Genomic DNA, 144,179 nt, shown 5'->3' on the forward strand with positions numbered 1-144,179 from the left:
CTTTAGGGCCCAGCAGGCTGGTATTTTCACAAAGTGCCTGGCCTTGCTTGCCACTAGGCTCTAAGTCACTCTTTCAGGCCACACACATGTCTATCTGGCGGGGCCTACCAGACTACCACTCAGCAGCTGATGCTCCCCGTTCTCCAGCTCTCACTACTAGCCTCAGAACCATACCCCATAACACTACTTCCTTTCCCAGGAAATCTGGGGAGACAGGTTCTTTTCAAGTGGAGCTCTGACTGCCAGTTTCCTTTTTTCCAAACACAGACCCTCCTCATGTGCAAATACTGTCCATGCCCAGTGCCAGCCCCCATGTGCACACAGAAAGTGAAACGGGGGTCAGACTGACCTGAGAATTAATGCTGTCTGGGTCCAGGGTCCCCGTTGCCAGTGGCCTGTTTCTTTGCCTCTCTCTGCCACCTGCTCTCAGGCTGCTGAGGACAGTGAAAGGAGTGAGGCCTGGATCTGGAGCTGGTGCCAGTGCAGCCCCTGAGCAGCAGCTCGCAGGAACTCCAAGCTGTCGATCGGCAGAAAGCAAAGCCTTAGCTAGGGGTCTTCTTGCCTGTCATAGGGCAAATGATGTCTTCATTTTGGGCTGAGTGTAAAGTGCAGCCCAATTATGGGACACACAGCGCAATTTCAGACTGGGCTTGTGTTGTGTGGCCCATAACTGGGCTGCAGTGTGCAGACATGCTGGTGACTTTCGCTCCGCTGCCAGGGCTAGTGGAGTTTTTGGCAGAATTCCATGCTCCAAGCAGAGCGTGGAGTGCCAGCAACTCAGTTAACTCCACAATCGAAGTGGAGCTCACCGCTCACCCATACCTTAACCCTTAAAACTCCTTTCCCCCCAAAAAACTCGTACCCAACCTAAACCCTAAAAATTTCCTTACCACACAAAACAAAAACACCCTGAACCCTAAAAATCCTCTTGCCGACCAAAAACCCATACCAACTCTAAACCCTAAAAATGTCTCAGCCACCCAAACCCTAAACATTCCTCTACCACCCAAAAACCTATACCCATCCAAAACCCTAAATATTTCTGTACCACCTAATAAACCACTCCCACCCGAAACACTAAACTGTCCCTGCTATCCAAAAACTCATACACACCCTAAACCCTAAAAGTTCCCCTACTACCCAAAAACCTTTGCCCACCCTAAACCCCAAAAATTCCCTTGCCACTCAAAAACCCATACCCACTATAAACCCTAAAAATTACCTTCCCACCCAATAGCCCATACCCATCCTAAACCCTGAAAATCACATATATATATACACCCACACACCCACACACACATAAGTATATATATTCACTTAAAAATAATATAGAAATTCACTTAAAAAGCAAAGGTTACAGGGAAGTTATAGTTAGGCTCACATTTTAAATGTCTAGTTAGAGTTACCTGAAGTAACTCTAACTCGTGCCCTAAGGTAACTATAACTTGCACACCCACCATGCACAGTTTTTTTGTAAACTTTTTGCTGCAAATATTACATTGATATTATCAATGGTGTTATCAAAGATGTTATGAGTGCCGTAATTTGTGTGGTCATTAGCAGTGAATGACAATGGGGCGAGTTATAGTTACTTTAGGGCACAAGTTATAGTTACTTGAGGTAACTATAACTATAACTGGTAAATTTCCATGATTTTGTACATTTAAAATGTGAGCCTAACTACAACGTCCCTTTAACCTTTATTCATTTTTTTATTGAATTTCTATGTTTAAAAAAAAAATCTATTTCTTAACTATAATGTCCCTGTCACCTTTGGTTTTGTCAGTGAATTACTATGGTTTTTTAATGCATAGTAATTTTCATTACTTAACATTAATACAACCACCGTAGTGCACGGCCTTCGGCCATGCGTAGTGTCGGGTAGCCACAGGGCCTAGCTTCCGGCCAGGCCCTGATGTCAAACCCCTATAAGAACCCAACTTTGCACTGTGCATGGCCTTCACGCATGCACAGGGCTGGTTGCCCGCAAGACCTGGCCTGCAGCCAGACTCTGCAGACAATCCCATGCCGCGGCATCTCTGGGTGTGAGATTCGGTGTGAGAGAGTGTATCTGGAGGTGAGAATGGCTGTCAGATTGTCTGATTGGGTGTGAGAGTGCATACATCAGTGTTTTAGTGGGTGCATCAGTGTGTGCGCAGGTCTGTGAGTGGGTGCATGAGGGTGTCAGTGGGTCTGTGATACGGTGCACGAGGGTCTGAGTGGGTCTTTGAGTGGGTCTGTAAGTGTCTGAGTGGCTGTGTGAGTGGGCGAAAGATTGAAAGAGATAGAGAGAGAGAAAGAGAAAGTGACTGATGTAGAGACTTGTTTAGGCTTTGATATATGACATACTTAAAATGAGATATTTCTGGACAATTAAAAAGAAACATTTATTTGTCATTGAAAAAGAGTAAGATTACCTTTCAGTATGAGCCTGGAATCGAACCCTCAACATTCAGTGTGAAGGTCTGGGACATTCACACTGAGCTATTCATTTCTTTTTTTTGCCATTTATTTAGCCCTTTATGGGCTATTTGGGACTGGTGGGGAAGCCTGAAGGCCTTCCCATGGTCCCTGACTCTATAAATTTAATAATCTTCCCTTACTGGCTCTCTGGGACGGCTGGGGAGCATGAAGGCATCCACCACAGTCCTTCGTCATTTTTTAGTTATTTTTTTATTATCTGCGCATTATGGACTATCTGGGACCGTGGGGGGAGCCTCAAGGTCTCTCCCGCGGTCCTCCTGCTTCAGCAAGCAAGGAGCTGCTTTAATCAGCTAAAACAAACCTTTCATTTCTGCCCCCTGCACACATGTCTGCGTGCAGGTAACAGAGATGAAAGCTTTGTTTTTTGGCAATGGGAACTGTTTGACAGGTCCTGCTGTCAAAAATGAAGTGTTTGCTTTGGCTTGGCTGCAGCTGCAAAGCTGCAGTCAAGCCACAGCAAACAGCTAAGTCCCGGGGATGGGCATCCCGGGACATAGCAGAAGCCACTTCTGGTGCGGTGAGGTCCCCAGGGCCATCAGTGGCTCCATGAGAGGGGCTGCATGGCCCCCCTCCAACAATCATAGCCCTGAGGATGCAGTGGTTCCCAGGGCAAAAGGGAGTCTGGTACGGACCCACTGTAATCATTTTTATTACAGCCCTGGGAGCTGGAGATCTAAGGGTTGCGGGGGCCCGAGCAGCCCCCCACACGCAAACTGTTAAATGCTTCAGGGGTGGTGGTCCCCAGGACTGCGGTGGGCCCAAGCTCCCCACACCCAATGTCTCAAATGCCCCAGGGGTTGGTGGTCCCCCAGGTGTGGGGGCTGCATGGCCCCCACTCATATTTCAGTATATCCCCAGGTAGATGGTGGTCCCTGGGGCTGTGGGGGGGCAGAAGCTCCCCCCTATTAAAAAGAAAAGAGTGTCCCCAGGACCTGGCCCACCCATGGGTTTATTTAACAACTAGCGCAGGAGTCTGTGCTTGTTTTTTTTTTAGTTTTTACTGCAGGATCGCACCCCAGTCACAAATCCACTGTAAAAAAATTAAAATGCTTTTCAGCACTGGGGGGTCCCATTGGGACCCCAGCACCAGAGCTAAGGGGTCAGGGTGTTTGTATCCTGGCCCCTTTTGTATTTTGTATTATTTTGTTCTGGGACTCGGCTTCAGCCGAGTCCCAAGATGGCTGCCAACACTTCAATGGCTTTGTTAAGAGTTGTCAGCCAATCAGATCTCAGCACGAGATCGGAAGGAGTCGTGAATCCTTCATGTCCCTATATATATAAATTTGTTTTCCCTTATTTTCTGGAAAACTACAGAATGGATTTACACGAGAACAAAAAGGTCATTTTCTGGACCAGGACCTACCTTTCTACCATATTTAGTGTAATGCTGTCCAGTAGCTTCAACACTATTGCTGTTCAAAATCCCTATGGAAAAATGAATTGGGAAAAAGCATTTTGGGACCCCCCTTTTTTCCCTGCCACCCCAGACGGATGACCCAGAAACTTTACAGTCAGCAGCGAACGTGACTGAGAAATTTTCTTGGAAAGTTTTGTGAAGATTCGTCAAGCAGCGCCAAAGATATAGGCAAGTAAAAAAACATTTTTTATGTAAAAAAACAGGTCCTAACTATAACTACATAGTGGTATAAATAAATTAACTAGTGGCAACTGCAACTAGGTAAAATATATGTGTGTGTATATTTATATATATATATATATATACATACACACACGTATATATTACCCAGTGGTCACTAGGTAGCTATAGTTAGGACCATGCTTCCATAGGTAAAGCGTGTTTTGACTTCCCTAGATCTTTGCCACTGTTTGATGAATCTTCACAAACTTTTTTTTTTTTAAATAGTGTTGTTGTCCTCACCCACGCTCACAAAGCACTGCACAACACCAGACCAGAATACCTCAACAGACGGATGTCCTTCTACACCCTGACACGGCATCTCCGCTCTGCCGACCTCGCCCTTGCAACCGTCCCACGGGTCCGTAGAACTACAACCGGCGGCAGATAATTCTCGCACCTCCCCGCCAAGACGTGGAACACTCTTCCCACCAACCTGCACCAGACCAAAGACCTCCTAATCTTCAAGAAACTACTCAAAACCTGGCTGTACGAGCCGTAGCAGCACCTCCCTCCCTCCTCCCCCTCAACCTCAGCGCCTTGAGACCCTCACGGGTGAGTAGTGCGCTTTACAAATTTCTGACTGATTGATTGTGATTCTTGTGAAAGGAAATTTTCATGGTGATCTGTCGAGCAGGGACCATGAAAAAGGGGGGGTCAAACAACATTTCCAAATTAATTCTCATAAGACCTTTAGACATGTCCACGGCCCAAACGACTGGACGGAATTACACTATATTTGGCAGAAAGCTAGCTTTCAGTTCGCAGATTACGATTTTGCTTATTTGGTGTAATTCGTTAAGTACTTTTTGAGAAATTTTGGTAAATTCAAATTTGTATGTCTCTGCCCACGAAGTATTCGCGAACAAAGACGAACTTGTGCAGGAAAATACACAGCTGTGATTGGCTGCCTACACTTCAAACAAGAAAGTGTTTGAAGCCATCTTGAGACTCGGCTTCAACTGAACCCCAGTAAAAAAAGTCACCCTGACCCCTTAGCTCTAGTAGGTGGTTCCCAGAGGGACCCCCCAGAACAAAAAAGCTATTTTTTTTATTATTTTTTGCGGCAACATTTAAAAAAAAAACATACACAGTTTTTTTTCTTTATAGAGGCCCTCAGGTGGGCCACATCCTGGTGGCATTGGTAATTTTGTGTGTGTAGGGACTCCTTGTCCCCCCATAGCCCCGGGGACCACCACCTCCCCAAATCTTTCAATCTCATACATGCTGGGGCCCTTGCCCCAGGGACCACCACCTGCCCAGGGCTTTCATATCCATCTACGTGGGTGGGCATGTGGCACCCTCCCACCCTGGGGACTACCATCTCCCCAGGGCTTTGATTCAAATATTTGGGGGCGCCCATCACATCAGGGACCACCACCCCCCCAGGGCAAAGCGTAAAAATAGTGAAGGGGGTCCATTTCAGACTCCCATTAGTCCAGGGGACAACCACCTCCCCAGGGCTGTGTCTTCGTTGGAGGGGGAACCACCACACTAGAGGGCCAGCTCAAGCTATGTTTCGGGGTGCCCCTGTAAAGCAAATTCCGCTGTCAAACAGCAGAGCTTTCATCTCTGACCCCTGCACGCATGGGGGAGAAAGAAATGAAATGCTTCAGCAAGCAGGGAGCTGCTAAAGCAAAGCCATCACGAGGGAAGCCTTAAGGCTCTCCCCACGGTGCTAGATAGTCCGTAAAGGGCATTTTGTAAAAATGAAAAATAAATAAATCTGTCTGAACTGCGGGAAAGCCCTTGAGGCAATATCTCTTTTTGGAGGTTGCAGACGTTCACATTGAGGGTTTGAGTCCAGCAGTAAAATAAAAGGTAGTTTATTTTATAGGCTGCTTCAATGCTGGTTTTGGAGACAATTAAGTTGAATCTGCTGATTTTGTATGTTTGAATTCAGTGAGTCCAGACGTATTGCATGTTCGGTTAAACGCGTGTTTTGGCAACACATTATGGTGGTAGCGTCTGGTCACAAGCACTGTTCATTTTTATGATAGACATAGTTATTTTTATTTTATTTTTTTCATGTTTGGCACAATTGTTTTTTCCATGTTTGACACAGTTATAAGACAGAGGAAACTTGCATAAGTGATGATTGTGCAGGGTCATCAGGGCAGCATGTTGTGAGGAGTTTGGTTTACCTGTGGTTTCATTTTTGCTCACAAGTTGTGCATCAACCATCTTGCGTACTTTGAATTGGCGGGTCATCATCCAGTGTATTGTGTTTTCACATTTGTATCATCCTTAAGTTTTATGAGACACGATTTGTAACATCACTTTTGAGATTTTGTATGAATCATTGAGTGACACCATGAATGTACACTCGGCATGTTTTTCTTTTCTCGTCTGTTTTTGTGCAGATACTATTGAGTAATGACATTTACCTGATTTGTATGTATGTTGCATGTTTTAGAGTTCCCCTGATGAAGGGCTTCAACCGAAATGCACTGGGATTCATTGAAGTTGGCTGACTAAAGTCTTCAAAGTTGTTTTCATTATATGAAGAAGGATTGTTGGATGGATTTCACAATCTACACCATCCATAAAACATCAAAGGAATAAGAACTGTTGTTTAAATATTGTTGCATCAAGATTACAATTGATACATTGATTGAGCCCACCCGGCCTCCAGAGTGGGTGTTGGGACTACAGCACATTGTGTTGGCCCAAGCTTTTGTTTGCATTTTTTTCGGGATCTGGGCAGATTCCCATCCAATGCAGCACCTATAATTGTTTATATTGTTGAGTACGGCAACGCCCTCTATGCCAAAACCTCCAGGAAGAACCTGAACAAGCTGCAACAAATTCAGAATGCTGTCCCCAGACTCGTTTTAAACATCCCCCGCCGAGAAAATATCACAGAACACCTGAAAAACCTCCACTGGCTCACTGTCGAGAAGAGGATCAACTTCAAACTCCTGGTACATACCTACAGAGCCATCCATGACAGCAGACCCAGATACCTCAACCACCGCATCACCTGGTACTGCCCTTCCATACCTCTCTAGACTTCCCAGCAGTCACTCGCCAACGTACCCTGCATAAAGAAGTTCTTGGCTGGAGGAAGATCTTTCTCATACCTGGCAGCAAAAGTTTGGAACACCTTATCTCCTCACCTCAGACAGTCGCCATCGCTGCCTCAGTTCAGGAAGGACCTAAAGACCTGGCTCTTCAACTGATCTCTGAGGACACACCCCCTCAGCACCTTAAGGCCCTATGGGTGAGCAGTGCGCTCTAAAAATATATGATTGATTGATTGATTTAATCTAGATTATTTTATTTAAAAAACAGCATGTGCAATCGTATTGTTTTTACAAGTAGCCCACTTGCCAGTCCCAAACCTTCCTTTTTAGTATAGCTGTCGCCCCAAAGGTAGGCCATGTACAGCCCCAAAGGCAGGGTGCAGTTGGACATGTATCTCTAAGTTTTATATGTCCAGGTAATGAAAAACTCTTAAATTCGTTTTTCACTACTACAAGGCCTATCTCTTCCATAGGTTAACACTGGGATTGCCTTCAAGTTTGGTGTCTCTGGAATCACAATTTAAAATCACAATTTATGGTGAATTCAGATTTCAAATTGTAATTCTGAAAGTGCCACTTTTAGAAAGTTGGCATTTTCTCACTTTAAATCATCTAGTGCCTTCCTCCTGTCTCGGAATACATGTCTGGATGAGTGAGAGCTCCACTTTTGTGCATTTCCTTAGAAGGTCACACAAAGGTAGCTTAAGTGTGACTGAGTAGCCATTTGCATGTTGATGGGCCATCCTGGGCAGGATGGGAAGCAGGAGCTGACACACCTGAATGGGCTGTGTCCTGAGCCTAACTAAAGGGCTGCATAATCCCCTGAAGCATATCTGGAGCCGCGGCAGGAAGGGCAGGGACTCTGTGCACTTCATAGGCCTCCCTTTGAAGTCTCCCCCACTTCGAAGGCACAGCTGGGGAATGAGTACTGGACCTCACACACCACAAAATCATTACACTTCTGAACCTGAAAATGTTCTGATGGGAAGAAGGACTGCTGTGCTGATGAAGAAGCTCTCACTCTCCAGGGACTCTACTGTAGTTTGCTGGACTCCTGCTTTGCTGTGGATGCCCTGATGCTTGCTGCCCTCCTTGCCTGGGAGTGAGAAGCGCTGGACCTGCATCTCTACATTTCTAGAGCCAAAGTGACTCCAAGGGCTTGCTGGCTTGCCTTCTGTTCTGAAGTCTCAGGGATATTAAAGACTTCACTCAACCCTGCTACAGTCTCTGTACTCTGCTGTAGTGGATCCTGTGCCCCCGTCACCTAGTGACTTTTAACCTACATAGCCTGCACTGTTTTAGCACATTTATTTAATTATTTTTTCCAAGATGGCTGCTATGTTTATAGGTAGAAAGATGTTTTGATTTCACGTTATCCGTGCCACTCTGTGAAGGTGTCACTATCAGCGTCAAAGACAAGCGATATACGTAGGTATTCACATCATGTCCCTTTCCTACTTACATGGTACAGAAACATAATGTACTTTTGGAGGGAATTGTTTATATAATTGCCACCCCAAGCATGGCTTTGTAACTATTGTTTGGGAACATACCTGCATCAGGGGTCCTACAAGATCTGTATAAATACATCTCATGCAGAAAAGGTTATCAGAGAGATTCCTAACAGATGCCATCAACGCTATCTATGCTACATGTCGCCTTGATGCAGACCCAGCCTTCTTGTCCCCACAGAGTCTAATCTAGAGACCTCATTCTAAGGTAACAAGGGTTGGGGGGCTCTTCTCATGGACATGGCACTGGCAGATTAGGTTTAACACACCTAGCTCTCTTTAGGTTAGATATTACGTTCATCATGCTAGGGTATTAGAGCCTATTTCACATATCATGTTATTGCGAGATGGTGGGGCTTTATATTCATGACTCTCATTTTTACAGTTCTGTTTCTTGCATTGATCATTATTATCCTAATCATTGAAGCCCATGCATTTTACAATAGATTGCAGTCTTGTTAATAAAACCTATTGAAAACTTTACTGCATCTCCTTCATTGCCTCTGTTTGAATGAGACTTGTTGCTCATGTGAGAAAAGTGTAATCTCTGTTTAACTACGACTCCCCTAAGATGTTGTACTCTTGAGTCCATGTGTAAAGGCTGCCACAAATCACCTTTTACTGTTTGGGTTTCTAGTGAGATACTGCTTGTGAGCTGGGAGGGTTGGGCCAACAGTTGCAACTTGTTGTAGGATTGGCCTAGTTATCTACAAACAAAAGTGATGTCATCCCTAAAGCAGAAGTCTTGCCTAGAGCAAGAGTCCAACTACGACATGGCGCCACTAACGATGGTGATTGGCACTAATTTACCAATGCCCTCCGTATCTCTGTCTCACACACAACAGGTACCCTAAGTACCATTATACGGAGATGTCCGTGGTCTTGGGAAAGATCCTCCTCAGCTGAACAGGGAGCACCTAACTAGGCTGTAGATTGTTCAAGCTCAAATTCTTAAAAGGACTTTCTCCCCAATGGTGTTCCATTTCTTTACCCATTTAATAATATGGTTAACGTCATAGACATTGCCGAGAATGTTAGACATGCGTTAACACTACAGCTGATAGAGCATGGCCCAAGAGATGAGTGCAGGGATGTCACATTTATAGTAGAAGCTAATAAAGCTCACAAAACAGAAACATTCTATTCCTGGGTCACCTTTCCAGAGGAAGACCCAGGAACATACACATTCCACACATACAGAATTGCAAACATACCACAACGATACCAAGCATACCAGTATCTTGAAATACCGATCACTTATCAAGAACATCAGAACTGGTATAATGGCGCCCTACCACACGTAATATAAACCCATGAGATTAGGTCTTTTAGGTAATAAAGGACCATTGTGGCCAATGTTGGCCATATATACACCACACCCGGGTGTGCAAAACATGCAGGCAGCTGATCTGTGCAATCTTTACAATGAGATAGTAACACTATATAGACAACTTGTTCAGTTCGTAATGCCAACTTTGAACACAACACCAGCGCATCCAGCACCACCAGCACCCGCTGGATATTAATTGGATCAACCCACAAACAGTACATTCTATAATGGGCAAAGTGCCCATGGAACAAGAGAATTCCAGTTCTGGATAGCCCAGAAAACGAATCAGCTGGAAGTTGTGTTTCCCCATACAAGACCACAGGATAAACATAGAATTCTCACAATGTGTTTGCCATTCGGAATGGTTCCCTCAGTGGATGACTACACCACATGGGGTACAGTCTTCCCTGCTATCTACACTACCACACAAGGTACGCCAAAACTGGCCAATTTATCAGAAGTGTTAAAACAAATACAGAACGAACACAGGACTGCTCTAGCCCAAGATTTGGGGAAGAAACTGATGCGTAACTTGGATGCAGTTTCCTCAATAATACTCAGTAACATTAAAGGGGAAGCGGTAGCATTGGCTAAACGCCAGTGGCTCCGAGATATTCCACACATGAAACAGAAGAAACAGCTACCTAAAATAATTTTCTAAACCTATACAAGTATAAGCTGGGATAGTTTGGGAGCCAAACCGAAAAAGGAAGGTACCAAACAAGCACAAAAGGTTTCTAAAAAGCACTGGGATAAACAATAGAAAATTAAAGACAGACAAAGTCAGAGAGCAGACTCTCCACACCCAGAGAACTCCAAAAGGAGATATAATATCAGAAATAGAGAAAATATGAAAGTTCCTGACAGATATATAGATTAACGTCTCTCTCGTTCCTTTCAGAACGCACCAGATAGACGTAGTGAGAGAGTTGGCCGGGCAGAGCAACTTCCTGAGTACGTGAAATAGAAGAAAGACTCACCACAGTCTTCAGCCCCCAAAAAAGGCAAGTCCCCACAACAAAAGCCACAGTTTAAAATGAAAAAGGTGGCAGCACTTCAATTAAAAATGTCAGTAGACTTGAGGACATTGCTGAAGAACAAGACATGGGCAGTGACCCTGCAGGACAGCGCGGCAGAAGTCATGATATGTCGCCAGAGTCTGAAAGATCATCTGAATGCAACAGCAACTAGCGACTTTATTGCAGTTGAGACTGAAGACGGGCACGTTCTCCCACCAGACAGGATTTATGATTTAAATGTCCATAGTGAGGGAGATATAGAGCGCACTATTAGTGCAATATTCTGGGATGAACTTAGTTGTGGTATCCTATTGGCCGAAAGAGACCTGCCACCTGAGCACATCCGTAAGCTCCCACATGGGAAATATGTCATTTTGCCTTCTTTCTGTGATCTTGTTCCAGAGGCAGTAAAACAAGCCTAGGCTGTCAACTGGGCTTTAGCGCAGGCTATACCCCGACCATGTAGGTTGTGATAAGGTTTGTCCTTACCATGTAATACTGATTAAGTCTACACTCCAACCACAGCCCCAATATCCAGTTAACACAAAGTTAAAACTCCAGTGAGGGAGATCCTGACTTAACTCGAGTACCAGGGAGTAACTGAGCCTGTGTCTCTGCAATGAATAACCCGTTATTCCCAGTTGCAAAACCTGGCCATTCATATAGAATAGTCTTAGATTACAGACATTTAAACAGTCATAGACGCACATAGTCAATACAAAATGCACATAGCACAGCACTAATTAACAACATAGTCTATAAAAAATACAAAACAAACTTGGATATTTCCAATGTTTTTTCTGCCAAAATGTAGCGAAAGAAAATTGGGGACCTGAGTGCATTCTCACTGTGCTCACAAAAACACTTCAGTCGTTTGTCCATGGCTACAAGGGGCTGTTATCAGCCCGTGTAGCATCAATGTTGCATGTTATTGATCCTGAGACGTTGTCCTATGTGGATGATATCTATCTCACAAATCATCTTCCCAGGATCTATCGGATCATTCTGGGATTCGCAGCCCTTGTTTATAAATTTAATTTTAAGAAAAATAAAATAGCCTTTCTCAGTGTACTGTTCCTGGGATATGAGCTATCAAATGAGGGCAAGAGGTTGGCCTTGCACTTTTTAGAGAAACTTGCTCAACTTCAACCACCAAATACTATTAAGAAATTACAGTCTTTACTTGGCTTCTTCAACTTTGGTAGAACAGACATTCCTGACTATGCACAACTCTTCAAGCCACTCTATAACTTAATATGCCCGGATTTCTCTAGCAGACACTGGACAGTAGAGCGCACATGCATCCCTAGAGGATTGCAACAGGACATGCTAGAAACAAAACACTTACACACTCATGACAACAAAACTAATTTGGTCATCAGAATAATTGCTGGTGCCATTGGGTTCACTTATGTCACCTTTAATGAAGGAGACAAAGTGCCCATAGCATATAAATCACATTTATATTCCAATGCAGAACAACACTTTGCACTTACAGAAAAAAATCTAACTGCTGTAGTGATGGCTGCCATCAAGGAGAGGGCACTTGCCCAAGAGAATCACATTATTGTCGTTACCCTGGTGTCAAACTTAGAGGCCGTCACCAAAGCTAGCGTTCCTAACGCTAAAGCATTACATCCAAGTTGGATTCAATGGGCAACCTCCCTCCCTGCTACAGATGTTGATTATATCTTTGATCCAAAACTTCAAACATAAGAATTTCTCCAATACGATCAGGAGTACCCCGCACCTCTTGACACCTTGCCGCTTGACAAATACCATACTTTCATTTACACTGATGGTTCAGCACAACCAGCTGTAGGTACTAAAAATCAATACTCAGCCGCCTGTGCAACTGTGAATGGAGTGATGAAGGATGGTATATGGTAGATTCCACCCTCACAATACCTACACGCAGACCCTGGGGGACTGCAAAACTCAGCTGGCTGAACTAAAAGCCCTTATCCTAGTGCTAGAACATATGGATACAGGACACCTCACATAGATTGTCTGTGATTTAAACTACTATGTCCAGTCCTACAATAATGATCTTAACCAGTGGCGATTGAATGGGTTCAGAGACACAAAGGGGAACACCATAAAACACAGAACTCTGTGGGGGAGGGTAGCTGATCTTAAGGATAAGCTGCCTAATGCTCATGTAGTCCATATATTGGGCCACCAACGTATTGGTGTACATGCTATTGGCAATACTTTGGCTGATGAAGTGGCCAAATCTGCAGTAGCTACAGCTACACTGTTGCTGTAGTGACTCATTCCCAGACGAAATTTGATAATTAAATGTTGGCTGCCATGAAAGCTTCAGCTGCAAGCAAGCCTCTCCCAAAATAAGACCCTACAAAGTATTCTTACCTCATCAGTGCACAGAATGTTCCCTTTGCAAGAATTCCTGGAGTTGGAGATCATTTGATCCCCAACCATGACTAGATATTAGATCTCATCAAACCAGCACACAAGGGTGTCACATCTGCTCATGCTAGTGCTGTGGCCACAATATCAATCTTACAGAAATGCTTCTGGTGGGCAGGTCTATTCAAACAGACCAAGCAATAACTCCTTTGTAGTGACATTTGCCAGCAAATTAAGGGCTCAAACATCAAACGCCCTCCACAGACATCCCTCTTAGTGTCCAACAGGTCACTACAATGTGTGTACCTGGACCATTGTGGTCCCTTTCAACCTGATGGTGCATACAAATGCATCCTAGTCACTGTAGATTCTTGTTCTAGCTTCCTGTGGGTATGGCCTCAGCGGTCGACTGACGCTCAAACTGTTATAAAAGACTTGCTGATCTTTATCGGTACACATGCGGTTGCAGCATTCCGTTCGGACCAGGGCCCTACCTTTACCTCTAAGGCATTAAGGGACACCATGAGGACGATGGGTGTTGGCCTTCATTACTCCTCAACCTACCATCCCGAGGGTAATTCGGCTGTGGAGAGGAGGAATCGAGATCTAAAGCAGTCCTTAACCGCTACAGTATTCAGTTCTGGCTGCAGTTGGCCATCTAAATCTGGGATCCAGAGAGCACTAAATAATCTGCCAAGATGGTCCTTGGGAGGATGCACTCTTTCCGAGATTCTCTTTGGGATACCTATGTATGTCCCAGATGTAGATGGCCCTGGTTTGGTGGCAGCAGATACACCTTTTGACATAAATGAATGTCTCACTGTCTTACAGGAGCTTCAGCAATTTTGCGATTATAATTCATCCGCCAGTGCTGCCACCTTAGGAATAAGGGAATTGCCAACAAGTTCTACTGGCTGCATTCCTAAAGTTGAGGATCTGGTTCATGAGAAGATTGCTGTGAAGAAGGAATTTGGCCCACCCTACAGCGCACCAGTCCCAGTCCTGGGAATACAAGGCATCTTACCACCGCTGCCGGGCTCTAAAGCAAACAGATTTGTCTCCGTCAGCAATATCAAACTTCACCATGTGGCCAGTCCTGCACAGTGGACCCGTGGTCCCTTGGGTAGTCCCCGGTTTTCTCTCACTACCCAACAGGATATACCTCTCCAAGGAAGAAGTAACAACACTTCTGACTACAGCAGCACATGTAACGTGCATGTATAACAACGGCCTCCTCAAGCATGGGAAGGGTGGACAATGAGCCTTTGCGGATTCCTTTTACAACTTCGCCAATTACAGCTGTCCAAGATGTGGCTGTTTTCTACTCCAACTCAACACAAACAGACAACATTGTCTACTGTGAACCTCCACATGAAGTGGATCCATCCACCAGTAATGCATCAGCTCCTGTGTTTTCAGAGACTTCTAGTTATATGATCTACCTTGATGACTTTTCTTTGACTTTATCTGCGCCTGCAATTGAAACTGTTTCAAAGATACCTAAGCTGCATATATGGCTTAAAAATAACTATTTAATTTATCCATCAAATTATCTGTGGATATTTCTGGCATTGCTTACCTTTCTGTTTTGGATTGGTTTCATGACTGTTTTCTTTCTCTTGATAAATGGTCATTATCTTCCTGAACGCTCTTCTGTTGAGCCTGGGGTCATAATGACCCCCATTGTGTCATATGCTATATACATCATTAAGAATAACATGTCCTTCTTACACCATGGACTATGTCAACTGTATTCTATCATGCAGTTAGGTTGCACACTACACATTCTGAAAAATGGGTGCGTTCCATGGAATTACATTGAGAGTAGTGACCTGTTTGCTGCTTTTAATTTATCCAGGGAACAACAGACAATGGCTATAGGGGAAGCGAGTTTCACCATGCTTCATATAGAAAAGTTAGAAAAGTTGCCTTTCACAGTTGCAGAAAGTCCATCAAATGTTTGGCTCGTACATGGCATCATAAATATGCCCATTTCCACCTTTCGTTTTTCGAAATGCTTGAAACATCATGCTGTGGGCAGATACGAGCGGCTAGGCAATAGCTATATTAAAGAAGAGTGGGAGTTGCCCTTTGAATATAAATGTCTAAATGGCAAAACAGAAGTCTTTCTCCGGTGCAGCAAATGTGAGACTACTGTTAGTCATTCAATGATTTGCAAACAGGTGTCCCTTCATGGCTCTTGCAATGAGGGGGTCGCAAGCTTGGCCTGTTTTCTGAAGGGTACTCCCATCCCTTTGATTCGTCCAGCACTTCATATACTTTTGAATGGAAGTTATGTGGTCCTGAACGAACAAAGCTGTTTCAGTATGAGACCAGGAATTGTCTACGCAATTTCAGTCTCTAAGATTGTAACTTGTTGCTGACATGTTTTATTCCCCCCCACACAAGAGATGAGTAGCAGAAATGTGGCCGCACACTGATACTACGAATGTAAATTATGACAAGCTGAGCAGACTAAAGGCGCTACTGTTCCAGAAACAAGTTGAGTTGACATCGGCTAGAGAGACGTATGCTTTCCAGATATCAAGTTCATCAGCCGAGATACAATCCCTATTAAATACCAACTTCCCCAAGCACTTTGGAGAGCTGGTATCCAGAATATTCAACACTTCAAGCACTGCAAGGAGTGTGCACTTCTTTAAGGCTGTTGGGTCTGAATTCATCTACATCTTCCAGACTGTCTTCAGGGTCATTCCTTCAGCCACCAATTCACTCTTTTCAAGTGTGTTTGGCGGTTTTCAATGTGACTTTGGCATTAATCGGTGGAATACTGCTGCTGTGGTTCTTGATACTCAGTGGTTGTGCCTTCCCAGCTAAGCAGTGTGATGGAGCTATTACCACCAGCCCAGCTGTGCTGTGATCACATGGTACAGTTCTTTGGTGCTCCGTTGCTAGAAGAATTGGAGCATGATTGGTCACTGTCATTCCGACCAATCTTCTGGTGTGTTCAACCAGTCTTTCATTGCACCTGGTGCCTCTTCGAACATTTACCTTCGATGTGCCTTGCGGTTCTGCCAATGCCTCCTGTGGACCAAGAACTGCTGATGCTACAGATGAGGGTTCATTCACGGTCATGCCCCATGAGACTGAGGCTGATTCGCGAGGCCACTTACGAGCCACCCTTGGTGGACTATCTGGCTCCTTTAGTCGCTTTGGATGGTGCTGCTCTCGTGGATGATCCTGTGCTTAAGGCTTCTGCCCACTACTGCTCCTTGGATCCATCTGCCAATCCTGTCATCGATCTGACATCTGATGATGTGGTTTAATTCCTGGATGCCCTTCCTTTCGATGGCTTCAAAGACATTCTTCAAGATCATGACTACTATTAAATGAATTTGAACATTGGCTTATTCTAAAGTTTCAAAGTTTTGACAACATTTCCTTTAACTTTGGCCTGCTGTGCTTGTCATGGTCGACATTTTGTCTCTTCATATGTTCTAGCTATTTTCAACATGTTTTTAAATTAGATCTTTGTTATATTTTAATATGATTTTAGCTTGTTTTAGTCCAGAGCATTTTAGCTTGGGGTCATGCAATTCTATGGTGTCATCATGGTGGCCTCATACTTGTTATGGTAATGGGGAGGGTGTAGTGGATCCTATTTGGTTTTATTGGGAACTAGGAGATAGCTTAGCCTTCTGCTTGCCGGCTTGTGTCCCAGTTACCTAGTGACTTTTAACCTACTTAGCCTGCTCTGTTTTAGCACATTTAGTTAATTATTTCTTCGGAAGATGGCTGCTATGTTGATAGTTAGGAAGATGTTTTGATTTCACGTTATCAGTGCCACTCTGTAAAGGCATTACTTTCAGCGTCAGAGACAAGTGATATACATAGGTATTCACATCATGTCCCTTTCCCACTTATGTGTGACAGGAACATAATGTACTTTTGGAGGGAGTTGTTTATATAATTGCCACCGTAAGCATGCCTTCGTATTTATTGTTTGGGAACGTACCTGCGTTAGGGGTTCTAAAAGATCTGTATAAATGTGTCTCACACAGACAAGGTTATTAGAGGGATTCCTGCCAGATGCCATCAACGCTATCTATACTACACATCGCCTTTACAGACACAGACTTTGTGCCCCCACGGAATCTGATCTAGAGACCTCATTCCAAGGTAACAACGGTTGGGGGCTCTTCTCATGGACACGGCACTGGCAGATTAGCTTTAACACACCTAGCTCTCTTTCGGTTACAGATTAGGTTCATCATGCTGGGGTATTAGAGCCTATTTCACATGTCATGTTATTGCAAGACGGTGTGGGTCTTTATATTCACGACTCTAATTTTTACAATTCTGTTTCTTCCATTGTTCGTTATCCTAATCATTGCAGCTCATGCATTTTACAGTAGATTGCAGTCTTGTTAATAAAACCTATTGAAAACTTTACTGCTTCTCTTTCTTTGCTTGTGTGTGAATGAGACTTGTTTCTCATATGAGAAAAGGGTAATCTCAGTTTAACCACGACTACCCTGAGATGTTGCACTCTCGAGTCTATGTGTAAAAGTTGCCACAAAACATCTTTAACTGTTTGGGTTTCTGGTGAGGTACTGTTTGTGAGCCGGGAGGGTTGGGCCAACAGTTGCAACTTGTTGTAGGATTGGCCTAGTCACCTACAAACAAAACTGTTGTCATCCCTAAAACAGCAGTTTTGCCTAGAGCAAAAGACCAACTGCGAAACTGCCAACTATGAGTCCTACCCTGCCAAGTGGTTCCAATCCAGTCCTGGGCCCTTGGAAGTAGATATTTCAGCTGCTTCTTACAAAATACATGAATTGCTGTTGTTGTGCCACTCGGAATCCATGCATCTCCCCTTGACATCTCTGTATCTCCGCCGCCACTGCTGAGGACAAAGACATCCCATCGCCGGCTATGCGGCTTATGAAGATGCATAGCCTTCATCTCAAAGGGTTCCATGCCACAGCACTGCTCGAGGACATTGCACAGATGACTGTGCAGCTCAACGATGATGCATCGCCGACTGCTTGGATAGGAACCAACGCATCACCTTTGCATCGTCCCCTTTGTCCCTTGGATCAGATCATCAACGTCGACACAACACTCTAAAGAAGGTACTTTTTTAGAGGGACAAGGGTGGCCCCTGTAGCTGGCCCACCCTTTATCGCGGTTGACCTGAATTTTTGTATTTATTCTTGTCCAGCATGACCAGATTGCCCCGGCTGGCATTCTAAACTTCTAAGCACTATGGGGGGTCATTACAACATTGGCATTAAAAGCCGCTTACCGCCGTGCAGAAGACCGCCAACACACCCCGCGGCTGCGGAATTCCGCCACAGCTATTACGACCCACATCTCGAAATCCGACAAAATCCAGCCAAAATCCAAAAACCTCCACTGTCACGCCAACAGAAATACGCCCACACTATCACGACCCACAAATCCACGCGGCGGTCTGTCAACCGCGGTATTACATTGGCGGTACACACCGCCGCGCTCAAAATACACACACTCTTACAAAACACAAGCACATTGGACAATTCGAAATACACATAAACACACCACTCCCACACTCCCAATACAATATAAAACACACACCCATATCACCCACAAACCCCTACGACAAAAACACAGAAAGAAGGCCAGAGAGAGACACTACAAACTACTACCAAGCATCCACAGGCACACAACACCATCACCCACACTACTTAAACGCACAAAACACCACACACCACTACATATCACCACACTTATCACCACATACACCACCCCACACATCACCTACACCACCCCATGGCACGGCAAAGACACCCCAGGTTCTCGGAGGAGGAGCTCAGGGTCATGGTGGAGGAAATCGTCTGGGTAGAGCCACAGCTATTTGGAGCACAGGTGCAGCACACCTCAATTGCAAGAAAGATGGAGCTATGGCGAAGAATAGTCGACAGGGTCAACGCAGTGGGACAGCACCCAAGAAATCGGGACGACATCAGGAAGAGGTGGAACGACCTACGGGGGAAGGTGCGTTCCGTGGTCTCAAGACACCACATCGCGGTACAGCGGACTGGCGGAGGACCCCCACCTCCTCCCCCACAACTAACAACATGGGAGGAGCAGGTCTTGGAGATTCTGCATCCTGAGGGCCTCGCAGGAGTCGGTGGAGGAATGGACTCTGGTAAGTCAAATCTTAACTTTCATATCCCCCACCCTACCTGCATGCTATCACAGACCCCCACCCTCGCCCCCTCCCCTATCACTCCAACTCCTTACAAATATACTAATACCACAAACCACACATCCCAACACCAAGCCCTGCATGACACAACAAAGCATGGACACCCATCACTAAAGCATGCCCACTGCACATACCCATAACACCCCCCTCAACCATCATCACACAAGCCCCCACACAGGAATGCTAGCACTGGGGTACACGGTCACCCACCCATTGCACACCATGACACACACAGATGCAATAATCATGCTTTTACACCCCTGCAGGACCACTACCCAACGTCACCAGACAGGAGGGTCCAGACATCTCCACCCCACCCACTGAAGAGGCCCACAGTGATGACAGCAGCTCTGTCCAACTGGATCCAGATGACCAGCCCGGACCATCGTGGGCCTCGGGACAGTCGGTTCCCCACACCCAGTCACAGGCGACCACAGACCTTCCACCCTCTGTTAACACCAGCACAGCACCCACCCAGCGGGCCCATACCTCCGTCCCCAGCGTCAATCAGCTGTGTGTCCACCACTACAGGGAACCCAAGATAACCCACCACCCCAACAACAACAGGGACCTGGGGGCAGTGGTAGTGGGCACACAGTCCAGGGGACGGAGGCACAGGAACACAGGGGAACTGGGAGGGCTGCTGTGCGACAGGGGGCGGACAGGCCTAGGGAACCCACTCTCCACGAGGCCCTCTCCTCCATCATGGGAGCATACCACCACTCCCAGGAGACGATGGCAACGGTACTGGCCAAGTTTCAGGAGACCCAGCGCATGCAGGAGGAACAGTATTTGGGCTTCAGGGAGGAACTCAGAACCATCAGCTCTGCCCTGGGCACCATCGTAGGGGTGCTGAAGGAAATACTTAACACCAGGAGGGAACCTGTGGCACTATAAGGGGCCCCTGACACTAGCATGGACGATGAACTGCCCACCACCTCCGCCGGCGCTAGTGGACAGGAGGCACCGCCACAGGACCACCACACCAGCACCCCACCCCCTGCAGATGGAGAACCACCCCACAAACGGTCCCTGAGATCCAGGAACAAGACAGAGCACGATGCCAAGACCCCCGCCAAGAAATGAGACCACCCTGATTGTCAAACCACTGTCCCACTTTGTCACCCTGTCCATGTTTAAACTGCCCCAGCTCCACTTCCAATGCCCATATGGGCAATGCACCTGTGAGACTAATAGACTGGACTCTGCCATGGACATTCCTCCACCATCACCCCTCACCATGTTACAACCCCTTTCCAATATTTAGCACTTCAATAAACACCCTTGAAGCACAAAACAATCTGGAGTCAGTCTGTGATTTAGAAAATGTGTATTAGCAATTACAGTGTCAAAATGCTCTTTCAAATGTAATGTCAACATACCTATGTCACACATCTCAAGTCCATGAGGAATCTAAGCAGATGACACACGTTGGAAACCACACCTGTGAAACCGTAAGGGAAATGTACAACTCAGTTACCATATACTGGTTGAAATCGACAGACAGGATAGAGGCAGAAGTGTGAAAGTACTTCTAGTAGGCAGGAATGTGTTCTCGCCTGTGTGTCACTGGAAATATTGCTGGATAACTGAGTCCCTGTTGTCAATGTCTTCTTCCTCTGCTTCCTCCTCATCACTGTCCACAGGCTCCACAGATGCCACAACACCGTCATCTGGACCATCCTCCTGCAGAAAAGGCACCTGTCGTCACAAAGCCAAGTTGTGAAGCATACAGCAGGCCACAATGATCTGGCACACCTTCTTTGGTGAGTAGAATAGGGATCCACCTGTCATATGGAGGCACCTGAACCTGGCCATCAGGAGGCCGAAGGTCAGTTCAATCACCCTCCTAGTTCACCCATGGGCCTCATTGTAGCGTTCCTCTGCCCTTGTCCTGGGATTCCTCACTGGGGTCAGTAGCCATGACAGGTTGGGGTAACCAGAGTCCCCTAATAGCCACACCCGGTGCCTCTGGAGTTGACCCATCACATAAGGGATGCTGCTATTCCGCAGGATGTAGGCGTCATGCACTGAGCCAGGCAACATAGCATTTACCTGGGAGATGTACTGGTCTGCCAAACATACCATCTGTACATTCATCGAATGATAACTCTTCCGGTTCCTGTACACCTGTTCACTCCTGTGGGGGGGGGACCAGAGCTACATGGGTCCCATCAATGGCACTGATGATGTTGGGGATATGTCCAAGGGTATAGAAGTCACCTTTAACTGTAGCCAAATCCTCCACCTGAGGGAAAACGATGTAGCTCCACATGTGTTTCAGAAGGGCAGACAACACTCTGGACAACACGTTGGAAAACATAGGCTGGGACATCCCTGATGCCATGGCCACTGTTGTTTGAAATGACCCACTTGCAAGGAAATGGAGCACTGATAGCACCTGCACTTGAGGGGGGATCCCTGTGGGATGGCAGATTGCTGACATCAGGTCAGGCTCCAACTGGGCACACAGTTCCTGGATTGTGGCACGGTCAAACCTGTAGGTGATGATCAAATGTCTTTCCTCCATTGTTGACAGGTCCACCTGCGGTCGGTACACCGGAGGATTCCGCCATCTCCTCACATGTCCCAGCAGACGTTGCCTAGGAATGACAACAGCGTCCACAGAGTCAAACAACTCAGAGGTATGTACCCACAGTCTACACAGAACACCATTCATACACAAAATGTGGCCTGTATTTGTGTTGTGCGACAAGGCCTAGGTCTGTGTGATGCAGTTGGTAATTAGGGCATGTGGGCCCCTGAAATGGCTGCTGCCTGACCTCTAAAGTGGGACAATGGGATGTGAGGTAGCTGCGCTGGTGTTGTACACCGTCGCGGTAGGCGATCGAAGACCACGGCGCAATGCTGCATTGTTTAGCATTGGACCCTATGGGTCCCAGGAGCCAATGACGAAGTACGCCGGCGGTGATGGTACGCACTGCCGCGGACGTGACCGCCATTTTCTATCTGTTCAATCACTCAATACCTGATCTTCGACAGGAGAGGACCTACACTGCAAGTGCTGCTGTGACCTCGGTCTGGAAGAGACAATGGCTTGTGCGTCTGGGAAAGGGCCCCTGCCTTCACTGCAGAGGAGTTGGAGAAGCTCGTGGACGGGGTCCTCCCCCAGTACACGCTACTCTACGGTCCTCCAGACCAACAGGTAAGTACACAGGGAGCATATTGTATGGGCTATGCCTGTGTGGAGAGGGCTGGTTGTAAGAATGAAGGGGGCACAGTTCTGCGTGCATGATGGACTGTGAATGCATGTGCCACATGGCAAGGGTAGGGATGTGGGCCACTCACTTACACGGTGCAGTTGTTAATTGCTTCTCTTCTTCCCCTGTACATGTCATGTAGGTCAGCGCCCACCAGAAGAAGGATTTTTGGCGTGCCATCGCCAAGGACGTCCGGACCCTGGGGGTCCACCACAGACGGAGCACCCACTGCCGGAAAAGATGGGAGGACATTCGCCGCTGGAGCAAGAAGACGGCGGAGGCTCAGCTGGGGATGGCCTCCCAACGTGGGAGGGGTGCCCGTCAAACCATGACCCCCCTGATGTTCCGGATCCTGGCGGTGGCCTACCCTGAGTTGGATGGGCGCTTGAGGGCATCACAGCACACACAAGGGGGTGAGTACAACATCACTCAGCGGACTTTGCGCGCAGTGAAGGTGTCTGGGTGGGGGAGGAGGGCTGTGGGTTTCCCTAGGCCAGGGCGAATTCCGTAGGCTAGGCCCCTCCGTAATGCAGGCCATGTGGCACCCCACCCCACCTCTGTAGAGTGCCAAGTACAGGTATTCATGCCCCTGTGTCATCTATGTGTGCAGATGTCGACCATAGCCATGTAGGCCATATCCCAGGAATTGCATCTGTAGAGCCCAACAGCGCGACGTAGTGCAGGGGGCTGCTGTGTCTGTATTGTCCGCCAACGGTAGCAGTAAGCCATTCACTCAACCTATCTTTCTTCTGTCATCGTCCCCCTTTTTGTGGTCTCCCTGTTCTTCTGTGCATCAGCATCATCAGGCGGAGGTACAGTGGTACCTGAGCACGAGGGAGCTGCATCCCACATGGCCATGGAGGGCCACACCACGGACTGAGAATACACCAGTGGGACGGAGGGCGAGGGGAGCACCACGGCGGTCACAGGATCTGCAACCAGCGACACGGACTCGTCCTCCGATGGGAGCTCCCTTGTGGTGGCGGCAAAATCTGTGCCCCCCACTTCTACAGGTACAGCCGCCACCCACCCTACCAGCACCGCTCTCCCAGCAGCCCCTCAGCCTTCGCCCCGTGCCCACTCACCCAGGAGGGTGGGCATCACCTTCGCCCCAGGCACCTCAGCCCCTGCCACTGTCACCTCTGCTGCCCTCAGTGAGGAGGCCATTGACCTCCTCAGGTCCCTCACTGTTGGGCAGTCTACCATTTTGAATGCCATACCAGGGTGTAGAAAGGGAATTGCAACACACTAATGCATTCCTGGAGGGCATTCATTCTGGTCAGGCTGCCCTTCATCGAACCCTGCAAACTCTGGCCTCAGCACTGATGGCAGCCATTGTCCCTGTGTCTAGCCTCCCCCTTCCAACTTCCTCCACCCCGACCCAATCCCCTGTACCTCAGCCTCTCCCAAGCACACCTACAGACCAGCATGCACACACCTCAACACACAAGGGCAGCTCAGGCAAACATAAGCACCATACATCCCACAGGCACTCACGCAAGCATCACACACATACAGACACACCAACATCCACTGCCTCCACTGTGTCCCCCTCCTCGTCGTCTCCCTCCTCCCTGTCAGTCTCGTCTACACTCACACCTGCATGCACTACCACTACAGCCACTACGTCCCGCACCAGCACACCCACCACCACACCCTCCTCACGTGCACTCACCACCCCCACTACCATTTACACGTCCCCTGTGTCCTCTCCCAGTGTGTCTGTGACGCCCCCTCCGAAGATACACAAACGCAGGCACACACCCACCCAACAGCCATCCACCTCACGACAGCCTCCAGCCCATGCACCTGCACCCAAATCCACAAAACTTACACCTCCTACAACCACCACCTCTTCCTCCACTCCCAAACCCCCTCCATCTACCCGTTACAGTGTCTCCAAAATCTTTTCCTAGCCCCCCTTAACCTATTTCCCACCACCACCCCCCCGTCCAACTCATAGGTCCCGTACTAGCACCTCAGCCAAAAAATCTCCAGGACCTGTTGTTACAGGTATGTGGAGTGCACCGGCAACACGGGCAGCCAGTGTGGCACGGAGCCACAGCACAGCCAGTCCCCCCCGTGAAGCACCAGAAGTTGGACAGTGCCCGGCGGGAGAGGGGGAAAACTCCAGCCAGCAAAGCCGCTCACAAGGGTCCCGGGGGGAGTGTCGACTCAGCTGTGACTCCTCCCAAGGTGGGGAACGGGCAGAAGAAATCTCCAAAGTCTGGGAGGAGCAGCACTGCGGAGAGGACCACCATCATCCCCGCTGCCTAGGAGGCCACCGCCAGCCCCATCGTCACTGGCCAGGAGGCCACCGCCAGAGTCACTGCCCAGGAGGCCAGCCCCATCGTCACTGGCCAGGAGGCCACCGCCAGAGTCACTGCCCAGGAGGCCAGCCCCATCGTCACAGGCCAGGAGGCCACCGCCAGCCCCAGAGTCACTGCCCAGGAGACCACTGCCAGCCCCAGAGTCACTGGCCAGGAGGCCACCACCAGAGTCACTGCCCAGGAGGCCAGAATCACTGCCCAGGAGGCCACCGCCAGCCCCAGAGTCACTGCCCAGGAGGCCACCGCCAGCCCCAGAGTCACTGGCCAGGAGGCCACCGCCAGCCACAGCCCAGCTGGCCAGGAGGGCCCCGCAAGCCACAGCCCAGCTGACCCATGAAGGACCGCCAGCCACAGCACTGCCGGGCAATGAAGGACCGCCTTGGCAAGCACTGCTGAACAGGCCAGGGACCGCTGAACAGGGCAAAGACCGCCATTGAATGCACCGCTGAACAGGTCTGACACTGGCAACGCAAGCACCGCTGAACAGGCCAGGGACCGCTGAACAGGGGAAAGACTGCCATGGAATGCACCGCTGAACAGGTCTGACACTGGCAACGCAAGCACCGCTGAACAGGCCAGGGACCGCTGAACAGGGCAAAGACCGCCATGGAATGCACCGCTAGCCCATTTGCGGCAGGGGCAGTGACGCAACTGGGACTGTCACGGGGTGTGTGCTGCACTCTGGGCACCAGTCCCCCTCCAGCATCAGTGGAGACTGTTATCCACTTGAGAGACTGTGGCTTTGCACTCCCATGGATTGAACAGTGGGCAAACCACCCACTGTAGAGACTTGAGAGACTGTGGCTTTGCACTCCCCAGGATTGAACAGTGGGCAAACCACCCACTGTAGAGACTTGAGAGACTGTGGCTGTGCACTCCCCAGGACGGAACAGTGGGCAAGCCACCCACTGCAGAGACTTGAGAGAATGTGGCTTTGCACTCCCCAGGATTGAACAGTGGGCAAACCACCCACTGTAGAGACTTGAGAGACTGTGGCTTTGCACTCCCCAGGATGGAACAGTGGGCAAGCCACCCACTGTAGAGACTTGAGAGACTGTGGCTTTGCACTCCCCAGGATGGTACAGTGGGCAACCCACCCACTGTATAGACTTGAGAGACTGTGGCTTTGCACTCCCCAGGATACATCAATTGGCATGGAGCCCCCTCGTGGATCTGGCGTGGTGCACTCATCCGGCTGAGGTGCCCCCCTTCCCTTCCCCCTGAGGTGCCTGTTGTATTTCTATCTGATGCCCCTGCAGTGTTCTCTCCGTTTTGATCAGGTATCTTGTGTGGGCCTCGCACATGCTTTTTGGGCCCGGTGGTCCATGGACAATGAATGGTGCATTACCTGCACTACTAATCGTGGTCTATTTTTTGTTTAATGTGTATATATATATGTATATATTTGCTTACTGTATATTGATATATTACAATGGTTCAACTAATTTCCTTTTGTCTTTGCATTCTTCCGGTGGGGTTGGGGGGTGTTACTGTAATGTATAGATATGCATTGGTGTGTGTGTTGTAGTGGGTGAGGGTCGGGGTGGGGGTTGGGGTGTTGGTTGTGTGTGTCCCTGTATTTTTGCCTCCCCCTCCCCTATGTCGTAGGTGCAGTACTCACCGTGCTCTTCGCCGCCGGCGTTGATGATCCTCGTATAGGAGCCGGAAGAAAAATCGCTGGCAGAATATGGAGTTCCGGCTCCATGGTGTCCTGATTCCTCGTGGGATGTGTAGAGGTGAGCGTTTTTCCTTTGAAATGGCTGTTTCCGCCGTGAAAGGTGGCGGATTGGTAGGTTGTGATACTGTGGGCGGTACATTGTGTCCCGCCTGTCTGTTGGCGGTGACCGCCGAGCTGTTTGTCTGTACCGCCGTGGCGGTCGGAGTGTTAAAGTGGCTCTCTTTTTTGGCGGTTTCCGCCACGGTCATAATTCCAATTTTTTTACAGCCGGCCTGTTGGCGGTCTTACCGCCGCTTTAACACCGTCCACCAGGGTTGTAATGACCACCTATATTTGTAGGTATCTTTAAAAAATCATATTGCATCTCCTACTTATTGGATTTTTGTCATTTTTGTTTTTTTTTGTTTATTAAATAAAGCTTTATTTTTCTAATCTGGGGTGGTGTTTCACTGTTTTACTGTTTCAAGTGTTGCACAAATACTTTATACGTTTTTTCCTAAATTAAGCCTGCCTGCTCTGCGCAAGGCTGCCAGAGGGTGAGCACAGGTTAATTTATTGTGTGTATCTGATTTACCCCGACTAGGATTGTGGTCCACACTTGGACAGGGTTCATACCTCTGCGTAATAGAGACCGAATTTCTAACATTGATGATCAGTGCTGAGGATAGGGCTTGTCTTTGTGCAGTGCCTTACAGTAATATGGTGTTCACTACCAGGCAAATATAAGGCCAGTTTGAATCGATTGTCTTTGATCCTCACTGGCGTTTTTTCTCTACTCTCTCTGATTGGTATTTTTAATTGTTCTATTCTCCTTGATTGGCCTATTTATTTTTCTCTAAAATCATGTCTATGAGCTGGAGGTCTTACATTTACTCCCGTACCTGCACAATTAGACCCTGAGCTACCCAAGCTGGAGAGCTACACTGTGGCCCAGCTCAAGAATGTCTGAAAGGGGCTTTGAGCTTTCTACAAATCACTTCACTAAGAAGGTGGAGCTACAAAAGATGCTAGGGTCCTGGTTAGAAGCTCGGCATGCACCGGTCACCCCAGAGGTGGAGGAGGAGATAATAGAGGATGGTGTGGAGCCGGACCAAGATTTACTGGAAAATCTAGAACTGCCTGAAGGGCAGGGAGCCAATGCAGTGGAGGTTCCCACCAGAGCAGGGAACAACATTTCATCTAGAGACCTGTCCCCAGAGGAGCTGGAGGACAGGAGGAAGGACAGAACATTGAAATTGGAGCTGGCTAAGATCATATTGGAGAAAGACAAGATAGAGAGGGCCTTAAAGGAGAGGAAACTCATGTTGGCACATGAACTGAGTCTGAAGGCGCTGGACATTAAGGCCAGGCAGGCTGAGTCCAGCAGGGGTGGCGGCAGCAATTCTTCGGTGCCCTCTGACACGAAGCTCCATATACCCAAATGTCTGGTGTCTCACCTTATGGTGGAAACGACATAGACAGATGGTTTGAGACCTATGACATTGCTTTACAGATGCACACTATCCCTGAGGAGGATTGGGGATTTTGGGCCAGATATAGGTACATTCTGAATTGCGACCCGCAAATTGTGAGTCAGAGCGACTCGCAATTTGCGAGTCACAATTCAGAATGTTGGATAGTGTCCCTGACACCATCTGCAATTTGCGACCCCCTTGCGAATGGCGGCCCACACGGGGATGGTGGCCTGCTGCGGACAGCAGACCACCATGTCTGTGACTGCTTCTTAATAAAGCAGTTTTTTTTGTAATGCAGCCGTTTTCCTTAAAGGAAAACAAGATGCATTACAAAAATGAAAAATGAAATGTTTCAAACTGCTCTGAAAAAATGTTTGCAGTGCCATTCTCAACGGGGAAAGGGGCCCATGGGGACCCCTTCCCTTATGCGAATGGGTTACCACCCATTACAAAAGGGTGCAAACTGCAATTGGTTTGCGATCGCGGTCACAAAGCAATCCTGCATTGCACTGCGACTCGCAATTAGGAAGGGAACACCCCTTCCTAATTGCAACTCGCAAACCTGTTTTGCGATTCGGTAACCAGGTTACCGAATCGTAAAACAAGGTCTGTGCATTGCAAAGTGCATTTTGCACGTCGCAAACAGCGAAATTCACTGTTTGCGACGTGCAAACTGCTTAGTACATCTGGCCCCTAGTCTGTAAAGGCATATCCCTAGTGAGGGGAGTAACACTCTACTGGCTGTAGAAGGGAGTGACAGATTGCAGTATCCCCCTATGAAGTAGGCACTGATCAGGAAGTTTGGTTTGACATGGGTTATTGTGTGGTGATTCCTTTTTCAGGGCTCTGGATGGTTGGGTGAAGGGGTGTATACTTGATTGCATTAGAACACATGTTCAGTCTTTGTTTTCAAGATCTGCGCCAATCTGTTGTTAGTAAGCTCTCTGACCCCAGGGAGCTTGCTAAGGAGGCAGACTGCTGGTTCAACACCAGAGTCCATAAGAAGGTATGAGGGGGCTCACCACAAGGGTGGGCAGGGTCCTCACCAGAAGGAGGGGGGGATAGAAACCAGAACAAGGAGTTCGCTAAAGAGCCCCAAACTAGTTCCAGAGGTCATGGCTCCCATTCTCCTACTGAGAAGAAGAATAAATGATTCCCTGATAATAAGTCTGCAGGGAAGGCACCTCTGAAGTGCTTCGATTGTCAGCAGGAAGGGCACTTCCAGGGAGATGCCAAGTGTCCTAAGTGGGCACAGCCCCCCATCGGTGAGCAGTCACTGGGGTTGGCAAGTGTAGTGCTTGAAGAGAAGATTGTCCCTGAAAGCTTAGTTGACAGTGCAGAGGTTTTCCTAGCGTCCCTGGGTGATGGAGTGAAGGTGCAGAAAAACCACATGCCTTATAATACTAGGAAGCATAGTCAGTCGGTCACCATCAATAGGCAGAGGGTAGAGGCTCTTAGTGACACAGGAGCCAGCATGACATTAGTCTGATCTCATCTGATGTCTTCAGAGCAGGTAATCCCTAATGTGTTCCATCGAGTTGTTGTTGCTGATAACCGTGAGAGGCAGTACCTAGTGACTTTGGTTCCCTTTGAATGGGGGGCAGAGGGGTACCTCAGGTTCCTGGAGGGTAGCTGAGTCCATCCATGCCTGTGGATTGTCTGCTTGGAAAAGACCTGGCGCATTCTGCCTGGAAGGAGGTGGAGCTCAGGTCACACTTGGGAATGTTGAGGTTGCCTGAGTGGGTGTGCCTGTCCACACAGTCCATAGCAGCTTGAGAGGGTGGTCAGTAGGGCCAGGCAGAAAACTCTGCTGTGCTCGTGGAGTTTTCAGAATTGGTGCACTTTGTGCTTCCCGGAATTCTGCCATCTGGCACAAAGTGGAGGTTTTTTTCCCAGTCTGCGTGTGCAAGACTTGTCTTTGGTGCGCACTCATGAGCGCCACAATAGTCTCCAGCCACTAGCAAGCGTGTGCCAGATTTCACACCTGTTCGCACAGCTTCCATCCGTGATGGCACCGATATAGTGCCGCGTGCGAACACACCTTGGGTAAATGTTCTACTCAAGAAACAGCTAAATCTACTCAAAAAAAGGTTTGTGAGTGGATTTTAGTCTCCAACAGTCCGTTCAAGTTGATTTTTAGTGTGAGAAGCCTTTTTTTAAAACCTTTTTCCAACAGGAAGGCACTGTCCCAGAGAATCCAACTTTAGATTCCTGTCCAGCAGGCTCCTCCCATTGCTTTGTCCATCTCTTGGTCACTTTTCACTTTGATTTCAAGGTCAAAGCATCACTCTCTTTGTTTCCTGGATATATACCTTTGAATACAAGGACTTTGTTTTGGTGCTATCACATAAGTAAGTTAAACAACTATTGTATAAGGTTATTGTTTGCTTGATAGGGCACGCACCAGTAGTTCTTTCTACTTTTATTTGATTTTTACATTTCATCGTGGTGAGTGACCTAGAGTTTAAGTAGGGGCCTAGTTATTTTTTTTTGCATTTCATTAATTTTTCATCTTTTGAAAAGGAAATTGGTTGCACAGCTCGGTACTTTTTCTCCATGTTTGTTATATTTTCAATATTTATTTATTTTACTATATGACCGTGTCTTCCACCGGACCATCTAGTCATTAGCCCCAGTACTAGTCATCAGTGCATGAAAGAAATATTTCTGTGGTACATGTTTTTAAAACTTAAGTTACGGTAGAGATGGTATTGGATTAAATTAAAAATGTTGTCTATTGTTGCCATTTCATTTTATTTTCTGCTAAAAGTGTACATGTGGGTAATAATTGGTGCCATAAGAGTATATGTGTTCTAAAAATTTTATAACTCAGTTAAGTTTTTTAATTTGCATTGCTGAATTAATGTTAGTGTTTTCTTCAGTGGTACCACTAAGCTTCCTTTTTCTTGCCAGTGTTTGTGTGGGTTTGTCATCAACTATCATTTGTCTTTGTTCCCCATGCCATGTGGCCAGGGGCCATTTTGTGTAGTCTGTGTCCATATGCCTGAATGTGTTCTTTTTTTCCCCATGCCTCCTTGCTCACTATTGGTGTTTGACCATGTAACTGCCCACCATTTTGTACATCCAGCCAGTGTGTCTTTGCCATATGCTTCATCTGTTCTTTGTTCCCCATGCCTCCTTGCTCACTGTTGTTGTTTGGCCATGTGGCTGGCAGCCATTTTTTGCATCCAGCCAGTGTGCCTTTGCCATAGGCTTGCATGAATAAGTATGATAACAGTTTAATATGCTTGAGGATCATTGTAGTATATGTATATTAAGAATATGATTTTGATGGACAGTGCTTACATTATTACGTGTTTTTAAAAATGTTTTTATTTTACACCTACTTGCCTCTCAATGGGTTTCTTTCTTCTTGCCCTCCCAAACAAACATAGGCAGATATTGATCAATTTTTTAAAATACATTTTTAATTTTAATATTTTTATTTCAATTTTTGTATTTTATTTTTCAATTTCAAATTATTTTACATTTTTAAATTTAAATTTTTGTTTTCAATGTAATTTACATTTTTATTTTACATATTTATTCTTTTTTTTAATTTTTTTTTTTAAATTTTTAATGCATTTATTTATTTTTTGCATTTTGCCTTTCCATCCATTCATCTACCACATGCTCACAGCCATGCTGCAGCATTCAGTTTCTTTAGGTATAATCCCATTTCCTCCTGGACACCCTGGCTGCGGTGCACTGCAGACACATCAGCATCATTCTTTTTTTTAATGATTATTCCTTTTCCGCCTAGACCACCTTGCCTGCTGTAGGTTCTTGAAGGACTTTTCCATTTACCCATGCTCCTCTCTGACCACCAGTGTCTCCTTTAGAGTAGATGGAGATAAAGCAAAGAGCTGTATTTGCATGTTGTGTTGCCAGATTTGAAATAAAATTTTATGGTATGGTGTGACTTTACATTGTTTGGATAAATAGCTATTTATTATGTAAGTAACCAACCACACTAATACAGGGAGTGCAGAATTATTAGGCAAGTTGTATTTTTTAGGATTAATTTTATTATTGAACAACAACCATGTTCTCAATGAACCCAAAAAACTCATTAATATCAAAGCTGAATATTTTTGGAAGTAGTTTTTAGTTTGTTTTTAGTTTTAGCTATGTTAGGGGGATATCTGTGTGTGCAGGTGACTATTACTGTGCATAATTATTAGGCAACTTAACAAAAAAATATATATACGCATTTCAATTATTTATTATTACCAGTGAAACCAATATAACATCTCAACATTCACAAATATACATTTCTGACATTCAAAAACAAAACAAAAACAAATCAGGACCAATATAGCCACCTTTCTTTGCAAGGACACTCAAAAGCCTGCCATCCATGGATTCTGTCAGTGTTTTGATCTGTTCACCATCAACATTGCGTGCAGCAGCAACCACAGCCTCCCAGACACTGTTCAGAGAGGTGTACTGTTTTCCCTCCTTGTAAATCTCACATTTGATGATGGACCACAGGTTCTCAATGGGGTTCAGATCAGGTGAACAAGGAGGCCATGTCATTAGATTTCCTTCTTTTATACCCTTTCTTGCCAGCCACGCTGTGGAGTACTTGGACGCGTGTGATGGAGCATTGTCCTGCATGAAAACCATGTTTTTCTTGAAGGATGCAGACTTCTTCCTGTACCACTGCTTGAAGAAGGTGTCTTCCAGGAACTGGCAGTAGGACTGGGAGTTGAGCTTGACTCCATCCTCAACCCGAAAAGGCCCCACAAGCTCATCTTTGATGATACCAGCCCAAACCAGTACTCCACCTCCACCTTGCTGGCGTCTGAGTCGGACTGGAGCTCTCTGCCCTTTACCAATCCAGCCACGGGCCCATCCATCTGGCCCATCAAGACTCACTCTCATTTCATCAGTCCATAAAACCTTAGAAAAATCAGTCTTGAGATATTTCTTGGCCCAGTCTTGACGTTTCAGCTTGTGTGTCTTGTTCAGTGGTGGTCGTCTTTCAGCCTTTCTTACCTTGGCCATGTCTCTGAGTATTGCACACCTTGTGCTTTTGGGCACTCCAGTGATGTTGCAGCTCTGAAATATGGCCAAACTGGTGGCAAGTGGCATCGTGGCAGCTGCACGCTTGACTTTTCTCAGTTCATGGGCAGTTATTTTGCGCCTTGGTTTTTCCACACGCTTCTTGCGACCCTGTTGACTATTTTGAATGAAACGCTTGATTGTTCGATGATCACGCTTCAGAAGCTTTGCAATTTTAAGAGTGCTGCATCCCTCTGCAAGATATCTCACTATGTTTGACTTTTCTGAGCCTGTCAAGTCCTTCTTTTGACCCATTTTGCCAAAGGAAAGGAAGTTGCCTAATAATTATGCACACCTGATATAGGGTGTTGATGTCATTAGACCACACCCCTTCTCATTACAGAGATGCACATCACCTAATATGCTTAATTGGTAGTAGGCTTTCGACCCTATACAGCTTGGAGTAAGACAACATGCATAAAGAGGATGATGTGGTCAAAATACTCATTTGCCTAATAATTCTGCACTCCCTGTATTGCCTTTGTCTGTACTATTTCAACCTGCCACAATGTCACGTCTCACTAAATACATGTGTTTCTTGCTTGGTTGCTTTTAGGTGCACAAGAGAAGCAGAGACATCACCTGTAGCACTGCCAAACAGTACAGTGACTTCAGTCCTCCAATCTCTTCCGCTTGCGCAGCTCAATGCCACTGTCAACTGATAGCGTTACGATAGCCCCATAGAAAAGTGCTCCTAAGAAAGTAGTCTGTGAGAAGAAGTAGCTTTCCACCAGTGGCGTGCCGACCATAACCTTTTTCGGGAGAAGTGTGCTTGCCACACCAGCCTCCGGGAAGGAACCTGGGAGCAGCACTCTTGCACCAACAGCACCACCCCAACCGAAGCCCATGACCAGTCTGTCAGTGAGGCAGCCACAGCAATCATGGAAACATTGACGAACAGATACATTGACCTGGATTAGCCCCTTTCACAAAGTAGTACCCAATTATTTCAGGAAATAGAATAAAGTGGACAGTAGCCACAGCCAGCAATAGTAGATCTTCCTGCAGTTGGAGCAGAACAGAAGGTTGAGCTTCCTGTCAAGTAAGAATCTTTTACAATAATTGTCTTTCAGATCTCCAGCAAGGACAGGGAAGGGTACTACTTCACCATCTTCTCCAAGCACCACTTCTGATGACAGGGACATGGATTGGACCCCAGTGGAGTCCGGGACATGCTAGCAGGGAAATGGGAAAAGAAAAGTTCCTAAAATCCTTAGAAACATGGAAGGAGATGGTGAGGAGGATAACGACAATTAGCTAATCATTGTGGAAGTTGGAACAGAGACGTTCAACATTACCATTCAACCTGCTCCAAGGGATGTGGCACAGATAGTACCGCCAGCTCACATATTAGTAAAGCCCCAGCTGAGACCTCCACCAACCTCTACCTCAGTAAAAGTATGCATTGCAGAGAGGCAATCAATGATACACCCACCTATCTGAAGTTCTTCTTTAAGCATTGACAGTGGCCCACTAAGAAAGTGCTTCTCTCTACTTTTTTATGATTAGCAAACAGGAGGAGAACATTACAATATGCTCTACTTGCCACACAAGTGTTCGTCGACGTAAGCCTGGTTCACATTATGGTACAGGAGGCGAAACGACCCACATAAAACAAAATCAAGAAATCCAGTAGGAACAGCACTTGACAAAAATTGCTGAACCTAGTCGTAGTGGTGAAGGTGAGGAGAGCTGGGAAACATCAGCTACAAGTCTTATCACAGTGAGAGGTGAGGAAGATGAAGATGACATCCTCATGCAAAGCAGACCTGTTCCCAGCAGTGCACCAGAATCACCTGCCTCAGTGACCTCAAAATGGCACAAGAAGACTCAGAGTCAGATGGAGACAACACAATATAGAGTGACTGCCCCATGGCATTGAGTCTAGTACCACCCACTTCCAAAGTTTGCCTGGGTCAGTGGCCCCAGAAAAGAAGAAAAAACAGGCTACTATTACAGGAATGTTTAGGCAGGAGGGGCACTATGACCGCAACCACTCAAAGGTACATTTGTACAATGGGAAGCTGGCAAAAATGTTAGCGCAGGGGCTTCCTCTCTTTTTCGGATGAGGAAGGAGTGGGATTCTTAGACTTTGTAGCAGCCATCTGCCTGAAATGGAAGGTTCCAAGTCTGACCTATTTTGCTAGGGTTGCTGTGCCGGCACTGCATCATAATGTGCCATAATTGGTAGGACAAGCTTTGCAGCAAAGTGTTGTCCACATTATCCACCTGGCGACAAACATTTGGACCAGTTGTCAGGCAACATATTACATGTGCATCACTGCACACTGGATCTCTTTTTTTTAGGGGTAAAGCAAAAGCTATCTACATGTCTTTCCCCTGAAGAAAGTTTTAAGAGTGTTCGGTGGCATGCAACAGTAGCCATGTACACCATGGAGAAATCACATACAGCTGCAAACATCTTTGATTAATTTAACAACAAATTGTCTGAAAGGCTGTGACCAAGAGGTTACAGATTTGGATTTGTTCCCACTGACAATGGTAGTAATATAGTCAAGGCTATGGCAGAAGATGGCTATTTCAGGGCACTGTGTTTTGGATATTGCATTGACTGACTGTGCAGAACCTTTTAAAAAAAAGAAGACATAGCCAGCAACATACTGACCACCTGCAGATGAATCTTCAGTCATTTCAGACATTCATTTAAGGCCTGGAATCAGTTGCAGATTATTCAGTGTGCTAAAAGAGTTCTAGTTAAAGCAATGATACAGGAGATGCCAACACACTGGAACTCAACCTATTACATATTGCAAAATCTGTTTCAGCAGTACAAATAGATCAATGACTATGTAAATCAAAGAAAAGGTGATGCAGTTGGGAAAGCTATGACCATGGATGAGGACAAATGGGGTCTACATGACAAAGATGCTACTCCCTTTTGAGTTTTTCACCTTGGAAGTTAGCAAGAAGGACAGTACGATGGGCCAAGCTATCTTGTTCTTGCATCTGCTATAGGACCAGTTAACAAGGTGTCTGAAAGGTTCACACTCGCAGGTGTGAACGAAAACCCAGAAGCACATGCCTTGGCAGAGAACTTAATCTTTTGCTTAGATTTTAATGCAAGGCTGCAAAATTACATTGTTTTGTCCAAAGAGTACATCTGTGCCACCTTACGTGATTGACAGTACAAAACAATTTTGTCCACTTTCCTTCATTTTTCTGAAGGAGATGTTCACATACAAGAAGTGGATTGTTGAGCAAGCCAGATACCAGGAAGAAGAATGACTGGAACTTAGAGTCCCACTCCACAGTTCTGGGGTGCCATCTTCGAACTTCCAGAGAGGGCAGTCTTGTCCTATCACAGCAACCAACCCCAGCAACAAGAACGCCCGCAAAACAGCAACAGAAGAATTGGATCCAACTTCTGCATTGGCTTGGTTTCAAGTGGCAGGTCTTAAGTCCAGTGCAGAGGCGAAGACAAAGAGAGTGAGCAAGTGGCAGCACCAATGGCAATTCAGTGGATGTTCCAGGAGTATCTGGGTGATGCGAAAGAGGTATGTGGATCAAAACCCATTGGTGTATTGGTATGGTAAGATCCGCCAATGGCCAGAGCTCAGCAGGCTGGCAATGAAGTATCTGGCTTGTTCTGTAGCCAGTGTGTCTGCTGAGCATGTGTTCAGTGCAGCTGGTGCAGTACTTACAGTAAGAAGGACCAGTCTCTTGCCTAAAAACATAGAGAGATCGACCATGATCAAAATGGACAAACATTTCATACCAGCTGATTACACTGTTCTTGAAACAGCACAGGTGGAGGAGCAGGATGGTTGGTCAGAATCAAGTGTGTTAGCTGACCGACTTCAGGGTGAACCACCTGAGTTTGATGATGAACTCTACTTCCCGGGCTGAGTATGCCAGTGCTACCATAGAACTTTTAAATTATTTTCTTTGCAAAAAAAGTAGCTAGTGGAACACTATGTTCAGGTCAGATTTATGCTACCTCATCCTGTTTTTGTCACATGTATCTGTGTATTAGAGTATTGGAGTTGGACCAATGTTCACAGAAGAAGCCTCCTCAATTCCTTCATGACATTGGAGACAGTGCCTGCCTCCCTTGCATACCTATCCTTTTTTTGCATCACTTAGCAGGGCTGCCCCAGGAGTGCCAATACCAAATTCCAATATGTTGCCCTAATCAAAGATACAACTGTGTACCTAACCTACCCGTGCTTGGATTTGAAGAGGTGGCTTTAACTAATTACAACTATTGCAACAATAAGTGAGTGATTGTGAGCAATGATTGATTAATTATGTGGTGGCAGACAGTGAGAGAGGGTGTTCAATTAATAGTAAATGTGATTTTGATCAATATTTTGTGTCTGATGAATGATCATTTTTTTCTTGGAGGTAATTGGCCTTTACAAACTTACTTAGCAAAGATTTACCTGTACAGTGGACTCCTTTTTTTGGGTTCTTTAGGAACCAGACACTTAAGTTAACAAACACAAATGTATACAAAATACTGCATTTCTGTTTCTGTACTTGTTCTTCAACAACAGTGTACTACACATCTATCTTGCTCGAGTTGGACTAGGACAAATTACTCAGGGTAAAGAGGAGGATGGAAGGACTCAGGGTGGGACTACCTCATCAACAGTTAGAAGAAGGGGGTTACTGACTTCAAATGGAAACAATGTAGAGATGTGTGTTAATTTAGGAAATGCTGATGAGTGTGTGTTGCCCTGGTCTACAAAACAGTTTCTGTTTTACAATATGCAGGCCTTCTCCTCTCCTGCATGAATGAAAGGGAAAAGCTGAGCTTGGTTCAGATAGGCACCAATGAATGATGGACATTCAGAAGAGAATGCAGATGCACTGCCCAATTTGGCAACACCGTATCATTTTTTCTTTCAACAGTCATACTTTTTAGAACTGGGTGGGTTCATTTCACTCTGCCATCATTCATTTTTTTCAAACCTAGATGATATAACGTTTAGGTATCTTGGGGCTCAGAGGCAGAAGGATGGTTAGCAATGCATTCCTTTATTTCCTTCCACAACAGATAGATGATGATGTGCTGCTCATTGCCCTGATGAATGCTGATGTTGTGTTATGTTTGCTCACTATTGCTCAGAATAATTTACTATTGTTAGGTTTGTTATGTGGTATTCTTTGATGTGTCATGGTGGTAGTAGTCTGGTCTCTGTGTTTCTAAAGCCATAAAATAAATGTATATATATAACCCACTAACTCTTGTTTTTTCTTTCAATATACTTTCCTTTTGATCCTTTTGATTAATCCTACAGCTGGAGATCACCTGCATGGAAGTGGGACCCCGCGGTGATGCCTTCCTTGTTAGTGCACTTTCACTATCATAAAGAAACCCTCCAGTAAAATGTTGGAACTTTCTAAGATTGACACAGGGAGCAGCCGGCAGCCATCACTTTACCCATTCAGGTAGGAGAACTCTGGGGTGAAGTGAACTACTTTACTTAGTGCGTAACTAACTTCTACTGCAGATTAGATAAGTGCTTGTTTATCTATGTTTCTGTATGCAATATAGGGAATGGCAGCATCCCCTCCTAACTAGCACACACTTAGAGATAGACTAAAAAGACAGGCTGCATGAAAAGGTGTCAGGGCAAAGTTAAAATAAATACAAAAAAGCTTCACACAAAGTGGATTATAATAATGTCCCCTTCATTAACATATAAAATATAAATAATAAAATGTAAAAACCACCCTCTCCACCCACCCCTATCCTACATATTTCCCCATCCCCAACCAATGTCCAAAATAAATATGTCCATGTCCAAATTATAATTGTCCGTAACAAAAAAAAATCAAATGCCCCTCCCAAATTCCCACCCTCTCCACCCACAACTTCCACCCACCAAAAATAAATGCCTAAAAGAGGGCATTTTCTACGAGTGTCTCCAGATGTTGAATGCGTGTCTCGAAGCGGGCCATCCGATGACCCAAGTGCGCCAGCTTGCACATCATGTGGCGATGGTGGAGACACTATGAAGAGGGGGGGAAAAGAGACGGGCAGCTTCAAGAGGCCAGCAGCAGTGGTGAAGCCTGGAGGCTGGAGGTGAAGGCGTTTGGCAGGTGGAACTGGGCCCAGGTCCAGGATCCAAGGGCATGTGTTGGCCCTCCTTATCTGCCAGCCGCTTATAATGTGCCCCGATGGCCTCCAGTCTCTGTCGTCAGGCCACGATCTCCTGCCGGGTCAGTGGTGAAACATCAGGAATAGCTATATCAAGAAATAAAAATATTTAAAAAGACAAATCATAAAGAACCTTCTGTGCAAACACTTGTTTTTTTCAAATTACATAGTGGCACAGTATAAGTACATTGCTGCTGGTCCCCTAGAGCCATTGGAATTTGTGATGCGATGATGAATAGGAAAGTCAGTCACAGGGAGGAACATTATTTACACAACACACGCCTTACATAAAATCACTGACTGGCTGAAAGGAGGCAGCATAAGATTTAAAAAAGTGATTTTTTTTCTAGTACAGGATTTCCTAAAACACTTTGTGAGGAAAAAATAAGAACTCTGTTTAATGAGCAAGGCATTATCCACTATGAAGTATAAGTATTTTATTCTTGTTGTGCTAAATGACTGGAAGCTTGCTAGCTAGCGCATTGGGTACAAATTTACTACTCTCTGCAGTCTGCAGCTGGGGCAACTGCATAGACAAAATGTTATCTTTGATTCCAAGGTACCTGCGTCTCTACAAATGCCTTTAAATTCTACCCTGACTCCAAAGAGCCATATGATGATTATATGTCTGTCACACAGGTCATGTATAACATGTAGATAATGGATATCCTGTCTGGTGTAAGTAAACAATGGGAAAAACAATGCACTGCAGTACAGGGAAAGGAACGGGATTTATACATTTTATTGTGCATGTTCGTCACAGAGTATCCCATCCAAAAAACACAAAATCACAGATACTTCAGCCCACTTTACTTCCTGGCCTTACCCTCAAGCTGTCCGCCAAGATCTGACCGCCGGGCGGCCGCCAATGCAGCTGCACTCCCGCCGCGGTCATTATGAGATCCCCGCTGGGCCGGCGGGCGGAAACCTGCTTTCCGCCCGCCGGCCCAGCGGGGATCTCAGGCGCAACACAGGAGCCGGCGGTGTTGCAGCCGTGCGACGGTTGCAGTTGCGACTCCACTTACCACCAGCCTTTTCGTGGCGGTTCAAACCGCCAGGAAAAGGCTGGCGGTCAGGGACTCGTAATCCCCTGGGCAGCAAGCAGCGCTGCCCAGGCGGATTATTACCGCCCGGGGCAAATGTGGCGGGAAACAGCCGGCCCCGGCGGTGCGACCACGGCGCTTCCGCCGCAGTCATAATTCCCTGGATTGCACCGCCAGCCTGTTGGCGGTGCAATCGCCACAACAGCCCTGGCGGTCCCTGCCCGCCAGGGTTGTAATGACCCCCAAACTATTTAAATCAAATACATTCACTTGGCAGTAAGGGAAGGAAAAAGAAACTTGACGTAGGGACTTATTTAGTCTAAAGTTTGGCTGAGGGATACTCTGTTACAAATGTGACAGATATCCTGCCTGCCGGCGGACGGGATATCAGTCACATTTGTGATGGAGTAACCCCCTTCGCAAAACTCTAAATCAGACCCTTAGTCTGCTGCAGCAGGGTAAGATACAGGGAAGAGGCCGGGTGGGTAAGGTGGAGGTTTTGCTACAGAATAGTATTATTCACTGAGGATGTAGCTTAGGCTTAGTCAGTAACTGTAGCTGAAGCAAGAAATTGATGAAAGTCAAATTTGAACAAGTGTAAATGCATTATGGAAGCTATACGAAGTATGACCACTTGTCTGGGTCATAACAGTTGGGATATGTAAACATTTTTTTTTCAATGTGGACAGAACTTAGGAACGAGTAAAGGAGTGCGCTACTAGGGGAGGTGACTGAGTGGGCACTGGGAGGCAAGAGAAGGACATTATGCTTTTGTTTTTGTTTGCAATCCATTGAAAGCTTTGTAAATGCCACATTAACAGAAGCAGATACAAATTGCACAGCCAACACTGCGGCATAGGATTGAACAATTCTGCAGTTGGGTGGAATGATGGCCCATGGGTTGTGACTCACGACCTGCCATGGGCAGGAAGGCCATGGATGATGATTGATGGGTGGGATCTGGCTGACTCACAGTGTGTAAACTAGTAATTATCAATAACCAAGCAATGTGACTTATAATCACCCATCCCGGTCACTGCATAGACTCCACCTTCAGGTGCTGCATCTGGTTCACTGGTGTTGCTGGCTCCGGCACCAGTGGTCTGTGTGGCTAGAAAAAAATTGCACATTTTAGTTGCCAGATACACACCTGCACCACATGACTATAGTTAAGTTCACAGTATCTCCTCTCCCATCTAAAATATCACTTTCAGCATTTTGCTGGTTGACAATGTTAGAAAAGCCAGTAGTCAAGCCAACCTTAGTGGAGGGGCAGAGATAGGATGATGACTGTGAGTCATTTGAAGTACAATGAAGGGGTAAAATACATTTGTCAAAGAAGGATACGTGGTTTGGTTGGCAATTTTAATAAATGCAATGGGACCCTCCGCATACTAATTTACTGCAATGATACACTGTCATCAAAACTGCTGGGATAAAACAACACATGCAAAAAGAACAGATGATAGACGGAATGCTGAACAAATCAAACATTCACCCCAAGTCACAGATCTGGGTTTAAACATCAGTTTTTGTGCTCGCTGTGCCATTCCAGTTTGGACCTAGCCATATGCAAATTAGTCTTGACCCTGCTCCCCATTGGAACAGTCCAGCCCCAACTGCCAGACCAGGTTCTCCTAGATCAGAAACAAGCATGTTGGGACAGGTTTTGCGGTATCACCCCTCATCTTCCAGGCTAGCTTGAATCAGGTGGCATAGCGTGCACACAAACCATGCCTGGGCAAGCATACCTTTCCCATTTAGGGAGACAAATGCAACACAGCATTGGGGGTCACCATAACCTTGGCCACTCTTGCGTCATTTGAGCTTGAGCAAGAAATAGAAAGCCTTCTCAGTGAACAAGTGTAGAAGAGCCTGCTTGGATCTGGAAACTCTATAATCTTCACAGTAGACTACCCAATCTAGTGTCTTAGTTTTACAGTACCAGTCCATAGGGTTTATTAAAGTTAGGGGAGAGGGACAGCATAACCAAGCAAAAGAAATCTTAAGCTACATATTAGTACAGAAACTGAAGGAAGTCAGCTACAGAAACAAGAAATGTTGAAAAAACGATAATGTAGGGCATGATAACAAGAATAAACATTGAACAGAACAAAGAACATTTGAAAACAAATTCAGAGAAAGGAGGAAAAATTAATCTAATTGGGAGAGGTAAAAGTTAAAGAAATAAATATAAACAATAACTTACTGGGGCCATCTTAGCTGTCTGCCGCAGCGCTGATGGTGGCAGTGGAACTTCCACCCACCACAGCACTGGTGGTGGTACCCACCCTGGTCCCAACCCTCTAATGCCCTCTTCTTGCCCTTGGGAGCTGTTGTAAGAAATAAAGAAGATAACAAAAATAGATTTGTGGTACAGCTATTCTCTTAGAAAATATTTCAACAGGCAAAGGCAACACAGTAACATACTGACATTGTACTTTTTTTAATCAGACTGCCTATATATTCGAGTTGACCTATTCCTAATTTCTGAAACCTTACCTAAACCCTATTTCAAATTTGCTGAAATACTGGAAATACTAATGCAATGCAACAAATAATCTTTGCATCGCAAATCGTATTTGTAACCCCTTTTATTGGGCCATTTCAGTCAGTTTCCCTTTTCAATGCATAGATGCATGCTTACATTACTGGAAGATTGCTTGGGTATGTACGAGCATAAAAAGAAAGACACAGAGAAAGCTAACTCACTATATATTACTTACTACTTCTACCACAGTACCACTATATTAATGACAGAAGAACAGAGGCGTCAGCATAACTTCTTAAATATCCACCCAAGTGAGCACCTACAGCAAAGAGCAGAACTAGGTAGCACTGAGCACCTCGCTTTCTCAAATTGGATCACACAATATTTGTAACATTACGTTACATGAACTTAATTTACCGCTAGATGTGAGTAACATACTATTTGAAAAAAAACAGCATTCTAGGGTAGGACCTAACAAAATTAGTAGTAATTAATTACTAGTACTCACTGTACCCTGCAACCTAGACCCCCCAAAGATTAAGCAGGTCCCTCTCTCAGTCCAGGATATCGGCCAGAGGCCGCATCAGCTGCTGCTGAGTGTGCCAAACCCCAGTACGTCAGCTGACACAAAAGCGCCCCTCCCCCCCTCTGGTTAAAGCCAATGTTTCTGCAGGCCGTACCCACTCCTGGGCCTGCCGTCTGCTTCCAGCATGGAGGAGAGGTGATGCTGCACAAAAAAAGTGTGGCTACCTCCTCCTCACTAAAAATGGTGCAAGGCTGCAGCCCTATTGGTGTTGGCACCCACAGGTTAGCTCCATCCCTGCACTGGCACTGCCTCTTTCCCCACGTGCTGCTATAGTAACGAGTGGGATATAAAAAAAAGACAGGGTGAAGAAAAAGAATAGAAAGGGAGAAATTAAGTTAGGGGAAGTTAGGGTAAAACTAATTAAAAAGGGCAAAAATGTTACAGAAAATAAAAAAAGAAGCAGAAACGTAAAATTCACGAACACAAACACACACTATGGAAATAAATGTAAAACAGGGGAGGATAAGTTGGATAAAGTAAGGACAGCTAAAATAAAGTAGGGATTGAAAAGTAGGTCCGGCACCATGCACAGAATAGGAAAAACAAAATGGCCGCGCGCGGCGAATGCTTGGTACTGTTCACGCTTGTGTTGCAATGCAGAACTCACGACTCGCACCAGTCAGCGCGAAGGCGCAGGCAGGCACTTAATTGAGGAAGGCCTCAGATGCATTCTGTAGGTCTTGTCCTACCTGCCAGGCAAGTGGAAAGACAGGGGGGGAAGTGAAAGGCCCTCCTACAAACATGTCCAATCATTGGCACCCCCTTTGAAAGGGTGGACGTTGACATCACTGGGCCTGTAGACCACAAGGGAGCCATGGGCTACAGATTTGTTCTGTTCTTTGTGGACTATGCTACCCAGTACCGGGAAGCTATCCCTCTATGGACTGTGACTGCACCCAGAGTGGCCTGGGCACTGATGGGGATCTTTACACATATGGGGTTCCCCAAGGAGGTGGTATTTGACTAGGGTACCAACTTCATGTACATGTACATGAAGGCTGTGTGGAAGGAGTGTGGGATAACCTACAAGTTTTCCACTCCTTACCACCCCCAAACCAGTAGGTTGGTTGATAGGTTCAACTGAATACTCAAGGTCATTATTATGTGCCTAACCGAACCCACAAGGTGTAAGTGGGATGTCCTCCTGTCATGCCTGTTGATTACATACAGGGCGGTACCACAGAAGGAAGTTGGTTTTAGCACCTTTGGACTTCTGTACATGCACCCTGTGTATGGGCCTCTCAGTTTGAAGGAGGGCTGGAAGCAAGCTCTCAGGAGTGCCCCCCATGATGTGGTCATCTAAATTCTGGCTCTTCACAACCAAACTGCTTGCTTCTGGAAGCTTGCTCAGGAGACTCTGGAAGCTAGCCAGGAGTACATGAAGTGCTGGTATGACCAAAATACTAATCTGGCTGAGTTTCAGTATGATCAAAAAGAGTGGGTAATGGAGCTCGTGGAGCCCCAAGCTCTGCAAGACCACTAGTCTAGCCCCATGATGTGATGTAGTGCACAAGTGAGATCATCTACCTGGTGGACCTCAAGACTCCTAGGAACTCTTTGAGAGTCCTACATAATAATCACTTCAAACCCCACTTCAAGAGGTTTGAGATTACCATGCTCCTAGTTACCAATGATGGAGTGGAAGAGGAGAGTGAACCTCTCCCTGATCTCCTATCTTCCAAGGAGCAGAATGGGTCAGTGGAGGGTGGCAGCCTCTCCCCTATACTGACCCTAGATCAGCAGAAAGACTCCCACCAGTTTCTGGGGCAGTTTGCGCCTTTGTTCTCCCTTACCCCATGACTCACTAAATGGTGTACCTATGATGCTGACATTGGGGACAGCACACCAGTGAAGAACAAGAGTTACAGGGTTTCCGATAAGGTTAGAGCCAGCATTAAGGAGGAGGCCTCTAAGGTGCTGTCGTTAGGGTTAATTGTGCCATCAAGCACCCTTTGGTCCAGTCCAGTGGTATTGTTCTTCTAGGCTGCCCCTCCAAGTGTCACAGGTTCTGTGTGGACTACCATGGGCTCAAATGCAGTCACCAAGACTGACGCACACCCCATCCCCCAAGCTGATTAGTTCTGAGATTCACTTAGAGCTGCCAAGTTACTCAGCACATTTGACATAATGTCTGAGTACTGGCAAATTTCTTTGATCAAGAGGGCATGAGAGGTATGCATTCTGTACACCAGAATGGCACTTCCAGTTCTGGGTCATACTTCCTGGCACCTTCCAAAGGTTGGTCATCCAGGTCCTGGCTGGATTGGAGAACTTCAGTGCCGGGAGCTGGAAGGATCACCTGTGCCACCTTAGGAAATTGCTTCAGGCTCTGCTGAGGACAGGCCTGATTATCAAGGACAGCAAGTGCCAGATGGGGCAGGGCCCTGTGGTCTACTTGGGTCACCAAGTGGGAGATGGCAAAGTGCAGCTCCTCCAGGCTAAAGTTGAGACCATTCTTGTTCGGGAACCCCAAAGAACTAACAGAAGTGATGGCTTTCTTAGGCCTCACTGGGTATTACAGGAGTCTCCTCTAGGGATATGCACCATTGTTGCCTCCTTAATAGAGCTGACGTTCAGGAAGCAGACACATCAGGTGATTTGGACAGAGGCATGTCAGAAAGCTTTAGACATCCTGGAGGAGGCCATGTGCATAGCACCAGTGCTCAAGGCCCCTGACTTCTCCCAAGAATGTATTGTTCAAACCAGTGCCTCAGAGCAGGGTGTATGGGTCATGCTCCCGCAGCTCAATGAAGAGGGCCCTGGTCTACCTGTAGCTTTCATTAGCAGGAGGCTACTTCCGGAGAACAGAGATGAAGCACAATAGAAAGGGGAGCCTTTGCTGTCGTCTGGGTGGTAAAGAAGCTAAGGACATACCTGTTTGGTACTTATTTATAGACTCAGAGAGACAACAGGCCCCTCAGATGGTTAATGCAGATGAGGGGTGAGAATCCCAAACTATTGAGGTGGTCCATCTCCGTACAGGGAATGGACTTTACAGAGGAACATCATCTTGGAACAGACCACACTAATGCCAATAGACTGTCCAGGTTCTTCCACCTTAGTTAAGAGAACTCCCAAGGGGATGTGTAGCTCTCCCCACTTTAAGCTGGGGAGGACACATGTTAGACCTGGTATCCTTGTGTGATTTCCGCTCACAGTTTTGCCTTTTGACCTCCTGTTTGCTGACTTCGTTTTTGTTGGCTTTAGGGCTCTTGGAACTTTATCACTGCTAACCAGTGTTAAAGTGCATGTGCTCTTTCCCTAAAACATGCTACCATTGGCTTATCCACAATTTGCATATTTGATTTACTTGTAACTCCCTAGTAACGTTGCACTACATGTGCCCAGAGGATGTATATTAAATGCTTCTGGAGGGACTGCAGCACTGATTGTGCCACTCACTTCAGTTGCCCTTCAAACAGGACCCAGGCCTGTCATTGCAGAGCCTGTGAGGGCAGTTTTGAAACTGCTATGTCGAGCCACTTGCCAGGCTCAAACCCTCCTTTTTAATACATACACGTCCCTCCTAAGGTAAGTCCTGGACAGCCCCAAGGGCAGGGTGCAGTGTATTTAAAAATATGCTTTTCAACTACTGCAAGGTCTATCTCTCCATAGGTTAACATTAAGGTTGCCTCGTTACACTTTATAAGTTTAATTTTGAATTGAGAAGGGATGCAACCCCCAAGTTTGGTGTCTCTGGATTCACAATTTAAAATCACAACTTATGGTGAAGTCGGATTTTAAATTGTAATTCTGAAAATGTTACTTATAAAAAGTTGGCATTTTCTTACTTTAAATCATCTAGAGCCACATGTACGACCAATTTTAGCAGTTGCAAATGGAGAATCGTTCTGTTTGTGACTGCTAAAAAGGGGTGTAACATGTATCAACCATATTTCAGGAGTCAGTATCATATTACTAAGTTGCAAAATAGACTTTGTGAGATGCTATTAGGAACGGGCGTGCATAGGACGTCCCTTCCTAATAGCGAGTCGCAAGGCAATGTACGATTGTTTTGCGACTTGAATGCAGTCAAAAAACAATTGCAGTTTACCCCCTTCTTCAAGTAGGTGGTAAGCCAGTCGCAAATGGGAAGGTGTCCCCAGTGGACCTCTTCCTTTTTGTGATTGGAAGCAAAAACATTTTATAAGAGCAGGTCCCACATACCACAGACTACTCTTAAAAAACAAAACTGAAATGTTTCTTTTTTATTTTTGAAACACATCCTGTTTTCATTTAAGAAAAAGGGCTGCTTTAAAACAAAAGTTCCATTATTTAAAAAGCAAACACAGACATGGGGGTTTGCTGTCCCCAGCAGGCCACCATCCCTGTGTTACTGCCCATTCTCAATGGAATGCAAATTGCGGCCTGCTTCGTGAATATTGATGAGGCAGGTCAATTAAGACTCCATTGGGAATCATTAACTGTGTGTGAGACACATTAGTACAGTTCTTTTTGCAACTCGCAAATTGTGAGTCACTAAAATTCACATATTGCGAGTTGCATAAGGAAATGGTCGCACATGTGACCCCTCGAGCTTTCTGTCTGTCCCTGAATACACATCTGGGTGGGTGGCAGCTGGGCTCATGTGCATTCCCTCCAGACAGCCACACAAAGGGAGCTTAGGTGTGATTGAGTAGCCATCTGCATGTTCATGGGCCATCCTGGGCAGGATGGGAGGAAGAAGTTGACACTTATACCTGAATGGGCTATGTCCTGAGCAAACACAAAGAGCTGCATTAAACAAAGGCCTCTCTTTGAAACTGTTCCCACTTCAAAGGCACAACTTGGAATAAGTACTGGACCTGAGACACCCTCAAATCAGTAAACTTCTGGACCTGAGGACATTCTGCCAGGAATAAGGACTGCTGTGCTGCTGAAGAAACTGTCATTATGCTGAACTCTGCTGGACTTTCCTGGATTCCTGCTTTGTTGTACCTGCCCTGCTGCCTGCTGCCCTCTTTACCTGGGAGTGAGGACTAGACCTGCAGCTCTACTTCCACAGAACCTATGTAACCCCAACGGCTTGTTTGCTTGCCTCCTGTTCTGATGTCTCATGGACCTCAAAGACTTCACTCAAACCTGCTACAGCCTCTGTACTGTAGTCCTAACCTGCCAAGTGGTGCCAATCCGGCCCTTGCCCCATCGAAGTGGGTTCCAATCTTCCACTGGTCCTATCAAATATTCATGCATCGTCGTCGCTGCGCCGGTCTGAACCGAAGCATCTCCCCTCGATGCGAACGCATCACCGCTAAGGACAAAGGCATCCCATTGCCAGCTGCAAGGCTCAACAACGATGCATCATTGCTTCCATCGCAAAGGGTTTGATGCTGCACCACTGCTCGAGGACATCGCATCGATGACTGCGCAGCTCGACAATGACACATCCCCGACTGCGCAGATCAGAACCAAAACATCACCTTCACATTGTCCACTATGTCCCTCAAATCGGATCTTTATGGATAAATCCCTCCAAACAAGGTACTTTTTCAGTGGGACAAAGTTGGTCCCTGGTCCTGGCCCACACTCCATCGCAGTTGGCCTGAAATTTTGGAGTTAAGTTTGGAGTCTAGCACAACCAGATAGCCCCGGATGGCACTTTAAATTTCTAAGCACTACATTTGCAGATATTCTTTAAAAATTCATGTTTCTGCTTATTGAATTTCTGTCATTTGGGGGGTCATTACAACCCTGGCGGACGGTGTTAAAGGTGCGGCAATACCGCAAACAGGCCGGCGGACAAAAAAGGGAATTATGACCCTGGCGGAAACCGCCAACAAAGACAGCCACTTTAACACACCGCCCGCCACGGCGGTACAGACAAGCAGCGCGGTGGTCACCGCCAACAGGCAGGCGGAAGACAATGTACCGCCCATAGTATCACAACCTACCAATCCGCCACCTTTTCCGGGGCGGATTCACCGTGGATAAAAACACGGCGGAAACTGTTACTGCAATGGGAAAACCGCTCACCTGAACACATCCCACGAGGAAGGAGGACTCCATGGAGGCGGAATTACACATTCTACCGGCCCTTGTATTCCTACTCATCTACGAAGAGCAACGCCGGCGCGGGCGAAGACAACGGTGAGTACTGCACCTACGACATAGGGGAGGGGGGAGGCAAAAGTTAGGGGGACACACACGAAACACCCCCACCCTCGCATATTTCAACACACACACCAATGCATTTACAAAAATCACAGTAACAACCCACAATCCCCCCGGAAGAATGCAAAGACAAAACAAAATCAGTTCAAACATTGTAATGTATCAATATACATGTTTACAGATATATTATAAAATCATTCAAAAATATATACATTACGAGAAGTAGTGCAGATATGCACATATCAATGTCTGTGCACCACTCGTCCAAAAATGCATGGGCGAGGCCCACAAAAGATACCTGTCCACAATCGGAGAGAACACTGCCGGGGCATCAGATAGAAATACTACAGGCACCTCAGGGGGAAGGGAAGGGGGGCGGCACCTCAGCCGGATGAGTGCAAAGCCAGATCCACGACGGGGCTCCATGCCCATTGATGTATCCTGGGGAGTGCAAAGCCACAGTCTCTCAAGTCTCTACAGTGGGTGGTTTGTCCACTGTACCATCCTGGGGAGTGCAAAGCCACAGTCTCTCAAGTCTCTACAGTGGGTGGTTTGCCCACTGTACCATCCTGGGGAGTGCAAAGCCACAGTCTCACAAGTCTCTACAGTGGGTGGGTTGCCCACTGCTCCATCCTGGGGAGTGCAAAGCCACAGTCTCTCAAGTCTCTACAGTGGGTGGTTTGCCCACTGTACCATCCTGGGGAGTGCAAAGCCACAGTTTGGCAAGTAGATAACAGCCTCCACTGGCTCTGGAGGGGGACTGGTGCCCAGACTCGATTAGTTTCCACGTGAAAGTTCCTGTCCCGTCACTGTCCCAGCTGCACATGGATGACGATGCTTGATGTGGCGGTCTTTTCATTCTTCCCCGGTGCATGCCCTGTTCAGCGGTGCTTTGCCATGGCGGTCTCTGGACTGTTCAGCGGTGCCTTGCCATGGCGGTCTCTGGACTGTTCAGCAGTGCTTTGCCATGGCGGTCTCTGGACTGATCAGCGGTGCTTTGCCATGGCGGTCTCTGGACTGTTCAGCGGTGCTTTGCCATGGCGGGCTCTGGACTGTTCAGCGGTGCTTTGCCATGGCGGGCTCTGGACTGTTCAGCGGTGCTTTGCCATGGCGGGCTCTAGACTGTTCAGCGGTGCTTTGCTATGGCGGTCTCTGGACTGTTCAGCGGTGCTTTGCCATGGCGGGCTCTGGACTGTTCAGCGGTGCTTTGCCATGGCGGTCTCTGGACTGTTCAGCGGTGCTTTGCCATGGCGGTCTCTGCACTGTTCAGCGGTGCTTTGCCATGGCAGTTCAGGACTGTTCAGCGGTGCTTTGCCATGGCGGTCTCTGGACTGTTCAGCGGTGCTTTGCCATGGCAGTCTCTGTACTATTCAGCGGTGCTTTGCCATGGCGGTCTCTGGACTGTTCAGCGGTGCTTTGCCATGGCGGTTCAGGACTGTTCAGTGGTGCTTTGCCATGGCGGTTCAGGACTGTTCAGCGGTGCTTTGCCATGGCGGTTCAGGACTGTTCAGCAGTGCTTTGCCATGGCGGTCTCTGGATTGTTCAGCGGTGCTTTGCCATGGCGGTCTCTGGACTGTTCAGCGGTGCTATGCCATGGCAGTTCAGGACTGTTCAGCGGTGCTTTGCCATGGCGGTTCAGGACTGTTCAGTGGTGCTTTGCCATGGCAGTCTCTGGACTGTTCAGCGGTGCTTTGCCATGTCGGTCTCTGGACTGTTCAGCGGTGCTTTGCCATGGCGGTTCAGGACTGTTCAGCGGTGCTTTGCCATGGCGGTCTCTGGACTGTTCAGCGGTGCTTTGCCATGGAGGTTCAGGACTGTTCAGCTGTGATTTGCCATGGCGGTCTCTGGACTGTTCAGCGGTGCTTTGCCATGGCGGTTCAGGACTGTTCAGCGGTGCTTTGCCATGGCGGTCTCTGGACTGTTCAGCGGTGCTTTGCCATGGCAGTTCAGGACTGTTCAGCGGTGCTTTGCCATGGCGGTCTCTGGACTGTTCAGTGGTGCTTTGCCATGGCGGTCTCTGGACTGTTCAGCGGTGCTTTGCCATGGCGGTCTCTGGACTGTTCAGCGGTGCTTTGCCATGGCGGTTCAGTACTGTTCAGCCGTGCTTTGCCATGGCGGTTCAGGACTGTTCAGCGGTGCTTTGCCATGGCGGTCTCTGGACTGTTCAGCGGTGCTTTGCCATGGCAGTCTCTGGACTGTTCAGCTGTGCTATGCCATGGCAGTTCAGGACTGTTCAGCGGTGCTTTGCCATGGCGGTTCAGGACTGTTCAGTGGTGCTTTGCCATGGCAGTCTCTGGACTGTTCAGCGGTGCTTTGCCATGGCGGTCTCTGGACTGTTCAGCGGTGCTTTGCCATGGCGGTTCAGGACTGTTCAGCAGTGCTTTGCCATGGCGGTCTCTGGACTGTTCAGCGGTGCTTTGCCATGGCGGTTCAGGACTGTTCAGCGGTGATTTGCCATGGCGGTTCAGGACTGTTCAGCGGTGCTTTGCCATGGCGGTTCAGGACTGTTCAGCAGTGCTTTGCATGGCGGTCTCTGGACTGTTCAGCGGTGCTTTGCCATGGCGGTTCAGGACTGTTCAGCGGTGCTTTGCCATGGCGGTTCAGGACTGTTCAGCGGTGCTTTGCCATGGCGGTCTCTGGACTGTTCAGCGGTGCTTTGCCATGGCGGTTCAGGACTGTTCAGCGGTGATTTGCCATGGTGGTTCAGGACTGTTCAGCGGTGCTTTGCCATGGCGGTTCAGGACTGTTCAGCGGTGCTTTGCCATGGCGGTTCTGGAACGGGCATTGGTGTGTGGCATGACGTTCTGTCATTGCCCAGCGGGGCTGTGGCAGCCGGGGCCCTCCTGGGCACTGACTCCGGCGGTGGTCTCCTGACCAGTGACGATACTTGGGCCCTCCTGGGCATTGACTCCGGCGGTGGTCTCCTGACCAGTGACGATACTTGGGCCCTCCTGGGCACTGACTCTGGCGGTGGCGTTGGTCTCCGGACCAGTGGCGATACTTGGGCCCTCCTGGGCACTGACTCCGGCGGTGGTCTCCTGACCAGTGACGATACTTGGGCCCTCCTGGGCACTGACTCCGGCGGTGGTCTCCTGACCAGTGACGATACTTGGGCCCTCCTGGGCACTGACTCTGGCGGTGGCGGTGGTCTCCGGACCCTGACAATACTTGGGCCCTCCTGGGCACTGACTCCGGCGGTGGTCTCCTGACCAGTGACGATACTTGTGCCCTCCTGGGCATTGACTCCGGCGGTGGTCTCCTGACCAGTGACGATACTTGGGCCCTACTGGGCACTGACTCTGGCGGTGGCGGTAGTCTCCGGACCAGTGGCGATACTTGGGCCCTCCTGGGCACTGACTCCGGCGGTGGTCTCCTGACCAGTGACGATACTTGGGCCCTCCTGGGCATTGACTCCGGCGGTGGTCTCCTGACCAGTGATGATACTTGGGCCCTCCTGGGCACTGACTCTGGCAGTGGTCTCCGGACCAGTGGCGATACTTGGGCCCTCCTGGGCACTGACTCCGGCGGTGGTGTCCTGACCAGTGACGATACTTGGGCCCTCCTGGGCACTGACTCTGGCGGTGGCGGTGGTCTCCGGACCAGTGGCGATACTTGGGCCCTCCTGGGCACTGACTCTGGCGGTGGTCTCCTGACCAGTGACGATACTTGGGCCCTCCTGGGCACTGACTTTGGCGGTGGCGGTGGTCTCCGGACCAGTGACAATACTTGGGCCCTCCTGGGCACTGACTCCGGCGGTGGTCTCCTGACCAGTGACGATACTTGGGCCCTCCTGGGCACTGACTCTGGCGGTGGCCTCCGGACCAGTGACGATACTTGGGCCCTCCTGGGCACTGACTCCGGCGGTGGCGGTGGTCTCCGGACCAGTGACGATACTTGGGCCCTCCTGATCACTGACTCTGGCGGTGGCGGTGGTCTCCGGACCAGTGGCGATACTTGGGCCCTCCTGGTCACTGACTCTGGCGGCGGCGGTGGTCTCCGGACCAGTGACGATACTTGGGCCCTCCTGGGCACTGACTCCGGCGGTGGTCTCCTGACCAGTGACAATACTTGGGCCCTCCTGGGCACTGACTCCGGCGGTGGTCTCCTGACCAGTGACGATACTTGTGCCCTCCTGGGCATTGACTCTGGCGGTGGTCTCCTGACCAGTGACGATACTTGGGCCCTACTGGGCACTGACTCTGGCGGTGGCGGTAGTCTCCGGACCAGTGGCGATACTTAGGCCCTCCTGGGCACTGACTCCGGCGGTGGTCTCCTGACCAGTGACGATACTTGGGCCCTCCTGGGCATTGACTCCGGCGGTGGTCTGCTGACCAGTGATGATACTTGGGCCCTCTTGTGCACTGACTCTGGCGGTGGCGGTGGTCTCCGGACCAGTGGCGATACTTGGGCCCTCCTGGGCACTGACTCCGGCGGTGGTGTCCTGACCAGTGACGATACTTGGGCCCTCCTGGGCACTGACTCTGGCGGTGGCGGTGGTCTCCGGACCAGTGGCGATACTTGGGCCCTCCTGGGCACTGACTCTGGCGGTGGTCTCCTGACCAGTGACGATACTTGGGCCCTCCTGGGCACTGACTTTGGCGGTGGCGGTGGTCTCCGGACCAGTGACAATACTTGGGCCCTCCTGGGCACTGACTCCGGCGGTGGTCTCCTGACCAGTGACGATACTTGGGCCCTCCTGGGCACTGACTCTGGCGGTGGCCTCCGGACCAGTGACGATACTTGGGCCCTCCTGGGCACTGACTCCGGCGGTGGCGGTGGTCTCCGGACCAGTGACGATACTTGGGTCCTCCTGATCACTGACTCTGGCGGTGGCGGTGGTCTCCGGACCAGTGGCGATACTTGGGCCCTCCTGGGCACTGACTCTGGCGGTGGCGGTGGTCTCCGGACCAGTGACGATACTTGGGCCCTCCTGGGCACTGACTCCGGCGGTGGTCTCCTGACCAGTGACGATACTTGGGCCCTCCTGGGCAATGACTCTGGCGGTGGTCTCCGGACCAGTGACGACGGTGCTGGCGGTGGCGTCCCGACCGCCGGGAAGGATGCCGCCCTTCTCCGCCGTGATGCTCACAACAGGCTGTGCAGACTTCCTCTGGCCCTTCCCCACCTTTGGAGGAGTCACAGCTGACTCTGCAATCCCCCTGGGACCCCTGTGAGTTGTTTTGCCTCCAGGAGTCTTCACAGGATCCCGTCGGCCACTTTCCAATTTCAAAGCCTTTACAGGGGGTGGGCTGCCAGTGCCTTGGCTCCGGGTCATACTGCCTGCCCTGGTGGCCGGTGCACTCCACACACCTTGAACAGGCACCACTGGTATTGGAGGCTTTTTGGCTGGGGCGCTACGACGGGACTGATGAATTGGAGGGGGGAGTGGGGGCAAAAAGGTCAACTTTACAGAGGGACAGTTTCTGACGAACACTGGGATGGGTCGTGAGGTGGATGGATGTTGGGTGTGTGGGTGCCCGCGTTTGTGTACTTTGGGAGGGGGCGTCACAGACACACTGGGAGAGGACACAGGGGACATGTAAATGGGAATGGAAGTGGGGAGTGCAGGTGAGCGGGGTGTGGTGCTGGGTGTTCTGGTGCGAGTCCTGGTGCCTGTAGATGTAGTGCATGCAGGTGAGAGTGTAGACGACACTGGGAGGGAGGAGGGAGAAGAGGAGGAGGGCGACACAGTGGAGGCAGTGGATGTTGCTGTGTCTGCATGTGTGTGATGCTTGTGTGTGTGCCTGTGAGTTGTGTGGTGCCTATGTTTTCCTGAGCTTCCCTTGTGCGTTGACTTGTGTGCATGCTGGTCTGTAGGTGTGCTTGGGATGGGCTGGGGTACAGGAGATTGGGTCTGGGTGGAGGAGGTTGGAGTGGGGAGGCTAGACACAGGGACAATGGCTGCCATCAGTGCTGAGGCCAGAGATTGCAGGGTTCGCTGAAGGACAGCCTGACCAGAATGAATGCCCTCCAGGAATGCATTACCGTGTTGCAACTCCCTTTCTACACCCTGGATGCCATTCACAATGGTAGACTGCCCAACAGTGAGTGACCTGAGGAGGTCAATGGCCTCCTCACTGAGGGCAGCAGGGGTGACTGCGGCAGGGCCTAAGGTGCCTGGGGCGAAGGTGATGCCCACCCTCCTGGGTGAGCGGGCACGGGGCGAACGCTGAGGGGCTGCTGGGAGGGCGGTGCTGGTAGGGGAGGTGGCGGCTGTACCTGTAGAAGTGGGGCGCACAGATGGTGCCGCCACCACAAGGGAGCTCACAGCGGCGGACGAGTCCTTGTCGCTGCTTGGTGATCCGGTGGCCGACGTGAAGCTCCCCTCGCTCTCCGTCCCACTGGTGCATTATGAGTCCGTGGTGTGGCCCTCCATGGCCATGTGGGATGCAGCTCCTTCGTGCTCCGATGCCACTGTACCTCCACCTGATGATGCTGATGCACAAAAGAACAGGGAGACCACAAAAAGGGGGGGGGAGACAGAAGATAGACAGGTTGAGTGCATGGCATACCGCTACCGTTGGCGGACAATACAGACACAGCAGCCCCCTCACTACGCCGTGCTCCTGGCCTCTGCAGATGCAATTTCTGGGATCTGGCCTACATGGCTATGGTGGACATCTGCACACATGGATGCCACAGGGGTATGTATAGCTGTACTTTGCACTCTACTGCGGTGGGGTGAAGTGCCACATGGCCTGCATTACGGAGGGGCCTAGTCTACGTTTACCTGTCTGGCCTAGGTACACCAACAGGCCTCCTCCCCCATCCAGACCCCTACACTGCACGCAAAGTCCGCAGATTGAGAGTGTACTCACCCCCTTGTGTCTGCTGTGATGCCCTGAAGCGCCCATCCAACTCCAGGTATGCCACCGCCAGGATCCTGAACATCAGGGGGGTCATGGTGCGATGGGCACCCCTCCCACGTTGGGAGGTCATCCCCAGCTGAGCCTCCGCCGTCTTCTTGCTCCAGCGGCGAATGTCCTCCCATCTTTTCCGTCAGTGGGTGCCCCGTCTCTGGTGGACCCCCAGGGTCCGTACGTCCTTGGCGATGGCACGCCAAATGTCCTTCTTCTGGTGGGCGCTGACCTACATGACATGCACAAGGGAAGAGGAGAAGTCATTACCAACTGCACCGTCGATGTGAGTGGCCCCCCTCCCTACTCTAGCCATGTGGCCCATTCATTCACATGCATTAATGTTCCCTGAACTCTGCCCCCTTCCCTCTTACAACCAGCCCTCTCCACCCAGGCCTAGCCCATACAACGTGCTCCCTGTGTACTAACCTGTTGGTCTGGAGGACCGTAGAGTAGCGTGTACTGGGGGAGGACCCCGTCTACCAGTTTCTCCAACTCCTGAGCAGTGAAGGCAGGGGCCCTTTCCCCAAACGCAGTAGCCATTGTCTCTTCCAGACCGAGGTCACAGCAGCACTTGCAGTGTAGGTCCTCACCTGTCGAAGATCAGGTATCTAGTGATTGAACAGATAGAAAATGGCGGTCACATCCACGGTGGTGACGTCCGCAGTGGTGCGAATCATCACCACCGGCGCACCTGTTCATTGGCTCCTGGGACCCATAGGGTCCAATGTTAACAAATGCAGCATTGCGCCGCGGTCTACGACCGCCTACCTCGACGGTGTGCAACGCCAACGCAGTTACCCCACAATCCCATTGTCCCAGTTTAGAGGTCAGGCAGCTGCCATTTCAGGGGCCCACATGGCTTCATTTACTTCTTCGTCACACATAGCTAGGCCTACACTCAACACACATACAGGAAGGGTTTTGTGTTTGGTGTCGTCTTCTGTGTAACTGTGGGTACAAACCTGGAAAAAAATTGACTTGATCGTCGCTGTTGTCCTTCCTAGGCGCCGTCATCTGGGACATTTGAGAAGATGGCGGAATCCTCCGGTGTACCGACCGCTGGTGGACCTGTTGACAATGGAGGAGCGACATTTACTCGTCACCTACAGGTTTGACCGTGCCACAATCCAGGAACTATGTACCGAGTTGGAGCCTGACCTGATGTCACCAATCCGCCATCCTACTGGAATCCCCCCTGACGTGCAGGTGCTGTCAGTGCTCCATTTCCTTGCAAGTGGTTCATTTCAGACAACAGTGGCCATGGCATCAGGGATGTCCCAGACAATGGTTTCCAACGTATTGTCCAGAGTGTTGTCTGCCCTGCTGAAACACGTAAGGAGATACATCATTTTCCCTGAGGTGGAAGATTTGGCTACAGTGAAAGGTGGCTTCTATGCCCTTGGACATATCCCCAACGTCATAGGTGCCATTGATGGGACCCATGTAGCTCTGGTCCCCTCCACAGGAGTGAACAGGTGTGCAGGAACAGGAAGAGTTATCATTCCATGAATGTACAGATGGTATGTTTGGCAGACCAGTACATCTCCCAGGTTAATGCTATGTTCCCTGGCTCAGTGCATGTCGCCTACATCCTGCGGAATAGCAGCATCCCTGATATGATGGGTCAACTCCAGAGGCACTGTGTGTGGCTATTAGGGGACTCTGGTTACCCCAACCTGTCCTGGCTATTGACCCCAGTGAGGAATCCCAGGACCAGGGCAGAGGAACAGTACAATGAGGCCCATGGGCGGACTAGGAGGGTGATCGAACGCACCTTCGGCCTCCTTAAGGCCAGGTTCAGGTGCCTCCATATGACAGGTGGTTCCCTATTCTACTCACCGAAGAAGATGTGCCAGATCATCTTCGCCTGCTCGATGCTTCACAATCTTGCTTTGCGACGCCAGGTGCCTTTTCTGCAGGAGGATGGTCCAGATGACGGTGTGGTGGCAGCTGTGGAGCCTGTGGAGCCTGTGGACAGTGATGAGGAGGAAGCTGAGGAAGAAGACAACGACAACAGGGAGTCAGTCATACAGCATTATTTCCAGTGACACACAGATGAGAACATTTTCATTTTTACCATTACATTCACTGTCACACGTCCTCCTCTATCCTGTGTGTAATTTCATGGGATTATTTGATAACTGAGTTGTTTCTTTCCATTGCGGTTTCACAGGTGTGGTTACCAACGTGTGTCATCTGCTTACATCCTTCAAGGACTTGTGATGTGTGACATTGGTATGTTGCCTTTACATCTAACAACGCATTTTGACACTGTCATAGATATTACATTTTACCAAATCATAGACTGACTCCAGATTGTTTTGTGTTTCAAGGGTGTTTATTGAAGTGCTCAAAAATGGAGGGGGGTTGTAAAATGGTGATGGCGGAGGAATGTCCATGGCAGAGTCCAGTCTATTAGTCTCACAGGTGCACTGCCCATATGGGCATAGGAAGTGGAGCTGGGGCAGTTTAAGTATGGACAGGGTAACAAAGTGGGACAGTGGGGTGACAATCAGGGTGGTCTCATTTCCTGGCGGGGGTCTTGCCATCTTGCTCTGTCCTGTTCCTGTCTCTCAGGGACCGCTTGCGGGGTGGTTGTCCGTCTGCAGGGGGTGGGGTGCTGGTGTAGTGGTCCTGTGGCGGGGCATCCTGTCCACTAGCGCCGGCGGAGGTGGTGGGCAGTTCATCGTCCATGCTAGTGTCAGGGGCCCCTTGGAGTGCCACTGTGTCCCTCATGGTCTGCTGTATGTCCTTCAGCACCCCTACGATGGTGCCCAAGGCAGAGCTGATGGTCCTGAGCTCCTCCCTGAACCCCAAATACTGGTCCTCCTGCAGGCGCTGGGTCTCCTGAAACTTGACCAGGACCGTCGCCATCGTCTCCTGGGAGTGGTGGTATGCTCCCATGATGGAGGATAGGGCCTCGTGGAGAGTAGGTTCCCTTGGCCTGCCCGCCCCCTGTCGCACAGCAGCCCTCCCAGTTCCCCTGTGTTCCTGTGCCTCCGTCCCCTGGACCGTGTGCCCACTACCACTGCCCCCAGGTCCCTGTTGTTGTTGGGGTGGTGGGTTATCCTGGGTTCCCTGTAGTGGTGGACACACCGCTGATTGACCTGTCCTGGGTACGGAGGTTTGGGCCCGCTGGGTGGGTGCTGTGCTGGTGTTACCAGAGGGTGGAAGGTCAGTGTTGGGCTGTGCCTGTGCGAGGGGAACCAACTGTCCCGAGGCCCACGATGGTCCGGGCTGGTCATCAGGCTCCAGTAGGGCAGAGCTGCTATCGTCACTGTGGGCCTCTTCTGTGCGTGGAGTGGAGTTGTCTGGACCATCCGGTGTGGTGACGGTCCTTCGTGATCCTGCAGGGGCATAAGAGCATGATTATTGCATGTGTTTGTGTGATGGTGTGCAATGGGTTGGTGTGCGTGTACCCCAGTGCAAGCATTCCTGTGTGGGGGCCTGTGTGATGATGGTTAGGGGGTTGTTATGGGTATGTGCAGTGGCCATGCTTTGGTGATGGGTGTCCATGCATAGTTGTGTCATGCAGGGCTTGGTGTTGGGATGTGTAGTTTGTGTTATTAGTACATTAGTGAGGTGTTGGAGTGATAGGGGAGGGTGTGAGGGTGGGGGTGTGTGATAGCATGCAGGTAGGGTGGGGGATATGATAGTTAAGACTTGACTTACCAGTGTCCATTCCTCCACCGACTCCTCCGAGGCCCTCAGGATGCATGATGGTCAAGACTTGCTCCTCCCATGTTGTTAGTTGTGGAGGAGGAGGAGGGGGTCCGCCGCCAGTCCGCTGAACCGCAATGTTGTGCCTGGAGACCGTTGAACGCACCTTCCCCCGTAGGTCGTTCCACCTCTTCCTGATGTCCTCCCGATTTCTTGGGTGCTGTCCCACAGCGTTGACCCTGTCGACTATTCTTCGCCATAGCTCCATCTTCCTGGCTATGGATGTGTGCTGCACCTGTGAGCCAAATAGCTGTGGCTCTACCCGGACAATTTCCTCCACCATGACCAGGAGCTCCTCCTCGGAAAAGCGCGGGGTGTCTTTGGCGTGCCATGGGGTGGTGTGTGTGATGTGTGGGGCGTTGTGAGTGTTGATGTGTGTGGTGATGTGTAGTGGTGTGTGGTGTTTTGTGCGTGGATGTTGTGTGGGTGATGGTGTTGTGTGCCTCTGTATGGTGGGGTTGTCTTTGCTGTGCTGTCTCTCTGGCCTTCGTCTAAATTTCTGGTCATAGGGGTTTGTGGGTGATGTGGGTGTGTGTTTTATATTGCATTGGGTGTGTGGGAGTGTTGTTTGTATGTGTATCAGGTGTGTGTATTTGGAATTGTCCAATGTGGCGGTGTTTTGGAGATGTGTGTGTATTTTGAGCGCGGCGGTGTGTACCGCCAATGGAATACCGCGGTTGAAAGACCGCTGCGTGGATTCGTGGGTCGTAATAGCATGGGCGTGTTTCTGTTGGCGTGGAGGTGGAGGATTTGTGTTCGCCAGTTTAACACTGACCTTTGGTGTGGCGGAGTTGTGTGGGTGTCTGAATTTCGGCAGATTCCGAGATGTGTGTCATAATAGCTGCGGCCGCGGCGGTGTATTGGCGGTCTTCTGCACGGCGGTAAGCGCCTTTTACCGACACTGTTGTAATGACCCCCTTGGTCTTCTTTGTTAACTAAATTAAGCTCTATTTTTCTAATCTGGTGTAAAATCTTTTGTGTGGGCTTTTAACTGTTTTGCTGTTTAAAGTGATGCACACATTGTCTCCTAGGTTTAGCCTGCCTGCTCTGTGACAAGCTACCAAAGGGTGTGCACGGGTTAATTTATTAAGTGTATCTGACTTACCCTGACTAGGACTGTGGTCTCTACTTATACAGGGTACATACCTCTGCCAACTAGACACCTCATTTCTGACAGCTCCTCATTAAAAAAGGGCTGGCCCTGAGGTTGTAGGCCAGGTTTCTATTGTCATACCATTTAATGGGGAGGGTTTATCAAGAGATCATGGGTAGGAGAGAATGAAAAGGGAGAAGGTTGGTATTGAAGCCAACATTTTAGCCTGGCCCTGTATTTGGTAACCACCCCATTAAGTGTTTTAGTTACAGCTACCCACGGAAGCCACCCCATATATGGTTGTGTTACCTGAAGTCCCATCACTAAGACCTGATCAGACAGAAGACTGACAGGATTTAAAAAATAAGGTTTTCTACTGGTTGTAAAAGAATACTGATCAAAATATTTGTGGTTAGTATGACTTCAACAACCAAGAGCGCTAACTCTGGAGCCCCGGCAGGCCCTTGCCCCTACCATGCCTTTGACAAAGGAGCAATCTATATCAGCAAGGCCACACCTCTATCAGTACAGCCACTTTCCCAGAAGCATGGAAACAGACAGCTTGCCTTAAGAAACCCTTGCCTAACCCAACCAAACTCAACAAATACGACCAGTATCCCTTCTTCACTACTCAGTCAAAGTCCTCAAAAAAGCCATCCACAAGCACCACTCCTACCGGAACACCCCTTGCATACATTATGCCTGGTACAGGCATAATGTGGCGCAAGGGGTCGCAAAGTGGCGCAATGCATGCATTGCTACACCTTGTAAATGTGGCACAGTGAGTTTTGCCACTTGAGCCAAATTAGTGTAAAAAAAAAGCTAATGTGGCGCAAGGTGGCACTAGGGCCCTGTAAATCTGGCCCTTAGTGTTAAGCCACTATCATGTGTCGCTTTTGATGTTTCTGAAGTTACAATCGAGATTACCAAATGTGTGACTGGAAAGGCGCCGGGTCCAGATGAAGTCCCAGCTGATCGTTTTCAAGGATAGCATCATTAAGGGTCCTCTGGTCACCAATGTGCTTAGAGCAGTAGAGGACACTTAACTTCCCACCTTTTAGAGTAAGTCATGCATCATTTCATTATTTAAAAAGGGGGACAAATAAGATCCAGCTTGTTATAGACCTATTTCACTCTTAGATTTAACTCTGAACATGGTAGCGAGTGTCCTGTTGGCTAAATTGTAATGCTGGGCTCATGACAATGCTATTCTGTCTGAAGTTCAATACATTTTCCACCATTTTCTAGCTACCATGGAGCAGTACCTTAATTTTTACCTGATGGCTTTTAAATATTCAGTGGCCAAAGATGGGGGCTATGCACTTGGCCTTCATGTATTCATCTTGTGCATTTGATAGATTTAATCATTTTAAACTTCAGCACAAGATCTTTGCCCTGGGTTTGGATCTGGCAAATGTATACTTCTTGATACAACTTCTCACGAATACCACCGCCTGTTTTCGATATGGCTCGTCAAGTGAATGCACAAATTTGTTAAGGATCAGGGTGAATTACATCAGAGATGTGTCCATTTTATTTTTACATCAATGACCATGAGGAACATCTCAGGTCAAAAGGAGACTACATGCCACATAGGTTTCCCCAGTCCTGATGTTTCTTAATGCCAATGATGCTGTTCCAATGGGCTGCAAATACTCTTTCATTATTTTGTTAGCTTTGTGAAGGACTTTGACTTAAAGACAAATTTATCCAAATCTTATGTCATAGTCTGTGGTCCTAGCCCAACTAAATCCAAGCCTTATTTTATTGATGCTACACCGATCAATAGTGTCAAAACATTTCAGTAAGTGGGGTACCTTTAGATTCCAAATTTGAATGAGATTACCTCAGAAGGATTAGATATCAGCAGTTTGAAAGATGCGGTGAGGATGTTTTTAGATTTGTGAGTAAACTGGGTTGCAAACCTCACAGAGTGAGCCCTGCAAGTGATAAAAACTACATCCATTCCAGTTGAAAGTTACAGGGCTGAACTTTAGGTCCATACAAATCTAAAGGGGATACAGCTGGTTGAAAAAGCCTTCTTATGAAGGTTCCAGCCACTGGCACTTTGGTTTTGAATCTGGTCAAAGCAGGAGGAACATTTTCATTGCTTGACCATTTCCGATTGTCCCTGGCGAATGGGCATCAAATCCCCTTGCTTCAATATGTGAAAAATGGGTTTGGGTGGGTAAGTTCAAGTTTTTTTATCAAGTAGACCCCAGACAATCTCTGTAAAAAAACTTTTTGAAATCATTCTTTTTAGGGAAATAGACTGAGGTCAGGATTTCTTTTGAGATGTCTTAAATTAATGTGAACTCCTATGTTCTTATTACTACAGTGAATATTGAACCATATGTTTTGTAACAACCAATTTGTACCATTGATTTGTTTTTTAATATGCTAGGGGCTGATTTATTTATTGGAGGGCTGAGGTAAGTCCACTCAAGTGACAGTATAAACTACTCTGTCGCCCTGACGGAGTCCCGGCCCGCCAAATTTAGAAATTAAGCCAGGCATTTCTTTTTTTCTGCAACGTATATTTATTGGAGATTTAACAATATTGTGCCGTAGAAAAATCAAGAGTGACTCTGAAGGTACATAATACGAGGGGTACTGAAGGGTACAGCAACAGTGAGCAAGATAGGTTAGTTCTGGTTCATCACATGTTTACTACAGTGTTCTAGTGAGCAACTAGAGTGCTAACATTCTGAATTTATGCTAAAAGTGTGGCACATCTGACTACCATCTTGATGGAATCAAAGTGGAAAACTGAAGGCATTTCCTACTTAGAATACTGCATTAAATGAGGATATTAGGGATCTTCATAACAAATAAGTCTCGCAAAATGACCACAAGAGAAAAAAGAGCCCAAACGTAGCATGACTATCACCCAATTGTAGCCCAGGTGTAGCCCATAGACAGAAGTGTGCATAACACTTAATTTATTTATTTTTTGCAGTTTCATATAGTGCAGAATTGACCTGAAGGTATTGGAGTGCTTTACATGACCATCAGTTACATTATACAAGAACACATTCCTTTTGGGCTTTAGGCATGGGGAGATTAGGTGATTTACCCAGAATCAAAGGATGTCGATCAGATGCCAAAACTCGAACCTGGTTCCCCTCCAAGCGCAAAATCTGCAGCTCTGGTAGTAATGCCACATTCTCTCCCCTAAGGGCAACATATAATCAAGTGATCAACTGGATAAAAAACATCAAGGTAGTAAATAATGTAAGTGTTTTGTAGTTATTGGAGAACTCAGAAAATATGTCCTCATTTTAGTTTTTAAGAGAACTAACCATGATTTCTATGGGAATAAGGCCCTCTCATTTTTATAATCTCTAAAGGAAATGCTTTAGGTATCACAGTTTTGATTACATTAAGATGACGTCAGGCATGCCACACTTCTGTAATAAATATAGAATGTTAGCAATCTAGCTGTTCATTAGAATACTGTTGGGAGGCAGATGTCAGGGGCATGGACTGGGATAATTGAGGGGAGGGACGAGGGTGCAGAGGCAACAAGTTGACCGAGCTGGGTAGGCGGGAGGGGCAGTAGCAGCACCACAACGGGCCAAGGAGGGCAGTGGCAACAAACCAACCAGGCAGGACAGGCAGAAGAGGCTGTGGCGTAAATTAAAGTTACCTTAGGGCATGAGTTATAGTTACTTGAAATAACTCTAACTACAACAGCTGAATTTCTGTGGTTTTGTACATTTGAAATGTGAGCCTAACTATAGCATCCCTTAACCTCTGTTTTTGATTGTGAGCATATAGAACTAGAAAAAGATACAATAACAATACATATAAAACACAGAAAAGAATTAGCAACTTCTATATAGGGCCAAAACGAAAATAAATGTAATTCCTAACAAAACCTTTATTCAATCTAAATTAAAATAATTAAAAAAACAGTTGACAAACATAAACTAGGATTTAATTAAGAATGTGTATAAAGGGGGAACAACAAAACCAACCAAAATGCTGCAGTTCAAGCCATCCTACCAGGAGACAGCTACTCTACCGGAGGGAAAGGTCAACAGGATCAGCTTTACCAGAGGAAAGGAGAAAAACTTTGCAAACTCCATAAAGATAAGTAATGTAAAAACTAAAACAATATCAAAAACTATTTTATTAAAAGCTAAATATCTCAGCTAACTTTACTTTTAAATTATATAGAAACAACACAGCCATTGTTATTTTGCACACCATGCCACCTCAGTGTGGACTCAGCCATAATCAAATCAGTCTTGAACCTGCTCCAGTGGGAACAGTCAAGCTCAAACTGCTAGGCCAGGTCCTCCTTGAAATGGAATACAAGCAACTCAGGACCAGTTCTGCTCTCATTAGAGCTCCTCATTAATGAATAGCTTGGTTCCAGTGGCACAGTTTACACACAACTCACTTCAGGGTACACCCTTCCCACCTGGGGTAACACACTGAAGTATACACAAAGTGATAGATGGAATAAGTAGAATTAATCTCAGCCACTGGTAGTCACTTATGCTATATCTCAATATATTGTTATTTTGCAGATCATGCCACCCAAGTTTGGGCCCAGCCATATGAAAATCAGTCTTGACTCTGCTGCAATAGGAATACTCCAGTTTGATCTGCCAGGCCCACACCTGTGAGTGAAGGACATGCAGCCATTGAAACAATGGGAGGAGACCCATGCAAGCTCTCCCTTAAACACCTGCTACAGGCATTTGGATTTGATTGTTTTATAGTCAAATGTAGCAGTTGGAAGTTTCCACTCACTCTCAAGAGGGGACAAAATGGAAAAAAGAAAAAAAAGGGAGGGAAGGGTAGATTCTTAGAGCCCCCTTCTGATCCCTGGCCCTCTTATGGCCTCAAGCTCACCACAGTGACTTTATGGGCCACAAAATTACCTGTGATTCCCAGAGCTCACCCTTTTGTCCTCAGAGGGACCATCTGCAGCATTCCATTTTCAACAAGAGACCCAAGTGCAGGTCTATGTGATGGGGTCCACCTCAGTAAGAAGCGGGTCGCTGCTCCTAAGTGTCCATCTGCACTGGAGATTGAGGGAGGCATGCACTTTATCACCTCAGAGGCCTCAATCACCCCACTCACCAGTCAGTGAGTTGCCACACCAGTGGTCCCTTCTGAATGGTGTGATCCGATGCCATCCCTAGCATGGCAGCTCAGCCATACTTCCTCTGGCTACAAACGCCAAAAGCTATGGTCCAGAACCTTTCCCATCCGCAATGGCTGCTTCAAGTCCACTTTTGCACCCTTGAGGAAGCGACTGACCCACAGTAACATTCCAGGAATCAGTGCAAAGAAAAATCTCAGGTCACATCAGTTCAGGCTCCGTTCTGGGGCCAGTGATTGGTGCCACCACACTTCACAGCAATTTCCCATGCCGACCACCATCTGAGCTCTTGTGGTCCATGCTGGGGCTCACCAGTTCACTCAGGCCAGGGCTAGTAAGAGCACATTGTAGCTCCATCCAAAAATGTATCCATCATTATGCACATTTATTCAAAATGAAAATCCATTGCTTAGCACTATATTGTAGCATGAAATGCATCTTTGTGTCAATTATTATTATTATGAGGATGCATTTTGTTCTAAAGATTACTGCAAGAAACAAAACACAATGAACAACATCTTTTTGGGATCTAGTTTGCATGGATTTGTGTTCATTTTTTACAGCTGATGATGCATTTGTGGTAGCCATCTAGTGTTGGGTCCGGATTTGTACAAGTTGTTTTTCTTTGAAGACGTCTTTCAAGTCATAAGGTGGAGTGACTCCTTTTCTCAGTGATAATGTGTATGGGCGTCAACTACATTGTTAGATTGTTTTCCTGCAGGGGGGAGAAAGGAGTGCAAAGTTTGTGTAAGTAATGTGATGACCATGCTAAATGTATAAACGTAAAGAAAGACTGCAATGGCCACAGGTACCCGGAGAGGAGGGTGGCACTTGTGAATCGAAAGCACTACATGCCATGAACAGATGCTTACTACTTAAGTGACAAATTCCATTTGATGCCATGTGTGTCTGTAGATATACATGCTCTGCATAGACTGTAAAGCAGTCCCTCTTCAGAAGTGGTGGCTAACCTATGGGTTTTGCAATAGTTTGAAAAAGGGTATATAGCAGTGCCTGTACTACACTGGCTTATTGGTATGCTAATAAATCCACACAATAATGTTTGGTGAAAGTGTGTGCTGTGGACCATGTAGCTGTCTTACATACGTCAGCTATGGGAATATTTCCTAAAAAAGCCATGGTTGCTCCCTTTTTGCGAGTAGAGTGTGCTCTGGTAGTAACAGGTAAAGGTCTTTTAGCCATAGCATAGCAAATTTGGATGCATTTCACTATCCAATGGCTATGCCTAATTTGGATATAGGGTTGCCTTTCTGAGGTGGTGAAAAGGCAGCAAAAAATTGTTTAGACTTTCTAAAAGTTTTTGTTCTATCAATGTAGAATATAAGTGTTCTTTTAACATCTAGTGTGTGCAAAACTCTTTCTCCAACAGAGTATGGTTGAGGGGAAAACAACCTGACAATTCGACTGATTGGTTGAGATGAAACTGATATACAACCTTTAGTAGGAATTTAGGGCCAGATGTAGGAAGGAAAACATTTGCGAGTCGGAAATTGCGAGTCAGTGTGACTCGCAATTTCCGACTCGCAAAATAGGATCCAACAAAAAAATTCGCAAATGATGTCGCACCACAGATTGCAAGTCCGCTGTTAGCGAGGTCGCTTTTTGTGACCTCACTGAAAAAGAACTCGCAATTTGCGAGTCGGGCATCGCAAATTGCAACTGTGCCGCAAATTGCTTGCAGGTGCAGCAAAACAGTTGGAAAAACACTTCCTGGCTCTTGCTGATGACATCAGAGCCAGGAAGACATCAAATACACCTGGGAGGAGGGAGGACCACACCCTTTTCAAACTGCTGAGCAACTACCTGGAGGAACAGCTGCAACAATGGAAGACACAGGCAGTGCAGGAAGTAAGAGGACATTGAAATTCTCTGAAAAGGAACTTGAGGTGCTGACAGAGGAATGCTGCCAGCACCATGACCAGCTTTTTGGAAAGGCATCCCTGAGTGTCCCAGACAATGAAAAGAGGAGGATCTGGCAGGACCTCCAGGAGAGGATCAATGCCATAGGGGTGAGCCACAGAAGCATTGAAGAAATTAAAAAACAGTGGTATGACCTGCGCTCCAGGACAAAGGAAAGGGTGGCAGAGCGCCTCAGGGAGATGAGGGGCACAGGAGGAGGCCCATCCACCATCCCACCACCCACAGCCTTGGAGGAATTGGTTGAGCAGACCCTGGAGCCTGAGGCAGTGTCAGGAATGGAAGCACTGGACACGTCAGCGCAAGGGACATCAAAAAGTGAGTACCATGAAACATGCATGTACACCTATAAATGCTATACTCACTCAGTACACAGCAGCATGCACAACCAGACTAGCTCCATTCCAGACTAGCAACCAATTTGCGACTGGCTTTTGTATATGGTTTGCGACTCGCAAATTGTGTCTACCTATTTGCGGGTCGCACAATGGGGTCGCTATTTTTGCGAGTCGGTAATGGCTCGCATAGCAATTTGCACTTCGGAAATGGGTTTTCTGCATCCCATTTCCGATTTTGCGGGGTCGCAAATTGCGATTCGGGCCATTTGTGACTCGCAAATCTTTGCTACATCTAGGCCTTAGGGTTCGTGTGAAGAGCCTCCTTATCTCTGTGTGTTTGGAAGAAAGGCTCTTCTAAGGTTAAAACCTGGAGCTCACTAACATGCCTAAGTGAAGTGATGGTGAATAAGAATGCCACATTCCAAGATAAAAATTGAAGAGGGCATGAGTATAGAGTTTAAAATGGGGGACCTATGAGTCTTCTAAGTGCTATATCAAGATTCCAAGAAGGTGTAAGAGGAGTTATTGGTGGAATCATTCGCTTGAGCCCTTCCATGAAGAATTTAATGACCGGAATTTTGAAACAGAAAGGTGCTGCCTATTTTGTAGGTAAGCAGGTATTGCAGCAAGATGCAACTGCATAGATGTGTACACTAAGTTTGCCTTCTGTAAGTGAAGTAAGTAGCAGTCACTGTGGCTTTTAAAGGGTCAATTTGCTTTAAATGACAGTAGTAAACAAAATGTTTTCATTTGGATGCATAACATGCTCTAGTGGTTGGTTTGTGTGCTTCCTCAAGTATGTCCATGAATTCTACTGGCAGGTTAAGGTGGCCAAACTCTCCCATTACCTGTGAAAGGGAGGTGGGTAAACGCCTTGGTGAAATGCAGCTCACCACAATGGGCTCCTTATACCCGGAAGGGCAATTTATCTCACCTGATCTTGCACTCTGTGAACCCTATCATACTTTGCTCTATAGATTCATCTATTTTCAAATTTGGGCTGCGATGCGTGCGCTTTATGGTGACTTTCTGTCTCCGCCCCCAGTGTTCCAGGCATTGGAATTGTTATACTCCGCCCGTTCCTAGGCAGCTGGTAGCTCGATTATATACCATCATGCAGAAGGCAGCACCAGCAGCTCACTCAAGCACCAGAAAACAGTGGGAAATAGAACTGGGCATGTCTTTAGCTGACAAGGTTTGGAGATACTGATGCGCACATATGTGCGCCCTGGCTCCGAATTATAGGTTGCGCTCAATTCACTTCAAGTTTTTACATTGCTTTTACTACACCCCCATGCGCCTCCACTGCATGAGTCTGTGTAATGTTTTTAGATGTTTGAGATGCTTGACGGATGAGGCAGACTATCTTCACTCCACCTGGGCTTGTAATCAGATACAGCAATTTTGGCAGGAGGTGTTCGATGTGGTTGATGCTGTCTCTAGCCTGGCATTGCTGCATTCCCCTGCGGTTGCGCTCATGGGATATGTTCAGGAAGTACGATCTGAGCTTCGGAATCTAGTGGGACTGTTATTTCTACTGGCAAAGTGCAGGGTTTCGATGTGTTGGGGAAGAGGTACGGTCCAAGCAGAGTAGACTGGTTGAGGGATGCTGCATGTTGCCAGGAACAGCTAACCCTCTACTGGGAACTCATGTCTGCAAAATTGCGACCCCCCTGACATATGGGTCCCCTTTCAGGAATTTCTGAGGACACTGGACATTGACCCAGGGCCATAGGGGATGTTTAACCAATCCACACTGGCATGTGCAGTAAGGACTACTGCTCTGTATTTTCCCAGTGCAATCTATAGGCTGAAACTATATTGTGCATTTAGTGGCATTAAGCTAACTCTGGACGGATGTACCCTTTTCTGGGATGTTTTAATTGTCACTATGCTTTTACAGGTGCTCCTCTAAATGGTTGAACATATGCAATCATATACAGTATGATAAGAGCTGGTGAGTCATGTATATCCGCAGCCCCAAGTGAACTTTGAGTTGTACCCAGTTGTTTGTTTTGTTCTGCAAAGTGTTAGAAATGGGGTCTTTGGTTGACAGTCAGGTTACCCCCTGTTTAAGCAAGGACCCTCACTCTAGTCAGGGTAAAAGAGAATCACCTTCAGCTAACCCCTGCTTACCCCCTTGTAGTTTGGCAGAGCAGTAGGCTTAATTTCAGAGTGCTAGGTGTAAAGTATTTGTACCAACACACACAGTAACTTAATGAAAACATTACAAAATGACACAACTCCAGTTTAGAAAAATAGGAAATATTTATCTAAACAAATGAAGGCCAAAAACGACAAAAATCCACCATACACAAGTCAAGTTATCAATAAAAATGCAAAAAGAGTCTTTAAGTAGTTTTAAACACACACCAGCGCTGCTAGAGTGAAAATGTACCTGGTGCGCGTCAAAAATAACCCCGCATGGGTGGGTGTACGTCAAAAATAACTCTGCACGGCGGTACATGAGTCTAAAATCCAGCCGCACGATGATCCGAAAATCCCACAGTGCAGGTTCTGATCTCCCAGCCTCCGTCAGCAAAGCTGCGCGTCGGTTTCTCCTGCTCCGTGCGTCGATTCTTCGGTCGCGTTTCCTGCGAGTGTCGTTTCTCAGCTAGGGAGCCAGCGGCCCGTCGTTTTTTCAGCCGCAGATTGGATTCGCGTCAATCTTTTCCCCACACGGCACTCTGTGCGTGGATTTTCTTGTCTTTAGGCTGCCAGCTTCTCCTTTCAGGGTACCAGGAACTGGATGGGCACCACACGGCAGAGTAGGAGTCTCTACAGAGACTCCAGGTGCTGGCAGAGAGAAGTCTTTGCTGTCCCTGAGACTTCAAACAACAGGAGGCAAGCTCTAGATCAAGCCCTTGGAGATTTCTTCTCAAGATGGAAGGCACACAAGTCCAGTCTTTTCCCTCTTACTCTGGCAGAAACAGCAACTGTAGGATAGCTCCACAAAGCACAGTCACAGGCAGGGCAGCTCTTCTTCCTCAGCTATTCAGCTCTTCTCCAGGCAGAGGTTCCTCTTGGTTCCAGAAGTGTTTCTAAAGTCTTTGGTTTTGGGTGCCCTTTTTATACCAACTTTCTCCTTTGAAGTAGGCCTACTTCAAAGTAAAGTCTCTTTGGAATGTGAAATCCTGCCTTGCCCAGGCCAGGCCCCAGACACTCACCAGGGGGTTGGAGACTGCATTGTGTGAGGGCAGACACAGCCCTTTCAGGTGTGAGTGACCACTCCTCCCCTCCCTCCTAGCACAGATGGCTCATCAGGATATGCAGGCTACACCCCAGCTCCCTTTGTGTCACTGTCCAGGGTGAGGTGCAACCAGCCCAACTGCCAAACTGACCCAGACAGGGAATCTACAAACAGGCAGAGTCACAGAAATGGTATAAGCAAGAAAATGCTCACTTTCTAAAAGTGGCATTTTCAAACACACAATCTTAAAATCAACTTTACTAAAAGATGTATTTTTAAATTGTGAGCTCAGAGACCCCAAACACCACATGTCCATCCGCTCCCAAAGGGAATTTACACTTTAATCAGATTTAAAGGTTGCCCCCATGTTAACCTATGAGAGGGACAAACCTTGCAACAGTGAAAAATGAATTTAGCAATATTTCACTGTCAGGACATATAAAACACATTACTATATGTCCTACCTTAACCATACACTGCACCCTGCCCTTGGGGCTACCTAGGGCCTACCTTAGGGGTGTCTGACATGTAAGAAAAGGGAAGGTTTAGGCCTGGCAAGTGGGTACACTTGCCAAGTCGAATTTACAGTTAAAACTGCACCCCCAGACACTGCAGTGGTAGGTCTGAGACATGATTACAGAGCTACTTACGTGGGTGGCACAACCAGTGCTGCAGGCCCACTAGTAGCATTTGATTTACAGGCCCTGGGCACCTCTAGTGCACTGTACTAGGGACTTACTAATAAATCAAATATGCCAATCCTGGATAAGCCAATTACATACACATTTTGTAAAGGAGCACTTGCACTTTAGCACTGGTTAGCAGTGGTAAAGTGTCCAGAGTACCAAAACATTAAAATCAGAGTCTAGCACACATCAACAACCTGGGGAACAGAGGCAAAAAGTTAAGGGAGACCACGCCAAGGATGAAAAGTCTAACACAAAGTCAATAAACATAAGTTTATCTCATGTGGAACTACTGACTAAAAGATCTAACAATGTTGTAAGCCAGGGCTGACAATTTCAAGTGGGAGCTACCAGGATAGTTGTGAGAGACAATTGCTTGAGGTTCTGAACCACAAATGGAAGGAGAAAGAGAGTTGGAAAAACTGAGGCAAATATCCCTGACCAACTCATCCATACAGTAGTGTGTTGCCCTTGGATAGTGGGTTTGGAAATCTGGAGGCGAAGCTTGGGCATTTTGCATTTTCTGCATTGGGAAAAAAGTCTATTTGAGAGACCCCCACTTTTGGAAGCATGATTAAAGGACTTGTGGGTGACGTTCCTACTCGTGGATTGTTGCTGTATCCTGCATGCTGTTCCTGAAAGGTATTCCGCTACAGGTGAATGTTGTGATGCAGAGCCCACTTCCAAATGGTCTGCAACAGGAGAATTAGCTGTGGCGACCATGCCTCCCTTATTTCTGTAGGTAATACATAGCTGTCATATTGTCATGTTGTGTATCTCCAGTAGCTTGGAAATTGGCCCTCTTCCTTGCTGTAGTGGTAATGATGGAATCTGGTGGCACTTCGTTCCAAATAAATATTGGATATGATGGTACTACCTTATATTTCTTATCCACTTTAGGAGAGAAGATCCTGGCCCTAGCAGGATCCTTAAAGATGTAATCTTTCATGTGTCATCATTCCCTTTAACGTGGGGAGATACTGTGTGTTTATAAGTGTAGTAGCTAACGTGTCAAATAGGAAATTCTGTTAGAGTGATTCCTTGTATTGCTTTACATTATGGAAAGATGCAGCCCTCACAATGACCTCCTGATAAGAGGCTGCATCCTCAGATAGGGAAGAATGAGCTGGGTACATATCGGGATCATTTGGGGTAGTGAGATCTGTGTTGTATATGTCCCCTGGGTTGAGATCCCCTTGTGCCTCCCCCCAGCCCACCAGTGTCAGAGTGTGGTGACCTCTGAGATGAAATGTCCAGGGGGTCTCATGGGGTGGTGACAATGGTTGAGGAGAACGAGGGGGATGGAGGTGGTGGTAAAGGTAGTGGAGGGGGAGGTGTGGAAGGAAATGGAAGAAAGGCAGGGCTAGTGGTCTTGTCCTTGGTTTTCCTCCTGGAAGGAAGGGGTATATCCAGTACCTCCTCAAATGTCAATTTCCTCTCTAGGGATGTAGGAGAGGAAGGCGCAGCAATAACCTAACCAGTTCCCACTTGGATTTGGATTTTTTTGCTACCAAATGTCGAGCTTTACCAAAATAGGCTCATTGGGAGATGTTGGACCAAGGAGAAATGAGGCAGTAATGGTTTACAAATTGTGCTTTTCAAAATACCTCATGGGGGTAAGGCATCTGTGGCAGAGATATTGGTGTGCCCAATAACTCTCAGGGAATAATAATAATAATGGTAAGATAACTCCAGGGGTTAATGTATTTGCCGGAGATATTTGTGTTTTGTTTAGTTCCAGCTTTGAATCAAAATAGCATAGAGGGTTAAAATGTCTCCTGCAAAGCACATTATGTAATACACGGAGGACAGGTTTTTATTTTATGTAGATGGGTAAGTGGGTTGCTACTTTTAACACAGATCCTTTTGTTACTTGCAATTCATAAATTGTAATCCTTCTAATATAGCACAGTGAACTATGAAGGACATGAACCTCCTACACATTGTAATCCTTCATTTCTTATGTAGCACATCCTGTACACTCATTTACACATGTATGATTTGTTGTCCGTGTGATGTAAAGCTCTCTTCCACCCTGCATTGGGATGACCAGCTCAACAGAAGATATAAAACAAAATAGTAGTATTTAAATTGTTATTTGTGAAAATACTGGGGCAGACCAACACATTTGACATTCTTAAAGTGCATGCATATTTCTTATATACAGGGACTGAAAAAGTCTTCTGCAAGTGCTTGTGAAGTAATAACAAGCTGTGGTCTTTGTTTCCCCTCTATTGCATTTCCATATATGTGAGAGGCTCAACATAGGCCTCAGTCACGATACTCCAACAAAAGGAGGCATGATGGCCCCTTAAATTTAGCCTTTGTTTTGGGCCCAGCAGGAATTTAAAATAAGCCCCCTTGCATGCACGTTACTGATCGGAATGAAAGCAGACAACATGTAAGACGGATCTGTCCCAGTGTCTGAAAATAACACTAGGATAAGTTCAGCATATTCCTGTGGGGCCCAACGTCTTGGCAGGATAGATGGTGTCCACCCTGTAAAAGAGTGGGTAGACACCATCTACCCGAGTGTACCCTCAACTTGTTCCCTGCTAATACCATCATTTCTCACATTCCTGAGGCCCAGACCACACTTTCAAGAGCAGTGTGGGATGCCTCCAGAATCGATCACATCACAACTAGAGGGAAGCTGGGAATCACCCCCATAGACCACCCACAGAGACCCAGTAATAGAATGCTTCATTGCCAGATATAGGGCCTAGTGAACTCCCTCCAAATTGACATCTGTATTTATCCACCATTAGTATCACTCCCTTCGTCATTCACTGAGTGCCTACACAACCGTATAGCTATGCTCTGCTGACACAACCACCAACCTAAGGAACTGAGTTGCAGAAAATGCACAACTCTAATAATCAGATCTCCAGGAGCACCACCAGGGAAAAGAGAGTGGGGTTACAACATTGGTCATGCTAGGACAATGGTGTGAGAACCTGGTGGGCAGGCTGTTGTGGTACCAAAGAAAGAGGTACACAGAAGGGATGCAGGAAGCTGCAGCTGGAAGAAGTTCTCTAGTAATACGATGTCAGGTGGTTAGATGTTTTTCTTTTTCCAAAGGCAAATACCTGCACAAAATGCATTTATTGATTTAAATATTGTGCAGTTGTATAAGGCTTTGTTTTTAGTCTATTCATAAGTTTATGGCCTCAAACAAAATCCAACCCTTTTGTGTGGTTCAACTTTTATACAATTACACTGTAGGGTCAGTATCCAACTGTTAGACCTGGCATCCTTGGCGTAGTCTCCCCTCTCTTTTTAGCCTCTGCTTCCTATGTTTTGACTGTGTGCTGGACTCTGTTTTTGGTACTCTAGGCACTTTACCACTGCCGACCACTGGTAAAGTGCGAGTGCTCCCACTTTAAATTGTATGTGTAATTGGCTTTTCCTTTATTGGCATATTTGATTTCCCAGTAAGACCCTAGTAAATTACACTACAGATGTATAGGGCCTGTAAATCAAATGCTACTAGTGGGCCTGCAGCACCGGTTGTGCCACCCACGAGTAGTCCTGTAAACATGGCTCAGACCGGCCACTGCAGTGTCTGTGTATGCAGTTTTAACTTGCCAATTCGACCTGGCAAGTGTACCCACTTGTCAGACCCAAACCTTCCCTTTTTATACATGTAAGGCACCCCTAAGGTAGGCCCTAGGTAGCCCCAAGGGTAGGGTGCAGTGTATGTTAAAGGTGGGATATGTACTGATGTGTTTTACATGTCCTAACAGTGAAACACTGCCAAATTTGTTTTTCACTGTTGCAAGGCCTGTCTCTCTCATAGGTTAACATAGGGGCTGACTTTAAATATCCTTAAAGTGCAGTTTCCATTTGAGAGCAGGTAGAGATTTGGGGTCTCTGAGCTCACAATTAAAAAATACATCTTTAAGTAAATTTGTTTTTTAAATTGTTTGTCTGAAAATATCACTTTTAGAAAGTGGGCATTTTTTCTTGCTGAAACCATTCTGTGACTCTGCCTGCTTGTGTATTCCCTGTCTGGGTCAGAATCCCCTCTAGACAGTGACACAAAGGGAGCTGGGGTGTAGCCTCCATATCCTGATGAGCCATCTGGGCTAGAGTGGAGGTAGAGGTAGTCACTTACACCTAAATAGGCTGTGCCTGCCCTCACAATGCAGTTTCCAACCCTCTGGTGTGTGTCTGGGGCTAGGCCTGGGCAAGGCAGGATCGTGTGAACAACAGAGACTTTCCTTTGAAGTTTGCTTACTTGAAAGGTGTGTAAGTAGTGGACCCAAAACCCCAGATTTTTAGGTTACTTCAAGATTTGTTTCTGGAACCAAGAGCAACCTCTGCCAAGGAAAAGAGCTGAAGAGTTGAGGAGAAGCGCTGCCCTTGCTGTTGACTGTGCTTTTTGGGCTATCCTGCAACTGCTGCTTCTGCCTGTGGAAGGGAAAAAGATTGGATATTGTGGTATATTCCTGCTTGTGAAGAATCTCCAAGGGCTTGGACTGAGCTTGTGCCCTGTTTTGAATTCTCAGGGCCATCAAAGACTTCCTCTGCCAGCAGCTTGAAAGGTGAAGCTGGTAGAACAAGGACGGAAATGCATGCACAGGGAGCCATGTGGGGAAATTTCTGAAACACCACCTGCAACGCGGCTGTAAAAATGACACGCCACCTGCCTCGCGGTTGAAAGTGATGCATCACCTGCATCACTGCTAGAGAAACAACACAAACACCCGATTACGGCTGTAGAAAACAATGCAAGCCTTACGCAGTGCGGTTTTCCACCACTGTGCGATCGGATTTCAAAGTCATCGTGAAGCTGCACTGATCCAATGTGCTCTGTCTGGAAATCGACGCAGGGGAGAAAATCACCTACCCGACTGGAGAAGAATCAACGCGTGACTTCACTTGGGAGTGAGCAATCAACGCTTCCCTGACTTTTCCGACGCACGCTCGCCTGTGCGGCTTTATCTTTGATGCAAACCAGGTACTTTGTGTAAAATCAACGTTTCCATTGTTTTCTATGGAGTAAGACCCTTTTACCTTTAAAAATTCATAACTTGACTTGTGTAAGTAGGATTTTTCTCTTTTTGGTCTTGTTTGATTTAAATAAATATTGCCTACTTTTCTAAACTGGGGTGGTGTCCATTTTGTAGTATTTTCACTGTATTACTGTGTGTTTTGATACAAATACTTTACACATTACCTTTGAGATAAGCTTTACTGCTTGTGCCAAGCTACCAAGGGGGTGAACAGGGGTAATCTTAATTGTTTATCTCCATTGCCCTGACTAGAGTGAGGGTCCCTGCTTGGACAGAGTACAAACTGACTGCCAACCAGAGATTATATTTCTAACACTAACCATGCATGCCCGTGAAGAAGATTACCCAGGGTGGTGCAAGGAACAGCAACCACTAACAAGTGGTTGTGTGCCACAGAGTGCTACCTCTCAAGTTGTAGTATTTCTGTACCTCACTCCCACTGTTGTTATGCCTTCCTTTCACTGTACCATCTCTACATAAACCTTTAGGTCATATGCACCACTTTAAAAGGTGATAGGTATTACAAACATTTCATATGGGCCATACCACCATTGGTGGTGCAACCACCACCACACTAGATGAGCCTTCATGTCTCACAAACAACGACTAATTCATCTGACTCAAGAAATCTTGGCACAGACAGTAGTTGTTTGCCTCATTTAAAGCCATATGCAACTGCAGGTTTTGTAACTGCATGTGGTGCAGTTTTACCACCACAACTTTACTTGGTTCTTTTCCCAACTACCTCCTTTAGTCCACTTCTTCCGTTAGGTTCCGCATGCAGGTGTTTCATTTTGTGATGCGTACTTGTACAGGGCTTAAAAACTTTTTTTATTTTTTATTTTTGCCACAAATTTGCAGAGTATCTGTAAATACACGGCAAACACTTTTTAAAAAACAAGTGCAGTCCCCAGTGCTCATTTTTAGGTTGAGCGTTAGCGTTCGGCCTGCTGTATACTTTTAAGTATACTATACCGTGAGTTCCAGCATTTTCATTTGTTAGTTGCTGTGTCCTTCAAAAATCCTTGCTTGCTAGTGGCCAGTTCTGCCTCTTTGTCCTGCCTTTTTTCACTTTGGGAACAGCACAAAGTACTGTGTAATTACGCTATGTTCTGTTTAGCTCTTCTGTAAGGGAATTTTTTTTAGCATTTGCCTGTTTCACTTTAACACTGTGGCACCTTGTTCAGTCCCTCCTCCCCACCAGCTCCCTTTGCAAACCTAATACAACAGAGGGGGGCTTTTCCAGGGCCAGCTTGCTCTCCCCTCACTGTTTTTTTATGTTGTGTAAACATGATTCCGTTTCTCGTGCTTATTTTAAAAAGGTCACAAAACACGACCCATGTGTTTTTGTAGTTGAGGTCTACAGCTTATTGTTTTCATCCCAGTGTGCGCTGATCGGCGCAACGGGTCTCGCATTTGCTCGAGTTAGAGCTATTAGCGTTGTAAACTCCTAACTGGACTTTTCTTGCCAGACAAATGAAAAGAAAAAAAAAAAACGCAGCGCGATCGCGCTGGGGTTTACATAGCGCGATCACGCTGCCTTTTTTTTCATGTGTGTGGCAAGAAAAGTCCAGTTAGGAGTTTCCAACGCTAATAGCAACGGGCCTCACATTTGCTCGAGTTAGAGCTATTTGCGTTGTAAACTCCTAACTTGACTTTTCTTACCGCACAAATGAAAAGATGATTGCGCTGCTTTTTTTTTCTTCATTTGTGTGGCAAGACAAAGTCCGGTTAGGAGTTTACAAAGCTAATACCAAGGGGTCTCGCAGTTGCTCGAGTTAGCGCTATTAGCGCTGTAAACTCCTAGCTAGACTTGTCTTGCCACACAAATGAAAAAAAAATACGCATTGCGATTGCGTATGGCAAGAAAAGTCCGTTTAGGAGTTTACAAAGCTAATAGCTCTAACTTGAGCAAATGCGAGACCAGTTGCATTGAAAATGCTTGTTTATTTTGCCCCCAGGTGGGCCAGGTCCCAGGGGGAATAATATGTTATTATATAGGGAAAGGGTGAATGTAGCCCCCTTCGGAGGCTGATTATTGCCCTTGGGAACCGCCACTCCCCCAGGTCCTGGCCGATAGTAAACAACTAGGGGGCGGGGCAGCATGGCCCATCTTCCGGACTGATTTAGGCCCAGGGACCCATCCCACGGGTATAGTGAAATGTGACAATAGGGAGCACCAGAGACAATAGGCAGGCCAGGCCCTGCGCACAAACCCCTAACAAGCACAGTTGAAGGCATGCATAGCATAGGGCTGGGTGTCTAAGATAGCTATGACTCACGCCCTTTCCGGGTACCTCTAATTACCCCACATAGTACATTAGTCCTGACATCTTCTATGACATCATTGATAATATCACCGCAATATTTGCAATACAATTATTGATGAGAAAACTGTGCATAGTGTGAGTGCAAGTTATAGTTATTTAAGTGCACGAGTTATAGTTTCTTGAAAGAAGTAGAACTAAAACTGTTGAATTTCTATGGTTTTGTGATGTAAACCTAACTAAAACACACACATATGTAACTTCTTTCCTTCACAATGAATGAAAACACATGCTTTCATATATATATATTGTTAGACTTTTCATCCTTGGTGAGGTCTCCCTTAACTTTTTGCCTCTGTTCCCCAGGTTATTGATGTGTGCTGGACTCTGATTTTGCTGTTTTTATTACTCTGGGCACTTTACCACTGCTAACCAGTGCTAAAGTGCAAGTGCTCCTGTTTAAAATGTGTATGTAATTGGTTCTCCATGATTAGCATTTTTGTTTTACTGTTAAGTCCCTAGTAAAGTGCACTAGAGGTGCCCAGGGCCTGTAAATCAAATGTTACTAGTGGGCCTGCAGCACTGGTTGTGCCACCCACACAAGTAACCCTGTAATCATGTCTCAGACCTGCCACTGCAGTGTCTGTGTGTGTATTTTTACACTGTAAATTCGACTTAGCAAGTGTACCCACTTGCCATGCCTAAACCTTCCCTTTTCTTACATGTAAGGCACCCCTAAGGTAGGCCCTAGGTAGCCCCAAGGGCAGGGTGCAGTGTATGGATAAGGTAGGACATATAGTAATGTGGTTTATATGTCCTGACAGTGAAATACTGCCAATTTCGTTTTTCACTGTTGCAAGGCCTGTCTCTCTCATAGGATAATATGGGGGCTACCTTTAAATATGATTAAGGTGTAGATTCCCCTAGAGAGTAGATGGACATGTGGAGTTTGGGGTCCCTAAACTCACAATTTAAAAATACATATTTTAGTAAAGTTGGTTTTGAGATTGTGTGTTTGGAAATGACACTTTTAGAAAGTGAGCATTTTCTTGCTTAAACCATTCTGTGACTCTGCCTTGTTTGTGGATTCCCTGTCTGGGTCAGTTTGACAGTTGGGTTGTTTTTCACCTCACACTAGACAGTGACACAAAGGGAGCTGGGGTGTAGCCTGCATTTCCTAATTAGCCATCTCTGCTAGGAGGGAGGGGTGGAGTGGTCACTCTCATCTGACAATGCAGACTCCAACCCCCCTTGTGTGTGTCTGAGGCCTTGCCTGGGCAAGGCAGGATTTCACAAGTAGGTGTGAGTCCCCTTTGAAGAAAGGTGACTTCAAAGACTAAAATGGGTATAAGAAGGGCACCCAAATCTACAGACTTTAGAAACACTTCTGGAACCAAGAGGAACCTCTGCCTGGAGAAGAGCTGAATAGCTGAGGAAGAAGAGCTGCCCTGCCTGTGCTTTGTGGAGCTATCCTGCAGTTGCTGCTTCTGCCAGAGTAAGAGGGCAAAGACTGGACAGCCCTCCATCTTGAGAAGAAATCTCAAAGGGCTTGATCTAGAGCTTGCCTCCTGTTGTTTGAAGTCTCAGGGACAGCAAAGACTTCTCTCTGCCAGCACCTGGAGTCTCTGGAGAGACTCCTACTCTGCCCTGTGGTGCCCATCCAGTTCCTGGGACCCTGAAAGGAGAAGCTGGCAGCCTAAAGACAAGAAAATCCACGCACAGAGCGCTGTGCGGGGAAAAGATTGACGCAAATCCGATCTGCGGCTGAAAAAACGACGCGCGGCCGGCTCTGCAGCTGAGAAACGACGCTCACAGGAAACGCGACCGAAAAATCGACTCACTGAGCAGGAGAAACAACGCGCAGCATCGCTGACGGAGGCTAGGAGATTACAACCTGCGCTGTGGGATTTTCGGATCATCGTGCGGCTGGATTTTTGACTCAAGTACCGCTGTGCAGAGTTATTTTTGATGCACACCTGCCCGTGGGGGGTTATTTTTGACGCACACCAGGTACATTTTCACTCTAGATGCGCTAGTGTGTTTTTAAAACTACTTAAAGACTCTTTTTGATTTTTAATTGATAACTTGACATGTGTATGGTGGATTTTTGTCGTTTTGGTCTTGTTTTGTTTAGATAAATATTTCCTATTTTTCTAAACCTGTGTTGTGTCATTCTGTAGTGTTTTCATTAAGTTACTGTGTGTGTTGGTACAAATACTTTACACCTAGCACTCTGAAGTTAAGCCCACTGCTCTGCCAAGCTACCAAGGGGGTAAGCAGGGGTTAGCTGAGGGTGATTCTCTTTTACCCTGACTAGAGTGAGGGTCCTTGCTTGAACAGGGGGTAACCTGACTGTCAACCAAAGACCCCATTTCTAACATATATATATGCTTTTCCATAGACAAAGCATTTTATGGTTTGCCAATACCTTTGGCCACATTTGATGAATCTTCACAAAACTTCCCAAAACAAACGTTTATCCACCTCGGCTCCTGCCTGGAAAGTTTCAGGGTGACCTGTCAAGTGGGGGCTGAGAAAAAGAAGTGAGGGTTCCCAAAATATAAAATCCCCAAGCATTTCCCATAGACTTATTTAAAAACAGCTACAGCAAAACCTGCTGAACAGAATTACACCAAATTCAATGGGAAGCTAGATCTTGGTCCAAAGATTGAGTTTTTGGAATTTGGTGTAAATCCATAAGCAGTGCATTATGGGGTGCAAGTTATAGCTAGCTCAGATAACTATAACTGCTGAATTTCACTGGTTTTGACATGTGAAATGTGAGCCTAACTATAATGTCCCTGTAACCTTTTTTTCAGTGAACACACACACAAACTTACATATACATAATTATAAATATATATTTATACACACACACACAACATATATATATTTATAAATAGATATACACACACCATACTTCCTGGTTTATTTGCTAATTTAGGAGCTTTTAAAAAAGATCTGTGAATCACGTATGGCACTTCAGAACACTGATCAGAAAATAAAAGTATTACAGTGAAATCTCTTACAGAATGAATGAGCTAGATGGTGCTCAATTTGAGCCAGTACTTGCTGGTGGAGCTCACTGGCTCTCATTTTTGTGGACCAGCGCTAATTTAATTCGTTCATACTTTGACCCGGAGCAAGTAAGAGAGTAACTCTAAAGAGGGGGTGAAGGAGGAAAAGAAAGGCTGAAAACAGTCAAAAAAATTTAAAGCAGGGATGAAAAGAACCTGAAACAATGAGATAAGGGTAAAGCGCCCACCCAACATGGGGGGGGTGGCCCACTAGGAGACGGGGCTGCCGAGGTCTGATGCCCCCCTCTGCACTAGTTGTACGGTGGGCTGCCCTGCGACTACCGCCGCCATGCCTCGCGAGGCGTGGGGGCGGAAGTCAGGGATATGGAGTTTGTGGCGGCTGCGTTGGCGGCGAGCCGGTTCCACCCGCTGCATATCGGTGGGGGGGCTATTTAAGTGCCCCCCTAAGAAGGCTTGACCTTCTCCTTTCGGTGGCGCAGCGGCTGGGGCTTGCAGGCGGTGCACAGTTGTGCGCAAAGGATCGGCTGGATCGGCTCGGAGTATTTGTTGAAGTGGTTCGGAGCGGAGCTTCATAGCTGCTTTCTGGGGCCCCTCTTGTGGTTGAGTTCGCCGGACGGAGAAAGCAGATTTACCCAGCCGCGGCGCGTAAGTGGGGGGGCTGGCACATTGAAATGTTAAAACTCGTGTCTTGCTATTGGGATTGCTATTTTTACTGGTGCCTTACAGAGTGCATGCAATACGGGATTTAAAAATCTCGTGTCTCGCTCTAAGTTGTGCCAGCAAAGCACGTGGCACATTTTGCCATTATTATATCCGTGGCACAGTTGCCTTTTGAAGACTGTTTTTTTACGCACAAGTATTAATAGTTACCGGTGCCTTGCGAAGCCCTTGGCACATTTGCTTTATTTGTAAACTGTTTTGATTTACGTTGCCAGTTCGAGTCGCGCTGGTAGAAACATTGTTAATGCTAGCCTGCTAGGTTACTGATGTTGAATTTTCTGTGATGGGGCAGCAGTAATTCTACCTTGTTTGCTTGTGCACCATTGTAAACTGCGCCTGATATTGTTTTACTAGCACACAAGTCCCCCCACCTACAACTTGTGTTTGGTGTAGCTGAACAACCCTTTAAAGATTTATTGTCTTGTTTACAGGAAAATACAAATAATGACTTTAAGTTGTGTTTGGTGTAGATGAATAACCCTTTAAAGATTTAGGGGGTCATTCCAACCCTGGCGGTCGGTGTTAAAGCTGCGGCCAAACCGCAAACAGGCTGGCGGTAAAAAAAATGGAATTCCGACCCTGGCGGAAACCGCCAACAGAGACCGCCACTTCAACACACCGCCCGCCACGGCGGGACAAACAAACAGCGCAGCGGTCACCGCCAACAGACAGCCGAGAGTCAATGTACCGCCCACCCCATCACAACCTACCAATCCGCCACCTTTTCCGGGGCGGTAGCCCCACCGATAAAAACACGGCAGAAACAGCCATTTCGAACAGAAAGCGCTCACCTCCATACACCCCACGAGGAATCTGGACAGCATGGAACCCGAACTCCACATCCTCCCAGCGATTGTCTTCCTGCTCCTCTACCAGGAGCACGAACGCCGGCGCAGAAGACAACGGTGAGTACTGCACCTACGACACAGGGGAGGGGGGAGGGAAAAAATTACGGGGGCACACATACGCGACACACCCACCCTCACCCACTTCAACACACACATCAATGCATAGCAACAACTCAGAGTTACACCCCCCAAACCCCCCGGAAGAATGCAAAGACAAAAGGAAATTATTCAAACATTGGAATATATTGTATCACTGGCTTAAAAATATATCACACATCTAAAACCTTTATATACATAAAATTTAAAGTCCGATCATTGTAGCAGGCATTGTCCGTGGACCACTGGGCCCAAATCACATGGGCAAAGCCCACACAGGATACCTGACTCCAACGGAGAGAACACTGCAGGGGCATCAGATAGCAAAACTACAGGCACCTCAGGGGGAAGGGAAGGGGGGGCACCTCAGCCAGATGAGTCCACGACGCCAGATCCACGAGAGGCCTCCATGGCCACTGTTCCATCCTGGGGAGTGCAAAGCCACAGTCTCTCAAGTCTCTACAGTGGGTGGCTTGCCCACTGTTACATCCTGGAGAGTGCAAAGCCACAGTCTCTCAAGTCTCTACAGTGGGTGGCTTGCCCACTGTTACATCCTGGGGAGTGCAAAGCCACAGTCTCTCAAGTCTCTACAGTGGGTGGCTTGCCCACTGTTACATCCTGGGGAGTGCAAAGCCACAGTCTCACAAGTGGATAACAGTCTCCACTGGTTCTGGAGGGGGACTGGTGCCCAGAGTGCTTAGTGCAGCCCTGGCCGACACAGAGGCGGGCCTGCCCCTTCCGCCAATGGGCCAGCAGTGCTTGAGACGGCGGTGCCCAGTGCAGCGGTGCTTGAGATGAAGGGCCCAGTTCAGCGGTGCTTGAGATGAAGGGCCCAGTTCAGCGGTGCTTGAGACGGCGGTGCCCTGTTCAGCGTTGCTTGAGATGAAGGGCCCTGTTCAGCGGTGCTTGAAACGGCGGTGCCCAGTGCAGCGGTGCTTGAGACGGCGGTGCCCAGTGCAGAGGTGCTTGAGATGAAGGGCCCAGTTCAGCGGTGCTTGAGATGAAGGGCCCAGTTCAGCGGTGCTTGAGACGGCGGTGCCCTGTTCAGCGGTGCTTGAGATGAAGGGCCCTGTTCAGCAGTGCTTGAGACGGCGATGCACAGTGCAGCGGTGCTTGAGACGGCAGTGCCCTGTTCAGCGGTGCTTGAGATGAAGGGCCCAGTTCAGCGGTGCTTGAGACGGCAGTGCCCAGTGCAGTAGTGCTTGAGATGGCGGTGCCCTGTTCAGCGGTGCTTGAGATGAAGGGCCCAGTTCAGCTGTGCTTGAGACGACGGTGCCCTGTTCAGCGGTGCTTGAGATGAAGGGCCCAGTTCAGCGGTGCTTGAGACGGCGGTGCCCTGTTCAGCGGTGCTTGAGATGAAGGGCCCAGTGCAGCGGTGCTTGAGACGGCGGTGCCCTGTTCAGCGGTGCTTGAGATGAAGGGCCCTGTTCAGCGGTGCTTGAGATGAAGGGCCCAGTTCAGCGGTGCTTGAGACGGCGGTGCCCTGTTCAGCGATGCTTGAGATGAAGGGCCCAGTTCAGCGGTGCTTTAGATGAAGGGCCCAGTTCAGCGGTGCTTGAGACGGCTGTGCCCTGTTCAGCGGTGCTTGAGATGAAGGGCCCAGTGCAGCGGTGCTTGAGACGGCGGTGCCCTGTTCAGCGGTGCTTGAGATGAAGGGCCCAGTTCAGCGGTGCTTGAGACGGCGGTGCCCAGTGCAGTGGTGCTTGAGACGGCGGTGCCCAGTGCAGCGGTGCTTGAGACGGCGGGCCCTGTTCAGCGGTGCTTGAGATGATGGGCCCAGTTCAGCGGTGCTTGAGATGAAGGGCCCAGTTCAGCGGTGCTTGAGACGGCAGTGCCCTGTTCAGCGGTGCTTGAGATGAAGGGCCCAGTTCAGCGGTGCTTGAGACGGCGGTGCCCTGTTCAGCGGTGCTTGAGACGGCGGTGCCCTGTTCAGCGGTGCATCGGATGAGTGTCCAGCTCAGCGGATCCGGCCATGGCATGGAGGTCATTCGCCACCTGACCTGTGGCTGGCGGGGCCTTCCTGCCCATCTGTCGTGTGGCTGGCGGGGCCCTCCTGGGCTGCAGTACCGGGCCTGTGGGTGTCCTCCTGCCCACCTGGGATGGGGCAGGCAGGGCCCTCCTGGCCAGCTGGGCTGCTGGCGGACTTGTCGGGCGTGCTGCCCTTCCCAACCTTCCCTGTTCGCCTGTGGCCCTTCCCTACCTTTGGCGGTGTGCCAGGTGGCACCACACTTCCTGCCGGAGCCATGGTAGGGATTTTGGTCCCTGGTGTCTTCGGCCTCTCGCGCCGGCCACTGACAATCTTCGGATGTTTTACCGGGGGTGGGCTGGCTGTGCCTTGGCTCCTTACTGAACTGGCTGCCCTTGAGGGTGGGGGACTCCACAGTCCATGGCACACTGTCATTACAGGTCCCGCTTTTGTGGTGGCTGAGGTGCTGACTGGAGTCCTATGAGATGGACGGGGTGGGGGAGTTGTTTGAAAGAGGTCAAGTTTGGAAAGGAAAAACAATTTAGGAACAGAGGGACGGGTAGGTGTAGTGGGTATGGGAGTGGAGGAAGAGGTTGTGGTTGTAGGAGTCTTCAGTCTGGTGTCTTTGGGTGCAGGTGCTTGGGCTGGATGCTGTCGTGAGGTGGATGGCTGTTGGGTGGGTGGCTGCCTGCGTTTGTGTAGCTTGGAAGAGGGGGTCACAGACACAGTGGGAGAGGACACAGGGGACGTGTAAATGGTAGTGGGGGTGGTGACTGCACATGTGCGGGGGTTCTGGTGGGTGGGCTGGTGATGGACGTAGTGGCTGAAGATGTTGTGCATGCAGGTGTGAGTGGAGACGTGACAGGGAGGGAGGAGGGAGACGAGGAGGAGGGGGACACAGTGGAGGCAGTGGGTGTTGGTTCACCTTCTGCACCCTCAATGTGAGTGGCCCCCCATCCCTACCCTTGCCATGTGGCACATCCTGTCATCCGTCGTCTGATGCATGCCTCATTCACTCCCCTCCCCACCATCTTTCATCCACCCGACTCAACACAGACATTGGCCACAAAGCATGGTCCCAGTGTACTTACCTGTTGGTCTGGAGGACCGTAGAGTAGCGCATACTGGGGGAGGACCCCATCCACGAGTTTCTCCAATTCCTGAGCAGTGAAGGCAGGGGCCCTTTCCCCAGTCGCATGAGCCATTGTCTCTTCCAGACCGAGGTCACAGCAGCACTTGCAGTGTAGGTCCTCTCCTGTCGAAGATCAGGTATCGAGTGATTAAGCAGATAGAAAATGGCGGTCACGCCCGCGGCGGTGCGTACCGCGACCGCCGGCGCACATCGTCATTGGCTCCTGAGACCCATAGGGTTCAATGTTAACCAATGCTGCTTTGCGCCGCGGTCTTCGACCGCCTACCGCCACGGTGTGCCACGCCAGCGCATTGACCTCACATCCCATTGTCACACTTCACAGGTTAGGCAGCCGCCATTTCAAGGGCCCACATGGCTTACTTTTAACTGCGTCACACATACCTAGGCCTTGCATCAACACTCCTACAAACCATTCAATGCATTGGGAATTGTGTTTTTTGTAAACTGTGGTTACGTACCTGTGGGCTGATTGACTCTGTGCTCGCTGTTGTCCTACATAGGCACCGTCCGCTGGGACATGCGAGGAGATGGAGGAATCTTCCCGTGTACAGATCGCTGGTAGACCTGTCGACAATGGAGGAAAGACATGTCATACTGACATACTGGCTTGACCGAGCCACTATTCAGGAACTGTGTGCCCAGCTGGAGCCAGACCTGATGTCACCCATCCGCCAACCCACAGGGATCCCCCCTCTAGTGCAGGTGCTGTCAGTACTCCATTTCTTTGCAAGTGGGTCATTTCAAACAACAGTGGCCATATCATCAGGGATGTCCCAGCCTATGTTTTCCAAGGTGTTGTCCAGAGTGTTGTCTGCCCTTCTGAAATACATGCAGAGCTACATTGTTTTCCCTGAGGTGGAGGATTTGCCTACAGTGAAAGGTGATTTCTATGCCCTTGGACATATCCCCAACATCATAGGTGCCATTGATGGGACCCATGTGGCTTTAGTACCCCCCAGCAGGAGTGAACAAGTGTACAGAAACAGAAAGAGTTATCATTCGATGAATGTACAGATGGTGTGTTTGGCAGACCAGTACATCTACCATGTTAATGCCAAGTTCCCTGGCTCAGTGCATGACGCCTACATCATGCGGAATAGCAGCATCCCTTACGTGATGGGTCAACTCCAGAGGCACCGTGTGTGGCTAATTGGTGACTCTGGTTACCCCAACCTGTCCTGGCTACTGACCCCAGTGAGGAATCCCCGGACAAGGGCAGAGGAACGGTACAATGAGGCCCATGGGAGAACTAGGAGGGTGATCGAGCGGACCTTCGGCCTTCTGAAGGCCAGGTTCCGCTGCCTCCATATGACATGTGGTTCCCTCTACTACTCACCAAAGAAGGTGTGCCAGATCATCGTGGCCTGCTGTATGCTTCACAACCTGGCTTTGCGACGCCAGGTGCCTTTTCTGCAGGAGGATGGTCCAGATGGTGGTGTAGCAGCTGTGGAGCCTGTGGAGAGTGAAGAAGAGGAAGCCGAAGAGGATGACATAGACAACAGTAATACAGTAATAAAGCAGTATTTTCAATGACCCACAGGTAAGAGTCCAACCCGTCATATTACATATACTTAACCCCTACTACCTCTCTACTGTCTGACCCTTTCCCCCTGTGTATGGTAACTGAGTTGTGACTTCCCCTTCCAATTTCAGAGATGTGGGCCATACTGCGTGACATCTGCTTTGTCTCCCCATGGACTACAGCTGTGTGACAGTGGTATGTTGGCATCACAATGTAAATATGCATTTTGGGACTGTAATGTCTAATACATTGATACGAAATCACAGCCAGACTCCAGATTGTTTTGTGCAATAACTGTGTTTATTTCAGTGCTCTATATTGGTGGGTGATTGCAAATCGGTGAGGGGTGATGGTGGAGGATTGTCCATGGCAGAGTCCAGACTATTAGTCTCACAGGTGCAATGTCCAAATGCCTGTGGAAAGTGGAGCATGGGCAGTATAAGAATGGACAGGGTGTCAATGTGGGACAGTGGGATGACAATCAGGGAGGTATCCTTTCCTGGTGGGGTCTTGGCATCTTACTCTGTCTTCTTCCTGGATCTCAGGGCCCGCTTGCGTGGTGGTTCTCCTTCTGCAGGGGGTGGGGTGCTGGTGGCCTGTTGGTCCTGTGGCGGGGCCTCCTGTCCACTCGCGCCGGCGGAGGTGGTAGGCAGTTCTTGGTCCATGCTAGTGTCAGGGGCCCTTTGTCCTGCCACAGTGTCCCGCAATTTGGTGACTACCTGATTCAGAGCCCCTACAATGGTGGCCATGGCGGAACTGATGTTTCGTAGTTCCTCCCTGAACCCCAAATACTGTTCCTCCTGCAGAAGCTGGATCTCCTGAAACCTGGCCAGGACCGTCGCCATCGTCTCCTGGGAGTGGTGGTAGGTTCCCATGATGGAGGAGAGGGCCTCGTGGAGAGTGGGTTCCCTGGGCCTGTCCCCCCCCTGTCGCACAGCAGCCCTCCCAGTTCCCCAGTTTCCCTGTGCCTCTGTCCCCTGGACCGTGTGCCCACTACCACTGCCCCCAGGTCCCTGTTGTTGTTGGGGTGGGGGGTTAACCTGGGTGCCCTGTAGTGGTGGACACACCGCTGATTGACGTGTCCTGGGGACTGAGGGATGGGTCCGCTGGGTGGGTGCTGTGCTGGTGTTGGCAGAGGGGGGAAGGTCTGCTATGGGCTGTGGCTGTCTGAGGGGAACCGACTGTCCCGAGGTCCCCGATGGGCCGGGCTGGTCATCTAGATCCAGGTCGACAGAGGTGCTGTCCTCACTGTGGGCCTCTTCTGGGGGTGGAGTGGACATTTGTGGACCCTCCTGCGCGGTGAAGTGGCGTTCGGGTCCTGCAGGGGTATAAAAGTATGGTTATTGCATTTGTATGTGCCATAGCGTGTAATGGGTGGGTGCCCTTGTACCCCAGTGCTGGCACTCCCGTGTGGGGGCTTTTGTGACGGTGATTTGGTGGGGGATGGGTATGTGCAGTGGGCATGCTTTGTTGATGGGTGTCCATGCTTTGTTGTCGCATGCAGGGATTGGTGTTGGGATGGGTGGGCTGTGATGTGGAGACATTTGCAAGGAGCAGGATGCGATGGGGGTGAGGGTGAGGGTGGGGGTATGAGTTGGCATGCTGTTGGGGTGGGGGGGATGAAGTAGTGAAGATGAGACTTACCAGAGTCCATTCCTCCTCCTACTCCTGCGAGGCCCTCAGGATGCAGGATCGCCAAGACTTGCTCCTCCCATGTTGTAAATTCTGGGGGAGGAGGTGGGGGTCTGCCGCCAGTCCGCTGCACCGCGATGTTGTGCCTGGATACCATTGAACGCACCTTCTCCCGTAGGTCGTTCCACCGCTTCCTGATGTCGTCCCTATTTCTTGGGTGCTGTCCCACAGCGTTGACCCTATCGACTATTCTGCTCCATAGCTCCATCTTCCTGGCAATGGTGGTGTGCTGCACCTGTGTCCCGAAGAGCTGTGGCTCTACCCGTACAATTTCCTCCACCATGACCCTGAGTTCATCCTCGGAGAACCTGGGGTGTCTTTGCGGTGCCATGGGGTGGTGTGGGTGATGTGTGGGGTGGATTGTGTGGTGATGTGTATTGGTGTGTTGTGTGAAGTGCGTGGAAATATTGCTGGGTGAAAGTAAAATGCGCGTCTGGGTGCTCAGTTCTCTTTTTCTCAGTGCTTGGTTCCGATTCTCTAGAAGTGGGGGTTTGTGTGTGATGTGGGTGTGTGTTTTATATTGTATTGAGTGTGTGGGAGTGGTGTGTGTATGTGTATCAGGTGTGTGTATTTCGAATTGTCCAATGTGGCTGTGTTTTGTAAATGTGTGTGTATTTTGAGCGCGGCGGTGTGTACCGCCAATAGAATACCGCGGTTGAAAGACCGCCGCGTGGATTCGTGTGTCGTGATAGTGTGGGAGTATTTCTGTTGGCGTGACGGTGGAGGTTTGTTCATCGGCAGTTTCTCGCTGGCCTTTGGTGTGGCGGATTTTTGTGGATGTCTGTACTTTGGCGGTTTGCCTGTTGTGGGTCAGAATGACCGTGGCGGTCTTCTGACAGCGGTAAGCGGCTTTTACCGCCAAGGTTGGAATGACCCCCTTAGTGTCTCGTTTACAGGAAAATGCTAATAATGCCTTTCTAAGTTATTGTATGATTTAGTGTGACATTTTAAGTGTTTTTACCAACAACTTGTGTGGCGTAAAAGGCACTGTTTTTTAGCAAGGTATCCTGGGCTACACCAGGGTAACTAGGGGTGTTTAAAAAAAAAAACGTTTTTTTATAATCTGTATTGTAATAGGTGTTAATAACATTCTAATTTAATTTTATGACAACACCAGAGGCTCCTATTATGTGTTTCTTTTCTTACTTTTAATAAACAGCAGCAGTCAAGAAACGTACTACAATTCCCAGAAGGCAAGAGAACAAGAGCCAATGGGAAGAAAAACGTAGTCAGAACAGTGTACACCAATCACAATGCATACAAGGGTATTATGACATCACTTGACTGCGAACAGCCCTCTTTTCTTGCTGCTCGCAGTCAAGTTAAGTACCCTTTTTACTTGTGTACACATATTTTATTGTATTTTACTCTGTTACTTCTAACGTGGTTATTTCTTCTTCACAATATTAGCCACGATGCTCTTGTGCGTCCCTTACAGCTTTTTGTTAACAGTCAGCAGGTTGCCGCATATTCCCAGCGTTCAGCGCCTCGCATGCTTCGTTCCCAACTGCCTAACGTTTCCTCACGCGGCAATTGTTTTCGATGCGCCTGAGGAAACGTTGGGTTCGTCGCTCGTCCGGCCGCATTTCTGCCTTGCCGCTTAGCACGCTCGATACTTTTTGAAAGGAAATAACCTTCCTTCCTTTCATCTGCTGTGTTCCCCGTGGCTCTGCTTATCGCGCTTGACATTTTCTAAGCAGAAATATCCCTCCTCTTACCTGCTGTGTCCCACGTCGCTCCTTTGCTACTTTCCTCCTCCGACTGGGGCATACAGCTTCCTGTATTGCTGGCGACACCCATAGGCGGGGCTTCAGCTGTTTCTCAGCTCCCTCTCTGTTTAACCCTTTATTTACCAGTTATTTTTTTGTACCTTTCTTCAATATGGAATCAGACAATTCCCTCTCACTGCATGATGTTGAGGATATTAGGCAGGAGCTCTCTGCCTTCATTAAATCCTCTGTCCAGCAAGCAGTATCTTCCTCTATACAAAACATTTCCAAAAACCTAGAACGTTCGTTCTCAGACATGATTTCTAGGTCTATGTCGGCCCAGGCTGCGGGGGAATGCAGTCAGCGCCTCTCTCCCACTAAAAATCCCCCAATTGTTTTAAAAAATTGGCGCAAAAGAGAAGTGAGGTTTCCTCACATGTGGCAGAGGACGCGGTTCCTCAAAAGGCTCCCACCAAGGACTATAAGAAATTGGACATTGGGAAACCAAGTTTAAAACACAAATCTAAATCAAAAAATATTATTTCCCCCCTTGATCATTTCGTCCATCCCTGATACGGACGACGATGTACCTGATTTGGACTCTGATTCCAATGTTTCGGACATTGGGGACGATAATACTGTCTCCCTCCCTCCCCCAAAGAAATCCAGGTTATCCTCCCTCCAACCTTCCATCCCTATTTCCCTTCTAGACCCTGAGGGTTTCCCGATGTTTGACCCTTCTAACATCCTTCACCCCAACTCTACTGAGTGGGTTCCTGTGGACCATGTTGCCCAATATGTTTCTGCCAAAATGAATTGCCCATTAGACAAACAAAACAAAGTTAAATTAAAATCAGAATGTCCCCGCCCCTCCCCATCCCGTCATCTCTCTGTTACTCCCTCTATAGATCAATCTATCTTAAAAAATGTTACGAAAATGGGCAAGGATCCACGCAAGGGAGTGGATAGGGCGTGGGCCTCTTGCCAAAACAAATTGCTTGACGTTCTGGGTCCTCTAACCTGTATTTTTTACATCGTCAAGGCAGCCAGGATTGACGGCTCCTTCATTGACCCAGAAGAACTCACCCTATGGGTCCAGCGTGCCTTTTGCCTTCTGGGGAATGCGAATTCCGCGCTCACTCATGAGAGACGAAAGGGTTTACTATTGAAGCTTGATCCTAAGTTGGTCAACTTGGCGACTGTCCAACCCAACGTTCAGACTGATGGTGCATTGTTTGGAGAGTCTTTTATCAAAGACTTAAGCAAATACGTGGCAACCTTTACATCGTTGGATAAAGCTCAGCAATCCCTGAAAAAGATGTTTTCCCAACGGGTTTTTGCAAGGGCTGGCAGAGGAAGGAACCGCTTTGCCGGCCGTTCATACCACAACCAAGGTTCCAGAGGATACCATAACGCCCCCTACCAGGAGTATAGGCCGCAATTCTATCCTCAGGGAAGCAGAGGTTTCCGCTCCAGAGGCTTCAGGAACTCAAGATCCCCTTCTCAACCAAGTAAGTCTTTTACTTCCTTCCATACCCATAGGAGGGCGTCTCTGTTTTTTCCTAGCAAAATGGTCGGAAATCACGGCAGACCCTTGGATTCTCAACACTCTTCAGGGTTACTGCATAGAACTATATTCAATTCCTGTTCAAACTCAGTTACCCCCTCTTCCACGTTTTTCCTCAGACATGGCACTCCTTATTTCTTCAGAAGTGCAATCCCTCTTGCAAAAACAAGCCATTGCTCCCCCCCCCTTCCCGATCCATCAGGTTTCACCAGCTCCATTTTCCTGGTTCAGAAGAAAAACAAAAAGATGCGCCCTATAATAAATCTCAAAGATTTCAATCACTTTGTAGTATATCATCATTTCAAGGTGGAAACCATCCTCCACCTCAGAGATACACTTCTTCAGTAGGACTGGATGGTGCGATAGGATCTTCAAGATGCGTATCTAGTTGTCCCAAACCACCCTCATTTCAGAAAGTTCCTCCAATTTCAGTGGTCAAACCAGTATTTTCATTTTACCTCTCTACCCTTCGGTCTATCATCGGCTCCATGGTGTTTCACCAAACTCATGAAACCGGTAGTAGCTTTTCTCAGGGCTCAAGGTGTCAGACTCATCATTTACCTAGATGACATTACAATAATGAGCCAATCTCCACAATCTCTCTTGTCTCATCTATCCCTAACTTGTTCCCTTCTCTCAGATCTAGGTTTCATCATAAACAGGGAAGAATCCATTATGATTCCTTCTCAAACCATAGAATTCTTAGGTTTTCAAATAAATTCAATTCAGCCACTCTTATGCTTCCTTCTGCAAAGATCAAGACCATAAAGTCAGAAATTCTACAAATCCTACGCAGTTCTCAGATTTCCCTCAGAACGTTAGCGCGAATTGTGGGTCTCCTCTCTTCATCAATTCAAGCCATATTCCCTGGTCCCCTCCACTACAGAGCGCTTCAGAGGTTAAAAATTTGTCACTTAAGGAAAGGCCTCTCCTATTCAGACATCATCCCCTTAGACGTCGACTCACGCACAGAACTTCAATGGTGGATAGACCATTTAGATGCTTGGAACGGAAGGACTATCTTTGCGTCATCCCCAGATCTAGTATTAGAATCAGATGCAAGCCGGTCCGGCTGGGGGACCGGTGTGGACCAATCTAGACTGGAGGCACATGGTCGTCAGAGGAGTCCAAAATGCATATCAACTGTTTAGAGATGCTTGCCAGCTCCTTAGTGATCAGAAGCCTTGCAAAAAACAGAGTTTGCTGTGCCATCCTCCTCAGAATGGACATCTCTGCGGTTCACTATATCAATCATCTCAGAGGCACAAAATCCAAACCTCTGGCGGAAGTAGCCACAGGCTTTTGGGAATTTTGCCTTTTAAACCACATTTCGGTTCATGCAGAGTATCTTCCAGGATCTCTAAATTCAGTGGCCGATTGGCATTCTCGTCATCTTCGAGATTCAAGTGATTGGAAACTCCACACTTCAATCTTTCAAAACATACAGAGCAAATGGGGCCCTTTGGTGATCGACCTTTTTGCATCATGTCTCAATTCTCAGCTTCCCCAATTCTACAGTTTGCATCCAGATCCATTGGCCTTAGCATCCGATGCCTTCTTACAGGACTGGTCTCTTTCTCTCAATTATGCATTTCCCCCTTTCCTCGTGATCAGCAGAGTATTGGCCCATCTCAGACGTCAACAAGCATCCTTAATACTCATAACCCCCTTTTGGCAATCACAAACTTGGTTCCCAACTCTATTAGAACTGTCAATAGATTTCCCTGTTCTGATTCCTTCCTTCCCGAATCTGCTGCTAGACCCTATAGGCCGGCCTCATCCTCTCATTCTGGACAACTTACTAACTCTTTCTGCATGGAAAGTCTCGGGCAATCCCAATCTTTCCCTAGCATTTCGGCAGAAGCTTCACAATACATCTCACAGTCCTGGGCCCAAGGCACAAAGAAGGCTTATAAATCAGCCTGGTCTATTTGGCACAGCTGGTGTTTGGGAAAACACATTGATTCCTTTTCAGCGGATGTGACTTTTATAGTCAATTTTTTAGCGGCAGAAGCCAGCAAACGTAAGGCTTTCTGTACTATCAGCTTATACAGATCAGCTATTTCTTCCAATCATTCTTACGTTAATGGGAAACCAGTTGGAGAGCATCCTCTAATTTGCTGCTTACTAAAGGGAGTAAAGTTTTCCAATCCTCCTTTGCCTAAATATAGTCAGCTATGGGATGTTAACATTGTTTTGAAATTTCTATTGCTTTCTCTAAAAATGTTATCTGCAAAATTAACCATGTTATTGTGCCTTGTTTCTATCAAACATCTCTCAGATGTTAAAGCACTGGATATTTCTAACCATCGATTTACACCATCTGGGGTTTTGTTTACAGTGGTTCGTCGAACCAAAACTAATTTATCCTCAGTTTTCTACCCATATTTTCCTGACCATCCAAAACTATGTGTTGGACAATGTTTAAAAGTGTATAAACTAAAGACTGCAGATTTGAGAACCCCCCCTGCTCATTCTCAATTACTAATTTCATTTAGGAAACCTCACAATCCTGTTTCGGCCGCTACTCTGGCCCGGTGGGTTAAATGGCTAATGTCTTTGGCGGGTATAGATACTTCCATGTTTGGAGCTCACTCTTCCAGAGGGGTCATGGCTTCCAAAGCTTTCTGGGCAGGCTCCCGTTTAGAAGATATTCTTAAATCTGCAGATTGGTCTAACGACAACGTATTTAAAGTTTTTTATAGTAAACCTGTCGATAATTTCTCATTGAATGTAATTAATATGCTTTAAACTCGCATAATAGGAGCCTCCGGTCTTGTCATAAAATATAGATTTTCCTCGTCCCATGACGGAAAGTCTTAATTTTATTAAAGATTCAGAGGCGAGTATTATCCCTCCACTTCTCTTAACTTTGTTCATTTTTCCCCCCTTTTTAAGCACCATTGGCCATCACTCAACCTTCTACTTAGGACATCGCCTTCCTCTTGAATCTCCACTCTTCAAGCTTCCAGGGCACCGCTCAACGCTGGACTTCCCGCTGAAGTTACTTACCAGGATCCTTCGTGGTTGTCTCGGATTTTGAACTTTTGTTCTGATGTTTTATCTTTCCTCATGGCAATTCTTATTTTGTTTACTATTTTTCCATTGTTTAATTCTAACTGGCTCTCTCGCAAGAAAAGAAGGCTGTTCGCAGTCAAGTGATGTCATAATACCCTTATATGCATTGTGATTGGTGTACACTGTTCTGACTACGTTTTTATTCCCATTGGCTCTTGTTCTATTGCCTTCTGGGAATTGTAGTACGTTTCTTGACTGCTGCTGTTTATTAAAAGTAAGAAAAGAAACGCATAATATTCGCCTCCGTGTCTTTATTAAAATTAAGACTTTCCGTCATGGGACTAGGAAAATCTACATTTTCCTTGCCATGCCATCGAACAAGGCTAGTGCCAGAAAAAGGAAAGGGAGGGACCCAAAATTATCCAAGCTCTTAAGGCTAGTTCTGGCAAAACTAGGTAATGATGTTGTAGATTCAGACAGTAGCGATGCAGCTTCTGATAATGAGGTCCATGAGGCTAGTGGTAGTCGCCCTAGGTGGTCTCATGTGGCTCCGCGCGCTGCGTTTCCCCCAGTAAAGCGCAGGACAAAGGGGAGGGATCCAGAAGCACAACCCTCTCCTGCAGTTGTTTCCCCTCCGGTGCAGTCTCCTTTGCCTGTGACTTTGGTTGCATCCTCGAGCACGTCGCCTGAACTGCTTGGGGGTAATGACAATGCAAACACGGCACCAAGTTTAGGGGTAGCTGACGTGCTAGCGGATATTCGGAAATCTTTATATTTTCTGTCTGCTTCCTCAACAGGGCCTGGGATCCCTCCACCCCCACCAGTTATTCCAGCATCTGCAGCAGTTACCTTGTTACCCCTTTCACCTCAGGTCCCCACACAGGCCACGCAAGCGCAGGACCCAACCACAAAAGCCTTGCTCGAGATTTCTAGGTTGCTAGCAACTATTAATGTCCCAGCTAGTAACTCTCCCCTACAACTCCTGGGAATTCAAACGCCTCCTTTCAGAATTCAGTAGCAGAACTGAATCGCCAGATAGATGTGTTATCAACAGCGCATAGTGGTATTCCATTATAGACGGAGTCAGGTAGCCCGAGTGTCACCCCGGCACCAGGCCCTCTGACTATTGTCCCCCCTTTAGATAAAAATGGGTCTCCTGTGATTAACAAGGCCCCAACAAAAGATAATTCAACAACGGAGGGGTCAGCCATCGACGTACTGCTGTCAAGACCAGGTAAGCTGGCAGCTCATGTTAGTACCAAGGTAAAAGAAAAGATTTGGAAGGGGGAATTTGTTGACATTTTTTCTTTGAGCAGGGCAAAAAGGAGGGAGGTAGAGAACAAAGACAAAGAAGTTAAATCGTCTTCATCGGGGGACAAGAAACCCAGAGTGGAGGAGACAATTACTAACTGGTTGTTTGGTTTTAATGTATTCATGTCAGTAATGCTGGAAAAGAAACCGGATTTGGGTATTGCCATGATTTGCTATTCCAACAAAATATTGAAGGCACACCACACATATGGAGGTACTTCCTGGTTGGAATACGACAGGAATTTCTGTTGGGCAAAGGTAGAAGACCCATCCATCTGGTGGGACCAGACGGAGGTAAATGTCTGGTTAGAATGCGTTAACAACAAATTACCAGGCAGGCAGCCTTTTCGTGCACAATATTCAAGCGAAAAGAAAGAGTCTTGTTAGGCTTTCAATAGGAAGACATGTTCGCGTCCCGCCGGGTCTTGCAAGTTCTGACATAACTGTTCCTTTTGTGGGCATCCCTCTCACCCAGAGTTTAAGTCCATCAAAAAATCCAAAGAAAAGGGCAGAGAATGGAATAAGCCCAATAACTGAATTATCGTTGCCATCCCCCATTAAGATAGACGCTCTGCTCCCTTGGCTACAGGCTTATCCTGTGAAAAGGTCTTCAGAATTACTAGCACATGGTTTTTCCTTTGGCTTTAGAATCCCCGCCACCAATGTACCCCCAGTTGACCATTGCAGGAACTTAGTATCAGCATTACGGAACCCAGATGTGGTGTCAAAAAAGTTATCAAAAGAATGTACATTAGGCAGATTGGCAGGCCCTTTCCCGCACCCGCCTTTAAAACATTTTGTTTGCTCTCCTTTGGGAGTTGTGCCTAAGAAATAACTTGGTCAGTTCAGGCTAATTCATAATTTGTCGGCTCCACGTGGAGCATCGGTAAATGAGGCTATTGATCCTCAGCTTTGCTCAGTCCGATATGCGATTTTTGACCAGGCCTTGGTAAAATTGAGGGATATAGAATCAGCCTTCAGACTTCTCCTGGTTCATCCTGAAGACTACCATCTACTAGGTTTTCAATTCCAAGGAAGGTACTTCTGTGATAAATGCATGCCCATGGGTTGCAGTGTGTCATGCAGCTATTTTGAGCAGTTTAGCACGTTCCTTCAGTGGTTATTTTCAAATCACACTGGGCACCTGGATGTTATACATTATTTAGACGATTTTGTTTGGTATTGGGCCCACCTAGGTCAGTAAAATATGGGTGGGCCCTTCAGGCATTGACCACGATGTTTAAGGACTATGGGGTCCCGATAGCTCCTGACAAAACAAAAGGGCCAGCCACTTGCATTACTTTCCTAGCGATTGAAATTAACTCAGTGGCGGGGGAGTGTCGCCTTCCTAAGGATAAGATGCAGGTATTCAAGGATTCCATAAAAAATTTGTTATCTCAGAAAAAGGTCACCCTTCACCAGTTGCAGGTTCTGGTGGGAGAGCTGAATTTCGCTCTAGGAATTATTCCCATGGGCCGCCCATTTTCAAGGTCCATCGCTAGATCAATGGCTGGGTTGTCTGAGAGGCACCATCACACCCGATTGTTGTTTGAAGTCAGGGATGACTTAAAGTTGTGGGAGGTTTTTCTGCAGGACTTTTATGGAGCTGTAATCTAGCCTCACCCGGCGGTGTCAAGCTCCACTTTGGGGCTTTATACGGACGCAGCTGGAAGCATGGGTTTTGGTGTAATTTTGGGGCCTCAGTGGTGCAGGACGGATTGGCCAATTGAATGGGTCAACATAAGCATGACAAAGAATATAGCCTTTTTGGAACTCTTCCTCATTATTGTTGCAGTCACCATGTGGGCTGAGGATTTTAAGGATAGGTCAGTAATCTTCTGGTCCGACAACATGGCTGTGGTGGAAGCCATTTATAGACAAAGGGCTACATGCCCACTGGTACTCCGTCTCCTTAAATGCTTGATTTTAACCTATTTACAGTGCAACATTACATTTCGGGCTCAACACGTACCGGGGATATATAACAATGCCGCTGATGCACTATCTCGCTCGTTGATGCAGGACTTTATGCAGTATCACCCTCAGGCGAAGGAGAAGATGACAGAGTTCCCAGAATGTCTGTGGAAGATTGATGTCCCGCCCTCCCAGGCTTAGTAGCAACATTTATAGCAGCGTGTACCAAAGGGGCTTATGAGAAAGTTTTTACCAGTACAGGTGGTTCTTGAAGGCACAACAAATTTCAGGCTTGTTTTCGGAATCAGCTATATGTGTCTTTTTGCAGTATTTGAGAGATGGGGGTAGACCAGTCTTGTGCGCAAAAGCTTACTTGGCCGCGATCTGTTATTTCGCTAGACTCAGGAACATGGAGGCTCAGCTGAATACTTTTATTATTAAGCGGGCTCTAGCTGGTTGGGCCAGAGGGGACATTGTTAAGTCAGACTCTAGGCGCCCGATAAAAGCAGCATTACTGGAGAATCTTCTCCACACTCTCCCCGTAGTGTGTTCCTCGCAGACTGAGTCAGCCCTATTTGAGGCAGCATTCGCGGTAGCCTTCTACGGTGCATTCTGCAACAGTGAACTTGAGAGCTCCTCCAGGAGCGATCACGCAGGGGGGCTGCAGCAGGGAAGCGTATTGGCCAGTCCAGAGTGTTTGTCTATAGTACTGCGCAAGTCTAAAACAGACCAGCTTAAGAAAGGAGTGTGCATCACACTCAGTGCAGCTAATGGGTCCCCCCTTTGCACGGTGAAGCTGGTGTGGTCCTACCTGTCTGTCCGGCCGCCAGCAGAGTCTTCCGCTTTGTTCATCCACGCTAACGGGGAATGTCTTTCACGCTACCAATTTTCAGAGGTTTTCAAGGTAGCGCTCAGGTCAGTGGGGGTGGACCCACGAGGATACTCCCCGTATTCTTTTAGAATTGGGGCAGCTACGTTAGCAGCCAGCGCGGGGCTGCCAGTGGCCAAAGTGAAGGGCATTGGTCACTGGTCATCTGATTGTTATAGACGGTACATCAGGCCGGAATTGGTCTAAGCAATAAATTCCTCATCAAACTGGTTGTTGAAGTATGGTCTCCTCACGCAATCTTTTCCTTCGTTTCAGTTCAATGTCACCTCATGTGGTATGGGTCTTGGGGCATTAGTTTGTCCGTCGGGTGGCATACAGGGTGCAACAGCTCCGTGTGCCGAATCCGGCGATGGTTCAAGGCGTGGCTTTCCATTGGTGCGGGGTTGGTGGAATGGGAATCGCTCAACTTCAACAGCTCGTCACGTTGGCAAGAGGATTCAAAGGGACTCCAGTTCCCGGATCTCATCATTATCCACCTAGGAGGCAATGATTTAGTGCAAATGGGTCACAAAGCACTGAGAGAATCGATATTTATGGAGATCACAAAGTTAGCAAAACAATACCCTAACGCAGCCATTGCTTGGTCACACATGGTGCCTCGCCGCAATTGGGGCTCAGGAATTAAAGCAAGAGCAATTAATGTCTCAGTGTGACGTCTTAATGCAGAAATGGTCAAACTATGCCCAGGTCCAGGGTGCTTATGGAACATTCCGCACAGACTTTTGAAGGGCCCTAACATGTTACACAAGGATATGGTGTATTGTCTGATGCCGGTACCGATCAGTACATTTCCGACATGTGGTTTTTTGCTCGCAGCCTTTTTGCAGGTGGGGAGGGCAAAGGACCTTTGGGGCCCTGGTCGCCCTCGTGTCGGAAAGTGAGGTATTAAAGTGACCAGAAATAACAGAGGGGTACCCAAGGCTGGGGCCCGGGAGAACACCAGAGATAGGATCCTGAAGTCCTGAGCCAACCTGCGGATGTACACACCAGATTAAGGGGTAAGGGAGCCCAGATCACGTTATACCCCTAGGCAGATTGGTGTTTGGGGGGGGTGGAACCCTGAACGTGAGGACAAGGAACGGTGTAGTCAGGGCAACCGCCCCTCCTAGGGATACAGGTGAGGTACGGTTCACTTGTGTGGTCCAATGGTGGTTCAGGACAGGAAGGGATCCTGTCAGATAAAGATTTATGGTTACTAATTTGTATATCATGTTTTGTAAATATTACTGAAGTTTAAGTTGAGTGATTTATGGTTTTGATGTGAAAAGAATACCATAAAATTGTTATAATAAAAAACTTCTTCCAACAAGTAAATCTGTCAGTCTGCGTATAGCTGGTGGGGGGGTGAGGACTGACTGGCAGTCTCCGGATTCTAAGAGGCAGTGAGTGTATGATGGAGGATTAAAGAGGCATGAGATGAAACCAAGTCTAAGCAGTCCTGGTATTCAACACCTTTACATTCTATAGTGTGGGCAGTGGACTTCCGAACTAAACATTGGGCTCCATTAAGAACTGAAGTTAGAGTCCAGCTAGATACATAGGACAAGCACCCATGAACATATCAGACATAGTTGAAAGTCTGTTTAGCATAAGATTTGGAGCCCAGCAGGAAGCAAAGAAGGAGCCTTCCATGAGCATGTTACACTTTGTTGAAAGCCTATTTGAAAATGTGGTTTTCATGAGCTTCCTGGACTGCAGAGAACAAAAACAGTATCACATAAACTCGGCACTTGGAGAGGTAATTTAAGGCACAGACTGTGATGCTGATTTGAGCTGACTGGTATTTTAAGTAGTTGAAGAGTAGGAGCAGTTCTATTTTACCACCTAAAACAGTGGAATTGGTTGCCTGTCATACGAACTTTCACAGCATTTGCTGTTTTAGCTGGAAAAGTAGCAGCATCTGATGATATAGCGAAAGTAAACAACAGAACACAACAGAATAATATCTACAAAGTAGCATTGTGACACAATTAAAACATAACAGGGCACGTCAAAATAAAACAGCAAAAAAGTATGCAACACAACAACCGCAGTACAACACAATAAAATCACATTGCAATAATGCATCACAAATACTCATCAGCACAACAACAGAAAACATTACCACCACAAATTTCACACAACAAATGTACACATTTTTTTATCATATGTTACCACCCCAGAATCCTGTTTACATAATACGGTTGTAAAAGGAGTTGGATCCAAACACTGACTTACCACCAAGGATACAAAATAGCGCCACTCAAAAATGTTTTGTGATCCCCCCCCCAGGTGGACATGCATAGCCAACAAATGAGGCTCGCAGTTGCGGCTCGTCGAGGTCACAGGGGGCGGTGCATGCTGGGTGCGGGCAAGGGGTGAGGTCAGGAATTTTAATAAACTTTAAAAAAAAAAAAACGTACCTCCGCTTCGCACCGCACCGCTGCTCCTCCATCTTAGCATTGGCTGGCAGTGCCCAGTCAGGGCGCTCCCAGGCAGACTGGGAGCCTGTGCCTGCTCTCTTCAGCCCGACAACACAGTGACGGGCTGAAGAGAGCCTACTGTGCATATGTGTTTGGCCACAGTCGGCCAAACATACATGCACTCTGAGGGGAGTGCACAGTGCACTCCCCTCACTGCTGTCACCCCATGGCCCTGCCCCTTTCACAACGAAGGGATAATAAACATAGTTATATGTTTATTATCCCTTCGTTGTGAAAGGTTTGCAGCTTCTGCTACTGGCAGGTGGGGGGGCGACTCTTCTCTGCCATAGCGGAGGAGCCTTCAATGGAGGCTAGCTCACAATGTTAGCCACTGAGTCATCAAGGTCCAAGAGTCGAAACCATCTGAGAAGGGGAAATATTTTATAGTGAAAGTGAAAGTGAAAAACTACAATTTCTTACAAAACACAGATGGCTACAGTTACATGTCCGCTCAAGGCGAAAAACGGCAATAAACTGATGTTGTTCCCATTTATAGCAAAATAAAGATTTAAACTGGTGCTATTTGTATTTGCTCATACCATACTTTTTGTTATTTTTTTTAGAAAACACAACACAGGAAAATGGTATATTAATACAAGTATAAAGGCTGCAAAATGCGTTTTTGTGCGCTGTTACATATCTTTCTGTGCCAATGACAAAACAGTGCAGAAAATATTATTTTTTTTAAACACATTGTTGTGCAAATGTTATTTATTCTCGGGTGTTTTTGCGCCTGATACTTACAGTGGAATCTAAATATGGACGTCAGCTTTAGCTGTCAGATACGTTAAGTACTGTCATTCAGTGAGTCATAAAGTGTTGCGTCAATCATGTCTATCTCAGAATACTAATGGTTTGTTCATTATTATAAAACGAGAAGAGTGGCACCATATCATCACTGCTGTTTTGTCCACTTCACTCTCACTTGGGAGCCGTCATACATTGCCATGTCAAAAAACCTTTGTAATTTGTTTAGAATTGTGCTAGAACAATAAAGTAGAGCTACTAAGTCATATTAGTGTATCTTATATAGTGCCGCGTGTCACTAAAAGACAGTTTCGAAGAACTGCAGCTGAATAGAACACGTGCTGCTGCTTTACTATCCAGTCCAAGAATGTGATCTTGATTCCAGAACATTTTTCTATGTGAGTTTCAACACACTTGCAATAAGGAAAACATGAAAAGGAGCAGAAAACATTAACGTTCAAAGTGAAGTCCTACACTATGTCTAAATCGTCAGCAGTGGGAAAAGGTAACGAGCCCTATCTAGCAAATTTGGGCAAATCTATCCCCAAGTTCGGAGTCTACTTTCTGCTAAAAATTGAGAATACGCCTAGCTTTTATTTTAACTCATTGAAGACGTGCGTTTTATTGAGTGAGCATACTTTCCTAGATATTGGCTATAAATGTGCATCTGATCTTTTTACCAAACGGCAGACGCACTTCAAAAAAATTAAAGAATATTTCATATCGACACTGCCATGACCCGTAAAGTTTATGAGAGAAAAGAAAGGGCAATGATATGTGTTTAGCAACTATATAATGAGCGATGAGTGCCACTCTTTGTGTAATAAAATCCAACTATAATCAGATTAAGTTTTATGTAAATGAAAACAATTTATACAGATTGTTAATTGATTTAATATCTCCGTCCATTCACAAACTACGTTGTTTTGCACATGGACCTTCCCGCATGAAAGATAATTACTTTGTTTGGTACTGGCGCGATATTTGTGTCAGCAAAAGAAGCGGTCACGTTTCCTGAACTATGTTTTAAAATAGCAGTTGTCACGTCATATTTCCTTCCTGTTTGAGGCTAACTTTTGGCTTCCTGGAAACTGGACAAGTAGCATCGATTTTTTTCCCCCGGCTGAAGCTTAGTATGGGGAATCCACAAATAATTAAGCTGCTTTCATGAAAACGACGTGATGGAGTCATTTTGGTTTACTGGGCTTTTGGAGGTTTGCTTTGACCCAGCTGGCGTTGTTGTTTTGTAAATAGGGACTGCTGTGTGTTTTGGGAGGTGAGTGACGAGCCTGTCGTAACTTCACCACGGGACAGTACCCTGGGGTGTGAGGAGCCTGCTGAGAAGAGGAGGAGGGGCGTCCGAGGCTCGCACTGAGAGGATCGTCCGGCAGCCAAACAGGCTGCAGGGACGGAATCCGCAGAGGTACATTCTTCGTAAGAAGGCGTTCCTGCTACTGCCGCTGAGAGCTGGTTGCTGTTCGGATTCTCTTCGTTAGCATATCAGATTAAAACACGCAGTTCCCCATTTCTGCTCCCAGCAGGAGTCTGAGGGATGAGTCCTAGGGGTGCCTTTATCATTCCCACTCGGGCTAATCCCCAAACCACCCACAGGTGAAATTGTAATGTAAAGTACCTGGCTAAACACAGGCTGGGCTCCCCTGCCTCCTGTCTAAACACCACACTGTTTGCTCTATTAAAGGATAAAATCTCCCAGAGGAGGATGCGTCGCTGTGAGATTACTGTTTATTTGGTTATGGTTTAAAACACGTAATCCCGCAGTAATTGCTTTTCTGAATCAAGAGGTAAAAGGGTTGTACAAAGAAACCTGCCCCGAGACAGGCAAATCTTTAAATTATAACTTTGCCTCCATTAAAATAATGGCCCGTATCCTTAACGATGAAGTGTCTTTTCCAGGCAGCTCATCACCGGATTGACTCCATGGATTAGGGCTGTTAATTTATTCCGCACCTGTGGTTTTCTCTCTTCTGGGATTATTTTACACTGAGGTTTTACTGAATCCCGTCTTTTAACTGCATGTAATGAACTCTTTAATTTAAAATGCATAGAAGTCACTAGCTATTTCATTCATTTAAAATCGGGATTTGGCAACATTGGTTCTCCAAAAAAGGGCCCATCATAAAAATATCAGTGGATTATTGATTTAAAGGGACTGATCTAGCACATACATTTAGAAAATGTAGTCATCGATTTAAATAATGTATGTTTTTAAGAAATCGTTGTCCCTTTTCAAATAAATATGTTGTAAGATTATACGAGAGAGAGAGAGGGATATACACACATACATATATACAGACTTGTATTTATGTAGGTAGTCAACACTGGAAGCTGCTGCTTTAATTTTAACAGTGATGGGTTTAATAAGGTGGTTATTTTCTGAAGTTTTATATATCGAATTCGGCCCGAAGCTATTGAAGCGCTTTACAGGAGCACCAGTTACATTGCACAAGGGGACACACATTCATTTTCTGTAGGCACGGGATGATTACGTGATTTGCCCAGAATCACAGAATGAGAGTTGACGCCGAGACTAGAGCCTGGTTAAAGTCGGCAGCTCGGCAATCACTCCGCAGCCTCTTCCCTGCTAAAACTACTTATGTTTTGTTAAAATCCATGTTGTTAATATTTCAAAGCAAGCTAAAAAGCAAGAATTCTTCTCATTTTCATAAAGGGTTACCAGTGGCTTGAAGAACACATTCTGTCGCTGATACTGAAAAGGTTTCACAGATGTAACAACGTAACTGGACCCCTCGCTGGCTGTCAGCAATACCTTTGCTCCTCCAACGAAGCTTTTGCGACTTGCAAAGGTATTCAAAAAGAAGAGAGAAAAAGAACAAAAGAAGGACAAGTAATAAAAAGTAACAAAAATAAGGAAAGGGAAGCAAGAAAAGGGCGGAAAAACAGAAAGAACAAAAACAAAGTACGTAAATACACGGTGTTTGGGTGCTCTCTGGAATGCGAAGATTGAGCCCGGCGCCGGTACCGTTCCGCTGATATCTCGTGTTCACTCAGACACTAACCTTCCCACCTCTGCGCGCGACCCTCAGAGAGCGACAGGGAGGCACAGCCACGGGAGGGGCACACTGGCCTTGTTATTGGCATTTGTCGTCCAAGAACATTCCTGCTCGAGGCAGCAGTACACATTCACACCATGCTAAGAATATTTGCTCAAATATATTTTTAATGAAAAGATCATCAATAATATGTTTCCCCTCACATATTTCTAACAGCTAAATGTTATTTCTATAATTTAGATACGATTAGTGGACAGCAAATGGTAAATTAAATTAGACCTTACTCACTTAAGATCTCTCGGAAACAGACTCTCGGCACGAGGACAACTGCACCGACCTGGATGGCGACTGTGACGGATGCATTTAACTGCAGAGTCGGCAAACTCATTAAAACATGCCTGGATTTAAATCCGATCTTATTCACCCGTCCAAACACGAGCAGACGTTTGCGGTAAAGAAAAAAACATGCACGTCATACAGGTTTGTTTGCGCTGTGTAAAAAGCAGCTGCGGCTCACAACGAGTTCCCCGCTCTTCAATTTATATACAATAAGGTGAGTGTTTGGTATACTTGGGGTTTCGGGAGAGACAGCCCCGCTCTCTGAAGCCGAGAGTACGCCTTCAAATGCTAGGTGTCAGGTAGGGGGCGCTGTACTGCCGCCCCTTCACTCTCCTCTCACAGTGACGGACACAAGGCAGAGCAAACACAGCTAGGCGTCTATCACGGGTGCTGCGGCTCTGAGAGAAACCCCACATAGTAGTGGCCAGAAACATGCTTTCACGATCTTGTCAAAGACTCATCAGGAGAGTAAGCTGCGTAACGCAGGCTCCTGCTGCAGTCCCTGCAGAAGGTCCCCAACACATTAGGGGTCCCCATACCTTCAGCCAGCCCCTATTCAGCCCAAGGCCAATTCATATATGTGAAATATAAGAGACTCAAGGTCCCCTCGTCGCATTCTGAGGGGTAGGTGGGGTCATCATGTTGTGTTACCCACTATGACTCATTCCATGTCCGAAGGCAAGCTCCCTGTACTGCAGTATTGATTGGGAAGCCAGCAGGACTTCTGCCAAATTATAGTTTCAATCCATTACTATCATTTTGCAAAGTTCAATGTCAGGACAGTCTAACTATTAGAGAAATAAGAAAGTCTCCTTTATCAATCAAAGTCTGCATCTGTGAGAAAAGTGTGACGAAAAGTTCATCTTTCTGCAATGGCTACTGTGTTTGCTGGATTGCAATATACCTTTGAGGATCTGGTTGTATCATTTTGCAAGTATCAAGAGACCTTGTGAATCTTGATCAAGACAGTATTACTCTGGGGCATACTCTTGAGTAGCACGAAACTGTTGCTAATCATAAACATAAGGAAAACTGACTACATCTCACTGGTCTTGAGATGTCTGAAAGAGCTTCCCTTGAAGCAAACCTGCGTCCTCTGGAAGGCGCACATAACCTAGGGAAAAGTGCCCCCCAACATGGAGGGAGCGTGGCCCCTTAGGATGCAGGGTCGCCGTGGCCCAAAACCCCTCGCACTAGTTGTGCGTTGGGCTGGCCCCTTGCACTTCCACCCTCATGCCTCGCGAGGTGTGGGGGCGGAAGCTAGTTAGCAAGTGAACATGGATGCAACGTTCACTGGGCCGGTTTCAGCCGCCGCGCACCAGCTGGGGGGGGGCTACTTAAGCGCCCCGCAAAGCTGCTTAGTCTCGTGGTTTGCGCGGCGGCTGGAATCGGAGAGTACAGTGTCCCACCCACCCTCTCCCTTGTCTTCAGGTTGGAGAAGAACTACTGAGCTAACCAGAAGCAACAGAGGGGTCCCCAAGGCTGGGGCCCCGGGTTAACACCAGAGGTAGGATCCTGAAGTCCTGAACCAACCTGCAGATGTACACACCAGATTAGGGGTAGGGAGCCCAGATCGTGATTACTGCCACCGAAGGACTAACTGCAGGACAGCGCACCGTTTATACAGGCACCACATTCTAGGATGCCGGGACTACCTTGAAACCTTACCATATGACTCTCAACTTAAGAGAATTTTATCACAGATTCTCGGTGATTTCTCAACAACCTTTGACCTACATTCCCTACCTCAAACTAGGAAGGCTACTAAGACATTGAAAAACCATTGGAAACCCTAAGCCTTGATAAAGTCCCTGAGAGGACGAAACACGTGTCGGCTGAACTCGGATGAACTGTACTATTCTCCTTCAATTGGATGAAGACACTATCTTTCAGTTTCTCAATCTTCCAAGTGGACAATTTCATTTATTTCATCAATCTATGGGACTGTATATGTTCCCTTTTTAGGGGATAATCACCCGATGGTTGATGTGACATCTATTTGTGTTGGTGCATCTATTTCATTTACAAATAGGCTGTTGTTATGGAATTAGAGTGATATTGTTCAAGACCTTTTTTTTTTTTTTTAGAAATCATTGTATGATAATTTTCTATGTCCACATTAAATCCTATGTTTATGAACTATTCAATTACTTAACTATGATTTTCTTTTGCAATTTTTAAATGAATACTCATTACACTGATACCACCTTGATGGGATTGTACATCATGTTTCTTTCACATACTCAATGAGCCATAACCATCCAAACATCACTTATAGAATAACATTACTATCTGTGTGCTCCATTCTTTCTTTGAATAGAACTAACTTGCTGGTACAAGGTTTCTTGTTCCAATACACATGCCTGACAACGGACATGTTTTGAATGTTTGAGCACCCCAACAATACTCTAAAATATAGGAATGTGCGGTAGTCTTTTGGTTTTTCTGTTGTCAGCTTATTCAAAAAAATGGATGCAACGTTCACTGGGCTGGTTTCAGCCGCCGCGCACCAGCTGGGGGGGCTACTTAAGCGCCCCGCGAAGCTGCTTAGTCTCGTGGTTTGCGCGGCGGCTGGAATCCGAGAGTACAGTGTCCCACCCACCCTCTCCCTTGTCTTCAGGTTGGAGAAGAACTACAGAGCTAACCAGAAGCAACAGAGGGGTCCCCAAGGCTGGGGCCCCGGGTTAACACCAGAGGTAGGATCCTGAAGTCCTGAACCAACCTGCAGATGTACACACCAGATTAGGGGTAGGGAGCCCAGATCGCTGGGGTGGCCATGGGGCTCCCGCTCCTGGCTGCCCCGTTACACCCGTGACAGTTTGGTGTTTGGAGAGGGGGTGGAACCCTGGGCATAAGGACAAGGAACGGAAGTCAGGGGAGCCGCCCCCCTAAGGATATAGGTGAGGTACAGTTCACCTGTGTGGTCTAAGGGATGTTCAGGACAGGAAGGTATCCTGTCATATGTGATTTATGGTTACAGAGTAAAACTTGTGAAATGGTTATTATGATCTTGTAAATATGCTTTGAAATATCTTTGCAGTGATTTCTCGATATTTGATAAACAAGTGTTATGAAATTAACAAGTGAAAAGTTGAATAAAATAAACTTCTTCCAACTAATGACTTGTCGGTCTGCGTATAGCCGGTGTTGGGGTGAGGGATTGCTGGTGGCCTCCGAGTTCTATAATGTTGTGTCACAACATGCAGGTTACATAGCGCAGAGACTGCAGATGTTTTAAGGCATGAGCAAAGTGTGTAATTGCCTCAGGCCCTATCCGTGCAAGGGACCCCTGAGAAAATGAGATTTTTTTTTATCTTACTTTAGTCTATTACTCTATCTCAGACATTAACACATGAATCAATATTGTTTGGCATCATGAGGCTTGAATTAGTAGGACATTGGTGATACATTGGTCTGAACAGGGGCCACTACATATGTCCTATGTAGCCCACCCAAAATTTATAATAAAGCACTGCATATGCTACAGGAACGGAAAACCCCATAAATAATGGAAGAGTGGAACTTAAAATCCCAAAACATTCAAAATAAAAAGTCTGAAACTTTCCTTCCCTTACCTCTATATAGATCTGGAACAACATTTCTCGGTCCGAAGAAGGCCTCTTGTTAGAAAGGCAAATGTAGAGGCAAAATGCATGTGAGCCCTTTATTCAGAGGACTAAAGCAAACACAATGTCTACCAAGTTCTCAACCCTTTGAATCCGAACCTAGAACCGACGCAAATCTCAACACTACAGGAGGAATTGCATTATGATAGGAGACCACACACTCAACATGGCACACAGCTCCTTGACAGCCTAGCGACAGGGGCCACGAGACACACACGAAAAGGAGAACATACCCACTATAACATATTTCTCCCCTTACAGACGCCAGACAGTATACCTCTCTTAAAAATGAAAATGTCAGCACCATATAGATTATGAACAGATGCAAAGTTGCAAGGAAAAGCCAGAAAATGACATATAGGCCCTCATTATGACCTTGTTGAATGGCAGTATTTTGGAGAAGAGTACTGCCAACAGGCTGGTGGTACTCTTCCCCAAAATATGACATTGGCGGTAGGCTCAAGCCAAACCACCAATGTACCACTCTGTCTGTCAGGACGGTAACAGGTGCCGAGCTGGAGACTTCAGTCTCCAGCCAGGCGGCCGTCACTGTCCCACCCGCGGGATAATGACCTGCCATGGTTTTCGTGGCTTCCTTACCGCCACGAAAACCATGGCAGTTGGCACTATCCCCTGCCCTCTTCCCCCTCCCCAGAGTCCTCCCCACCATCTCCCTCCCACTCCAGACCCACCCCACGACATACATGCACATTCACGCACCATCATACACACACTCATGGCCACATTCACCCAGGCATGCATACATCCATTCACACACACATCCACAGACAATGACAGACACACACGCACCCACACATTCAGACAACACAACATACATGCACACTCACAACCATGGATGCACACACAAACATACACCCACACCCCCACAGAAACACACAACACCTTCCCTCTCTCCTCTGTCGGGGCACCCGACTTACCTGATGGCAGGGGGTCCTCTGGCAGGAGACGGGATGGGGCGCTGTTGCCAGCAACAAGGTCCGCCAGCAGAACACTGCCAGGCCGTATCATGGGTCATGATACGGTCTGCGCCGGTCTACTGGCGTGTTGCTGCTGCTGGCAGCAGCGCCACCTTACCGCCATCCCCCGGCATGGCCACAGCCGGATTGCAGCCATCCTTCTGGCAGAAATGCGGCTGTGATCATAATATGGCGGACAGTAGGTAGCCGCGGCAATGGTCTTCTGGCAGCCATCGCCGCGGCCGTAGGCAGTCAATACCGCCGTTGACATAATGAGGGCCATAGTCTTTCAAATTAACTAGTTCTTTGCCAACCCAGTTGCTTTAATGAACACTGGCAAATTAAAAGCAACCAACTTCATAACTGTCTGACTCACAGATGGTTCTTGTTCCTCAAGATTCAGAGCTTGCTCAACAGTGGTGTTATCACTGGAGTGAACTGGCTGTTGTATATCAGCCATAATCCTTTTCACATTCATAATCAACCACCCCTCTACTGAGACTAATACACCTTACCAGCCTGTCCAAACTCCAGCTTTTACATTTATCTATCCTGGCAGTAACTCTTGACGGCTGCAAAACTCATCAGCAACCCACAAATCTGGAACACCCTTTGCTACCAAAGTATGGTGAATACACATATTTCTAAAAAACCAACAACTGGTAAGCCCTTAATAGCCTTGATTAAAGCTTCCTTAGGTCTAATGCCACCTTCTAATATGAAATAAGTTAAGAATTCTACTTCCTTGCATAAAAATCTACACTTCTCTTTTTGAACCGTTATCAGCTTATCACTGAGAATTGAAAGCACTTTAGCAAGGATCAAATTGTTTTCATGGAGATCAGAAGCAAAAAGAAAGATTTCATCTTGGAAGGCTGCATGTCCCCAAACAAATTGTCATCAATTTTTGGAACACAGAGGCTGCCAACGTCAAACCCAAAAAGTATTCTTTAGAAACAAAATACCCCATCTGGTGTAAATATTTTGTAAGATATTTTGACATGAATCAGTGAGCTGAATCTGGTGAGAGGTAGCACTCAAATCCAAGGCCTAGAAGAATTTTGTCTGATTCATTTTGGAAAGGGTCTCCATCTTAATCAGATGGTGGCAAGCCACTTAGATTTTATTTACTAAGGGACCTCCAGTTTGTACATCGTCTCAAATCATCCAATTTCTTTCTCACCATAACAGTTGGAGATACCCACTGAGAAGATTCCCTGGGCTCAATTATACCTTCACTACACATTTTCTCCAACAGAACAGAAATCTCATTATGCGCACTGAGTGGCACACTCCTCTTCTTGCCTCTTACCGGTGTGGCATTATCAACAAGCTTTATTGCATGTGAAAACCCTTCCATCTTTCCTAGATCATCACAGAAAATATTCACATAATCATTCAGAATTTCCTCCATCCAGACTAAGGGCCTGATTTAGATCTTGGAAGTAATGTACTCGCCGTTGACTTTTCGACTGAAAGCCCATCCGCCGCAATGATGGTCTGCCCGCCATATTTAGATGTTAGCGGGCCATACGGGAAAGACTGCCGACGGTCCACCGTCACTGCCAAGAATCACAGCCCGCAATGATGGTGCCATAGGCAAAAGCCACTGTCGGCGAGACTCAAACCCCTTTTTTGCCTAGCCAATCACGATGTGCATTCCCGACCAAAGTGACTGTGGCGGCTAAACCGCCACACCTGAGTTGGCGGATTGGGTGGGATAAAAGGACAAAACGCACCTTTTTTTCGAGTTTCCACATTTTCTGCCACTATGAATCCAGTCATACAGGTTCTGCTGTTGCTGCTGCTCTTGGACCATGAAGAAAATCAACCTCATTGTCGCCGGAACAGAAGGTATGTCACTGTTATACCTGTCATCCTCTGAATTGTTTCTGCACAGTAGCACTGGACTCAAGCTTGTTCATCAAAGGTTTTCAAACAACAGTACAATGACGTGCAATGACTATATCTGTAGTGTCATTGTTAGACTTGTCATCTCTAGGCATGGTTTCCCATGCCTTTTTGGCTTGAGACCTCCTGTTTTGATCCTGTGCTGAATTTAATTTTTGCTGGCTTTAGGACTCTGGCAAAAAGATCAGATGGTGGATGGAATGCTGAACAGTGCAAACATTCTCCCCCAGTCTCAAAGATCTGGGTTTAATCCATAGCTTTTTTTCTACCATGTCACCCCAGTTTGGACCCAGCCATGTGCAAATCAATCTTGACACTGCCCTCATGGGAACAGTCCAACCCGAACTACAAAGCCAGGTCTTCCCTGGACCACAAACAAGCATCCTGGGACGGGTTTGGGGGTATCACCTTTCATCAGCCAGACTAGCTTGAATCGAGTTGCACAGTGAGCACAGGACCCAGGTCTGGGCATACCCTTACCACTTAGGGTGACAAAAGCAAAAAGAACAGATGATGGATGGAATACTGAACAATGCAAATATTCAACCCCAGTCTCAAATATCTGGGTTTAATCCATCATATTTTTTCCCCATCACGTCACCCCAGTTTGTACCCAGCCATATGCAAATCCGTCTTGACCGTGCTCCTCATGGGAACAGTCCAGCCCAAACTGCCAATCCAGGTCCTTCCTAGACCAGAAACAAGCATCTTGCTTGAGCGAACTCTGACCTGTTTTAGGTCCTGAGCTCGCCCCCCACGACCACAGCACCAACCTGCTGCCTCCTGCCTCTGTCCCACGACCACGCTGCCGTTTGCGTGTTCGAGGCCCTCCTCCACCCGCAGGCATCCTCCTGCGCCTCATCCCTGGTGGCTAGTGGGCTCACTTGACCCGTGTGCCGCTTCCGCCGTCCCGTAAGTTGTTTTTCGTTTTTTCTGCGCCTCGCCGCCGGCGCTTCTGCCCCCATTGTGCCCCCCTGATTGCTGTCTCCCCGATTGTGTATTGTGCCAGTATTGTATTTCTTATTGTGTGGTTTTTTCTTATTGTGACTGCCTTTAGTTTTGCTCGTTTTCTGTGTTTTTGCCCCTTGTGCGCTCCCCGATCCCTGCCGCTGCCTCCCTGCGGCCCCGCCCCCCTCGCGCCCCCATTTGCCGCTCCCTCCCGCCTCCCAGCTGCTCCTCCCTCCCCCCTCCCTTCTTAATGGCTGGCGCTGCGCGTCGCGAGTGAGCGAACTCTGACCTGTTTTAGGTCCTGAGCTTGCCCCCCACGACCGCAGCACCAACCTGCTGCCTCCTGCCTCTGTCCCACGACCACGCTGCCGTTTGCGTGTTCGAGGCCCTCCTCCACCCGCAGGCATCCTCCTGCGCCTCATCTCTGGTGGCTAGTGGGCTCACTTGACCCGTGTGCCGCTTCCGCCGTCCCGTAAGTTGTTTTTCGTTTTTTCTGCACCTCGCCGCCGGCGCTTCTGCCCCCATTGTGCCCCCCTGATTGCTGTCTCCCCGATCGTGTATTGTGCCAGTATTGTATTTCTTATTGTGTGTTTTTTTCTTATTGTGACTGCCTTTAGTTTTGCTCGTTTTCTGTGTTTTTGCCCCTTGTGCGCTCCCCGATCCCTGCCGCTGCCTCCCTGCGGCCCCGCCCCCCTCGCGCCCCCATTTGCCGCTCCCTCCCGCCTCCCGCCTCCCAGCTGCTCCTCCCTCCCCCCTCCCTTCTTAATGGCTGGCGCTGCGCGTCGCGAGTGAGCGAACTCTGACCTGTTTTAGGTCCTGAGCTCGCCCCCCACGACCGCAGCACCAACCTGCTGCCTCCTGCCTCTGTCCCACGACCATGCTGCCGTTTGCGTGTTCGAGGCCCTCCTCCACCCGCAGGCATCCCCCTGCGCCTCATCCCTGGTGGCTAGTGGGCTCACTTGACCTGTGTGCCGCTTCCGCCGTCCCGTAAGTTGTTTTTCGTTTTTTCTGCGCCTCGCCGCCGGCGCTTCTGCCCCCATTGTGCCCCCCTGATTGCTGTCTCCCCGATCGTGTATTGTGCCAGTATTGTATTTCTTATTGTGTGGTTTTTTCTTATTGTGACTGCCTTTAGTTTTGCTTGTTTTCTGTGTTTTTGCCCCTTGTGCGCTCCCCGATCCCTGCCGCTGCCTCCCTGCGGCCCCGCCCCCCTCGCGCCCCCATTTGCCGCTCCCTCCCGCCTCCCGCCTCCCAACTGCTCCTCCCTCCCCCCTCCCTTCTTAATGGCTGGCGCTGCGCGTCGCGAGTGAGCGAACTCTGACCTGTTTTAGGTCCTGAGCTCGCCCCCCACGACCGCAGCACCAACCTGCTGCCTCCTGCCTCTGTCCCACGACCACGCTGCCGTTTGCGTGTTCGAGGCCCTCCTCCACCCGCAGGCATCCTCCTGCGCCTCATCCCTGGTGGCTAGTGGGCTCACTTGACCCGTGTGCCGCTTCCGCCGTCCCGTAAGTTGTTTTTCGTTTTTTCTGCGCCTCGCCGCTGGCGCTTCTGCCCCCATTGTGCCCCCCTGATTGCTGTCTCCCCGATCGTGTATTGTGCCAGTATTGTATTTCTTATTGTGTGGTTTTTTCTTATTGTGACTGCCTTTAGTTTTGCTTGTTTTCTGTGTTTTTGCCCCTTGTGCGCTCCCCGATCCCTGCCGCTGCCTCCCTGCGGCCCCGCCCCCCTCGCGCCCCCATTTGCCGCTCCCTCCCGCCTCCCAGCTGCTCCTCCCTCCCCCCTCCCTTCTTAATGGCTGGCGCTGTGCGTCGCGAGTGAGCGAACTCTGACCTGTTTTAGGTCCTGAGCTCGCCCCCCACGACCGCAGCACCAACCTGCTGCCTCCTGCCTCTGTCCCACGACCATGCTGCCGTTTGCGTGTTCGAGGCCCTCCTCCACCCGCAGGCATCCTCCTGCGCCTCATCCCTGGTGGCTAGTGGGCTCACTTGACCCGTGTGCCGCTTCCGCCGTCCCGTAAGTTGTTTTTCGTTTTTTTCTGCGCCTCGCCGCCGGCGCTTCTGCCCCCATTGTGCCCCCCTGATTGCTGTCTCCCCGATCGTGTATTGTGCCAGTATTGTATTTCTTATTGTGTGGTTTTTTCTTATTGTGACTGCCTTTAGTTTTGCTCGTTTTCTGTGTTTTTGCCCCTTGTGCGCTCCCCGATCCCTGCCGCTGCCTCCCTGCGGCCCCGCCCCCCTCGCGCCCCCATTTGCCGCTCCCTCCCGCCTCCCGCCTCCCAGCTGCTCCTCCCTCCCCCCTCCCTTCTTAATGGCTGGCGCTGCGCGTCGCGAGTGAGCGAACTCTGACCTGTTTTAGGTCCTGAGCTCGCCCCCCACGACCGCAGCACCAACCTGCTGCCTCCTGCCTCTGTCCCACGACCATGCTGCCGTTTGCGTGTTCGAGGCCCTCCTCCACCCGCAGGCATCCCCCTGCGCCTCATCCCTGGTGGCTAGTGGGCTCACTTGACCTGTGTGCTGCTTCCGCCGTCCCGTAAGTTGTTTTTCGTTTTTTCTGCGCCTCGCCGCCGGCGCTTCTGCCCCCATTGTGCCCCCCTGATTGCTGTCTCCCCGATCGTGTATTGTGCCAGTATTGTATTTCTTATTGTGTGGTTTTTTCTTATTGTGACTGCCTTTAGTTTTGCTTGTTTTCTGTGTTTTTGCCCCTTGTGCGCTCCCCGATCCCTGCCGCTGCCTCCCTGCGGCCCCGCCCCCCTCGCGCCCCCATTTGCCGCTCCCTCCCGCCTCCCGCCTCCCAGCTGCTCCTCCCTCCCCCCTCCCTTCTTAATGGCTGGCGCTGCGCGTCGCGAGTGAGCGAACTCTGACCTGTTTTAGGTCCTGAGCTCGCCCCCCACGACCGCAGCACCAACCTGCTGCCTCCTGCCTCTGTCCCATGACCACGCTGCCGTTTGCGTGTTCGAGGCCCTCCTCCACCCGCAGGCATCCTCCTGCGCCTCATCCCTGGTGGCTAGTGGGCTCACTTGACCCGTGTGCCGCTTCCGCCGTCCCGTAAGTTGTTTTTAGTTTTTTCTGCGCCTCGCCGCCGGCGCTTCTGCCCCCATTGTGCCCCCCTGATTGCTGTCTCCCCGATCGTGTATTGTGCCAGTATTGTATTTCTTATTGTGTGGTTTTTTCTTATTGTGACTGCCTTTAGTTTTGCTTGTTTCCGGTGTTTTTGCCCCTTGTGCGCTCCCCGATCCCTGCCGCTGCCTCCCTGCGGCCCCGCCCCCCTCGTGCCCCCATTTGCCGCTCCCTCCCGCCTCCCAGCTGCTCCTCCCTCCCCCCTCCCTTCTTAATGGCTGGCGCTGTGCGTCGCGAGTGAGCGAACTCTGACCTGTTTTAGGTCCTGAGCTCGCCCCCCACGACCGCAGCACCAACCTGCTGCCTCCTGCCTCTGTCCCACGACCACGCTGCCGTTTGCGTGTTCGAGGCCCTCCTCCACCCGCAGGCATCCTCCTGCGCCTCATCCCTGGTGGCTAGTGGGCTCACTTGACCCGTGTGCCGCTTCCGCCGTCCCGTAAGTTGTTTTTCGTTTTTTTCTGCGCCTCGCCGCCGGCGCTTCTGCCCCCATTGTGCCCCCCTGATTGCTGTCTCCCCGATCGTGTATTGTGCCAGTATTGTATTTCTTATTGTGTGGTTTTTTCTTATTGTGACTGCCTTTAGTTTTGCTCGTTTTCTGTGTTTTTGCCCCTTGTGCGCTCCCCGATCCCTGCCGCTGCCTCCCTGCGGCCCCGCCCCCCTCGCGCCCCCATTTGCCGCTCCCTCCCGCCTCCCAGCTGCTCCTCCCTCCCCCCTCCCCCCTCCCTTCTTAATGGCTGGCGCTGCGCGTCCGCGCAGCGGACGCGCCGCTGGCGCGCCAGAGGCACGCCAGAGGCAAGCCCGTCTGCGCCCGTCCGCGCCTGGACCGCGCCCAGCGCCACCCCCCCTGGTCCTCGCGCCCCCGCGTCTGCTACTCAGCCAACGAACTCCGCGCTTTCAACACCGGCTCCTCCACGGAGTGCTTCCTGGCATCCCCGAAGCACACTAAAGGACCTTTTTCCTGCCGCTCCTGCAACTTCTCCTGCATCAGAACGACAAAACCAACAATAGAATCACTCAACCCCAACCACCTGAACTGCATCCTCATCAACACCCGCTCCGCACGAAAACACGCCATCGAGCTCTGGGATTTGCTCGACTCCACTGCACCCGACGTGGCCTTCCTGACCGAAACCTGGTGGAACGACTCCTCGGCTCCGGACATCGCCATCGCCATACCGGACGGTTACAAAATCACCAGAAGAGACCGAACCAACGGAATCGGCGGCGGAATAGCCATCGCTCACAAAGCTTCCCTCAAAATCCACACCCACACTGACGACACCCTCAAGACAGCCGAACACCTCCACTTCCAGATCCACACAGACCCCAACACGACCCTCAGAGGAACCCTCATATACCGCCCTCCAGGACCAAGAGCCCCCTTCAGCGACACCATCGCCGACCTCGCAAGCACCCACGCCCTCGCTTCCCCGGATTACATCCTCCTGGGAGACCTAAACTACCATATGGAAAATATCAACGACGTCAACACCGCAGCACTGACCTCCAACCTCCTCAACCTCGGACTCCGCCAGCTGGTCAACACTCCCACCCACATCGCTGGACACACCCTCGACACCCTCTTCACCTCAAGCAACCACATCTCTTTCAGCCACACCTCCGAACTCTACTGGACCGACCATCACTGCGTCCATTTCTCCTATAAGAAAATTACTGAGCAGCACCGCATCCATCTACCCCCCTACCGCCGCTGGGGCAAAGTCACCCAAGACCAACTGACCAGCACCCTCGTTAAAAACCCTCCACCCGACGCGACCGACCCGAGCACAGCCACCATCAACCTCCATCAATGGATCCTCGACTGCGCCAACACCTTAGCCCCACTCAAGAAGCCCACCGCCAACCAAGGAAAGAAAAAACCAGCCTGGTTCACAGACGAACTAACCACCTCCAAAAGCCGTTGTCAGAAGCTCAAAAAGAAATGGATCCTAGAACGCACGCCCGACAACCTCGCCTCCCTCAAAGACGCAAACCGTGAACACCACCAACGGATCCGCGTCGCCAAGCGCGCCCACTTCACCGAACGCATCAACAACAACGCCCACGACTGCAAAGAACTCTTCGGCATCGTGAAAGAACTCTCAAATCCAAAAGCCAACGCCAACGACATCCCGCCCTCCCAGAAACTCTGCGACGACCTCTCCACCTTCTTCCACCAGAAAATCGCTACCATCCACAACAGCTTCAACACCGGCCCACCGCCAGATCCCCCCCCGACGTCTCCAACCGCGACTGCCGCCTTACCGCCTGGACCCACGTGGACGACGCAGAAACCATGGCAACCATGAACACCATCCACTCAGGCTCCCCCACGGACCCATGCCCTCATCATGTTTTCAACACAGCCAACGCCACCATCGCCCCCAAACTCCGCAAGATCATCAACCTCTCCTTCACTTCCGCCACCTTCCCGGACAGCTGGAAACACGCTGAAATCCAACCCCTCCTCAAAAAACCCAAGGCTGACCCCAACGATCTCAAAAACTTCCGCCCGATCTCTCTCCTCCCTTTTCCAGCAAAAGTCATCGAGAAGATCGTCAACACACAACTCACCCACTTCCTCGAAGACAACTCCATCCTGGACCCCTCACAATCCGGATTCAGATGAAACCACAGCACGGAGACTGCTCTCCTCGCCGCCACAGATGACATCAGACATCAAATGGACAACGGCGAAACCTCGGCCCTCATCCTTCTCGACCTATCAGCCGTTTTTGACACAGTCTGCCACCGCACCCTACTGACCCGCCTCCAGGAAGCCGGCATCCAAGACAAAGCCCTCCACTGGATCTCATCCTTTCTCTCCGACAGAACTCAGAGAGTCCGACTCTCCCCCTTTCGCTCCAAAGCCACCAACCTCATCTGCGGCGTCCCCCAAGGATCCTCCCTCAGCCCTACTCTGTTCAACGTCTACATGGCCCCCCTCGCAAAACTGGCCCGCCAGCATCACCTCAGCATCATCTCCTACGCCGACGACACCCAGCTCGTCCTCTCCCTGACCAAAGACCCACTCACCGCCAAAACAAACCTCCACGAAGGACTAAAATCCATCGCCGAATGTGTGAACAACAGTCGCCTGAAACTCAACTCCGACAAGACGGAAATCCTCATCCTCGGGCGCTCTCCTTCGGCCTGGGACGACTCATGGTGGCCCGCCGACCTCGGACCCCCACCCACCCCTGCCAGCCACGCAAGAAACCTTGGCTTCATCCTGGACTCGGCACTCACCATGTCCAAACAGGTCAGCACCATCTCCTCCTCCTGTTTCAACACCCTCCGCATGCTCCGCAGAATCTTCAAGTGGATTCCAACAGAGACCAGAAAGATGGTGACCCAAGCCCTCGTCAGCAGCAGACTTGACTACGGCAACGCACTCTACACAGGCATCCCAACCAAAGACATCAAACGACTCCAGCGTATCCAAAATGCCTCCGCCCGACTGATCCTCGACATACCCCGCCGATGTCACATCTCCCCTCACCTGAGGGAACTCCACTGGCTCCCGGTGCAGAAGAGGATCACCTTTAAACTCCTCACCCACGCTCACAAGGCACTTCACAACGCCGGACCCTCCTACCTCAACTCCAGACTCAATTTCTACGCTCCCACACGTCAACTTCGATCCGCCAACCTCGCCCTCGCCGTCGTCCCCCGAATCCAGCGCAAGACCTGCGGCGGCAGATCCTTCTCCTTCCTCGCCGCCAAGTCCTGGAACTCTCTCCCCACATCTCTACGCCAGACCCAGGACCTCCTCACCTTCAGGAGACTCCTCAAAACCTGGCTCTTCGACCGCTAACTGCAGCACACCTCCACCCTCCCCCCTTCCCCCCAGCGCCTCGAAACCCTGACGGGTACATAGCGCGCTTTATAAATATCGTGATTGATTGATTGATTGATTGGGACCTGTTTCAGGGTATCACGCCTCACCAGCCAGTCTATCTTGAATTCAGTGATGCAGTGAGCACAGGACCCATAGGAATACCCTTCCCACTTAGGGTGACAAAACCAAAAAGAACAGACGATGGATGGAATACTGAAGAATGCAAACATTTACCTTGAGCCTCAAAGATTTAGGTTTAATCCATTGTTTTCTGCCCACCACGTCACCCCAGTTTAGACCTAGCTATATGCAAATCCGTCTTGACCCTGCTCCTCATGGTAACAGTCCTGCATGCACTGTCAATCCAGGTCCTCCCTCAACCAGAAACAAGCATCCTGAAACCAGTTTCAGGGTATTACCCCTTATCAGCCAGGCTAGCTTGAATTCAGTGGTGCAGTGAGCACGGGACCCTCATCTAGGCATACCTTTCCCACTTAGGGTGACAAAAGCAATAGGACCCGGATGCCCCCAGTAGGCCCCCGCCCTAACACCCGCCAAACGTTAACCAACAAAGTCTGATTGTCTTTGGCATTGGGAGCATTTATTTAAAGATTACACTCATTTAATTCACACTGTGCAAGATTAATCATATAACTTGTAAACAAAGGAAAAACGTATAACCTGTAAATCAAAATCATTACTCAATTTTTGACACCCAACAAAGGATCCGGCCGCGTCCCGAACCCACAGTTGGACCACACAGGTGAACCGTACCTCACCTGTATCCCTGGGGGGCGGAGGGAAGGGGGGGTGGTTCCAACATCTCACCATACCTTGTCCTCGTGCTCCAGGTTCTGCCCCCCCAAACAACAATCCGCTGTGGGGGAGCAATGGGGTGGTCAGGAGCGGGAGCCCCATGCCCACCCCAGCGATCTGCGCACCGTAGCCTCCAAGCTGGTGTGCACATCCATCGGTTGGTTCCGGACTGCAGGATCCTACCTTCGTCATTATCCAGAGTACCCTGCTTTGGGTACCCCTCAGTTGATAGGGTGCATTTAGTATCTCCTGTCACGCCATACCACACCCATGTTTAAAGCTTATATCTAAGGGATGGGAGGGTGGGAGAACACAATGGTCCATGCCCAGCTGCCCACGCCGCATCCATGAGAAAGGCTGAAGCCTACTCAGGGGGTACTTAAATACCCCCACAATGATGCGGCGAGGGCCAGAAGTGATGTGCCTCCCGCGCCCCCCAGATTTATTTTCTCTTTGACTGCTTTCGCCCTCCTGTCTCGCGGGACGCAAGGTGGAAGTCACCTAGACAGCAACGCTGGGTCAACGTACGGAGCTGGGACCAACGTACGGAGCTGGGGCCACGGTGGCCCCGGGACCTAAACGCTGCACCTCCCCAGTTGGGGAGGTGCTCTGTCATAGGACCCAGATGTCCCCAATGGGCCCTCACCCCAACACCCACCAAAAGGAAACTGACAAAGTCTTATTGTCTTTGGCATTGGGAGAATTCATTGAAAGATTACACTCATTCAATGAACACTGTGCAAGATTAGTCATATCATGACTCGTAAACAAAGGAAAAATGCACACCCTGTAAAGTAAAATCATTACTCAATTTTTGACACCCAACCAAGAATCTGGCCAGGTTTTGAACCCACTGTTGAACCACACAGGTGAACGTACCTCACCTGTATCCTTGGGGGGGTGGTTCCAATACCTCACTGTACCTTGTCCTCGTGCTCCAGGTTCAGCCCGAACACCAATCCACTGTGGTGCAACAGGGTGGTCAGGAGCGGGAGCCCCATGCCCACCCCAGTGATCTGGGCACCCTAGCCCCCAAGCTGGTGTGTACATCCGTTGGTTGGTTCAGGACTGAAGGATCCTACCTTCGTCATTATCCAGAGTACCCTGCTTTGGGTACCCCTCAGTGCATAGGGTGCATTTAGTATCTCCTGTCACGCCACCAGGGCGACCAGGGACCCAGAGGTCCTTTGCCCTCCCCACCCCTGAACAAACAGTGAGCAAAGGCCCATATGTCCTCGATGAACTGATCCATGCCCACATTCGATAAATGCACCCCATCCTTATGGAACATGTCTGTGCCTTTGAGAAGTTTATGCAGAATATTCCAAAAGCACTCTGGTTCCGGGCACAACCTCGCCAGTTCTGAATTCAGACACCTCACAGACACATTGATAGTCCTTGATTTTATCTCATGCCCCCAGTTACGCCGGGGTACCATGAGCGACCATGCGATGGCGGTGTTTGGAAATTCCTTGGACAGTTGAGATATTTCTGTTAAGATTGCTTCCCTGAGTGCCTTACGCCCAAGCTGGACCAGGTCATTCCCTCCAATATGTACAATGATGAGGTCCGGAAACTGCAGTCCCTCGCACCCTTTCACCATCCTTACGAGTTGTAGCTGAGTAACTCACACCACTGGAAGAACACATCGTAATTTGGCTTTGGTTTAGGCCTACGGAGCAGCTGCAACCTGAAGGCGGCTCGCCATATAAAGCTGTGCCCGAGCACCCACACCACGTGTTGCGACATACTGCTGAAAACAGTGTGAGTGACGTAAAGGCATGATGCTTAAATACAACAAATGTAATATGTATTACTACAAATCCGGCCGAATGTACTGCCTAAAGCGACTGGAGGATCATCGGACAATCGTTTTTACTTCTTTGAGGACATGCCAGCCTCAGCCGACCAGGTGGCTGCCCCTATGCAAAATGAATGCGGTGAATAGCCCGACAGGTCAACCCCAGCTGCCTTTTACGCGGTAGTCATCACTGCTGAAAATTGATATTGAGACAAGCATTTGCTGCCTTTGTGAATGAATAATGATGGGGTAGCAGTGGCTGGGTGGACAGCTAGGTATGACCCCAAGTGATCAAGCGGACATAGGGGGGCAAGTGATCAAGCGGACAAAGCCGGCACGGCCTTTAGCTTAATGATCGACCCTTTCCCCTCCTGGTTAGTTTTGGACCTACGCAACCTAATCGTTAGCCACCCTGAATCAATGCATATATCATCGAACTGCAGCCCCCTGGTGAAATCACTCTTGGATGAGCCCACTAAGTCACCCACCCGGGATGCACCATAAAGGCTATTGTGAATGCTGCCGAGAACAGTAACACTTCAATGAAGAACTGCATACTTTCTCAAGTTAGGACAAGTGGGTACCTAAAACAGGGAGTGAAAGGGGCCAGCTGCTGTCCTTCAGAGGGCCCTCCAGGTGGGCCCACCCAGTCAATGCTCTTTTAATGACAAAGGAGTTTAATTGTGCCTCATTACCCTGTAATCATGTGAAAAAACGGATAGCAGCCATGTGAGCCCTAGCACAGGATACTGGATTGCCTAACTCCCTACATAAAAAGAGACAAAAGGCCTCAGTTGAAAACCAGCTAGGTACTTGAATAGAGCGCAAGAATGCTCTATACTCAAGAAATGACTTTTCATATGCTCTCCAAGTCCGACTCGCTGCCACAGATCCGCTGGGAACTCTGTCATCTTCTCTGTCGCTTGCTGATGGAACCTCTGAAAATCCTGCATCAATGAACAAGACAAAGCACCAGCTGCATTGTTATGAACACTGGGGAGATGTCTTGCCCGGCATATAATGTTGAACTTCAAACACCATAAAACCAAATGTTCAACAACCTAATGACGAACCTACAAGAGGTGCCTTGCCTATTGATAGCCTTGACTACAGCCATGGTGTCGGACCAGAATATTACTGATCTGTCTGAAAACGAGGGCCCATACAGTGACATCCACAACAATGGGGAACAACTCCAAAAAGGCCACATTCTTTGTAATGCCCTGGGCATGCCACTCAGTTGGCGAGTCCCCCCTGCACCAGTTGGGGTCCAATATTGCCCTAAACCCGACGCTTCCAGCGGCGTTGGTGAACAGACCCAAAGTCTCACTGGACACAGGACATGTAAGTCATAGGACTGTGCCATTAAAATGTGTCAGAAAGGATTCCCAGATGTGTAGATCATCCTTTACCTCAGCAGAAAGCCTTGTGTATTGATGTTTACCCTTCAGACCAGACATTGCCCTCGCTATGGACAGAAAGAAAGGGCGAGCCATGGGGATGATTCTCAAAGCAAAGTTGAGCTGACCCACAAAAACCTGAAGCTGCTGCAATGTGACTTTCTTCTGTGTTAAAACTGTGTCAATGGACTGTCTGAATGTCTCTATCTTATCTAGCGGGAGGCAACACACGCCAGCTGCTGTGTCTATCCCAATGCCTAAAAAAGTCAGGCAGGTCGCAGGGCCCGTGTTTTTTTCTGGAGCAATGGGAACACCAAATTTCTCAAACAAAGTCGGCAATGCGCGCAAGGCCCACTGGAACTTCCCAGAACTGGAAGGACCCAAGACCAAGAAATCATCAAGGTAATGAATGATGTCCTTATGTCCTGTGCGCATAGTGAAAATTCACTGCAGCATCGAGCTGAACTGCTCAAAATAGGTAGAGGACACGCTGCAGCCCATGGGCATACACCTATCATGATAATATGAGCCCCCAAATTGGAAGCCCAATAAATGATAATGGTCAGGGTGTACAGGCAAAAGTCGGAAAGCAGATTCTATGTCTGTTTTTGGTACGAGTGACCCCCTGCCCAATAAACGCAACATCTCCAGAGCATGATCAACTGTTCCATAACAAACTGAACATAACTGAGGGTCGATGGCTTCGTTGGCAGAAGAACCACGGGGGCCCCGGAGGTTATGTATCAACCTGAACTGTCCCTGCTCCTTCTTGGGGACTACTCCCATGGGAGAGCACACAAATCTGCCCCGGGGGGAATGGAAAGGACCCGCTATTCTTCCCAACAACCTGTTCTTCTCTACTTTCTTAGCCACCACCTCGGGATGCCTCCGGGCTGACAATAAATTACTGCAATGTGGGATGGGGGCTACACCTAGGGTTGGGATCCTGAAACCAGAAGAAAAACCAGTAAACAATCGCTCTGCTATGTCTTTTTGGGGGTATGACTGTAACAAAGGAAGGGTTCCTGAAATTAGTACTGGCGTGGGCAGCTCAACTTCAATTTGGAGGCTTACTCCCTTCTTTACCCTCCTCTTTGGGCTTCTTAATGCATTTGAACTCTGGGTGTGATGCATGCCAGCAGAAGGAGCAATTATGCTTGAACTTACAAGACCCTGCTGGGCACACCTTCCTGTTGAATGCCCAGCAGGTGCCTTTTTTGTCGCCTGACTGGTGGTCCTTCTGGTCCACTTCCCTCCTCTTTGCCCTAATGAGCGCGGACATATCTACGAATTCTCCTTTCCAGATCCTATCTTTCACATCTGAATGGACATGGGACACCAATTTCCCCAGTTATAATAATGTATCTTGGCCTCTGACTCCTGCCAAACATGCATTACCTGTTGCACTTGCAGTGGTTTCAGTGGCCTTACCTGTTGCCGCTTCCGAAGCAGCGGGGGACTTCAGACCCAAAGGTGGGGTGGAACTCTGACTTATATCCTTGTTACCCTTGCCCCCCATCCCAGGAAGATGTAACACCACCACAACATTGATCTGCCGCTTTAGCTCCGCCAGTGCAGTCTGGACCGTGTCTGCAGGGGCCCAGGCAGCAGTGGGTAGTACTGGGGCAGAAAACACCTTTACCGAAGCCAGTAGCTGGGTAGGTGACAATAAAACTTGTGTTGTTGCATCTTGCGCCTGAGAAGTAACTGTTACGGGAAGCTGTGTTAAACTCTGACTCTGAGGGACAGATGGAACAACTTGCTGCATTGGGGGCGCCTGCCATTGCCCATGAGCTGGACAGGGCAATTGAACTGGTGGTGTGGGGGGAGAAGGAAGTGATCCGGACCCACCCCAGGAGTGTTTGCTGCCAATGCTGCTATGGCCTGCCATATATCCCCCAATATTGCTGTGAGACTGTTGTGTAGCCATTTTAGTTAGTGCTTCATACACGTTTTTTATGTTGCACTTTAACCTAGACATATTTTATTCAGCTTTGTTTTATTATTGTAACAATAGCCACATTTGCAGTCTTGTTTAATTTTCTCTATCTAGCTGTTATTTGCCTAGGCCAGCACTGCATTCTTAAACAAGACATTTCTTTTACTCTGTGCTTTTCTCAAGGCTGCAGTAAGATAGGTTGCTGGCAAACGTGGTACGCGTTGTCTCTAATGTTCACAGAAACGTACACACTCTTATGTGGGGATCCTTTCTTGGAACATCAGCTGTTTTATTATAAAAACACTACTTTGACCCATGTATGTTAGAGCGAGATTCCAGCCAGATGACCACGACTGTTTGCTGATTGCTGAGTGCTTCGCTGGTTATGTAGACTACAGGCCTCTTGCTCAGGTCTGAGGAATGATGTCTTCCCAGGGGAACCTGAAGGGCATAATTAGAGCTTAACATGCTGTGCTCTGTGCTCTAGCCTAGGTAGGGCTATTCTTAACGATTCTAGTGACAACATAGTAGCGTTATTTTTATGTTTCACTCTCCTTGTCACAATTTTAATCCTATCATGCTTCATCGTCCTAGTTATTGCAATACATGCTTTATTATCTAAGATGCAGTTACTTCAATAAAACCTTATTGAACTATATTCTGCCTCTGATTGTTCTTGCATATGTGAGACTAATGTAACTGAGAGAAACGGATGAGATCTGAGTGACCACGATTTCCCTGAGGAGTCAATGGTGTCATGCGCTCGGTTGCTCAATCTTCCCTACTCTTGGGTGGAGATGAGGTACTGCTAGCTAGCCGGAACAAATCCCGGATTAGGCCGACAGGTGTCACCTGTAGTGGGTTCAGACTCAGTCCTCCACAGCGCAAGTGATTCTGCCAACCAAATCCAGTAGTCTCATTAGGATAATGAAAGCCTATGCGACATTGCGCTACTAACGTTTGGTCAAGCACTAATTTTCAGGTCCTCCTGTGTATCTCTGTCTCACTACATGCAAAGGCACCTCAGTATTATATATGGAGAAGTCTGTGGTATTGAGGAATTTCTTCCTCAGCTAAGTAGGGAGTACCCAACTAATGCTGTAGGCTGTTCAAGCTTGAGCCCTAAAAGGATAATCCCCATTTGGTGTGCTTATCTGCTGTTGATGTAACCCTGGCCTCTGCCTGAGATGCTGGTAAGATAGGGGTAGCTGGAGGGAGGTTATTGGATCCTGAATGCAAAGGCGGCACAAGCTCTGCCACGGGTGTTGCCACAGGTGGCAACTTTTCAGGGGAACCTACATTAGGCTGCTGTACAGACTCCCTGGAGGCCCAGGGGGCCTGTTTCTGAGCCCTGCATTTGACTGGGGGAAGACGGCACAGGGAGGGACATGGGATCACCGAGGACAGTCCCCAGCCGCCTCTTCCTTGTCTGATTCTGAATCTGAACCTTCAACCCTGCCATCCCCTAACTGTGCCAGGACTAACCTCAACAAATGCAATAATTCAGGATCCTTCCCCTTCCCTACTCTACCTTTGTCTGCCGCCATGACCAGGCTCAGATGATGGACACACTCCCAATAAGCAATTACAGTAAACAACTTCAAATCGATTTTGTTTCTATATTTTATTTTCTTTTTAAGTTTTCTCCCAGGTGAGGTTTGAAACCCCAGCACAAGCAATGTAAAGCAATGTTAACTCCAACTGCTAGCAATGTTAAATGAATCAGCTAACTACTAGGGCAGGCACTGCCCCTGGTCAAAATTACACTGTCTACAAAGGGCCAACACAGAATTATATTAAACCACAATAAAGGTTAGCCCCTTTTTTAAAAACTTGCCCCCTCTCCCAATTCCCAAACTTACTAATTCCCAGCACGCGTTCCTGGGCCCGTCCTGGGGCCACCGGTGAGTGAATGACCTGCGCTGCCTCGTCAGGTCAAGGAAGGCAGGCCAGTGGTAAGCCTGAGAACTATAAAGCAAACCCTCATTCCAGTAGGCCTGAGAGGGCCCCAGGGGGGACTGATTAAATGAACGCGGCTCGCGGCCCTGAAGCAGGCATCAAGCGCGCATGGCGACACGGGCGCTGGGGTTAACATTAAATTAACGTGGCTCGCGGCCCTATTGAAACGGCAAGCGCACGTGGTGACACGGGCGCAGGGATGGGGGCTGCGGCCCGGGGACTGCCGGGGATCTTGTTCGCGATCCTGCACGTGATCCGATGTGCGCGCGCAATCCAGGAATCCTCTGACTGAAGAGGGTGCAGGGAACGCAACGGTACACGTCCAGCTGCCCGCACCGCATCCACGAGAAAGGCTGAAGCTGACTCGGGGGGTACTTAAATACCCCTTCAAGGATGTGGCGTGTGCCGGAAATGATGCCCCTCCTGCGCACCCCCTGGATTTCTCCTCTCTTTGACTGCGTCCGCCCCTCCTGTCTCGCAAGACGGGCGGGGCTGAAGTCACCTGGCTAGCAACGATGGGCCGATCTACGGGACCGAGGCCGCAGTGGCCCTGGGTCCTGAACACTAAACCTCCCCTGTTGGGGAGGTGCTCAGTCAAAAGAACAGATGATGGACAGAATGCTGATCAATGCACATATTCACCCCTAGTCTTAAAGATCTGGGTTTAATCCATCGTTGGTTCCCATGCTCAATCGTGCCACTAAAATGGCAGCTGCCTGAACTTGGTTAACTGCGAAGTAGATAGAACACTCCACGACGGAGCCTGCCATAGGCTATGTGTGACCGCTACACACAAAAGCCAATGGCTGTGTCTGTCTCCGTCATGGGTCGCTTCCACCATGTACATGTACGCAATGTATTGAAAAAGCTCACTTGCCTCCTAAGACCGCAGTCAACAAGTCCTTGTTTGTTACTGCTGCTGCTGACCTCTGAGAGCCAGGATGCTGGTCAAAGCAGGTGACAGGGCCCCTGCCTTTAGCACAGAGGAGCTGGAGCTCCTATCCAGGGATGTCCTGTCTCTTTACAGCCAGCTGTATGCGACCCCAGAGGAAGAGTTGCATGTCTGATTGGGAAATGTTTGATTAAGTAACTGGTTCATTTTTGGCCACATGCTAATTTGTCCCTTTTTGGTCATGGGTGAAGTGTTGTGATTGGAGTGTAGTGAACTGAATGATTTAGCTGGAGACAGAATGTTGTTTGCCATTGTTAGAAATGACATAAAAAGTGAACCACAACTGTGTTTTACATCAGTAATGCTGCTGGGAAAGTAATACCTCCATTTATGGAATAAAAAAAACAGTAAAAAAATTAAGTGCAAATAATACATTTAAAAAATGTATTATTTGCACATAATTAAAAAACAAGAAAATGAAAAAATGAGTTTTGAAGTTCAAAACATTTGACAACATTCCTAATGTTACCAAGACTTAAGATGTGTGTTGATCATCAAAGAATAATGTGACCATTTAAGCTGATGTTTTCTTTTCTATACATGCAGACCTTCAAACCCAGGCATGGGCAGGAGATGATGGCCTCAGGTCTTCTGACCATTTCCAGACCTTGCCACCATGGAAGAAAGGGATGTTCTAAAAAAGGTTCAGCTAAATAGACAAACTATCTTGGATTTGTGTCTGCAGCTGGAGCCTGATTTCCTGCCTCACAATAGGAATACAAGAGCAATAACACCAATAGTGAAACTCATGGCAGTACTTGATTTTGCAGCCACCAGCTCTTTTCAATACACTGCGGCAGTATCTGGGGGCTTGTCCCAACCAGCTTTTAGTGGTAGGCTACAAGACGTCATTGCTTCCTTGATGAGACACATCAACAGCTACATCCAGTTCCCAAGACAACAGGATTTGGCCACCGTGAGGGGATAATTTTATGAGTTGGGTAGACAACCATATGTGGTTGGAGCAATAGACGCCACACATATTGCCTTGGCACCACCACATGCAAGTGAACAGGTCTACCAGAATCAGGAGAGCTTCTATTCCATCAATTTGCAAGTTACCTGCTTACCAGATTTATACAACTCAATTGTGTGCGTGTCCCCTTTCCTAGTTCAACACATGATTCATTTGTACTACGGAACAGCACCATACACCTGCAGAACAGAACTTGGACCAGAGCGGGCCTGACTTGTTGGTAAATACAATATGACTTGAAGATAATTTGCTTGCATCCAAGATTAGGAAGGTACAATGGCTTGATATGATATTGATATGTTGCTTCCATGTTAGAGACTCAGATTATCCTAACAGACCATGGTTCTTAGCGTAGCTGAGGAATCCAACAACGCCAGGGGAAGTCCGCTTCATTGAGGCCTATGGAAGAACACAGAGGCCAGTGGAGTGGCCTTATGGGCTCTTCAAGACCAGGTTTAGGTGCCTGGACAAGACCGGTGGAACCTTCCTATACTCACCCGATAAGGTGTGCCAAAATCATCGCTGCCTGCTGCATGCTCCACAACATCGTCCTGCGATGGAACAACCCAATAATCATAGAGGAGGGAGACCATGAAGAGACACTGGGTGAGGATGTTGAAATGCCCAATGAAGATGACAGTGGGGAAGAAGGAATTGAGCTATGTCAATATGTTATTGCTCACTTTATCACCTGATTGTAAGTTTACCTTTACATATTGTAACCTCCAATCTTAGAACAACTTGTGACATAGGGAACATAGCAGTCTTCAATGGTAAATTGATAGGAATGGTCAGTTCATGAAAGTCCAAAGCAACAATGTTAGTGGATCAGAGTTTCACTACATTGACTACTGTGGTTATTGACACAGATTAACTTTGCTTGTGCTAAGTATGTGTGTTCTCCTAACTTTGTAATTTGAGTGAAATTTAGGTGGTCATTACAACCCTGGCAGACGGTGATAAAGCGGCGGTAAGACCGCCAACAGGCCGGCGGGAAAAAATTTGCAATTACGACTGTGGCGGAAACCGCCAACAAAGACAGCCACTTTAACACTCCGACCGCCACGGCGGTACAAACAAACAGCGCGGCAGTCACCGCCAACAGACAGGCAGAGGACAAAGTACCGCCCACACTATTATGACAGGCCAATCCGCCACCTTTTCCGGGGCGGATTCACCGCGGATAAAAACACGGCGGAAACAGAAATTCCGAAGGAAAAACGCTCACCTCTACACACCCAAAGAGGAACGAGGACACCATGGACCCGGAACTCCAAATTCTACCTGCAATAGTCTTCCTGCTCCTCTACCAGGAGCACGAACGCCGGCGGCAAAGACCACGGAGAGTACTGCACCTACGATACAGGGGAGGGGGGAGGCAAAAAACAGGGACACACACGCAACACCCCCACCCCCACCCCCACCCACTACAACACACACACTAATGCATATTAATACATCACAGTTACACCCCCTAAACCCCCCGGAAGAATGCAAAGACAATAGAAAATGATTGTAACCATTGTAATATATTAAAATCAAGTAGGCAGAACTATATATATATACACCATTGACAAAATATATACCAAGCATAGTAGTCCAGGTATTGCTCCAATTAAGTCCGTGGAACACTGGGACCACACTAGATCCCCAACCATGACGGAGAGAACACTGCAGGGGCATCAGAGAGCAAGAAAACAGGCACCTCATGGGGAGGGAAAGGGGGGGCACCTCAGCAGCTTGAGTGCACAACGCAAAATCCACGAGGGGGCCACATGCCCACTGTTCCATCCTGGGATGTGCAAAGCCACAGTCTCTCAAGTCTCTATAGTGGGTGGGTTGCCCACTGTTCCATCCTGGGGAGTGCAAAGCCACAGTCTCACAAGTCTCTACAGTGGGTGGTTTGCCCACTGCCATATCCAGGGGAGCGCAAAGCCACAGTCTCTCAAGTCTCTACAGTGGGTGGTTTGCCCACTGTTCAATCCAAGGGAGTGCAAAGCCACAGTCTCTCAAGTCTCTACAGTGGGTGGTTTTCCCACTGCCATATCCTGGGGAGTGCAAAGCCACAGTCTCTCAAGTCTCTACAGGGGGTGGTTTGCCCACTGTTCAATCCTGGGGAGTGCAAAGCCACAGTCTCTCAAGTGGATGACAGTCTCCACTGGTTCTGGGGGGCCTTGTGCCCAGAGTGCTTCATCCTGCTAAGGACAGAGGTAGTGGCTGGATCTCCCCACTGGTTCTGGAGGGGGCCTTGTGCCCAGAGTGCTTCATCCTGCCAAGGACAGAGGTAGTGGATGGATCTCTCCACTGGTTCTGGAGGGGGCCTTGTGCCCAGAGTGCTTCATCCTGCCAAGGACAGAGGTAGTGTATGGATCTCTCCACTGGTTCTGGAGGGGGCATGGTGCACAGAGTGCTTCATTCACCCCGTGACGGACTCAGTAGAGTCAGTGCCCTTGCCGCTCATGGGCCAGCGGTGCTTGAGACGGTGGTGCCCTGTTCAACGGTGCTTGAGACGGCGGTGCCCTGTTCAGCGGTGCTTGAGACGGCGGTGCCCTGTTCAGCGGTGCTTGAGACGGCGGTGCCCTGTTCAGCGGTGCTTGAGACAGCGGTGCCCTGTTCAGCGGTGCTTGAGACAGTGGTGCCCTGTTCAGCGGTGCTTGAGGAGGCGGTCTCCATTGCAGGGACTTAGCTGCTGGTGGTCCTTCATGGCCCAGTGGGGTTTTTGCTGGCGGTCCTTCATGGCCCAGCAGGGCTTGTGCTGGCGGTCCTTCATGGCCCAGCAGGGCTTGTGCTGGCGGTCCTTCATGGCCCAGCGGGGCTTGTGCTGGCGGTGGCCTCCCGGGCAACGGGGCTTGTGCTGGCAGTGGCCTCCTGGGCAGCTGGGCTTGTGCTGGCGGTGGCCTCCTGGGCAGCTGGGCTTGTTCTGGCGGTGGCCTCCTGGGCAGCGGGGCTTCTGCTGGCAGGGGCCTCCTGGGCAACGGGGCTTGTGCTGGCGGTGGCATCCTGGGCTGATGGGCATGCGCTGGTGGTGGCCTCCTGGGCAGCTGGGCTGGTGCTGGCGGTGGCCTCCTGGGCAGCTGGGCTGGTGCTGGCGGGGGCCTCCTGGGCAGCAGGGATGATGGCGGTCTTCTCCGCCGTGCTGCTCTTCCCAGACTTGCCAGGTTTCTTGTGGCCCTTCCCCACCTTGGAAGGTGTCACAGCTGACTCCACACTCCCACCGGGACCCCTGGGAGCGGCTTTGGTGGCTGGAGTCTTCCGCCTCTCCTGCCGGGCACTGGCCAACTTCTGATGCTTCACAGGTGGGGGACTGTCTGTGCTGTGGCTCAGTGCCACACTGGCTGCCCTGGTGGCCGGTGCACTCCAGATTCCGGTGACAAGAGGCACCACTAGTCCCAGAGATGTTGTGGCTGAGGTGCTAGTTCGGGACCTAGGAGACGGACAGGGTGGGGGAGGTGTGGGAAAGAGGTCAAGGTTGGACAGGAAAAGTTTTTTGGACACACTAGGACGGGTAGCTGGAGGGGGTTTGGGAGTGGAGGAAGAGGTGGTGGTTGTAGGAGGTGTTCATTTGGTGACTTTGGGTGAAAGTGCATGCGCTGGAGGCTGTTGTGAGGTGGATGGCTGTTGGGTGGGTGTGTGCCTGTGTTTGTGTATCTTGTGGGGGCGTCACAGATACACTGGGAGACGACACAGGGGACGTGTGAATGGTAGTGGGGGTGGTGACTGCCTGGGGCGAAGATGATGCCCACCCTCCCGGGAGAGCGGGCACGGGGTGAAGGCTGAGGGGCTGCTGGGAGGACGGTGCTGGAAGGGGGGGTGGTGGCTGTACCTGTAGATGGGGGGGCACAGATGTTGCCGCCACCACATGGGAGCTCCCATCAGAGGACGAGTCGGTGTCACTGGTCTCAGCTCCTGTCCCCGCCGTGGAGCTCCCCTCGTCCTCCGTCCCACTGGTGAACTCCGAGTCCGTAGTGTGGCCCTCCATGGCCATGTGGGATGCAGCCCCCTGGTGCTCCGGTGCCACTGCTCCTCCGCCTGATGATGCTAATGCACACAAGAACAGGGAGACCACCAAAAGGGGGGGGATGACAGAAGAAAAACATGTTGAGTGTGAGAAAATGTACATAAAGTTAATCATACACCATAGCTGCTAGGCATCTGTTTATCTTTATTATGTTGCCATGTGCTCGACAAACCTCTTGAACTTTGATGATTGACCTTGTGCTCGCAGCCTTGGGCTGCAATCTGCTTATCGCTGCCATATTACTTTTTCCAATTACAGTTCCGAGAATTGTCGTGCTTAATCAGTAACTGCCAGAACAAGTTTGTACATGTCGTTGCCAACTCCTGCCAGCTGCTTCTGTACCTTCTCCCACCACACGTGTATCCCTGAAATATTCTGAAGACCGCAGAGGACCTTGAATACGATAGGGGTGGAGTTGTCCTCTGACTAAGCAGTTTTGTGTGTATATAAGGTTGGGTGCCCCAGAGTGAAGGGGCAGCTTCCGTAGGATAGTCACTTGACTGTCCTGGGACTCTGTATTAGCTCGAGCTATAATCCATGTAATAAACTTCTCTTTATTCCTCCAGTTGGTGACTCCGTCTGATTTGTGAACTCTCTGCTAAATTGACCCTGAGGACATAAAGGGTGTCCCTCCACCACTGGGAAGAAGACCCCGGGTGGGGGTCAAATCTTTCCTGGTTCCTCAGTTGGCGCCCGAACAGGGACCTGAGTCAGGCATCCAGGGGACCGACCAGGTGACGGAGGACTCACAACTGGATTTCCAAGGGAGGCGCCCAACACCAGATTCTGAGCTTCGTTCTCTGTCGTGGACCTGGGGATCTCCACTGTGTGTCTTCCAGCCGGCTCAACTTCTCCTGGCGCTGTCTGAATTCGGGTCTCTGTTTTCCGTGAACTACTGGAGTCCCCAACTGTTGGACTATAACAGAAGTGTCAGGTAAGGACGGGAGTTGAAAGATTCCTGTCTAAAAATAGGTCTGTGAGTATTGTATGGTTTCTATCACTCTTTGCAAAGATCGACGTCAGTGGTAAGACTGACCTCAGTTGTCATTTAAGTATATAGGAAGCAAAAGGCATATTTGCCACTCATTTGGTGTATTCAAACCACTGGTGTAAGATTTTTTTTTTTAAATACTGGAAGAATGCCAGCGTTCAGTTGTTTCAGGAAATTGTGTTGTTGTCTTTGCAGTAGGGACTCCCGCCTGGAGGAAACATGCCCCGCTCCTCCGGCCGGAACTCCGAATCATGATATATATGTTAAATATGGCATAGGTCCGATTATTTGGTCTGATATAGGGAGAAAAAGAACCAAAGGTAGTTCTGATTTGCAATGGCCTATTCACGGGACATTTGATAAAGATAAATTAGACTATTTACAGGAATGTTTGTTTGTGACAAAAAGTAGACCAGGGATGTTTGATTCACTACGGACTTGGCAGAAAGAAGCAGACCAAAGACGTAGGAAGGCAGAGAAAGAATTGCAGAGACATAAGACCAGGATGGTGACTGAAAAGGTATATGACTCTGACGTAGCTGAACATCAACAGAAAATTTTAGAACATGACCGAAGGCTTCACTTACAAACTGATAAGTGTTACCCTTCCAGGACAGTAGTAGATAAGCCACAAGAGGAAGACCCCCTTTTAAACGATATGTTAGATAAACCCCCGTTATATACTCCACCAATATATTCTACACTACATCCTCAACCTGCACCAGGTGACCCTACTGTGCCACCCCCGGTTGGATCTCAGGCGAGTGCTCTGCCACCCACCACCACCCCTCCTGTCACCAGACCTATAGAGGATACACCCCGCCCGTCTGTACCCACCCCTCGACTGGCCCCCGTTTGGCCCACCCCTGACTCCTGTTTAGACACCACACATATCCCCCGTCCCATGACCCCGCGAAAGCGCACCCTGCGCGGACACTTGTTCTCTAATTCACAAGAGGAAGATGTCATTGAAGAAATGACACGGAGGTGGATGACTAATTGGAATGACTATGGGGTCAGGGACATTGTCCACACTATGAAACAATGGGATAGTTTAGTTCAGTTACATGCAGCCACCCTTATGTGCAACATTATAATACAAGAATATGAGGATGATGGTTCCTGAGCTCCCGCGGGACTGGTGGACCTCCGAAAACGCGCCTCTACTGGGCTGCCGTTTGGTTCTGGTCTACATGATCATGTTGTTACTCTTCTTGTATATAGGGACCGCCTGTGGACATGTAGCCCTTCTATAAGGGCATCCATATTTCCCATGAGAGAGGTTCCGCCAGTTTGGCGAGAACCGGTGATGGATGACGCTGGCCAAGTTATTACCGCAGGGCATTTTCAACAAATGTGGGTACACACTCCATGGAAAAGATCTGAAACATATACCCTAAAAGCCACCTTACCTGACCCCCGTAAGAACCCTGCAGGATATTATAAAGAATTGCAACAAATTCTTGAATCATGTACTATGACGTTGTCCGATATTGACATGTTAATGGCAGCAGTAGTCCCGCAGGAAGTATGGTCAAAAGTACGGAGGCACAACCATGCTGAACTAGGGGGCACGTGGGACCAATTGCAAGCAGCAGAAAGAGACAGGGTTGGGGGAGCGAAACCAGACCCACTTATATTGGCTCTCCCACTGCGTATTTTGGATTTAATGAAGACCATACTTGCACCACACAGGATAAATTGGGATAAATTGGCCGCCTGTAAACAGAAATAGGACGAGGGTGTTTCAGACTTTTATACAAGGTTTGAGGGTGTCTTTTCTGATTACAGCGGCCAAGAAATGACCACTGAAGGGGGGATAAGACTCTTTGTTGACAAATTCATGGACAATTTATTACCAGACATAAAGGGAAAATTGAAATTGTGTGAAAGTACGTGGCCAGTCTCTACTGCCACTGGAATACTGACAATGGCCCAATATTATGAGAACAGGGAGATAGAAGAACAAGAAAAGAACGAGAAAAAATGAAGGAGTTGAAAACAAAGGTGTTATTTCAGCAGGCCTACCCTCAGCCCCGTCAACAGCAGTCCAGATCAAGGTCACAAGGACCTCCCAATGACAGAAGGCAGTCCCAACGCCCTCCCCGTTCTTCCCTCTCCTACAATCAGTGCGCCTATTGCAAGCAGGAGGGCCACTGGAAGATTGACTGCCGAATAAGGACAACTCCACAGGCCGCCCCATGCCCCCACCGCAACAGGACTACAGACCACACGGTAGGTCTGGTCCTGCAGACAGACCCCGCCAGCAGGCCCCTTCACGGTCCCACAGTACCCCCGGCCCGAATTATTTTGATGCTTCATTTCAGCGTCAATATTTTAATGACGACTATGATGCGTATGAAGGTCAGGGGTCCTCCTTTGACTAGAACAGCCTTCGACAGAGGGGTGTGGGACCAGTTTCTATTCCTGTTAGGCAGAATGGCCCTCACGTTGAGGTACAATTAGACGGTACTCCACATGATTTTTTGGTAGATACTGGGGCCACCAAAAGTTCTGTTAAACAGGAAGAGGTCCAAGGGGTCCCTCTGTCTGGCAATATTAACGTCTCTATGGGTTTTTCTGGTGTTCCTGTGGCTAACCCCGTCTCCCAGCTGCTGCATATTGCTATAGGTCCTTACACCATTAGCTCCCCTCTCATTCTTACTTCGGCCTGTAGTGAGAATTTATTGGGTTTGGACTTATTAAAGAAATTGTACGCCACCATTTATTGCTCTCCAGCTGGAGTTCATGTCACTTTAGGTCCAAATATTTCCCTGTCACAATTTTTGTCAAAACCACTTCCACCCGAACTTCGAGATTTGCCAGACATTTTATGGGCCACACATAAGGACGATGTTGGATGTCTGGACATACCAAAGTATGTCATACGCTTGAAAGCCAATGCCAAATTGCCTCATCTTCCCCAATACAAATTATCCCAACACATTGAACAACAACTCAAAAATATTGTGACCCAATTGATTGATTTGGGTGTCATTGAAGAAAAGCGTGGTAATGATTGTAACAGTCCTGTCCTTCCTGTTCATAAAAAATTATCTGATGGCACCGCGTCTCCAAGTATCCGATTTGTTATTGATTTACGGGCGGTCAATAAGATTGTAATACCCCAGTTCCCTGTTGTTCCTGACATTATGACATTATTAGCAATACCTGCCTCCGCTACTTGGTTCTCTGTTATCGATCTTAAGAATGCATTCTTTAGCATTCCCATTCATCCAGATAGTAGACACATCTTTGGGTTTTCACTGGGTAGTCGCAGTTTCCGGTTCTGTTGCGCTCCACAAGGCTATACTGAATCGCCTAGCATTTTTAGCCAGGCCCTCAAGGGTCAATTAGATGCCCTTGTTTTTCCTTGCTCCTCGACGCTGGTTCAGTATGTTGATGACCTTTTAATAGCATCCACTTCAGAACAAAATTGTAAAACAGATACTGTAGCCTTATTGAAACATCTTGCACACCATCACCATAAGGTCTCTCTCTCCAAATTACAGTATTGTAGACAGGAGGTTATATACCTAGGACACCTCCTGTCTAAGGAGGGACGTACGTTGACGGCTGAGAGAATAGAAGCTATACGAGACATACCGGTTCCAAGGACACAGAGAGAGGTTAGGGCCTTTATAGGTATTACCTCCTTCTGTCGTCAATGGATTACTAATTATTCTCTTTTGATAAAACCGTTTTTGCATCTCACCCACAAAGATTGTCCTGAAAAGATTGAATGGAATGATGATTTTCAGTCTGGTTTTGATGAATTGAAAAATACAATCTGCACAGCACCTGTACTGGGTACGCCTGATTATCGTAAAGATTTTCAGTTATATGTGAGCGAGAGAAATGGATGTTCACTAGCAGTGTTAACCCAAGAGCATGGTGGAAAAGAACGCCCCTGTGCTTATTTTTCGGCCCTGCTGGATCCAGTGGCCCGTGCAATCCCGAGTTGTCTACGGGCAGTAGCCGCTGCAGCGGTCGCAGTGCGCCAGTCGGCCGGGATAGTCATGGATTCACCCCTCACCCTGTTAGTCCAACACACTGTTGACGCACTATTAAACAAAACAAAAACACAGCATCTTACTAATGCACGATTAACTACTTATGAACTGACACTTTTAGCTAGTCATATAACATTAAAAAGGTGCAACAGGCTCAATCCTGCCACTTTATTGCCAATTACTGAAAAAACAGAAGATTCTTAAGATGACATACATGACTGCATTCTCCGGACGGAGGATGAAACAAAAGGGAGAGTGGACTTACAGGACACTCCACTGAGAGACCCTGATGGCATATTATACGTAGATGGCTCATGCATCAAGCTACCCGATGGCACTACCTCTGCAGCCTATGCAGTTACAACAGCTACCACTGTAGTTGAAACAGCTAGAATACCACATAACTCTGCTCAGGCTGCAGAATTAATAGCTCTAACACGAGCCTGTGAGTTAAGTAAAGGACTTAATGTGAATGTTTACACGGACAGTCAGTATGCATTTGGCGAAGCACACAATTTTGATCACTTGTGGGCAGAAAGAGGATTCCTCACTTCACATGGGACACATATTCAACATGGGACCCTTATAACTAACTTACTTTCTGCCCTGGCATTGCCCAAAACAATGGCTGTCATGAAGTGTAGTGCACACAAAAAGGTGACAGATGAAACTGGATGGGGCAACGCCCTAGCCGATCAGACAGCGAAAGATACAGCGTATGCAAAGACAGGACACATGTATGTGGTAGATAGTACAGAGAAGGTTCGTCCCCATGAAATATTTGGGAACACGGTAGAGAGTGTCAGGAAGATACAGGATGAGGCAACTGAACAGGAGAAAAAGGAATGGGAAGAAGGGAAGGCCAAGTTAGATGAAAATACGCTGTGCTGGACAGATCTGTCGCAGAGGGAAAGATGGATGTTACCCGATGCATTGGTGCTGCCAGTAGTGACTATGGCCCATGGTCCTGCACACGTTAGTGCGAAAAGCATCTGTGATTTGCTTGATCCGGTTTGGTCTAATAAAAATATCAGAAGAGTAGCTGACCAAATGGTTCAATCCTGCATGATTTGTTTACAACATAACATAGGGCACAGTGCCTCAGTCCCCGCTGGGCATTTTTCCCCACCAACGTATCCCTTTGAAGTACTACAAATGGATTATATTGAGATGGAAAGGTGTAATAACTTGAAATATGTCCTAGTTGTGGTCTGTATGTTTAGTAAGTGGGTAGAAGCTTACCCTACTAAAGATAATACTGCCCTTACAACCGCAAAGGTACTTCTGAAGGAGTTCTTCCCACGGTTTGGGGTCCCAAGGTGTGTCTGGTCAGATAATGGGAGTCATTTTGTAGGGCAGGTGATGAAAAGGGTGTGTGAAGGGTTGGGCCTCCGCCAAAAGTTTCATGCAGCTAACCACCCCCAGTCAGCAGGACTAGTTGAAAAATATAATGGCACACTTAAATTGAAGATGTCAAAAATATGCGCAGAACGCAGTATACGGTGGCCGGATGCATTGCCCCTGGCTTTAATGTCTGTCTGGATGACGCCTCACTCTAGATTAGGGTTGTTACCCCATGAGATAGTGATGGGTAGGCCAGCAAATGTCTGGGGGGTCCCTCGACCTCACAAGTACTCAGAACTAGAACATCCTGTTTTGATGGACTATTTAAATGAACTCACAAATTCTTTGCGTTCTATTCACCAACAGGTGCGTGAAGCACTTCCATCTGTATCCACTGATCCAGGCCACAAGATACTACCTGGAGACTGGGTCCTCACAAAGAATTTCCAGCGGAAAAAGAGTCTCGAACCTCAATGGAAAGGTCCGCAACAGGTCCTCCTTGCTACTCGAACAGCAGTTAAAGTCGAGGGAGCTAAGAATTGGATACATGCATCCCATTGTAAGAAAGTACCCCTACTCGTACCCTCTGATGAAATAAAAAGTGGTGACCACCCAACGACTGTGGACCAGTTCAGCAACACTATGCGGAATGATAAAAAAACAGAACGACAGTGTGCTGCAGGAGGTTCCCTCAGATTTTGGTCACACTGAACAATTGTTTCCTGACCATACCATACCACAGTCCACAAGATACGATTTCCGCCCACGAAAATAAGAAAATGAACAATGAACTGATTGCTTGTCCCTGTATTAAGTCTGACGATAGCTGCAGGGCCGTGATTTTGACTGTCGGGGCGGACCAGAGTGTGTCTATAGGACTGCTGGAATCACCCCACAGTGAAGCAACCACCAGTCACGGGCAGCACCTAGGTTGGACTGAACTGCTAGTGGGACATGCAATAAAGAGAAATGGATGTTATACAAGAAGACAAGAGGAAAAATAAGAAAATAAGTAATTTAAAAAGACTATTAGGCCCACGTATCGCTTGTATCACCATAACAATACTATTTTTGGTACTTCTGTCTTGCATTGGGTGGGTAATACATGATTCTGACTCAGAGGTCTCACCAACTATGCCACCGCCTCCAGAACACAGCCATGTTTCCTTACCACCCCATGAGGAAGGACGACGTAAGGAATATGAAAACAATACCTTCATATCTATGTTACATCAACATCAGCTGGCTGTAAATAGAACAAATTGTTGGATATGTGGCTTGCTACCGAGTTCCGTGCAAAGAAGGTTGCCATATATTGCATTCCCTTTTTCTTTTGATGGCTCCTGCAGTGCCTGGTATGAACTATCAGCCATTTGGGCTACCTCAATGGATGCTACTAATTCCGGACTATTGGTCACCCACCTATACCGGTTATGCTGGCCCACTGGAACGAGAGTTTATGGAACAAAGGAAGAAAAATCAGAATATGCTGACCGACGAAATAGGTCTAATGACATATATTTTTTATCCTTTAATACCACACCCCGGATTGGACGAATATTTTTTGTAACACAGATCAAGGCTCCACTTTGTTTTCAGAAAAG

General features: G+C 48.2%; 1 long non-coding RNA gene across 2 annotated transcripts; it reads right to left on the reverse strand.

Moving 5' to 3' along the window:
- Positions 1 to 38,727: 38,727 nt before the first annotated feature.
- LOC138297240 (uncharacterized) lies at positions 38,728 to 108,122 on the reverse strand. Of its 2 annotated transcripts, none has more exons than XR_011203960.1 (3): positions 107,900 to 108,122; positions 41,562 to 41,621; positions 38,728 to 39,554 (listed from the first exon to the last, which is right to left on the reverse strand). It is a non-coding gene; the product is annotated as an uncharacterized lncRNA (long non-coding RNA). The 2 variants fall into 2 exon arrangements; XR_011203961.1 differs by lacking the exon at positions 107,900 to 108,122 and adding an exon at positions 42,720 to 42,834.
- Positions 108,123 to 144,179: the final 36,057 nt, after the last annotated feature.

This window comes from Pleurodeles waltl, chromosome 5, assembly GCF_031143425.1.
Source record: "Pleurodeles waltl isolate 20211129_DDA chromosome 5, aPleWal1.hap1.20221129, whole genome shotgun sequence".
NCBI lineage: Eukaryota > Metazoa > Chordata > Amphibia > Caudata > Salamandridae > Pleurodeles > Pleurodeles waltl.